Source organism: Neovison vison, chromosome 1, assembly GCF_020171115.1.
Source record: "Neovison vison isolate M4711 chromosome 1, ASM_NN_V1, whole genome shotgun sequence".
NCBI classification, from domain to species: Eukaryota; Metazoa; Chordata; class Mammalia; order Carnivora; family Mustelidae; genus Neogale; species Neogale vison.
In genome coordinates, this window is record NC_058091.1 from 129,877,787 (window position 1) to 130,010,174 (window position 132,388).

The window sequence follows — 132,388 nt, forward strand, 5'->3', positions numbered from 1 at the left end:
GGGTGGCGGGCCAGACTTGGAGCAATGCAACAGAGCCGCCGCTTTCTGGGGGCCTCTGCAGCCTCTGCCATCTGGGCACTGCGCAGACAGACGCTGCGTGGGTCTCGGGAGCTCGCCACCTCCGCTTAGCGCCGCCAGCCACGCCGCTGCAGCTCCGGGAAAGCTCCACGTCGGGGACTGCGGGGAGGAAAGCCGGCCCAGGCTCGTCTGCTCCCCAAAGCCTCTGCATTTTGAAGTCATTTTCCTAAAATCGAACTTTAAATAACCACCGATGACTTGCCTATGGGCCACGCAGTACCGTGAGGGGCCATACTGCGACCTCGTTGTGATGCGCAGTATTTTTCTGCTGTTTTGCTTTTGAATCAAACGCGGTGATTAGGGAAGTTTTAGATTCAGGTCAGGTTCTCCCAAGACCTCCAGGCCAGGGAATGTGCTAGATTTTAGAGCAACAGCGCCATCTGGTGGTTGTGGTCAACCGGTGCGTGTTTGTGCGGGGAGACCGGGCGAGTGATGTAATGGTCCACGTTTGTCCCTTGGAGAGGGCTCTGCAGCAGGCCCTGCACGGACAGGCGGTTTACACTTGGTTTTCTTGTAAATGAGCCAAGGGGTTTCTCCATAGGGCCAGTGTTCTATGTCGTAACCGAAATTTCCCTGTTTGACTGTAATCTCTTCTAGAACTACCAGAGTGGACCTTGTAGGGGTCATGGAGATCAAAATCCAACTTCCTCCGTTCACAGCCATGAAGCAGGATGCTTGTGGCCTTCCCCATGTCCAGCCAAGCCAGGATGTAAAGCCAGCCTTCTGATTCCATACTGAGGAATGGTTTCACTTTCCTGTGCTTTCTTGATCACAGCCGGGTCTTCTATTCCCTCAGGCCTGAAGAAAAGGCTCCTCACTTCTTGAAAAACGTGTGGGGTGGGGTAGGGGGCCATGAATCCAGCTAGGCTCTCCCTCCGTGCATCTTACTGGGCCTGGCTCCCCATCTCAGACTCTCACCCCTCCGCCATTCCTCTCCTCTCTACCGCCCACCCCCTCGCCTTGGCTGACCTCCCGAGCTGCATTTCTGGTTCAGAACCTCATCTGGCCAAGACTGACAGGAGGGCACCACACTGGGGACTGAGCCAGCAGCAGATTTAGGCTACTGGACTCTAGATAAGCCCTCATTGCACCTCAGCACTTTCAACATCTGTTAATTCCTGCATTGCAGATATTCCAGATGTTTCCTTCTGATCTTCAGCTCTTGCCCTCACAGTACCACACGCTCTGAGAGACAAATTCTCCTGCTTTCCAGAGAGGACGTTTAGCTCACCGTGAGCTCCCCCATGTTGCCGCTTTTGCACTTAATGTGTTTATATCATCTCCTACCTTGTTCTTTCTTGCCTCAGGAGATAAAAGTCCTTAGTCTTTTCCAAACCAAATGCATCTGCTTTTACTTCTAATATAAATTACTGAGCCCAAACAAAACAGAAAAAAGGAAGCACTTAGAGAAAATCTAAGAAGCTAAAGGAAACTTCAAGAAATCACCAATAATATTTCAGGATAAAGAAAAAGAAAAGATATTGCTTACCTGAAAAAAAGGTGCCATGAACAAAGGAGTATTCAGAGTCTAGAAAGAACTTCTTAGAAATATATATATATATATATATATATATATATATGTGTGTGTGTGTGTGTGTGTGTGTGTATTTTTAAGAACAGAAATTTAAGGAAACTCCCTGAAAGTCAAACACAAAGGCAAAAAGAGTAAATTTTAAAAAGAAAGAAAGAAAATCACAGGATTAGTCCTAAAGGCAAAATCAGCAGTGTGATTTGAAGGGCTCAGTACAGAAGGGTAATGTGGGATCTCTTTTTTAAACATCGCTAAGAATTCAAGATGGCTCCAGCAAAGCATTAACCCAAGCCAAGGGCTGGTGCACTGGGCACTGATGTCTGGTCCCCCCTTGTCCCTCATAGTTCAGGGATCTCAGCAACCTACACCATGAGGAATCCTCCTGATCGGAGTGTCGAGGCACATGATCATTGCAACTGTTTCGCGTTGGTGGGAGGTTAGGGTTCCATATCAGCTCTATGGACGTAAAGCTCTGCTCTCCAGTACGAGAGTCTTAGCCACACGTATCGGGACTCAGGCATGGCTAGTCTGAAGGACCTGTGTTTTAAGTGCAAAATACCACTGGATTTCAATAATTTATATGAAAAAAAAGAATGTCAAAAATCTCAATAATTGCTTTATATTGATTACATGTGGAAGTGATAATGTTTTGGATATGCTGGGTAAAAGAAAACATATTATTAAAATGAATTTCACCTGATCCTTTTTATTTTATAAAAATATGGCTGCTAGAGAAAAGTTTTTAGTGTGGCTTAGGCTGTATTTCTGTTGGACAGAATTGGTCTGAAGAGGCTTAGTCCTGAACCACAGTCACAAGCCTGGCTATGTCTGTGTTTTATTTCTTGCCCTCTTGTTGCAGGGTTTCAGAGCAGCGGGTCTGGCCGTGGCTGCATCCATCAGTTTCTAAAGAAGAAAGCAGAAACTCTAGGTATTTCAAAATGAAGGAGCTCTAATATGGGGAATTAGGTTGTCAAATCGTTACAAAGATTGAAAGAGCAAAAGGGGAAAGTGATGTTTCTAGAAATCCAGAACTGTAAAAAGCTGCAACCAGTCTTTGTAGGAGCCAGTGCTCACGTGAGCCCACACCAGTCACCCTACACAGTTGTGGGCAGCTCCAAGAGCTCACAGCCATATGCTGGCCAACCCCAGCAGGAACCTACTCACCTATAGCTGCTGGAGGGGAGGCTGGAGCTGTTGGCCATATTGGAGGAGCCAGTGGTCACCCTTTGCTCTTATTGAGCTGAGTCCCTGGCACTGTTGCTGAGAGAGGGCCTGCCGAAAACACAATGGCTTCTGTCTTTCCAGTCCTTCTAATTTCTGCGAATGGCTCCAGTTGGAAGACATTAAGTAGAATTCAGGTAGCAAAGGAGTTGGTAAAATGTTGTTTCCAAGCTTCTAGTACTGGAGGTGAGGAAAAGAGGACTGTAAGATGAGGCACAGAGATCTTTAGGATCTCTTCTAGAAAATGAAACCGGTAAATGGAGTTAAATGATCTGGAAAGAAAGTATTTGGCAGAATGGGAATGAATTATTGATAGGGAAACAGAAAACTAGAGGAGCAGGAAAATAATTTTTTTAATTAGTCTATTATAAACTCCAAGAAAAGAAAAAAGAAAGTTGTACATCAAAAGAAATAAATTTATAGTGCACTACTTGGCCCGTTTGTAAACAGTGTTTCTCTGGTCATAATAATACAGAGTCTGAATGTTAATTCAGCAAACATTATGTGTGATTTTATTGGGGTGTTGGAGCAAGCAAGAGAGTGCATGTGAAAAAGGTAGGTGAATTTGAGGGAACTCCTGGGTGGCTCAGTCATTAAGCATCTGCCTTGAGCTCAGGTCATGATCTCAGGGTCCTGGGAGTGAACCCTGCATCGCATCAGGCTCCCGGCTCATCGGGAAGCCTGCTTTGCCCTCCCCCACTCCCCTTGCTTGCGTTCTCTCTCTATCTCTTGCTGTGTCTCTCTCTGTCAAATAAATAAATAAAATCTTAAAAAAAAAAAGTAGGTGAATTTGAGTTCTAATACGTACATTCACACCTGGGGAAGAAAATCAAGAAATAGAAGTATAAGGTGACTATTTATGTGTTTGACAGTACATCCTCAAAAAAACAAAAAACAAAACAAAAAAAAACACAGAAAACAGAAAACAACTAAATAGTTAAAACAGGGAGTGGGAATTTGAAGTGGGGAGTGGGATAAAGGCACAGCAGTTTGAAGTGATAAACTCTACAGATCTGTATAATTTGCTTTAATGATGTACATATATTCCTTTGAAATAGATAAGAGATACAATTCAATAGGGAGTTTTTAATTTCATAAGGAAACCCTCTGCACTCTAAAAAGCCCCCCACTTATATGGTAATGATGAAAAGAAAATGCCATCACTGTCAGAGGAAGGCAAGCTTGACAGCTCTGAGTGGCATGATTTATTTATGGATGGAAAAGTTGACTAAGCAAGAACTAATTATTATCTTTAGCCAGTATTCTAGACCATAAATCCATATAAGTTTTATTATTCTTTAGGTGGGCAGTCATGATTAAACATACCGTTGACCCTTGAACAACACGGCTTTGAATTATGTGGATTCACTTATATGCAGACTTTTCTTCTCTTCCTTATGGTTTTCTTAATAACATTTTCTTTTCTCTATCTTGCTTTATTGAGGAATACAGTTTGTAATAATACATATAACATACATAATATATGTTAGTTGACTGTTTATATTATTGGTAAGGCTTCTGGTCAGCAGTGGGATATTAGTAGGTAAATCTGGGGAGAGTCCAAAGTTACACACAGATTTTCAGCCATGAAGAGGGTCAGCACCCTTAACCCCCACATTGTTCAAGGGTCAACTGTACTGTCTTAGAAGGATATATAGAGCATTTTGTTTGAGTCTTCTGCAAAACCAAGACTGTTAGATAATTTCGAAATCTATACCAGTCCTTTGAAACAAGTGTATTTGGATAGAGACATTTATTGTTCTCCAGATTATCCACATTCTTGTCCCTAGCTAGGGTCTTGTGACATTTTAGCCAACTGACTACAGATGGAATATATTTGTATCCCTTCTGAAGCAAAGCACTAGGAGCCGGTGCTTAAAGGTGCATCCCTCTCCCCTCCAGCTTTGGTGACTGCTGAGAAGATTATCACAAGATGGTGCCAGTATCTTGAGTTGCTGAGTCACCACATGAAGCATGGTTGCCCTAAGGGTCACCCATCATTCCATGGATCTTGTGTGGTTGAAAAATAAACACTTATTGTTTTAAACACCTGAGGTTTTGGCATATGTCTTTTTTTTTTTAATTTATTTATTTGCCAGAGAGAGATCACAAGTAGGCAGAGAGGCAGGTATAGACAGAAAGGAGGAACAGGCTCCCCACTAAGCAGAGAGCCCGATGTGGGGCTTGATCCCAGGACCCTGAGATCATGACCCGAGCCAAAGGCAGAGGCTTTAACCCACTGAGCCACCCAGGTGCCCCTGGCATATGTCTTAATGAAACACAACCCAACTTATCCTGACATGATCGTCTCTTGTATTGTTTCACTTACTATGTAATTTTAGTATGTGTTATCTGTAGACATCTCTTACCCTAATCCACCATAATCCACAACCATTAATCCATTCCCAGATGTAGTTAAGCCGTACTTCTAATAGGAGAAATGGGCTTATGCTGAGTCCCACATGCTCCCTTACACAAGGCTCCTAAGATGATTTTCTTCCCAGTGATTGCTGAAAGTGCAGCAGGTGGTCATGTAACAAGACCTTTTCTCTGTGTGAAGTTAACTCAGCTTTGACGGAACTGAACCCAGAAATGAATGAACGGCCATCATGTTCTAGCTAACTCACAACTCTCTAAGAAAATAGAATGAAAGGGTTAGACTATAGACTGAATCAAACGTTTCAATCAATCAGTCAATGCATTAACGCAGAGCCTGCTGAGCTAAGTGTGTTGAGCCAAGTACAACATGAGACTGAAAATGAATGGGAGATATATTTATTTCCCCCATACAAGAAAGAAGAAAGACCACAGGAAAGCAATGTTAAACATTTATATGAAATGGCATCTCAACAAATACCCAATAATATACTTCAAATTGCATGCTTGTGCTGGGGTCAAGGAATAAAGGAGATGGTAGAAGTCAATCAGTGGAGGATGGTGTATCCAGCTGGGCTTTGTAGGAGGCAAAGACAATTAGTAGAAAAGGGAAAAGGATATACACCAATGAAAATATTGGCACATAAGGCAGGGCAGGGAAGAGCAGGAAATGTGCAGAAGACAAGAATCAGTGTGGACAGAGGGAGCATTCCCATGGTGGGGAATAAGCAAATGATGTAGGGGAAAAGATAAATTAGTGATACAAACCATTAAAAAAGAATTGTTTGAGTGTCCTATGTTAAATGATTTGGAAATGAAAGACATTATAGATTGGGGGAGAGAAGACCTATTAGGATTTAATGCAATGAGTCCTCTGTGAAGTTAGGAGTTAATGGTTTGGGGTTTGGTAGGGAAGGGGAAAATTCAAAAGAAAAACTCAGAAGGATTTGAAGATGGATTAGACAGAGGGTTAATGAAAGAGAGGTAATATGTCTAACCCCAAATTTCCAAGTTGGGGGAAAACGGAAGGGTGTCTGGTTTGGAGTAAATAAGGAGCCTCCAAATTCAACACTAGTATTTTCCTGTAATTCCCAGGGTTAGAACAAATAAGACCGAAGTGGTAGATAGAAAAGAGCAGGTGTGGAGGAAATGGACCCTAATCTGTTAGCTTTCTGAGGTCAGTGATCATGTTTACTTGTCTTAGCATCCTCTCCACGTATCTATTAAGAGGGCCAGTGCCTCGAATCAAATAATGACTAGTTATTGAGTGAAAGAATAGGTTGGTTTAAAATGATTTAGCTTTCCCATATGCCAAACATGTCAGCATGATCTCTAACCTTCTACTATGCACTACAGGTTGATGTCTCTACTCAGGAATTACCAAAGAATTTCTTTTGAGAAATTACCTCTCACTGGGAGAAAAGCTAAGTTTACCAAGATTGACAATATTAACCAATATTGACCAATATTAACCACCAAGTCAACAAAGCGAAGTCTGATTCAGGGAAGATGGTTAAATTGTTCCTGTACAATCAGTTGCACACAGCTCTGAATCCTGAACCTTGAGAACTTGAGAAATAAACTCTTTTTGTTTCAAACCCCTGAGATTTTGGCATATGTTTTGCTGAAACATAACCCAACCTATCCTGACATAGTGTTCTCTTGTATCGTGTCATTTACTATATAATTTTAGAATGTGCTATGTATAGAAATTACTTACTAACCCATCATCATAAAATCCATCACCAGATGTTTTCAGGCTGAAAGCGATGCCTCCCCATTGAGCATCAGTACAGTCTGTGATACCCGTGTAACTTAAGTGCCTTGAGTCTTGTGTTAGCCATCACAGAAGCCTGAGAAGCTACAGTACCCAGAAGAGCAGAGATGAGGGATAACATACTGGCCACTTGGGAGAGCAACACGGAGCTGTAGCCTTGCCCTGGCAATATGGGGACCATGGGAAGATTCATAAATCCATTTGAAAATTCTCCCAACACCTCCCAGAAGTACTTGAAGAGGTGGAAGATATTGGAAGGAGTTGAGGTCCAAGCATCAGTAAACTGCCACATCAGAGAAAGGACATAATCAAAACTTTTGGCCAAAGTCCACGAGACTGTGAAGGGCCACACTAAAGCTGGTGTACATTACAAACACTTGAAGGCACATTCCAGCCAAGGGGGCCCCTCCCGATCTAGGAAAAGAGAAGGGATGCATCAGTAGCTCCCTAAATCTTCAGATAAATAAAAGGTACCCCATATGCTGTATGCCAACCTCTGGTCATAATAAAAGGAAATTCACGAGGAACTAGAAAACAATGAACTGCACCACACAGAAATTTGTAGACTTCCGTTCCACTCCAGTCTTAGCCTCCCAACATGCCTTGCATTTTCCCCCCTGTGCCCACCCACCCCCCAGTTTCAGCCTCTTCGTCACGGACAGAGCCTCTGTTTTGTTCTGGGTGGTAATGGGCACAGTTAGTGCTTCCAACTTGTGCGGGTGGGCACATTACACATTTCTGGGAGGATGCAGAAGCCTCGGGGTGATGTTTTCTTAGCAGCTCCATAAAAGGGGAGAGACTCCACTGGTATGTGCCTTTGCCCTTTGTCCTACCCCTTCTGCACTGTATGTTAAGTCCTCTGAGCTCAGCTGAAGTGATCTTATGAATGCAAAGCTAAAACCCATGAAGAATAAAGCCTAGTGCCCAGGAAGGCGGAGTAGAAAAATAGAAGGAGAAGAGAGCCCCAATGGCACTGTCAGGTTATGTCAGGTTATGAGAGTAAAATAATACTGAAATCAAATTAAGCCATCTGCTGGGTCTGTCACACATGGCCAACACAGTCCCTGACTGCTCCCTGCCTTTGCCTCTTTGCTAAGGCAATTTATTCCTCCTGTACTGCTCTATCTCCTCTTCTAACTGGTGACTCCTTTATATCCCCGTTTATATCCCCCCGTTTCCTCTGCACTAGTTTACTGGTTGTGGCACAGGAGAAGAAGCCTTTCCAGGTCCCTGTATTTCTATTAACGTTTCTTTTGTGATGTGATGGATCTTCCCAGCTACACTCTGATGGCAGATTATGTCTTACCCATTGTTTCTTTTTGGATTTTTTTTTGAACTTCTGCTTTTTGGATTTTTAAAACTTTTTAAACTTGACACTCAGTCGAACTTGGTCCAAAAGCTTCCCATATGAGATTCTGGTTTAAAAGGCAATTTTACCCTTGTTTAAACAGTGTAGAAGGTGAGGGCAGGAGTGGGAAGCTTGTTTAAAATCTTTGAAAGATGTAATTCCAGGGAACTTTTGCGTTAAAGTTAGTTCATGGTCTCTTCGCTCTCAACTTCAAATTTATAGTACACTAATTATGATTCATTCAGCATAATAACGCCAGACGCTGGCCCACACACACAGCACTAGACACAGCCAGCTACTACCAAAGCTGCTCAAAACACCATCTCTGGGCCGGGAAGGGGGGGGTCTTTAATTTGAGCACTCTTAACTATTCCTGAGGAAGTGTTGAGTGACTCATCCACTCCCTTCCAACACCTCCATCTCTCCATCCTGTGCCGGGTCCATCTGGCTTCCTATGGCCAAAATAGCATCCTGGGATGACTGTCCTAGAATGTACACAAATGGATACACAGAATGGCGAAGGTTTGACCGTGTCCTAAAGTATTCCTACTGCTCCTGCCAGGTCTTCTCCACTGCGTGATTTCCCGGTAGCAGTAAAGCCTGTCCAATATATCCCCCAGACATATGGGTCAAGAACTTCAATTCATCTCTTCAGATGTTCTTCTCCGAGGTTGAATGGATTGCCATGGTGCATCCTGGTGGAGGTATTGGATCCCTCCACTCATCTATGCAGCAACACACCTGTTCCCCAACTGTGGAAAGTCGTCCTGGGGCCCCAGGGTCTGTAAGTGCCAGCCCTGACAGGTGCTGCAGCAGCTCCCACTGACCCAGATGCGGAACAGAGCAGGCCCCCACCTCACATCGGCTAACAAAGCCAGCCACACCTGTCCTTGGTTCACCCTGGGAGCCCATTCTACTGCATTAAATTTGGACTCAAGTAGGGCCTGCATTAAAAAGTTCTCTAAATTATTCATTATGTGGCCCTCCAGATAATTTGGGTTGTTGAAAACCGCAGGAGCCTTGTGAGAAGCTATAGGCCAGACAGGCAGCCACTAGGGGGTTCCCCACTAGCATCCACCAGAACCCCAGGGTTGGATCCCTGGAGTATTCTGGTGTATTAGGCATGATTGATCAAAATATCAAACTGTTATTTTCTCCTTCCATCAAGATTTTGAAAGCAATAAGAACGTGCAGATGCCAAGTGGGGAGGAAACGTTAATGGTTTTACTTTCATTTGCTTTTGGTAAAAAACTGAATTTAACTTTGTCCAGCAGTATCAAACAGGGTGGGGACAGTGGCAACAAGAAAGCCACCAGAATGGCCCTCTGATTCTAGAACTGTAGGGCACAGGGACTTCTCTGTCTTTGAAGAAGCAGGAATCTTGTTAGAGCAACCCCAAAACATGATTTTAGTAGGGAGGTCTACATATTCTTTTTCTTTATTCGCGTTTTTATGGAGATAATCATAGATGCACAGGCAGTTGTGAGAAATCATGCTAAAAGAGACTCCATGTGTGCTATACTCCGTTTCCCCCAACGGCAACATTTTTCCAAACTATAGTATAATACAACAACCGGTATACAGACATTGATCGTAATCAGATTTGTACTCCTGTGAGCGTGTGTGAATGTGTGTGCCTGTGGGGGGAGTCTACGCAGTTTATCTTCTATAGGTCCACGCATGGATCACCCTAGTTCAGGACATTGCACATTTCCACCAACACAAGCTTCCCTTGTGTTGTCCTCTTAACAAACACACCCACCTCTCCAAAGCCCATGGCAACCACCAATCAGCCTCCATTTCTAAAAATTTGTTATTTCAAAAAATATCATATTAATGAAATAATACAGTTTGTAACTCTTCAGGATTGTTTTTTATTTGTTTTTGGTTTTTTTGTGGGTCTGTGTGTGTGTGTGTGTGTATTTGTTTGTTTGTTTGTTTTACCCAGCATAATTCCCAGGAGATTATCCCAGCCAGAGTCTGTATACACTCCAGTAAGCTTAACTATTCACTTGTTGAAGTACATCTGGGCTGACTGAAGATTTGGCTATTATAGAACCACATTGAACATTCGTGTTTTTAGCAGAGCATGCTAGCTAATGGTGTTGCACATTTTCACGTGCTTACTAATTAACTGCACACCCCCTTCAGTGAAATCTCTCTTCATGTCTTAGGACCGTTTTCTAAGTGGATTGTTCATTTTTCAACTGTTGGGTTTTGAGACTTCTTTGTATATTCTGGATATGAATCATTTGTCAGATACATCATTTTCAAGTATTTTCTCCCCTATCTGTAATTTGTCCTTTCATTCTCTTTACACAGACTTTCCCATAACAAAAGTTTTTAAGTTTAATGAGCCCCAATTTATCTATATTTCCTTTCATGATTTATGCTTTTAATCTCAAGACTAAACATTCTTTGCCTAGCCCTAGATCCTGAAAATTTTATCCCATTTTTTCTAAAGGTTTTTATTGTTTTACTTAAACCTTTAAACCCATGATACTTTTTGGTTAGTTTCATGATACTAGATTTAGATCAGTCGTGTGTGTGTGTGTGTGTGTGTGTGTGTACGCACGTGCACATGCTTGTTGAAAAGCTATCCTTTCTCCACTGAATGGCTATTGTATCTTTCCCTAAATCACTTGGGCATATTTGCGTGGATCTATTTCCAGGTTCTTTACTCTGTTCCATTGATCTATTTGTTTAAGTCTCTACCCATTCTGCACCGTCTTGATTACCTTCGCTGGCTAGTAAGACTACCAGAAAGATTGATCCCCCCCTTTATTCTGCTTTGTCAAGATTGTTTTATCTAGTTTTCTAAGGTCTGTTGTGCCTTTCCATATAAATTTTAGAATAAGACCCTTTGTTTCTATAAAAAGCTACCTTGCTGACTTTGATAATATTCTCTTAAAACTATAAGTCAGTTTAGGTAGGAATTAACATCCCTGCTGTGTTGAGTCTTCCAATTCATGAACTTACTTTCTTCTTTTAACATTTTTTAAATTGTCAGACTACAGTTTCTATATGTACTTTTTACACTTACCTCTAAACATTTCATTTTCTTCCAAATGAATGTAAATGATGTGATGTTATATCAAGTTCAGTTACACATGTTCATTGCTAGTATGTATGTTATGTTATGTTATTAAGTTCGGTTACACATGTTCATTTCTACTATGTAAAAATGTGATTGATTTTGTGTGTTGGTCTCATATCTGGAGAGATATGAGATATTGCTAAATTCACTTATTTGTCCTAGGAATTTGGTTTTCATAAATTCTCTGGGATTTTCTACAAGCATAATTATGTGATCTATAGATAGTTTTTTTTTCAATCTTTATTCCTTTCTCTTCTTTTTCTTGCCTAATTCCAGTGGCTAGGACTCCCAGTACTATGTTGAATAAGCAAAGTGAAAGCCCACATCTTTGCCTTATTTCTGATCTTGGAGGGAACACATCCAGTGTTTACCATTAAATTTGATGTGAGACAGATTTTTTGTAGATGTTCTTTGTCAAGTTGTAATAATTCACCTCCATTCTTACCTTGCTAAGAGGTTTTTATCATAAAATGGGGTTTTTTTTTCAACGTCAATTGATACTATCATATGCTTTTTATCATGGTGTGATAGACAACTTGATTGATTTTCAAATGTTGAACCAGCCTTGCATAACCATAATAAATCCTACCTGGCCATGGTACATAATTCTTTTTATATATTATTGGATTCAGTTTGCTCATGTTTTGTTGAGAATGATGCATCTAAGTTCACAAGAGACTTGGTCTACAGTTTTCTTTTATACTATCTCTCTGGTTTTGGTATCAGGGTAATAACGGCCTCAAAAAAATGAACCAGGAAGTGTTCCCTTCTCTTGTATTTTCTGGAAGAGATTATGTAAAACTGGCTTTAATTCTTCTCTAGTTGTTTTGTAGAATTCTCCAGCGTGCAGAAAAGAGTTAACACAGCAGACCTGAGATGGAGATCCTTATAAAGACCTGCTTGCAAGGTTGACCTTGGCTGGTGTCTAGAAGCTTGGGTGGTAAATTGTTGCCTAAAGTGATACACCACTTCCCCTTACTGCTAAGAATGTTATCCAAACCGTCAGCATGCTGTGGTTTGTGTGAAACCACTGCTTTCCTTCTGGGCATCTGGAATTTCCGTGATTGTGCTGTCACAGAGGCACTATGTGCCTGGATGAGCAACCCCAAGAAAAACCCTGGACTGCTAGGCTCAGGTGAGCTTCACATGCGCTGTCATAATTCTTTGCTGGAAGAATTAACTGTTTCACTCAACTGGGAAGTGACTCTTGGAAACTTGCCGTTGGTTTCCTTAGAACCTTGCCCCATGTGCCTGTGACTTTGCTGATTTTACTCTGTATCCTTCCGCTGCAATAAATCTTAACCATGAGTACAAAATATGCTGGGTCCCCTGAGTCCTGCTAGAGAACTTGGGGGTAGTCTTGAGGACCCAAAATATTGCTGTGAAACCATCTTGGCCTAAGGGTTTCTTTTTCAGGATGCTTTTAATAGCAAATTCAACTTCTTTACTAGTTCTAGGTATATTCAACTTCGCTATTTTACCTTGGTTGAAGTTTGGTAGTTTGTTATTTTCAAGGGAAGGATCCATTTATGCCAGCTTTTCAATTTATAGCATTCCCTTGTTATCTTTTCAATGGCTGCAGGGTTTGTAGTGATGTCTCCCACCTCATTCTCACTGTTGGTGATTAATATCATCACTTTTTATTTTTGCCAATCTTGTTGGAGGTTTTTAAAATTTTAATGATTTTTTTTCCAAAAGACAAGTTTTTTTATTTCATAGATTTTCCCTCTTACTTTCCTATTTTTCATTTCATTGATTTCTGTTCTTTATTATTTCCTTCAATATGTTTATTTTGGGTTTATCTTGATAGTCTTCCTCTAGTTCCTTACAGTAAGAATGTAGATTATTGCTTTGCGACCTCTCCTTGCTTCTAATGTAAACATTTACTGCTACAATTTCCCTCAAAGCAGTGCTTTAGCTGCATCTCACCTTTTTCCTTTCTTTCTTTCTTTTTTTTTTTTTTTCTTTTTGGTAACTGGTATTTTCATTTCCATTCATTTCTGTGGTTCTAAAATTTTCCTTTGAGATGTACTCTTTGACCAATAGATTATTTAAAAGTATGTGTTTAATTTCCATTTTCCAATCTGGGGGATTTTCCTGTTGCTAAAGGTTAGCATTGATTATTGATTTCTAGTTTCATTCCATCATAGTTAGAGAACTCTATAATTTCTTTTAAATTTGCTTAGTTTTAATTTATGGCCCAGAATATGTTATACCTTGGTGAATGAATATTCTAGGAGAGTTAAAGAAAATGTGCATTCTGTAATGGTTGTGTGGAATGTTCTATATATGGCAACAAGAGGCTGTTGATCAAATACTGTAGTTCAGACTGATTTCCTCCTAGTTCTGCCAGTTGCTAAGAAGGTAATGTTGAGGTCTCCAACTATAATTGTGGATTTTCTATGTCTCTTTTCAGCTTTATAAGTTTTGATGTATGTATTTTGAGGCTTTGTGTTTGGCGCACACATATTTAGGATCATTATGTTTTCCTGGTAGACTGATTTTTTTTAATCATTATAATAATGTCTTTTTCTCCAGGAATTTTTTTGCTCTGAAGTCTACTTTATCAAAAAGCAATGTAGCCACTCCCCCGATTTCTACATTAGTGCTTTAATGATATATCTTTTTACTATCATTTTACTTTCAACTTATGTCATTGAATTTGAAGCGAGTTTCTCGGAAACAACATATAGATTGGTCGTTGTTTTTTTTCCTTTATCAACTCTGCCAACCTCTGTCTTTTGACTGATGTATTTAGACCTTTTTCACTTAAATATATATATGTTAATGTTTAAATCTGCCTTTAATTATTTGTTTGTTTTCTTTGTTTCTCATTTTTGTTTCTTTTTTTTTCCACTGTCTTTTTATGGAGTATGTGGACAATTTTAATGTTCTATCTCTATTTCTGGTGTCTTTGAGTGTATCTCTTTATCCTGTTTTCAATAAAGTTGCTCTGAATATCATACGTATCTGGCTTATAATAGTCTACTGTTGTCAGTATAAACACTCTGAGTGAGATGTAAAAAGTTCACCACTATTTATGCCCCTCTGCCTTCCTTCTTTTTAGATATTATTATCTTGAGTATAAAATGGTGTTATAATTTTTGTTTCAATCATCTACTGTGATTTGTGCCCACCTTCTGACATTGACTACAGTTTTGTGGGTTCCTGAGACCTCATTTCCTTATTACACTAACTGCGGGTTTAAGCATTTCCAAGACGGTAGGAGACCTGATAATTTGCTAGAAAGACTCACAGAACATACTGAAGACTATTATACTCACTGTTAGTGTTTACTGAAGTGAAAGGATAAAAATTAAAATCAGCCAAGGAAAGAGGTACATGGGGGATACCTGGGTGGCTCATTCAGTTAAGTATCTGCCTTTGGCTCAGCTCATGATCTCAGGGTCCTGAGGTTGGGTCCTGCATCAGGCTCCCTGCTCAGTGGGGAGTCCGCTTCTCCCTCTTCCTCTGTCATTCCCCCTGATTGTGCTCCCTCCCTCTCTGTCACATAAATAAATAAAATCTTAAAAAAAAAAAAGTGTGGAGTACATGGTGTGGAGTACAGGAGAGTTCCATATGTGGAGTCTGGTTGCATCTCCCAGTGAAGCCATAGAGAACTCTAACTTCTCCTAGCAATGATATATGTCAATATTCACAGAAAATTGACAATCAGGAAGGCTTACCTGAATCTTAGTGTCCAGAGATTTTATTGGGACTTGGTTATGTAAGCTGGATGGTTGACCTTAGTCTCCACCCCCTGTAGAAGTCCCAGGGCCCCTGCCATAAATCACTATTACAGTAGGTTGTTTGATATGACCCAAGGTCTCAGATAAACAAAAGCACTCTTGTTAGTTAGGACATTCCAAAGGCTTAGAGAGTACCTCCAGGGACTAAATACAAAGGGCAGACTTTAGGTAAAGTACATACTTTACTACATAATTTGCAAAACTATATACTAAACTAGTACTAAAAGAGCACTACATACTTTTTACTACATAATTTGCAAAACTCCTGAGGAAAAGACTAATCCACTTGTATTTATACTTTTTCCATTGTTTCTTCTTCCTTCCTGATAACCCATGATGTTTTTTACTCATTTCTACACAAAGAATTTTCTTCAAACAATCTATAAGGGTGGCCCAGTAGCAACACATTCCTTTATTCCCCCTTTGTTTCAGAATGTCTCTATTTCTTCTTTATGCCTGAAGAATATTTTCACCAGATAAAGAATTTGTGGTTGATAGTTCTTCCCATTCAGCACTAGAAGAATATTACACCACTTCTTTCTGGCCTCCAAGGTCTCTGAAGAGAAGTCCATTCTCCTTTGAATTAATGTTTCCAGATAGATAATGTGTTGTTTGATATGCTTTCAAGATCTTTCCTTTGTCTTTAGTTTTCTAAGGTTTAATTATGGCATCTCTCGACATAGATTTCTTTTGTGCTATCCTGTTTGGGGTTTTCTTAATTCCATGGAAGAAATCTGTGACTTTGCCAAATTTGGGATGTTTTCAGCCATTATTTCTTCAAATCCTTTTCCAGCCCACTCTTTTCTCCTCAGATTCTGATGGTAAAAATGTTGAATCTTTTTTACAGTCCTATCCTCCCTGAAGCTCTGTTCATTTAGGTCAGTCTATTTTTCTCCTTGTGTTCATATTGAGTAAATTCTATTGTTCTGTACTCAAGTTCATTGATTGTGTTCTCCATCAAGGAAGAATGTGCCTCCCATCTATTTGTCATAAGTGGGACTCCCAATAGACACTGAATGTAGTCAGAAGGACTCCCGTTTCATGTCGGGGAGGAATCTGCTTCCTGGGACTGACTTCCATTGCTAGGATGGGGGATGGGAAATGCCAGGTCTGGAATCCCTTCTTCTGTTGGCTGAGCAACATAAGATACCCTGCCTTTATTGTGTTCCCCTAGTCCTGGGATCCCCAACAAATTCATCTTCTTCTCCTTTCAAAGTTTTTCACTGGTGATACTTGCATTATTTCCAGAGCTTGTAATTATGCATTAATGAGGAGGAGCACATGGAAAAGGGGATTTAACTAGTTTTTGACATCTCCCTTAGAAACCTAGGACAAGCCGAGATGCCCAGAGACATTAGTGGGCATCCTGGCTTGTCCTAGTCTTCATAATAGTCTTCAGTATGTTCTGTGAGTCTTTCTAGCAAATTATGAGGTCTTCTACGGTCTTGGAAATGCTTAAACCAGCAGTTAGTGTAATAAGAAACTAGTTTTTGACATCTCCCTTAGAAACCTAGGACAAGCAGGGATGCCCAGAGACCAGATTGAGGGCCTGTTGTTCAGAAGAGCCATTATAATTGTGCTTGTGTAAGAAACTGTGTCCACACTTGGAAAAATTTTAATTGATAGAGACAGAGGATTGATAGGATAAAGAGAGAAATTAGAAGTGACCGGATGGCCAAATAGCGCAGCATGACCTATGGGTTTCTGGGATGTATTTGTGTATAAAGAGAGCAGTGGGGAAAATAGAGTTGAATGGGTGAGGAGGGGCATCATATTTTTAGAGTTAGAAACTTCAAAAGTTAATATTATACTACTTCACCATTTATAAATAGGGAATCAGGCTCAGAGAGGACAGTTAACACCTTCTAAAAAGGCAGGGCTGGGCTTTGAAGCCAGGTCCACCTGTCCCTAAAATGCATACCTCTTCCACTGCACCTCCTCACTTCTTACAAATGGGTCTAGACCTCTGTCTTTAGAGTCACAACGCACTTCTAGACATGGAGTTAAATGAACCTCGGATCTCACTTTCATTATTCTGTGCCTTATTCAGACTTGGCAGCAGTGAAGCATGTGAGCCAAAACAAGGAAGGTGTTGACCAAGGACTGCAGTCATCAGAAAACTTTATTTAAAACAGCAGGGCTGAAGAAACCCACCTGAGCAATAATGACTAGGGATCCCTCTTCTCCACCTGTTGCATCCTCCTCTCTTTCCAGCATATCCTGGGTCCAGTCTGGAAGCATGGTATTCTCTTTATTGCTCACCTGCCAGCCTTCTTCACCCTTCGTAAGGACTCCTCACCTTTGGTGCAAGAAAATACAGATAGTTAAATTTGGCTGGAGTTGGGAGAAAGCTGGATGGGTGGAAATGCCATGAAGAAATGGCTTAGACTGGCATGAATTCAACCTGGTGGGGAGGAGGGAAGTGTCTGATGCCATAGGACCATTTGTTTTATTTCTTATAGTTCAAGTCTGAAAAGGCTGAGTGCACTGAGATAAATTCTCCTGTGTTCTCATCACCACGAAGCCCAAATTGAGACATTTATTAGATCTGAATTTAAAATTTTTTTAAATCTCTTTCATCTAGAGAGAAATAATCATGTGTAGCTGATGTGCTCTTAATAATAGCTGTAATTAATCTGTGGAAGGTCTGTACCGTTCAAGATGCAATAGACGGGCATGATGGCTGCTCCTTGGATTTGTAGCCTTTGGCTTCAGAACAAAGACTGCAGGTTTGAGAGGAGATGATGCAGCACAAGCCCTGAGAGTTACCTTCTGTCAGCTCCTCTGCTTCATCTTCATCTCTAATGTCCTGTGTATGTCAGCTTTGGGGGAAAATGTTATGTTTTTAAAATCAACTCTCCCAAGTTTGACTATAAATCTCTTATGGAAATTAAAGATGAAAAACACATTTCTTTTTCACTGGTCTCATTTGTCTGATAAATGCCTTAGGGACTCACAGCTCAATCAATGCTTCCAATCTCCTGAATTAAATTATCTTCCTTTGTGAGCTAGATAAAAATGATTTAAGTAGGTGGAATAATCTGGCTCTTATCTTAGTGTTATTGACTGAATGGTGGTATTATCAATGTTTTTCCCCCTCCTGTGTTATTTATTTCAAGAAGAGCTTGGGATTGCTGGGAGAAAAAAAAAAAAAAAGATTGTTTCACTAGAGAGTATGTCTCCAAATTAGTCACACTCAGCAAATAAAGGGTGTTCCCGTTTTTCCTTTGGAGTGAAAATGTAAGCTTGAGGCCAGTGGCCTTTCTCAAATGCAAGTAGATTCAGTGCCCTCCAAATCAGAGCATTCATACCACATTTAAGAGCATTCTTACATAAAACCAGGTAAGCAAACAAATTAGAATTACAGAAGAAACATAGGAAAATGTCTCTATCCTTCAATAAAAATAGTTTATCTTGGTATATTTCACATATTTGTTTATTTTACAAACATTTGTTTAGCAATCATTATGTACTAGACTCAAGGCCAGGCTCTGTGAATGTAAAGATGAATAATGCAAGAACCTGGAACTCACTTAGTCTGCAGATGGAGAAGTGCTCATATAAATAAGTGATGATACAGTGTCTAAATGTTATAGTCGAAAGATACAACTGCCCTGTGTGGGTGGGAGTCAGGATAAGAGCAAACCTACATGATGTATAACTTAAAACAGCACTGTTCAGTAGAAGTTTCTGTGATGATGGAAATGTTGGATTTCAGCTTTGTGCGATAGAACTGCCACTAGCTGCACGTGGCTGTTGAGCACTAGAAATTTTTAGTTTTATTTCACTCTAACTAATTTTAATAGCCACATGCAGCTAGCGGCTGCCTTTATAGATAGCATAACTGTAAAGCAATGGTTCTCAAGCTTTTAGTTTGCATCAAAACCACCTCAAGACCTCCATTCTGATTCTGTAGGTCTGGGGTGGAGTACAAAAGTTTGTTTTCCTAGAAGCCCAGGTGATTCTGATAGTTTGGGTCCATGGATCTCACTCTGAGAAGCACTCAAGTCCTGGAAGTAGGGCAACACCTGTCCTTTGCCAGGTAGACTTAGGAAGTGAATGAAGTAGACTCTAGGACCCTTTTCAACACCTACAAGGACTTTCAGCCATGTGTCACACATGTCATAATTTATAAAATTTATAAAACCTAAGATTGGTTAAGACCACTCTGACAAATTCTCCACTATACTTCTTTTTCTGTTGGGTCATGTGAAGGGCCAAGGGCATTTTGGGGATAGTGCTAAGGAGACATTGAATTGGACATTATTTTTTTTGCCTATGAGGAGTATATTTTTGTGGTTTCCAGTCATGTACGTGTATGAAGTTACCACAGGTAGTCCTGGTATGAATTGTATTAAGAATCCCACCACCCTTCACATCACTTGGCATCAAGGAAATACAAATTAAAACCACATTGAGATACCACCTTACACCAGTTAGAATGGCAAAAATTGTCAAGACAAGAAACAATGAATGTTGGAGAGGTTGTGGAGAAAGGGAAACCCTCTTACACTCTTGGTGGGAATGCAAGTTGGCATGACCTCTTTGGAAAACAGTATGGAGGTTCCTCAAAAAGTTAAACAATAAAGCTACCCTATGACCTAACAATTGAATTACTGGTTATTTACCCCCACAGATCCAGATGTAGTGAAATGAAGGGGCACCTGCAACCAATGTTCATAGTAGCAATGTCCACAATAGCCAAACTGTGTAAGAAGTTAAGATATCCTTCAACAGATGGGATTCTGTTCAACAGATGGGTGGATATCCTTCAGTGGATGAATGGATAAAGAAGAGTGGTATCTATACACAATGGAATATTACTCGGTCATCAGAAAGGATGAATACCTACCATTTACAACAACGTGGATGGAACTGGAGAGGATTATGCTAAATTAAATAAGTCAATCACAGAAAGACAATTATCATATGGCTTCACTTCTATGTGGAATACAAGAAATAGCAAGGAGGACCATAGGGGAAGGGAAGAAAAACTGAATGGAAAGAAATCAGAGAGAGAGACAAACTGTGAGAGACTGTGAACTGTAAGAAACAACCTGAGGGTTGCAGAAGGAGAGTTGGGTGGGAGGGATGGGGTAACAGAGTGATGGGTATTAAGGAGGGCATGTGTTGTGATGAGCCCTGGGTGTTATATGCAATTGATGAATCACTGAACTCTACCGCTGAAAGTAATGATGAATGTTGGTTAATTGAATTTAAATTTTTAAAAAATTAGGGGGAAAAAAAGAGTCCCACCACCCACCTTGCTGACCTGCAGGCACTTAGTAGAAGGTTCAGGTCTGTAGATTGTCAAATACAAGTATGTGACTCATGGAGAGAAACAAGGTTTGAAGCGGAATCTGTGGGAAATGTTTCCAAGTGGAAGGTTCAGTTCTTATAGGCACCTAGTCAAAATGGAAGATCTCTCCTACAGAAATATACTTTGTGATTTCACAGCAAATACAATTATAAACAAACAATTCTCTTTTGTTTTCTTTTTGAGAAGAAAACAATGTTTAGATAAAGTTGGAAGACACTGTTTTACTTGCAATATGCCAAGAGGTTTTGAAGTGTATCAAGAAAACAACTGAAAAATTAGAGTCCTGATCTGCATATAGAAAAGGGGTATTTGTTTTGGTCATCATTACATTTTTTTATTAAAAAGCTGAAAGAGAAATCCAACCAAAAATTAATGGAATATAAAAGTTATAAAGGTGAGCGATATGTTTAGTAAGGATTATTATGATATTGTAGCAAAAAACCATATTCCTTATATTAAACCAGAAGTAGTAATTCTTCAAGAGAAAATAATACATTTTGAGTGGAAGTAAATATGAGCTCTTTGGGTTGTTTGCTATTCCAATTAATGAATAGGAGTAAGTCCTATAGCAAAATGGGAGAAGACAGAACTCTTACTGATTTGGCACAAACCGTGGATATAACCCACCATAACCTGAAACTAATAAGAAGTCACTAAATGAGAACCTTAGTGACAAAATAGTTTGAGTGTTGCCTATTCACAGAGTTTTTCTAAATTAATCTCTTATAGAAAACAAAGTTGAAAAGTCCTTAAACCTCACATTGTATTGAAAAAGCTCAATAGAGGGCACCTGGGTGGCTCAGTTGGTTGGGCAACTGCCTTCAGCTCAGGTCATGATCTTGGAGCCCCGGGATCGAGTTCCGCATTGGGCGCCAGCTCCATGGAGAGCCCTCTTCTCCCTCTGACCTTCTCAGCTCTCATTCTCTTTCACACTTTCTCTCAAATGAATAAATAAAATCTCTTTAAAAATCATTTGAAAGCAGTCAAATAATGACTTAAAAAAATTCAGTACATGCTTTTCTAAATTTGATATTAATTCTGAAAATTTGCCAAAACAAATTGGAAACTAAATAAACTTTCTTTTTTTGTAAACTGTCAATCATTCAACACAACTTCAATCAACAGTGCTTGAGGAAAGACTAAATTATCTTCCTACTCTCTTTATAGGAAAATATTATCAAATTGCCATCTGAGAAGACTAAAGCAAAAAAAAAATCTAGGAGAAACAAGTACTTTAGAGGGGAATCAGATAGCTAATTAATTTTAAAAGTTCTTTTTATTTTTTCAGTGTTTGTGGTACTTGTCAGAATTTTAAATTTAAAGAGTCTAAATTTAATGGTGTGTTCTTTTATCATTTTAAATATTTGACTTAAACATTCATTTGTATTTACAGTTTTGTATTATTTTTCCTTCAAGAAGGCCCACAAATTATAAAAGCTTTAGGCTCCACAGAACCTGAATTTAGCCCTCTTTTTTTCCGAATACCTATGAAATGAGTTGAAATAATGCTTCAGTAAGCAAATGGACTTAGGAAAAACCTTCTTCACTAATGTACCTTCAGTGCTTATCACAGTGCCTTGCACATAGTAGATGCTTAATAAAAATTTGTTAAAGAATAAATGAAGCAGGGCACCTGGGTGGCTCAGTGGGTTAAGCCGCTGCCTTCGGCTCAGGTCATGATCTCAGGCTCCTGGGATCGAGTCCCACATTGGGCTCTCTGCTCCACGGGGAGCTTGCTTCCCTCTCTTTCTCTGCCTGCCTCTCTGTCTACTTGTGATCTCTCTCTGTGTCAAATAAATAAATAAAATCTTTAAAAAAAAAAAAAAAGGACAAATGAAGCATAAAGCTTACATTCAAATCATGGTGGGCAATTATCCAAGACAGAGCTACATGCATCAAGAGGGGGCTAAGAGGTGGGTCAAGGAAAATTTTTTTGCACATCTCATTTTGGTGCTCTTCAGTAAGAGCACTTTGCTAGATTTTGAAAAGCTAAAGCTATATTTGACAGCTCCTCAGGTGCTCTAAGTCCAAATGAGGGGACAGAACCTAGTTAAATAGAGCACTGCTTTCTTTAAGTGTCACTGGGGCGGTAAGATAGTCCAACGAACATCAGAGGAGAGAGACCACCTGGGGCCCATGTAGTTAGGACAAGTTCATGGAGAAGTAGTTCTGAAGCAGAGAAAAGGAAAGGAAGTCAAAGACTGGGAACGATAAGGGGTGAAGGTGGGAACCCACATGGTCTGCTTAGAAGGGAATGGGAGGCAAACAATTTGGTGTGAATAGGGAGGTTAGACAGGAAATTCCTGAAGGGAAAAGTTGGAACTCCTCTGGGAAAATCAACTATGAAAGCCAAGAATACTAGAAGAAGTGTGGTACAATCCTGAGGGTAGAAAAGGACACACAAAGGACTCTGCATATTGGAAAACAAGGGTCTAGCGCAGTTAAGAACACTTTGTCCTGGGACGCCTGGGTGGCTCAGTTGGTTGGACGACTGCCTTTGGCTCAGGTCATGATCCTGGAGTCCCGGGATCGGGTCTCGCATCAGGCGCCCAGCTCCATGGGGCGTCTGCTTCTCCCTCTGACCTTCTCCTAGCTCATGCTCTTTCTCACTGTCTCTCTCTCAAATAAATTAATTTTTTAAAAAAAGATTTTAAAAAAAAAAAAAAAAAGAACACTTTGTTCCGTGGTACAGAGGAGGGCTTGGAAAGAGAGACTCCAGCAGGGAGACCAGAAAGAAGGCTATCCCCGTAGTTGAGGCAGGGGGAATGCAGGCCAGGGCTGAGGACTGAGCACAGCAAAGGAGGGAGGAAGCTGAGAAAGGATGCCCCAAAAAAGGGGGGGGCACACTTGGGTATTTGGTTTGGGGGGGTTTTAAAACACTTTCTGAATGTCAACACACAATAGAAGTTTTTTTTTCAAGGACTACTTCATTTAACTGTCAGCAACTACAGGAAATAAAGGCCATCAACCCCACAATAGGGGTGAGGACCCTGGGGCTCCGTGAGGTGGAGATGTGCACTACCAGGCAGGTTGATCAGGCTGTGTATTCCACAAACATGTCCTTTCCACACACCACATTGCCATAGGAGGAAAGAGAGAGGTGGAGTCAAGCACAGCTTCTAAGTTTGCAGCATGGAAACCGGGATGAGTGGAAATAAAGAAGCATCTGCGGGAGAGCTGGTGGGGTTAAGGGGGAGGAGAGGAATGGCCAGCTTTAAAGGCAATCTTTTGTAGGCAACTATTTCTGTGATTTCTATCTGAACAGCTGGAGGACAGTTTCTTTCCCCTTGTTCTCCCAGCCTGACAAGTATTTGGAGCCCTGGGACTTTGAGAGAGTCAATCTGCAGCTGTCCCTGACATTTGAAAATCTGTTCCCAGTTTGAATTAAGTGGAATCTTCAGTCTTGGTTATGAAAGCTATTGCCAAAAAAAAAAAAAAAAAAAAAGGTGGTAGAGAGCAGTTTATTTAAACTTTTCTTTCTTGTTGCAACGCAATCCAAACAGACCTCTCCATCTCCGGGGTGGGGAGGGCTAGGAGGTAAGATCCAGAGCCAGACAAAGTTCAGTAGCTTCATATCTAACTCTGACTTTTTCCCTAAAGGACCAATGCCATGGTCACACTTGAGGTTAAGCTAATAATGTATGAGTCCTGCTTCCTAAAGCTCCATCCTTAAGGAAAATGGAAATGCTAGGGTATGCTCAGGAAAGGTGTATTTCTTCTGTTCAATAAAGGAATAGGTATTTATGTAGTTCTACAATTTACATTTTAACAAAGATGTGTTGATTTATTTGAGTATTTTCTGACCAGTTTTAACATCTTATGCTCATCTTCCAAGGCCAAATCACTACAGCAGCAAAACATCCCCCTCTTAACAGAAATCAGAAAAAAAGCTGATCACTTTCAAAGCTCCTCTTGCTACTGAAAGCAAGAAAATCAGAGAAACAACACTGGTGCTTCTACAACAGGAAGCTCACTTTGAAGACCCTGTAGATATTCTCTTTGCTTAGAGGAAATGATAGTAAAAGTGAAAGTAACAAACTCTACTTGCAATGACTAGTCAAACACAGTTTTAGAATGTTCTTCTTAAATTGCACTAGTGCTGTGGGGTCACTGTAAAAGACATAAACGTGTATATGGACCACATCTTCCTTATCCATTCGTCCGTTGAAGGGCATCTTGGTTCTTTCCACAGTTTGGCGACCGTGGCCATTGCTGCTATAAACATTGGGGTACAGATGGCCCTTCTTTTCACTACATCTGTACCTTTGGAGTAAATACCCAGGAGTGCAATGACAGGGTCATAGGGAAGCTTTATTTTTAATTTCTTGAGGAATCTCCACACTGTTCTCCAAAGAGGCTGCACCAACTTGCATTCCCACCAACAGTGGAAGAGGGTTCCCCTTTCTCCACATCCCCTCTAACACATGTTGTTTCCTGTCTTGCTAATTTTGGCCATTCTAACTGGTGTAAGGTGATATCTCAATGTGGTTTTAATTTGAATCTCCCTGAGGGCTAGTGATGATGAACATTTTTTCATGTGTCTGATAGCCATTTGTATGTCTTGATTGGAGAAGTGTCTGTTTCATATCTTCTGCCCATTTTTTGATATGATTGTCTGTTTTGTGTGTGTTGAGTTTAAGGAGTTCTTTATAGATCCTGGATATCAACCTTTTGTCTATACTGTCATTTGCAAATATCTTCTCCCATTCCGTGGGTTGCCTCTTTGTTTTTTTGACTGTTTCCTTTGCTGTGCAGAAGCTTTTGATTTTGATGAAGTCCCAAAAGTTCATTTTCGCTTTTGTTTCCTTTGCCTTTGGAGACATATCTTGAAAGAAGTTGCTGTGGCTGATATCGAAGAGATTACTGCCTATGTTCTCCTCTAGGATTCTGATGGATTCCTGTCTCACGTTGAGGTCTTTTATCCATTTTGAGTTTATCTTTGTGTACGGTGTAAGAGAATGGTCGAGTTTCATTCTTCTACATATAGTTGCCCAGTTTTCCCAGCACCATTTATTGAAGAGACTGTCTTTTTTCCATTGCATATTTTTTCCTGTTCTGTCGAAGATTATTTGCCCATAGAGTTGAGGGTCCATATCTGGGCTCTCTACTCTATTCCACTGGTCTATGTGTCTGTTTTTATGCCAGTACCATGCTGTCTTGGTGATCACAGCTTTGTAGTAAAGCTTGAAATCAGGTAGCATGATGCCCTCAGTTTTATTTTTGTTTTTCAACATTTCCTTAGCCATTTGGGGTCTCTTCTGATTCCATACAAATTTTGGATTATTTGCTCTAGCTCTTTGAAGAATACCAGGATGAATACCCAACTTTGGTAGCAACATGGACGAGACTGGAAGAGATTATGCTGAGTGAAATAAGTCAAGCAGAGAGAGTCAATTATCATATGATATCATTTATTTGTGGAGCATAACAAATAGCATGGAGGACATGGGGAGTTAGAGAGGAGAAGGGAGTTGGTGGAAATTGCAGGGGGGAGGTGAACCATGAGAGACTATGGACTCTGAAAAACAATCTGAGGGGTTTGAAGGGGCGGGAGGTGGGAGGTTGGGGTAAGGGTGGTGGGTATTATAGAGGGCACGGATTCCATGGAGCACTAGGTGTGGTGCAAAAATAATGAATACTGTTATGCTGAAAATAAATAAAAATAAATTTAAAAAAAGACATAAATGTTATGGAAATATACTTCTAGAATATTCCTTCCTTCACTGCCTATCATAGTTAATCAGACTGTTTTGAAAATCACATATAAACATTTCAACATAAAATGTATAATATATATTCCAGGGATAATGTAAGGAATTTTGGATGGTGTTGTAAAGCATCACTCTTGGCTCTGGACCACTATAACATCACCCTGGTGTTATCAGCTCTGCTCAGAAAACTTTTCTGAGGGGTGCCTGGGTGGGTCAGTGGGTTAAGCCTCTGCCTTCTGCTCAGGTCATGATCTCAGGCTCCTGGGATCAAGTCCTGCATCAGGCTCTCTGCTCAGTGGAGAGCCTGCTTCCCCCCTCGCTGCCTGCCTCAGTCTGATTGTGATTTCTCTCTCTGTCAAGTAAGTCAATAAAATCTTGAAAAAAGAAAAAGAAAACCTTTCTGAGGTGATGGGCAATGATTCTGATATATCTGACCACAAACATGAAGAGGTACAAAAAGAAAAGAATTTTTTTTAGACCCCAGCAGAATAAAAATAATATAAAATCAGTGTGAGGTTGTTTGTCTTGATTGTAAGGAGCTCTGTTTTAATCTGAGAATGTGTTTTTCTTTTCATTTTCTTGTTGTTAAAATATCCATTCTTAAAAAACAATTTATAACAACAATAGGTGATTATTTGAGGTTTTTTTCTAATATTATTTATTACAAAGTAGAAAGTTAGCAATAATAGTTTAGTTTTTTAAACCATTTTTTATCTTTTAAGTGTACAGTTAAGTGGCATTAAGTACATTTACAATGTTGTGCAACCATCATCACCATTCCCAGAATTTTTCATCCCCCCAAACAAGACAGTCTGTACCCATTAAACAGTAGCTCCCCATTTCCCCCTCCTCAGGGCCCGGTAAACTCTGTTCAATGTTCAGTCTCCATGAATTTGCCTATCTAGGAGACTCATATTAAAGATTTTATTTATTTATTTGACAGAGATCACAAGTAGGCAGAGAGGCAGGCAGAGAGAGACGGGGAAGCAGGCTTTCTGCCTAGCAGAGAGCCTGATGTGAGGCTCAATCCCAGGACCCTGGGATCATGACCTGAGCCAAAGTCAGAGGCTTAACCCACTGAGCCATCAAGGCATCCCTAGGAGACTCATATTAGATAAATCACATACTTGTCCTTTTGTGCCTGGCTTATTTTACTGAGCATAATGTTTTCAAGGTTCGTCCATGTTCTAGCCAATGCCAGAATTTCCTTCCTTCTTAAGGCTAAATTACTCTATCCTATGGATGTGCTTGTTGATCTCACTATTCATTTGTTAATAAACATGTGGGCTGCTGCTCACTTTTGGCTTTTGCAAACAATGCTGCTCCAATCCTTAAATCTTAATTAATTACATTTACAACAGTATAAAAAGAATAAAATACTTAGAAATAAATTTGACCAAGGAAATGCAAGACTTATATGCTGAAAACTCCACATTTTGAAAAGAAACTAAAGAAGACATAAGTAAATGGAGAGACATCCCATGTTCATGGATTAAAAGACTCAATGTTGCTAAGACGTCAGTCCTATTCAAAAGGAGCTACAGAGTCCATGCAATCAATCCCTATCAAAATCCCAATGATATATTTGGCAGAAATTGCTCATCCTAAAATCTGTATGGAATCTCAAGAGACCTAAATAGACAAAACAATCTTAAAAAGGAAGACCAAAACCAAAGGACTCAAGTTTTCTGATTTTAAAACCTTATTTCAAAGCTACGGTCATCAAGACAATGTGGTACTGGCATAAAGTCAGACATATAGACCAGTTGCAATAGGATAGAGAGTGCAGAAATAACCCCTCCCATACCCGGTGAATCTTGACGGGAATGCCAAGATCGATCATAGGGAAATGACAGGGTTTTCACCACATGGGGCTGTAAAAAGTAGTTACCCACATGTAAAAGGATAAATTCAGACCTCTGCCTTATACCATATACAAAAATCAAGTCAAAGTGGATCAAAGACTTAAATGTAGGAATGTAAACTATAAAACTCTTAGAAGAAAACATGAGGGGAAATCTTCATGACATCAGGTTTGACAATGGTTTTTTGGATATAACACCAAAAGCACAAGTAAGAAAATAAAAATTAGACAAATACAGTTCATCAGAATTTTTAAAAAGGTGCATCAAGTTATGCTAACAATAGAATGAAAAGAGAACACACTGAATGGGAGAAAATATTTGCAAATTGTATATCTGATAAGGGATTAATATCTAAAATATATAACGAACTTCTGCAATTCAACAACAAAACAAATAAACCAACTCCAAAAAGGACAAAGGATTCGAATAGGTGTTTCTCCAAAGAAGATCTATGATACATGAAAAGAGGCTTATCATCATAGTCATTGGGAAAATTTAGGTCAAAACTACAGTGAATTGCCACTTCACCCACATTAGGAGGACTATTATGTGTGTATTAAATGGCACAGGGGAAAATAACAAGAGTTGGTGAGAATGTGGAGTAATTTGAGCCCCGTTGAGTAATTGGGCGCACCGTTGAGAATATCATGATGCAGCTGCTGCAGAAAGCAGTTGGGCAGTTCTTCGAAAAGTTAAACGTGCAATTACCCAAGGATCCAACAAAGCCACTCCTAGATGTACAGCCAAGTGAATCAGAAGCAGAGAGTCTAGGGCACCTGGGTGGCTCAGTCAGTCAAGTGACTGCCTTCAGCTCAGGTCATGATCCCAGAATCCCAGGATCGAGTCCCGACTAGGGCTCCCAGCTCCACAGACAGTCTTCTCCCTCTAACATTCTTACCCTCTCATGCTCTCTCTTACTTGCTCTCTCTCTTAAATAAATAAATAAAATCCTTAAAAAAAAAAGAAAGAAAAGAAAAGAAAAAAGAAAGCAGACAGTCAGACAAACACTTCAGGACATACTAAAAGAAGTTCTTCAGTTTGAAGGGAAATAGTAAATAGACATAATTTAGGATTCTCACAAAAGAAAGAAAAGCACCAAAAATGATAAATATGTGGATAAATGTGAAAGATCACTTTGTGTCTCATTTCTTCATTTCTTTCAAAAACAACTGACTGCCCCAGAAAAAAGGCAGTCGGCTGTGGGCCTTGAGCCTCCATGCATGTGCCAGATTGCAAGGCTAATCTGTCCTCTGAGAAGGAGTAGCTAATGTAGCTAATCAAAAAGGCAAGTAAGTCAGTCACAGCAGTGGCACTGAATACTGGAGGATTGCTCTCTTACTAGAAATAGGAAGACTGGCTTGTTCTCTGTTCTCTGTTCTATGTTTTCCGCAATGTTTACCTCTTGCTCAGAAAGTCTAGATCCTTGATCATGGACCTCCTAGCTGCATCACCAACCTTCTGGAGATGCCACATCCATCTGGGCCCACCACACTGCTCAGGTTAGACTCGGAGGCAGGAGGAACAATGCAAATATGCTGATGTCCATAGTACTCCTTACACTGTGAGTGATAAAGCCTTCCGTCTCTGGCCCAGAAGTTCCATGGCTTCTACCAGTATTCATGAACCAATAACAGGTTAATTTATTAACTTGCAAGTAGGGTGATATCTCTGGAACTTCAGAGTTCTTAACATGGGTTTGGACACAAAATAATGATAATGTATTAAGAGATTTAGAGCATACATAGAAGTTAAATGTTATAGAATAAAGAACGGAAGGGATCGAATGGAAATGCATTAGTGCAAGTTTCCTACAGATGCGTGCTAGAATCCCTCGAGCAGCACACCGTCTAATTGAAATATAATAATATGCAAGCCACATATGTAATTGTAAATTTCTGAGAGGCCACATTAAACACATATGATAAATCAAGAAAATTAATTTTGATATTTCATTTAACTTGATATCCTTAAAATACTACAATTTCAACATGTGGTTCAACATCAAAATCATTAGCGGGATGTTTTACATCTTTATCCTATGCTCATTGTTCAGAGGCTCGTGTGTATCTTAAACCATCAGCACATCTCAGTGTGGCCTCACATCAGGTATGAATGGAGCAAGTCTGTTAGATGACACTGCTTTAGAAAAACCACTAACAACATAAACAAGAAGGAAGAGCTGAAAAGCCAATAGATGAGATAAAATGAAATACGAAAGAAATGCTGATTTAATCCAGAAGATGGAAGGAAAGAAGACAAAATGTCAAAAAATAGTAGAACAAAAAACATTTCTGGATATGGTGGATTAGTCTCTCATTACCTCCAGCTGGAATAGGGCACAGGAAAGGTAAGCAAGAAAGCTCAAGTTGTGCAAACAGTTTTGTCCCAAAGCCACCATAATAAACTTTTTAAATTTATTCCTTTACTATATAGTTTATTTACCTATTTACCGTAGCCACAGAGTGTTGTAGTTAAGAAGGTTGATTTGGGTACTAGCCCTGGATTTGAGTGTTGGCTCTACCATTATGTAAATCTTGGACAAATTACTTCATGGCTCTAAACATCGTTTCTTTATCTGCATAATGGATATTATATGATAACTACCTTAAATCCATGTCAAAAAGTCCCTGCCATCTTGGAATCCCTCAAAAATATTAGTTGTACATTATTATTATCCAGTCAACTAATTGTAAGGACCAATAACTATGGGCTTGACACCATTCAAGACAGCAAGGATTCAAGGGTGAATGGCAAAATTCTTTTCTTCAACACAGAAGTAAGACACGTAATATCTGACTGCCTACTTAAGTGGCCATCATGAAGTGGAAATAAGAGGTACAGAGAAACAGTAGACTAAATATACAAATGTTGCTATGTCAGTGTTCACATTACGATGTGTAATCTGTTTTCCTTGACAAAACTCAGTAACCAAGGAACCTGGAAAAACCACAAGTAGAGTTCTGTTCCAGTCATTCTTTCCAAAAATTAATCAGCTTTATTCTACTAGTGAATGGAAAGTAAATTACTCTCATTTAACTTAGAAGAACAGTTTATACTTTTTCACCAAAAAATTCAAGTCTTTTTACTCCTAATACTATTAGAAACTAGTATTTTATTGACAGTTGTCTCCATTAGCATCTTTTCTCTAAAGAATTTTGTTTGTTCACCCATATGACCCAACTCCTAATTCAGAGTTTTTGCCTAATGAGGTTTTTAGTGACAACAATATAACAAGCACTTTCCATACACATTTAATCTCACTTTGTGTTCAAGCCTGAAACATGGCGTTAGAAAGCTGCATTTTGAAAATGAGAGTCTGTGAGAAGCCAAGGTCACAGAGTGGTCCGTGCTGGGGACAGAATGTGGATGGTCAGTGACTCTGCCCACATCATGCAATCTTTTCCTTACATAGTTTCCTCTTCTGGTGGGTACTTAGAAGAGATGCTAAGTTATTGAATTGCAGTATTTCCCATTTGTTCAAAGTATAAGGAATTGGTCACCCTTCTCTGACTGCTCTTACACAGTATTCAGAGGCTTCCCAAGGAGACCACACGTTCCAAATGGGAGCAGCAGCCTGGAATCATGTATTCGCTGCCAAGAGTGGCAGCCAAAGCAAGGTGCCTGGGAGTTCCCCTTTTCCCACATGACTTCTCAGTTAATCATCTACAAATATGAAGAAGTTTTCTCAGTTAATACAACACCTTATATCAAGACTCTTTTTCTTATTTGTATTTTTTTTAAGATTTTATTTGTTTGAGAGAGAGAGCACAAGCAAGAGGAGGGAGGAGCACAGGGAGAGGGAGAAGCAGACTCCCCGCTGAGCAGGGAGCCTGATGCGGGGCTGGGTCCCAGGACCCTGAGATCATGACTTGAGCCGAAGGCTGATGCTTAACCCACTGAGCCACCCAGGGGCTCCTCTATTTCTATACTATAAGCACTGTTTATTTTAGTAATAGTCTGTATCATCCTCTGAGTAAACTTAAGTCTCAAACAAATCTCACAGCAGAAATTTCTTCACCTATACCATCTCCTAACACAGTCTATCCGAGGATAAAGAGCACCATGGAAAAAGTTAACAATAAATGTTTGTCAGTTGGATTTTCATGAAGGCCTACATTCAGCAGTCTCTTACTTGTTATTTCTTTTGTTTCAATTTGAAATCATAGTAGAAAAATAGGCAATAGTCAGGTGCAGGGATTTACAAAAGAAGAAATACAAATGACCAATAATAATGTGAAAAATGTTCAGCTGTATGAACTGAAGGAAAGAAAAATAAATACAAGGGGAAACCAGAATTTATCTACTCAATTGACAAAAACAATTTTAAGTAATAATGCCTACCTGCTGATGAGATTGTTACATTGCTCAATATATCTGGAAAACAATATGGTAGCATATCAGAAGCTTCAAAATTTGGTAATTCTTTTCACCCAGGATTTAACTTTCAGGAATTTACCTTAGGAAAATAATCATGGCTGCACAAATATAGAGCAATAAGGAAATTCACTATAGCATTATCTCTTATTACGTAGCTATTAATAGTCTAAATGTCTAAAATATAAATTGGTTAAATAAATCATGGTCAATCCATAGAGTAGAATACAATACAGTTATTAGAAGTTGTGTCTTGGAAGAACTCTAGATGATTAGTATTAGTGTATTATGTGACAGTAGGTGTTGATTTGTACAATACAACCCTGTGGGGTAGTGGACTCAAAGAAGATCTCACAAAATAACAGTAGTGGTTATCTCTGGGTATTGAGATTATGTATGATTATTTTTCCTTCTTTCCCAGCTTCCCTGTCCTATCTCCTACAAGGGAGGAGTATCCTAAATATCCTTAAAGTCCTTCAGTTAGCACATATTCCTTGAAGAATGAGAAGCAAAAAGAGAGAAAAAGGAAATTGTGATGTACTTTTGGAAAAAGATGATATCACACTTTGCTAACGTCTTAAGGATCATAGACTCTCAGGGGAGGGACAGAGCTCCTCGCTTTGCCTTACTTATGAGAGCCCACCAAATCCAGAAGCCCAGCCCCCAAGGCTAAAAAGACAAGATTTCTGGACCATCCCCATTCTCCACATTTCATCCATTCAGTCTAAAATATTTTACCGAGTCCCTATTGTGTGCTAGGCACTGGACATATTATAGTCAGAGGAAAAAGAGAGAGAAAGATGGAGGAATGGGAAGGAGGGAGGGACAAAGAAAGCCTCCCTAATATATTATGAGGGAATCTGACATTCCCTGAGTGATGACCTATGAGCAGTGCTATGAAGAGGTGAGGTCCACTGGCTGCACAAGCCTATTTCAGGGACTTGCCAGGAGCTAAGCAGCTGTTTCTGGGAAGCCAGCATTAAGTTGGGCTCTAAAGGAAGCCTAGATATTAATTAATTAATTTAGTTTTTAGTGGGGGGAGGCACAGAGAGAGAGGCAGAGAGAATATCAAGCAGACTCCCCACTGAACATGGAGTCCAAGATGAAGCTCAATGTCAGTACCCTGAAATCTGAGATCATGACCTAAGCTGAAATCAAGAGTCGGCCACTTAACCGACTGAGCTGTCCAGGCAGCCTGGATGCACAGGTATCAAGAACAGGATGGGGATAAGAGAATTCCAGGGCAAGGTAAGAATTCCATGTGCTGGAGATGCCAGGCAGGAAAGAGCCAGATTGCTATAGGAGCTGAGGGAGAGCAGGAGCTGGAGAAAAGAAGACCAAAGCAGGCAAGGCTTCATGGACATGTCCAGGGGGCACCACCAAAGGACCTTGGCAGGGAGTCTCTTCACAGAACTGCATCTCAGCAGGAAAACTGGGTGCCAACTGGAGCATGGATTTGAGAGGGGGCTGGGTGGATCCTGGGAGACCATGAGGGGCCTGTCTAGGGTCATAGCAGTCAGGATAGACAGACTCAGAAGGGATGAAAGATTCTCTTGGTGATGGACAGACTATTTTTAAGTGACTTCATCTCTGAATCCCTGATGGGGAGTCTCCAATCTTACGGTTCAAAAGCTCGAGCAAAGGAAAGACCAGCTTTTTGAACAAAAAGTGACGACTCAGGGCCATGGCTTTTTAACACAATTAAATTCCAGGTGAGCAGAGGCCATAGCCATGGAAAGCACTGTTTTGCCTGAAAAGTACAAAGTGCCTTTTTCCCCTGCTTTATTCATCAATAACCTTACAATTGGAGCTGACATATCTAGTCTTCAAAGAAACAGCAAAGACCTCAATTTCTGAATATTAAGGGACTTGCCATGAAATCATCTGACCCTTTGTTTCAGCAGTGTTCAGAGAGGGAAGGTGCCATTCATTAGACTCCTTTGGGGGCTCATCACTTCACTGGCCACCTTCCATGGCCTCTCTCTTCTGGACTTTGAAGGTCCTGCTTTCTATTGTCATGTCACATTTCTAATGGGAAGATACTCTTCTAATGAGAAGATATTTGTGTCCTACATAGGTCTGTCCACTTAGTCACTAGTCACGCGGGATAGGGCCTGGCATTGGCTGAAGAGCAAAGTCTACAAGTAGTTTCCAAGTAGTGGAGGGTCATTTGCTTTGATATCTCTAGAGGGGAAGATAAGTGAGCATAAAGAGACAGTAGTTAGGAGACCTTTTCCCAATGGTCAGGAACTTGGGTTCTGGATACTAACTGTCTGGCTTTCAACTCGGTCCTACCACATGTGTGATTCTGAACTAGTTACTAACTATGCCTCAGTTTCTTCTCTGGAGAACAAGGATCATCATAGAATGAATCCGGAAATCCTTAACTAAAATCTTTGTGCACAGATGTATTTTAAAATTCAGAATTTCTTGATTTTAGAAAGGTAATAGGATTTATATTTTGTACCCACTTTCAGTGGGTCTAGTGCCTGCCCCCATCTCCCACTAATCAATCACATTAATGTTTCTACAGCGAAACCCAGGTAGGTTAAATTAAAACTTTAAATTAAGAACAATGAGACTATGAACTCTCAGTTAGATTGATTTTTTTTAAACCAAAAGAGTTAAAAACAAAAAAAAAAACTTTCCTTTTTCAAGACTTAGGGATTTCCAAGTTGTGAATGGGGGATCATAGAGCTATAGGTACCCCACAAAGAGGTTTTAAGGATTAAATAAATGAGAGGGAATATATATTCAAGTACTTAGAAGAGAGAGAGGAGAGCAGCCAGAGTTGAATACAAGAGTTGATGAAGACCATTTGTTATTGGAGGCAGCATGCGTCATCAGGGCGCCATGGTGAAAGGGGGCTCTCTGCCATCTGCTGGCACATGAAATGTAGACAAAATTGGCCTGTGGACGTGCAAAACCCACCCAAGACTGAGTCACTTTCCCAAGGGAGCTGTATTCCTGTGTCCTCAGAGTCTCAAATTTCATTCTTCAACATCAAGAGTTTTCTTCTTCTTTTTTTTTTCAATTTATTTATTTTCAGAAAAACATTATTCATTATTTTTTCACCACACCCAGTGCTCCATGCAATCCGTGCCCTCTATAATACCCACCACCTGGTACCCCAACCTCCCACCCCCCCGCCACTTCAAACCCCTCAGATTGTTTTTCAGAGTCCATAGTCTCTCATGGTTCACCTCCCCTTCCAATTTACCCAAATTCCCTACTCCTCTCTTCTTAACATCACTTTCAGTGTTCAGTGCTCTCAGCCAATAATGTTTAACTCTGCAAGAAAAGAAAGGCACCATCCCTAGGCAAACCTCTATGACAAAAAGCAACTTGAAACACAGAGAAAGAGTATTATAAAAAAAAGTCGAGCTTCTTTAGCTACAGTTGATGAGGTGTTGGAAGTCAATATGAGAGCCTGACAGTATCTTTGGTTACCATTTACTCATATTAAACCATATTTTATTTAACTATCATAAACGGGTCCTCATTTTATTTTATAGTTAGGAAACAGGACATTGCTAATGAACTATTTCGCTACCTTTAAAAAGCTTCTAGTTAAAGAACTCTTCAAAACATTTTGGATTGCTTGAATTCAGCAAGCCCTTGTTGATGATTTCAGGCAAATCCTGGTTCTCCGTAAGCAGAACTCAGTAGTGACAGTGGCTGATTCGACACTCCCATTTTGGGTGTACTATGAGTTATACAAAATGTTGTCTGCCCTTTAGCAGAAGAGTATTTGGATAAGGACCAAGATGATTTTAAAACAACACAAAACTGCATAGTTTGCAACAAACTAAATCTTAGAATCGGGAGTAGCAGAGTTCTCAGACCCCTGGACCAGAAGCACTGGCATCCCCTGGGAACTTGTCAGAAATCCAGACTCTCAGGTCCCACCTGAGACTTCCTGGACCTGTAACCTTGAAGCTCTGGGTTTGGAGCCTGGCAATCTTAAGCCCCCTCACTGATGCTAATGCCCTGAAGTCTGACCTTCATTGCTCCAACCTTACCATGCCTCCAGAACCTCGCAGTACTCCATTTTGAATATGTCCAAATTCCATGCAGTTCCTGAATCATGCTTCTTTTCACCACTAGGTCCTTTGGTTCACAATCTATGGCTTGGTCCTCATATGACATGGTTTCCTGTTGGCAGCCACTCACAGCTCTCTACCAGAATATCTGCTCTCTGTTTGGCCCTCCTGGGTCCTTCCAATGGTGTGCTGGTCATGCTGGGCTCCGCAGGGGTGCAAAGGGATAACCTCAATTGCTCTGCTCATTTACTGCTCAGAGCTCTCTCGACACCTTCTGGAGCACCCAAAGGTCCCTAGGGACAGCCTTAAAACACAGTGCAAGATCAGGGAAATGCAGATCAAAACCACAATGAGACACCAGCTCACACTGGCTTCACTCATATGTGGAACAAAAGAGACAAAAGAGATGAACATAGGGGAAGTGAAGGAAAAATAAAATAAGATGAAAACAGAGAGGGAGATAAACCATAAGGAGACTCTTAATCATAGGAAACAAACTGAGGGCTGCTGGAGGGGAGGTGGTGGGGAGTAACTGGGGGATGGGCATTCAGGAGGGCAAGTGATATGATGAGCACTGAGTGTTCTATGCAACTGATGAATCACTGAACTCTGCCCCTGAAACTAAAAATACACTATATGTTAACTAAATTGAATTTAAATAAAGAATTAAAACAACAACAACAACAACACAGGGCCAGTCTCCATCCCAGAGTTTCTGATTTGGCTGGTCTTGCATAGAGCCTGAGAATTTGCATTTCTAAAAAGCTCCTAGTTGAAGTTGTTGCTGTTGTCTGGGGACCACATTTTGGGAATCACGTGAAAGCCAGCATCACTAAATTATTTGTAGGGGAGTGCCTAAAAAGAAGAAGGAGGAGGAGGAGGAGGAGGAGGAAGAGAAGAACCACCAACCCAGACCTTTGCCTTCCCCAAATGACTGCTCTGACATGTTTCCCAAGAAATCCTAAGTATTCATCAATTAAGTCAGTGTATTTGTTTTCACTGGTAATTAAATTCCACTTACTTCGAAAAAAGTCTGAGGTAACTAAAGTTACCTATCAGCAGAAACAGTCAATTTACCCAGTGAGCTCAGAGAAGTGCTTTTCCTCTTGGGGGGAAATGGCATGCTCTGTTGCTCCTCCAATCTGCTGGCCGTGGCCCTGACCCTGGTTCTCTCAAGCTAAGGTGGAGTGGAGTAGAGGTGGGAAACCAGGGCTGAGCAGATCAGCAGAGGTCGTGGAATAGGGGGATAGACTCTAAGCTTTGGAAAGAAACTGGGATGTGACGTTAATAATCCTGCCAATGACCAACACAGTTAATGCCCTCACACACACACATCTTCTTAAAAGGGAGGCTCTCACTTCCCCATCCTTCCCCACCGTTGGACAAGCCAAGCCGGAAATAGAACACAGCTCACCTCTCAGGGACATCCCCTCCACTTCATCTCCAGAGACCGCATCTGCTGCTCCCAGAACAAGCTCTGTCCTCACAGCCACACAATTCGCTGCTGAAACCCTAATCCTGAGAGTGGGGCTAGAGCCAGATGAGAGAAAATGCCAACAGGGCAAAAGCCTCATTCCAGATCCCAGATATGACTCTGCCGCCTTCAAAATGGCAAGTGCTGCCTGCTGGCTCCAGCCAGGTCTACAGCCCACATCAGGAGCTTACGGAGACATTGGAGGGCTGTTGATGAAAACCACACGGTGACCTGTGGCTTTTGCTTTCCTGAGTCTATTACTCCATCCAGGGGTGGGGGGCTCTAAGGAGGCTGTTTGGAGGGGGCCCACAGCATAAGGTCATGCATCACTTGCTGGCTCCTCCCTGTGAAAGCAGAGAGTCAACATCCAGAATGACATGGGCCATTCTCACCCTGCTGATTCAAGGGTCAAAGGTCCTGGGGGAACAGTATTCAAGGGCCTCAGTGAACTGCCTTTTGCATCTCACAGTGGTTCCTCAGGAGCGTAAAATAGGAGAAGTGAAACCGAACATTTACCCCTGTAGCAGAGGAGAGGAAGAGCCCAGAGGCCCCTTGTTTGGGGCCCGTTATTTTCCAGTAGGTCACATGCAGGGCCTGGCCATGAAGGGTCTCACGGTGGCCGTCTTCGTCTGGACTCTGATATCTCCCAGCAGCGGCAGCAAGGCCTGGCCCCCACACACGGTCTGCCGGAATGGGAACCTGGAAGTGCTCTACCAGAGTTGTGGTAAGGTCTTTCAAAATGTGCTATTTTGTGTTTACGGGGAAATGGAGGCCCTCAGATGAGGGCTGTTGTAGTGTTGAGTTAGGATTGGGAAGGGGTGAGAGAACCAGGACCCAAAGGCTTTCTCCACTTGCAGTGGATCTGCAAGGCCATCGAGAGCCCTTGGGAGAAGGAGGAATGCAGGGTGGGGAGTGGGAATGAGCCTGAAAGAGCCACAAAGAGGACAAGACAAAGGCATTGAGTCTAAATAGACCAATTCACTAAAATGGCAGAGCCCAAAATGACCAAGGAGTCTACAAGATCATGAAACCCCCTTAGCTCAAAATTAAGAAAAGATGCTTCTATTAGTCACCTTCACCCCAAAATGTACACTCCAACTACCTTCCAGGTTATTGAGTTTGCAAACTGAGTGAAATTATCTCGTATGTCAAAAGAGAAGATTCCTGCCTTCCAGTGACCCTCCTCAGTGTCACTGCTCACAAATTCAGCACATACTCAATGCCAAGGTTTTTTCTAGGGCCAGATATAACCAAAGAGCATACGCCATGGTTATTACCCCAATGGGGCCAACATCTTTACCAATAAACCGTGCAAGCTAATGAGTAGAATTCAGCAAACAGCAGCTGTAGGTATTTGAACCAACACTTTGGATTACATATTGGTCTACAAAGGCTGTTAGAGCAGAGTACCACGGACTGAAGTCTTAAACAGCAGATATTTATTTTATCACAGTTCTGGAGGTTTGAAGTCCAAGATCGAGGTGTTGGCAGGGTTGGTGTCTCCTGAGGCCTCTCTCCTTGGCTTGTAGGGAGCTGTCTTCTCCCTGTGTCCTCACACAGTCTGTCCTCTGTGCCTGGCTGGGTCCTAATCTCCTCTTCTTATAAGAACTCCAGTTCTACTGGATTAGGGCTCACCCACAGGACATTATTTAACCTTAATCACCTCTTGAAAGACCCTATGTTCAAATAAAATCATATTCTAAGGTACTAACGGGTAAGACTTCAACGTATCAGTTTGGTGGGGACAGGAGCATGCTTCTGTCCACAAGGGGGGCCTGAGTTCAGGAAAGTGAGTTCAGCATCAGATCGCATCTTGAATGAGGATGAGAGGGACAGCCTCATGGAAAAGCGTGCCAGTGTGAAATATGACACTTCGAGGTAGACAGGAAGCAAAATGCAGTTTGGACGGAAGGAGCTGGAAAAGTGATGCTCTTTCAGTATTTAAATTGGCCTCATGGTAAGCTGGGGAGCAGAGGAGGTGTTGCCTTGGACCAGATAGCTGACCGGGCAGCTGCTACCCAGGGGGTTGCCGTGGAGCGGTTGGGATGGTCAGGCTGGTCTCCGGGGCCATTTGTCCGACTTGATTTCACTCTTTGAAAAAGAAGGAACACTGAACGTTGAAATGCACAAAAACCTTTTTTCTGATGTACCAGCCAATGAATGGCGAAATGCTCTAGGTTCTGATCTCATTACTCTCGCTCTTCCATGGGGATGGGACGCTTTCTGCTGGCATCCACGCATTGTAGGTGCAGCATGAGAAGCAAGAGTTGAGATGAATGGACTGCTTGGGATTTGTTTTTCCAATTCATCCTCCCATAAAAGGTTGCCATGGCTGGTCCCTCCCCCAGACCAGCCTGCAGCCTGCCGCCAAGCCTGGCACAGCCTTTCAAGTCACTGCCAAGAAAGACCAGAGAAGCGGATGCATCAGGAGAACAAAGCTTATCACCGGCCTCTGGGGATAACTCCTCCCTCCCTGTAGCTGCTCTAGTCACCAAATGTCAACAAGCCCTGCTCCGGGCACTCAGAGGAAAGGGATGGAGGAAACACAGCTCTCACTGAAGAGTAGTGGGGAGGATCAGACCATTCAACAACAGGGTAAATGCTCTGAGTTTAGAGGGATAGAGGCATGTGTCATGCACCAGGGGTCATGGTAGTTGGAAAGGGTGAGTTTGGGGGTCTAAACACGCCAAGGGAAGGGACATCAAGCTTGACCTCAACCTCGAAGAATGACAAAAATGGTAATTATAACACCTTATGTCCGTGGGAGGTTTACAGGTGTTCAGGACTTCCTATGGATTACTACTTTACGGATGTCTAAATCAGAGTTAGAGATGCCAGGGAACTCTTCCAAGGTCACACAGGTAATTGGGCAGAATTGTTTCCGGGGAGCACAGAGGAGGCAGGAAGTAAATATCTGCGGAATCGAAATGACTTGATCCCAGGCCCGGCTGACTCTGGAGCTTGTGTTTTAATCTCCTGCTGTCTGGAGTTTCGTTAAAAGGCAGGTGGATGGAAGTGGGGCATGGGAAGGATAACTTGGCACAGAGAATGGCATGTTAACAGCAGGGAGAGGTGACCAGGCATAGAGTTCAGGTGGCTGCAGTAGGGCTGGAACACAAGGGAGAGACAAGAGGTAAAGTAGGAAGTGTGGGGAGAGCCCAGGTGTGATGGTGAATTTTATGTGTCACATTGATTGGGCCACAGGAGGCCCAGAGAACTGGTTAAACACTTTCTGGGTATGACTGTGAGAGTGTTTCTAACCATTAGCGCTGAAATCACTGACCTGCGTGAAAGCAGATCACCCTCCCCAGTGAGGGTGGTCACCATCCAATCTGTTGAGGGCCTGAAGAGAACAAAAAGGTGGAGGAAGGAAGGTTCACTCTCCGTCAGCCTGACTGTAAGCTGGGACTTTGACCTCCTGCTTGGAGCACTCCTGGCTTTCAGGCTCGCCCTGGGATCTTCAGACACACGGCCAGCCTTCCTGGACTTCCAGTTTGCAAATAGCAGACCACAGGGCTTCTCAGCCTCCATAACCACATGAGCCAGTATCTTATGATAAATCTCTTTGACTATATATATTTTTTCTAGTATATATTTCCACTGGTTCTGTTTCTCTGGAGAACCCTAATACAATACGACACAAGGTTGGGCTGCGTCCCCTTGGCAATGAGGAGATTACATTTGGAAAGATTCCCTCAGGGAATAGATGGAAGTTTGAATATTAGCTTGAAAGTTATTCAAGACCACAGCCAAGGTTTGTAGCCTATAGAATCAATAATCGAGGGGGTGCCCTGTGTGGCTCAGTCAGTTAAGCCTTCAGCTCAGGTCATGATCCCAGTGTCCTGGGATCAAGCCCCATGTCTGGCTCTCTGCTCACCAGGGAGCCTGCTTTTCCCTCTCCCTCTGCCCCTCCCTCCTGTTTGTGCTCATGCACACATGTGCTTGCTCTCTCTCTCTCTCTCTCTGTGTCAAATAAATAAATAAAATCTTTTAAAAATAGTAATAATCCAGGAAAGAAGTATGACAGGTCAAACTAGTATCCTATCGAAAGCCTCAATATCAGAGGAAATCTTTGGTATACTCTGGTGTCAGCAGAGAAGAAAGAAAGCAGTGCCCTGAATTTTCTCCAAAAGGTGGGTCCTGGCTCATCTCCTGAAAGCCACTGAGCCATCAGAGACTGAATAATCTCATACCCTTCCCCAGATGGAGATGGTCCTCCCTGTAGCTGCTGGATTCACAGCAGGACACCCCCCCCACCCCTGCTCCCTAGACTTTCACGCTGATAACACAGAACAAAGGCCGTGTGTTTAGACCCTCTATCCAACCCTGGTGTTCAGATCTCCTCAATGTGTGTCAGGGGCTTCTAGAATCTCAACATGCACAGAGATGTGGGGGCGTCACCTGACAAAAATAGAGGATTTACTGTTTTCTAGGTTTAGTGCTTCATTTTTTCCTTTTTGTTTCATTTAATAATTTTAGTGGGAGGGGCAGCTCTTAGGCCAGACACTGTTCTAAATAATACAAAAATCCTTGAGGAAATAGAAAGAAACTCACAGAAAGTTGCTGGGCTCTGAACACTGACCAGGAAGTGAGCACAATTTTCTGAGAAAGCAGAAGTCCTGCTCTGTCCATCTGTTAATGCCACAGTAAAGACTGACAGAAGGGGGAACCAAAGCATCCTTTTATTAGATCATAAGACAATCCCCAGGGCTAGCAAAAGTCCAGGGACTTCATGCATTCCCATGCCACAAATGTCCACCAGTGTATTTATTTATATTCTGTCTCTATCACACCAGCTCACGAGATGGATTACAAAAGTCCACAGGTTTGGAGGATGAAACAGGTTGTGAGAAAACAGGTTGGATATCCTGGAGACATCAGGAAACATACAACAGATGAGGCAGTGTGAGGAGTAAGATCCGTGGGTCTGAGCTCAGCAAACCTCATTCCAGCCATTGGGCAATATTCTCTGTCTCCTCTCCTTGATTGCAAAGTGGGCATATCAGTTTCCTGTGATGTACTAGTAGTTACCACTTGGTGGCTTAAAATGACACACATGTATTCTTTTAGTGTCCCAGAGGTCAGAAATCCAAAGTCAACTTCACTTCATGAAGGGCCACACTCCCTTGGAAACTCTAGGGGAGAATCTCTTTCCTGGACTTTTCTGGCTTCTACAACTATATTCCTTGGCTCATGGACGACCCTTCCTCCATCTTCAAAGCCAAAAGGCCAGCATCTTGCCTCAACATCTTGTTCTCATATTGCTTTCTTCTATGCCAAATCTCTCTCCACCTCTCTCTCTGAGGGGAACACAGAGATTAGGATAATCTCCCCATCTCAAGCTCCTTAAATTAATCTCATCTACAAATTCTCTTTTGCTGTGTAAGATGACATCAGCAGATTCTGGGAATTAGGACATGGATATCTTCGGGAGCCCTCCTTTATCCCACTACAATAGAGATAATAATTTTACCTACCTCTCAGGGCCATGGGAGGATTAAGTAAAAGGATTGTATGAAAAGTGCTTAGTACTTACTTAGTACATAATTCTTTGCTGCTAATGACTTGCAAGACATTTTCTAGTCAATAGAGGTGTATTTGATTATGACCTTCCTTGAAACCATATCAAACAAGGAAATTACATCACTTGCAAAATAAAATCCATTTTTAAGAAGTCTAGCCTTTCCTGATACTGGGATGAACTCTGAGAGGAATTTCTACCTGGAGCAATGTGACTCCCATCCACTGTTTCTCATGGAAACAAGGAGCAAGGATTCATCACTAAAACACAACTCAGGATCGCTTTTGCAAATGGCCCCAGTGGAAGCTTCCACGAATGGTACAATTGCAGGTCTGGATTGCTCAAGGGAAAGTTAGACTGCCTATAGGACTGGATGAGACACATGTGCTCCAGGCAGCCTGCCATGACTCATATTGTTGCCGTTGTTGTTTGCTGTTTTGGGTTTTTTAATAAGCGTTGGCAAGCAGAGATCTAGGTTGTATTTTTTGGCAAGAACATTAAGTGTGAACTTAGTATTGTCATTAAAGCATTTGATATGCTTTCACATGTTTTGACATCAGCCAGGCCAAGAAGAAGGTCATAAAAAGTAAAAAACCTATGACATATACCTAAATGATTTAGTGTCTCCCCTTTGATATCTCTGACAGTCTACCTGGCCATTTCAGTGGTTCCTAGAAGTAGTCTAGGACAGGCACTGGTAAATGAAGCCCACAGGCCAAATTCCACATGTTGCCTGCTTTTAGATGGCCTGTGAGCTAAGAATGGTTTTTACACATTTAGGTGGTTACAAGATTCAAAAGAAGAAGAATATATGTGACATATGAAATTACATGAAATGTCAATTTCTGTGTCCATACAATTTTATTGGAACATGAACACGCTCATCTGTTTCTCCTATAAGTAGGGTGATAGTGACTATATGACCACAGATCCTGAAATATGAACTATTTGGCTTTTTGTAGAAAAACGTTCCTGCTCCCTGGTCAAGGGTAGGAAAGAATCTCTCAAGCTGTTCCCCACCTCAGAGGCTCTAGTTCTGTGTCTTCTGGATGATTTTAGCCATACAGAAGCTGTGTGGCCACGTAATCTTGATACCAAAACCACCATGAGTGAAGGAATTCATAAGATACCTTTGAGAACATCATCATTTCCATAATAATCTCCGGCTGCTACATGACATTTTATAATTAATAATGTCCCTTCATTTAATAAGGTCTCATTCAATCCTTACAAATAGTCCTATGAGGTGCATAGGATATTTATCTCCATGTTCCAGATATGGAAACTGAAGCACGTACACCTTAACTATCTTACCAACATAGACTGAGCCATGAGACAGCCCTAAGTGTCTGACTCCATGCCCAGGGACTCAGAGCTACATTATGGAATTCCAGTAGGGAGCAACCCATGCCATCTGATCCCAGAAGCACAGGGTAGGGATAGGGAGAAGAGATCGCTCAAAAACTAAGTCTTGGGGTGAGGAAGTGAAAACCCTACCCTAGCAGAAGCAGGAAGAGGAAGGGTGGAGGGAGGAAAGAGGAAGAGGAGGAAGAGAGCGATTTGCTTTCTGATTCGATTCCTCCAGCCTCCCCTCTCTGCAGCACTCAGAGCTGGGTCTGTTTGGCTCTTCCCAAGTATCCATCAGGGACCCATGTACCAAGTTCACTTTCATTGCAAGATGTTTGGAAATGACATCTATCAAATCTTTTTAAAAAGCAAATGAAAGTTCTTTCTCTTACCAGCAAGAACAGCATATTTTTTCAGATGGAGCCCCTCTGTCCCGCCGTGAGGTTGGCTTACTTATTTTATAGGGAAACCTTATTTCCCCCACATCCGAGAGCAATTTTCAGGGTGGAGAAGCTGGTGAGTTGGGAGGGGAGGGGAGTGGAGAGGGAGCTCTATCTCCAACAGTAAGTTGAGGGCAGTGGGTGGTTCCTAAGGGTCAGCCACCTGGGAGGTTCCAGGGTCAGGAGACCATGGTCTCTGGTCACCATGCTTCACACTTAACACCTGCTGTTCTCTCCCTGAAGGCAGGCAGCCTGGTCCCTATCTGCCCAAATAGGTTTTGCACGTGTGCTGAAGTTTGCAGCAGGGCAGGCACTCTATCTGACCTCCAAAAAAAAATCTTTAATTACAAAGTCAGAATCAGGTCACGTGCCTCTGAGTAATCCGTCAAGATAGTCAAACAGGACAATTAATCAGACCTTAAAAATGCAAAGCAATGCTGGCAACAACTCCTCCAAAATAAGGGTAAACCACAAATGACCTGGCTGAAGAGCAAAGCATGTTGAAAAAATGTTGGTAAGAAAGTTATTTTAAAACTGCCCTGGAAGGAAAGGCGGCGGGGAGGGAGGGGGACCTGCTTTCCTCAAAGTCTAGTAATTGTGAAATAAATGGAGCATAAAACAACACAAAAGAAGCAACACTATCAAAAAATATATCATAATAATGGAAAATAGCACCCCCCACATAGTCATTTAACAGTACTTTAAAATATTACACACAGAAAGCAATTTCTCTCTTCCTTTATTTTCCTGGATTAATAGGGATATAAATACTGTACAATTAGAGAAAAGCAGACAAATAGGCGGGGAGACAATGATGCCACTTCAAAGGGATAAATGGGCACGCAAGATGAAACAGTTGGTGCAGCCACACTGGAAAACAGTGTGGAGATTCCTCAAGAAATTAAAAATAGAACTTCCCTATAACCCTGCCATTGCACTACTGGGTTTTAACCCCAAAGATACAGATGTAGTGAAAAGAAGGGCCATCTGTACCCCAGTGTTTATAGCAGCAATGGCCACAGTCGCCAAACTGTGGAAAGAACCAAGATGCCCTTCAACGGACGAATGGATAAGGAAGATGTGGTCCATATACACTATGGAGTATTATGCTTGCATCAGAAAGGATGAATACCCAACTTTTGTAGCAACATGGATAGGACTGGAAGAGATTATGCTGAGTGAAATAAGTCAAGCAGAGAGAGTCAATTATCAAATGGTTTCACTTATTTGTGGAGCATAACAAATAGCATGGAGGACAAGGGGAGATGGAGAGGAGAAGGGAATTGAGGGAAATTGGAAGGGGAGGTGAACCATGAGAGACTATGGACTCTGAAAAAAAATCTGAGGGGTTTGAAGGGGCGGGGGGTAGGAGGTTGGGGTACGAGGTGGTGGGTATTATAGAGGGCACGGATTGCATGGAGCACTGGGTGTGGAGCAAAAACAATGAATACTGTTATGCTAAAAAGAAATTAAAAAAAAAAAAAAGATGAAACAGTAAGCTGCCGGGAGCATCGCGAGGTCTTTTTGCTCAAACATAAAATCAGAAAGTTGATATTAATCATGATAGTAACTATATACCATAAAATTACTATCATTTTTAATGTATATTTATTAAATATATAAAAATATGACTGTAAACATTGAGGTGCAGACTTTTAAAGATGGGGAAATTATTTTTAAATAGATATTTATATGAATATATATATATGTATATATATATATATATATGAGTGTCAACATTGCGATGCAAGCTTAAAGATAGCACAAGGAAAAAGTTGAAAGTGAAGAGGAGCTGGAGGAGAACTAATCTTGTAGGTGAGCTCTGGTCACCAAGCCACTGAGTTCCTCCTTATGGCTTCTGTAAGGTCCTTTCAGCCAGCCCTCCAAGGCACTGTGAATTCTCCCAAGTATTTTTTTAATGAACATACAATGTATTATTTGTTTCCGGGGTGCATGTCTGTGATTCATCAGTCTGACACAATTCACAGCACATACCATAGCCCATATTCCCAAGCACTTTTTAAAAGAGATGCTAAGTCCCTTAGGGGCTCGGGACCTAAGGGGGGTGGGGGCAGTGAAGAGTGAGTCCAAGAGGCTCTTTGGTGCAGGCAGGAAATGTCTTCCTAGGTGCTGTTCACTCTTCTTTCCATCCTCAAGCAAATTCATGAGAAGCAGCTTTGCTCACGTTTTGGAGTAGAATCTTTGAAGAGGTAGAGATGGGAGAGGACCGTTGTCCAGCTCTGCCACTCTTTCTGTGCAAACGACAACACAGACAATATATTCCCGAAGCTGCCACAGTGTGAGGTCCAGGGCAAGGCTTCAGACACTGGACTACAGGAGGGGGAGCACGGGGGACCAAAGCAGCTTGTTTTCTCCAGGCCAAGGAAAGTGCAGGTGAAAGAGCCCCTTTCCGGCCCCAAACTGTGCAGTTGGTGAACCTGGCAGAGGCCATCAGGTGCCAGGCCCCTGGTGAAGAGGGAGCCCCCAGCTGGCAGAGGCCCCTGCAACGTAAGAGCAAGCTGGAAGGCACAACATAGGAGCAGTGCTGCTCACACATACTGGGCTGCCGGGGGGACAGATGCTCCCCTCCAAACCCCAAACAACAGGACTGGCATTTTAATGCAAAGAAGAGGGTGACCCACGCAGGAACCGTGTGCCGTGTGAGTCGATGTTCAGTCCTTTCTGGGATGCCTTGTAAAAGTGATATCCCAGTGTCCTGATGCAGCAGCTCTATCCTGGGGCCCTAGAGAGCCCAGTGAGCTTTGGAAGAGGGACTCTGGGGTCTACCAGAAACAACTTTGACCGCCGGTCTGGGTGCAGCCGATGGATTACTCATGCGCAGTGGGCAATGTGCGAGTCACATCTGCCAGCCTCCTCACGGGATCCAAGAAGGCATCATTGTGCGTCCCTTCTTGAAATTCTGTACCACTTCCCTCCACTCCTCTCTGCCTTCAGGACAGAAGGGAGTGGTGACCAACCCAGTGGCGGGCAAAAGAAAGAAAAGATCCTCAGCCCAGAAAATGCTGCTTCCAAGCACAATTTACAATTGAAGAACGCTGCCAAGGGGCTCCCTTATTCGAAGCCTGACATATCCCCTTATGGCCAGGTGGGAACTGTGCCAGCCCCAGTGAGAAAATCCAGAACAGAGTGATCAGCGTTCCCTCTGCCTGTTAGCTGTTAGAATCTTGTCCCATAGCTGAGATCTTTCCTATTCAAGGGTCCTCCATATATTTTAGTGCTGAGTTTAATTTTCCTGTAGTATATTATAAAATCCCCTTAAACAATTAAATACGACTTGCACAATTAAGTCAAAATTTTGTAAATCAAATAAATTAATTTTATTACAGGCATACATACATTGGTCACACCTTTATTAATAGAATTGTCTTGAGCATTTAACCTAAAACACCAGATTTTTTAAATGCTTTAAAATCTTTAAAAGCAGTCAAAGCAGATAAAAATTATCACAATGATTATTCCACTTACTACCCTTTTTGTTAAACTACAGTATCTTTCAAAATGTCTGTGATAGGGGTTTACATTTATGTCTTTAACATGGTTACAGTGGCATTTACTCTTCCCTATATTCTTACATCTTTCTGGGGTTATAGTCATGCTTAGTTCAGTATTTTCCTAGGTGTCTAGGATGCCCCAGACCAAAGATATCACCTCAGACTAGCTGAGGATACAGGTTCCAAGTTACCGATTGTTTGATTGTGGGATCGATGGCTGGTCAGTAAGCTGGCTTAAACTACTTCAACCTGAAGACCTGATGCCCCTTCCTTGCACATGTTACTCACTGTCTTCGCATTATTATACATTAACCTGGTCTGTCAGCATTGCAGGAAACTTACACCGCCCGTGGTAATGTCAAAGGTATAATTAGAGGGGTTTTTTTTTAGAGGAAATGATGGACTTTGTTTGCACAGTGGACACTCATCTGCACAACATTTAGCTGACTCATCAGTTTTGAAGACAGCATTGAATTATCCTTCTACTTGTATCTTCTGTGTGACTGCTAGTGCTGATTGGATTGTCGTCTAGCTTTCTAACCAAATTGTATATGAGATCTCTCAAGCTCATCAGTCCTTCTGTTTCTTTCTTATCTTTTTTCTCCCCCCTTGCTCAGTCACAACTCTTGGTCCTTACTCTTACTTACTTCCAAAATTAGAGAAAAGTGCATTGTTTTCCCTGGTCTATCCATAGGAGTGGAAACACTCTGAATCTCCAAAGGTCTAAGAATGAGGCTACGTGCTCGTCTAGTGCTTGGGATGTGACCCGACTTCCTTCCTGCCATTGTTACGGCTGCAGGTCCAGACATGCTTGCTAAGTAATTCTCAAAGACAGAGTCATAAAAGAGGAGGTCTTCAAGAGCTCAAAACAACAGGCCCTGTCTTTCTGCCTCCTCCCAGCAACTGTCTGGTATTGCCAGTTGTGTTTCCCCAACCAACAGAGAGCAAGTTCCCAGGGGTGTCCCCCTACCCTACACCTTCTCTGTCAGGGATGGGCATGACAGGCCACACTAGCATTTCCTGGCCGTCTGTTTACAGGTCTGAGGCAAGGGTAGCTAATCAGAATTCACAGTGGCTGGGCAGCTACAAATGGAGGAGAGGGACGCCCGGGGTGAGGTTCCTGGGGCAAGTCTGTGAGGCCAAGGATCAGTTGCTCTGTGAGGCCAAGGATCAGTTTCTGACAGTCTGCCTTATGGTATCTATTGTGGTCATGGGTGTCACATGACCATCTATTTCTCCACAAGCCTGGCATTTGCAGGCACATGGAGAGGGATCAGTATTCTGCCACTCCTTGTCCATAGGCTCGGGGCAAACTGGGGACCTGTTATAAAATTGGGAAATGTCCTAGACAGACAGAACTTCAGGGCTTTCATCCAATTGCCTCCTTGTTGGGAACAACTTGAGACAGAGAGGAAATGAATGTGTCCTAACCATAGCCACAAAGCTTCATGGAAGCTAAACCCAGTGGGATCTCCCAGGCCAGCGCTGCTTCCTCTCACAGCATAAAAGCCATGATGGATAAACTCACACAATTTCAGGTCAAAGATATTGTGTACAGCAAAATCAGCCCTCTCTTTCATACCTACATCCCCAAAGTGTAAAAGTTCCTCTTCCTGGGCATCCCTTCTCTTAAGACAATTTGTCCACATCCTTTCTTGCCCAGGATCCTATCGAACAAAAGCCATTGCATATACAGAAGACCTATGGAGACTCACTTATAATACTGAGAGGAACAGTGACTCCATAAATATAGTCTGATTGCAGATCTTACATAGAAATGACATGGTTTTATAAAGCAGTGAAAGCAAGAGCATGTTTAGAGTAGAGTTGCCTTGTTCTGTGGTGTGAGCCTCATAAGTAATCTAACAGTAGCTAGTAAACAAATCGCCAGGGCAGGAGACACTTAATGAGCATATGATAGGTGACTTGGACCCCTAAAGCCCTAAAGGTTAGTGCCAGCTTCCTACTTCCTCTGGTCTTTTCTCCATATGTAGAAAAGCTTGCTAAATATAGCCAACTTCAGCCATCCAACAAATGCCTAAATGCCCAAAACCTTCAGTCCTCACTCCATTGGAGTCAGCTGTCTTGGGTCTGAATCCTGGGCTATTCCAAAAGGGAAGTACTAGGAGCTTTGATTCCCCGCAGAAAGTCTAATTTCAAGCCTGACCTACACTGAGCTGTTAGGGATTCAAGTAGCGTGGAGTGTGGGCCGGAAGGTAATTTTTCCAGGGTGGACAATAGCTTTTCTGCCTCACGCTTGGCTTTGGTTTTAACTAAATTAAAGAGCAGTACTTAAGTGAGTGTGTTTGTTTAAAAAAAAAAAAAACAACTGAAGAAAAATTACCAGTGGCTCTTGGTTTATTTGAATCAGCGGTTGAACAAAGCACAGGCTTGCTAGCAGGTATCAAGTGTCCTGATTTTTGGATGCATAGCTCATCTTGTAAGAAAACGTAGGAAGTCTCCAGGAACCAAAACAAAGAGAAAGCCCAGATGTAGAGGAAAACCAGCACTGAAGTCTTGTCCACTCTCAGAAAATTTGCCTGTCTCCAAGCACCAGAACTCAGGCTTCAGTGACGGTGTGGGAGTCTGGCAGCATAGTCTTGTGCTATGCAAGATGGGAAATTGACTCCTTCAGGAAGTTCGGTCCTTCAAAACATTATAGCCACAATTTTAAAAAGTGAATAAGAAAAAAAAAATAATAAGTCAGCAAAAGTAAAAGACAAGGAAACTTATCTAACTTTCCTGGCCTCTGGAGAAATAAGTTTTCCCCAAGAATTAGCAGCTGCAGATCAGAAAGCCCATAGTTTGGGACCCAAATGTGTATTATCTTCATGATCCAGAAAACCCAAGCCTAGAAATTAAATCACAGAATTTTTTTGAAGAAACATAATCTGGAGTTTGCCTACAGAAGATTCCCAGTAAAGACACTTTCCAAGAGATACTTCAGAAAGAAATAAAATGATCTCTCTGAAGCTGGTTTGGACATGCAAGATGGAATGGCAAGCAAAGAATTAGAAAACTCAAATAAGCAATGAATGTAAGGATGATAATAATGTCTAATTTGAAAAGGGAATGTATTTGCTTTCCACTGTTGCATAACCAATTACTGTAAAACCTAGCAGATTCAAACCACAGATACTACCATCTCACAGGTGTTCCCTGCAGGAGTAGTTGGGTGTCCCTGACATGGGGTCTCTTGAGAGCCTGGTCAAGGGGTTGGTCTAGAGTGCAGCCGTCTTGAAGCTTGACAGGGATAAGATCTGCTCCCAAACTCCTATGACTACGTGGCTAGAGTCAGGCCCCACAAGGTCACTCTGAGCTCACTCACATGGCTGTTAGCAGGATTCAGGTCCTCCATGGCTGTTGGTCGGAAGCCATTGGTTCTTTGCCATGACAGCCTCTCTACAGGGCCACTCACAACATGGCGCCCTGCTCCCACAGAGCAAAGGCTCTAAGCAAGAGAGCATGAGAAGGCAAGAAAGGCCTTTGTTTGTTTGTTTGTAGCCTAATTTCAGAAGCAACGTCCCACCACGTTTGCCATGCTCTACTGCTTAGAAGCAAGGCACTAGGTCTCAGGGGGAAGTTTTGCATAAGGGTGTGAATTAGGAGCAGGGACCACTGGGAGCCATACTGGAGGCTGCCTCCCAGAAAGCAATAATTCAGCACAAACTACAGGATAATAATAGCATCTGAAGGAAGGAGCTGGTGAGTGGACATAAAGCATTCTGATGACCTTGTCCTTGTATTTTTCGGGGAGAGGGTTAAATTCATGTTTACTTCAGCAAAACAAAAAACTTCTATTGTCATATGGTTATACAACAGTGTGACTATACTTAACATTGCCAAACTGTATGCTTAAAAATGATTAACATGATAAATGTAATGCTATGTGTTTTTTACCACAATAATAAATAAATACATACATACCAGGAGAAAAAGCACAAAAAAAGTAATGTTTCATTTTAAGCTTTATTAAGTAAAATTTTCAGGTTAGAAATTCAAGGGTAACTACTTAAAAAACTAGCAATGTTGTATATTACTTTCAAATTAGTAAAAAGGGAAAAAAACCCAAACACTTGAATCAAAATGTTAGAAAGAAGGGGACAAAGGAGCATATAAACATCAGGACATTAAGGAAAGAAAACCCAATAATAAATGAGAAATAATTACAAATGTATTAGAGATTCTCATATATATATAAGAATTGACTAAGATAAACCGATTTTTTTTTTTTTTTTAAGAATACTAGATTGAACTTTTAAAACCAGCTCTCCGGGGGCGCCTGGGTGACTCAGTTAAGAGTCTGGTTCTTGTTCTCAGTTCAGGCCTTGATCTCAGGGTTGTGAGTTTAGTCTCCATGTTGGGCCCCATGGTGGGTGCGGGGAGCCTACATAAAAATATATAAAAAATCTAGACCTAGGGGCACCTGGGTGGCTCAGTGGGCTAAAGACTCTGCCTTCGGCTCAGGTCACGATCCTGGTGTCCTGGGATCGATCCCTGCATCGGGCTCTCTGCTCAGCAGGGAGCCTGCTTCCTCCTCTCTCTCTGCCTGCTTCTCTGCCTGCTTGTGTTCTCTGTCAAATTAATAAATAAAATCTTTAAAACTATATATATAGACCTTGAACATACCTAAAATACAGACCCACAGTGAACGTCAGATTTAATGGCAAAACACTGCAACTATTTTCTTTAAAAGCAAGGAGGAGATAAGCCTGCCCACCAGCCTCACTCCTATCCAATCCTGCACTGAAGCCCCCAGCCAGCACAGTAAGACAAGAAAAATAAAATATTTAAGGACTTAAAAGGAGGGAACAAAAATGTTATTATACACATGCAATAAGACTGGCCATGCAGAAAAAAACCTAATTTAAAATTATTGGAATTAATAAGAGAGTTGCCTGAACAATTTCTTTGGGGACCAATGTCTGACATTATTCCTGGCGATAGCTAGCACGCGTAGCTTTGGTGAATTCATTTTCACAGCTGCCGCGTAGATAATTAGTCGTATTGACTACAATTGCATCCATTCTCCTTTTGATTAATATTTTGGTTGCTTCCAATTTTTTATGATTACACATTGTTGGCAGCACTTATTATTTATATCTCTCTGTATCAGAAAAGGTTTCCCAGTCCAGGACTTTTCTTTCCACTTCTCCCAGGTTTAAGCCCGGACAAAGGTATTTGGAATTGCTCTAGGTTCACCAGCCTTGTCTAGTGATGTTTCCACACAACAACAGTTTTTTAAATGTCATGTTCTGAAAACACATGAACAGATGGCATGAAAAGGCTGAACAATATCCACATGGTTACAGCCATGACGTGAAAGAGAAAGGTGAAGAGCTGAGTCAGGGAGGTCTACGTAAAACTTTGCTGCGATTAACATGTGCTTCATTTAACCTGAGTGTGGGCGGGGAGGGGGAAGCAGGAAGGCCGTGGGCCTTCGGCAGGTGCACTATTCTCATTTATCAATTTGAAATTAGGTTTCCCGTCTTATTTTTCCTGTCAGTTTGCTCTCTTCCAGTATAATTTTTTTTGTTATTTTTAGCACAACTATTTTTAATCTTCTAATCAGGAGGGAAGTAGTAGGATTGTGTTGATTTGGGAAGCAGAGAAATGAGCCCTTTCTTTGCTTAGGGGTTTATTTTGCTGGTAGATGGGCTGCCAAGCCAAAGGCAGCGGGTCCCTTTCTCCTCTGGCATCGACCTCTAGCTTGTAGTCCTATGTTATTCATGTTATGGGGTCTTATTTCCAGGGTGGTCTATCACACAAGTGGCAGAGCGCTAACGAGAAGTTTCCCATAGAAACATCTCCCTCCTCCCCAACAGGGAGAGCTCTATTGCAGATCTGGGACATCCAGAAGACCTATTCTGTCTCCGTCTCACAATGTGGAGGATACAGGAAGACATGGTGAACTGGTTTGGAGAATGTGGAATTCTGCTTCCCTGTTTTCAGTACAAGACCCTATGGCAGAAACTCTGGTACCCACCTCACCATTTCAGGAGATCTCCATGGTACCTTTAGGAAGTATTGATTTCATGCCCTGGAGATTCTGTGCCTCTTACTCTCTAATAAAAAAGGAGTTGGTGATCCTCCTTGAACACTTCCTCTTCCTTCAAAGGCCTCTCTGTGAGGGCGCCCTGCTCTTCATTCTACATCAGGGTGGTCACATCTGGAGACAGGGTCCCTGAATGGCCCCTTGGCCAACTTGCTAACAGTGATGAGGAGGATCTTAACACGTGTTATAGACTGAATGTTTGTATACCCTCAAAATTCATGTGTTGAAGCCCTAAACCACAATGGTGTTAGGAGGTGATTAGCATTGTATGAGGTCATGCGAGGGGCCCCATGCTAGAACTAGGGTCTTTTTTTTTTTAAGATTATATTTATTTATTTGACAGACAGAGATCACAAGTAGGCAGAGAGGCAGGCAGAAAGAGAGGAAGGGAAGCAGGCTCCCTGCTGAGCAGAGAGCCCGATGCGGGGTTTGATCCCAGGACCCTGGGATCATGACCTGAGCCGAAGGCAGAGACTAGGGTCTTTAGAAGAGGAAGAGACCAGAGCAAGCTCACTCTCTCTCTGCTACACAAACACACTTTGAGAAGGAGGCCATCTCTACCCCAGGAAGAGGGCCCTCACCACAAACCACATCAGCCCGCACCTTGAACATCCAACCTACAGACTGTGAGAAATCAATGTCTTTTGTTGAAGCCCCCGATCTGTGGTATTTTGTCATAGCTTCCCGACAGACTGAGACAACAGGTCAGCTCTGTCAATAGGCTTGCTTCCTAGGAAAAGTGTAAATTGATTTTTTTTTTCCTCTTGTGAGTCTGATGGGGGATTGGAGGCAGCATGGACAATTCATTACCACGCGTGGAGAGAGCAGTACCCGAGGGGGATGAAAAATACATCAAGTTGATCTCATACCAGAAAGCATTAGGGAAACAAATCTCAAGAATTAACACTTGCTCTGCAGGCCTCCGTATGACGGAGTGTGGCCAAGATCGCCTCCCAGGCCCTGTGGGCAGCATTGGGAAGGAAGTCTGGTGGCTAAGGAAGGAGCTCCCTGCCACAGTCATCCAAGCCTACCCACCCCGTATGAGCATCAGCAATAATCAGCCATGGCTGCCTGTGCACATCATGGCTCCTAGTGTTTGAATCGTTCCTGGGAACATTCTTCTCATGTCACGGAGGGAGTCTCATCCCAATCCCCAAGGCTGAGCAGGTGCAGAAGTTACTGACCCCTGCCCAGCACGATGAGCTCCTCCTCTGATTTTTCTCCAGGGAACACGCTTCTCCATCAAGAATTTTTTTTAAGAGGACCTGCCTACATGGCTGGAGAGAATGTAGAATGTATAGCCACTCTGGAAAACAGGGAGGGCTGTTTCTTAGAAAACTAAACATACATTTACCATAGGACACAGCCATCCCGGGGCTGGGCATTTATCACAGAGAAATGAAAATGACATAGTTCATAAAACCTGTATGTGAAAGATCACAAGGGCTTTATTTGTGATCGCCTTAAACGGGCCAAATGTCCTTCAGCAGGTGAATAGTTAAACAAACCACGATCCATCCATACAGCAGAATACCGCTCAGCAACCAACACGAATGAGCTATTGATACACACCACCACCTGAATGATCTCAAGGATGTTATGCCAAATGGAAAAAAAAAAAGAATCTTATCTCAAAAGATAGATCCATTTATAGAACATTCTCAAGATGACAAATTATATTGATGGAGAACAGATCAGTGGTTGCTAGGGGTAGGGAAGGGGATAATTATCAAAGGGAGCGCTAGAAAGATCCTTTATGTCTGTTTCTTGATTGTGGTGGTGTTTATAGGTGATACAATTACATAGAACCACGCATGCACGTGTGTGCACAGACACACATGTGCATGCGTGTAAAAACTGGTTAAATCTGCAAATGGTCTGTAGATGGTACCCGGGCTGCGGCCTTGGCTCTGAGATCCAGTTGTGTAAGAAGTCACCATGAGTGGCGGCAGGTCAAGGATACACAGGACCCCTCTGTACTCTTTTTTTGCAACTTCTTGTAAATCTACCATTATTGCAAAAAAAAAAAAAAAAAGTTAAAAAAAAAAAAAAGATCTGGCCTTTTTGAGCCCAAGGCCCCGCATCTCACTTTTGGAGGTTTTGTCGACGGTGCAGGCGCTGAGCCCCACAGTGTGGGCTCCACAGCCCCTGCCTCCAGGGCATCTGAGAGACAGGCACCAGAAGGAAGTGTGAAGCTTAACGTGGTGCCAAGTGGCTCCTTCTACAGGTGAGGAAAGGGAACTCGGTGAGGTGGGTGATCGCTAGCTGTCACCTTGACTTAAATTCTGAGTAGAGGTAGCTATTCCTAGTGCTTCTAGAAAGAGTCCCCTCAGATGGTTTGCCTAGAAGGCCAAAGTGAGACAGGGCTGGAGTTTTTGTTTTTATAGAGTATGTGCACGTGTGTGGGCAGGGAGGGGTATTTAAGGGCTGCAAAGGGTAAGGTGGTGTGGGGTGCACCTGCACATAAGCGGTACAGTCGTGCAATTCCCCATGACGGTCAGAAGTTCAGCGGAGCCAAAGTGTGAGAACTCAGAGCTCACCAGCAAGACACAGGCCAGGGACTGATGGCAGAGGCTCTTCGTCATTGTCGTCTTCTTCTTCTTCTTCTTCTTCTTCTTCTTCTTTTTAAAGATTTTATTTATTTATTTGACAGACAGAGATCACAAGTAGGCAGAGAAGCAGGCAGAGAGAGAGCAGGCAAAGCAGGCTCCCTGCTGAGCAGAGAGCCTGATGCGGGGCTTGATCCCAGGACCCTGAGATCATGACCTGAGCTGAAGGCAGAGGCTTAACCCACTGAGCCACCCAGGTACTCCTACAGACTGAAGACAGACAGAAGAACCTACAGAGGTTCTTCTTAACCCCAACAGCCACAGAAACCTGTGCTCCATCAAGATTGGCTGCTTCTTGGGAAATACACAGAAAGAAGGCAGAAATCGATCTGTCTGGTACCATTCTAAACAAGAGAAGAAAGAAAATTAAGTCTTCTGGACTTTCCAGGATCCTTCCAGAGGTGACTCTAGGATCTTTAGGGTCTGTGTATGTTCAAGCAAACACCACCCACTTGTGACCTCAAGTCTTTGAAGAACTTGAACTGGCTGCACTACTTTAAAGCATTTATTTATTTATTTAAGAGAGAGACAGAGAGTGGGGGCGTTGGGGGAAAAGCAGAGGGAAGAGGACAAGAAGACTCCCCGCAGAGTGAGGAAAACCCGACATGGCACTCGATCCCACAACCCGGGGATCATGACCTGAGCCTAAACCAAGAGTCAGACATTTAATGGACTGAGCCACCCAGGTGCTCCTGAACTGGCTGCACTTATAATATTCAAGGTGAACGTTACAAATGCAGAACGGACCTGATAACACAAAGGGCTTTGTTGGCAAATGTGACATTCCCAGCAATTACAAGCTCTCTGGGACTTCAGAGTTTCTTCAGAGTTTCTCTGTAGGCTGTTTCTGCATATGCTGTTTCTGCCCCAAGTTTCCTGGCAAAGAGTTCCCGTAGACAGACAGTCTGCCTGGGTTCATACTCCAGCCCCTTCCAGAGGTTCAGATGACCCTGTCCACTTTCCTTAAACTCTCCTTGCCTCAGTTCTCGGGACTCAAACATAGAGATAATAAGCCTCTTAAGACTTTTGCAAGGATTTGAGCTAATACACATATAGTGTTTCAAACAGCCCCTGCCTATGGTCAGAGCTACAAGTGTGACCCCCAGGGACTCTCCCCTGAAGACTGTGGCTGGTTATCCGTAACCACCCACGCTGGATTACACACACCTCCTTTGTTCCTCACCGTGCCTTGTAGCTACGCAGTGTGGAGACTGTCTTTTACTGTTCCTTTGTCCTTCTACGCTCTGTGCTCCAAAACGTCAGGGGTTATGCCTAAAACAAACCCGCCTGTATATCCTCGCACCTTATACGGTACTCAGTCCGTGGTGGGAGCTCCTAACATGTTTGTGATTGGATCAATAAACAAGCAGTATTTGGCTTCTTGTCTCCTCTGTTGAAGTAACATCTTTACCCCATTTTCTGGGCATCCACCAAAAATGGAAAAGTCCAATTGTTAGCAGGTTCCACTAGCTGCTCTGGCTTCAAATTTATGTCCCAAACACAGCCGCACTGGAGGAACATTTACACCCCAGTCCGAGTACTGAGAATGTGGGGAAAACATGATCTTTATGGCCCCTTGTATTGGGAGAAGACAAATTGAGATGGAGACTTATTAAAAGGGAAATGTGTTAGCCAAACACTGGAGGAGGTAAATGAGCAGGTGAATCGTTTCCAAAATCACTTTAATCCCTTACTTCCCGCTGTCTGGTTGTTTGTCAACATTTCCTGAGTCACCCAACCCACAATTATCCAGTAAGTATTACATAGCATAATCAGAAGAACAAGAGGTTATCAGAGTGGAGAATTCCGAAATAGGAAAGGGACTGTATGTTGTTGTTGTTTTGGTTTGGTTTTGTTTTTTTTTTTTTCATCCTCAAATTCTTACAGTGATCTTGTCTGTAGAGTTTATAGCTTAAACCCTACCTCCCTTCTGAAAATGAAGAAATTGTTCTTTCTGTGTAGACTGTATTTAAGCCTATGTCCCGGAACACAGGCAGCCGCCAAAGAAGAAAAAAAAAATGCTCAGTACAAAGTAGATGGGCAAGTTGACATTCCATCCCCAAATGTCATGGAGGTTTATGGACAGACATCAAACATACACAATATGACACACTTTGCCAAGAATGACACCCAATGACGCTCCTGAGACTAACTGTGGACCTTGGTCACCTTTATGGACACAGAGGGCAGAGGAAAGTAAACCCAATTAGACCACAAAAGACACAGCTGATCTCTTAATCTCCTCCTTAATTAAGACCAGATTGTCTTTAATGTACAATCACAAGCTGGTTTTTGGTTTTTAACTTCAGGGATCACTTGGATCCCTACCCCAAGGGACTGCTCCTGTCTCAGCGCAGAGGTCTGAGTGAGCCCGTGCAGGCTTCCCACCTGTCCTCATGGCCAGGCTGCTCCCAGCCCACACCTCCCACTTCCCCTCACGTACCCTCCACCTTATGCTCCCTCTTCCCCCAACAGCCCTCAGTATCTACCTTTTTAGCTCTATCCTCTTGGTCCCTGAGCCCGTATCTCAAACCTTTTCATGCCTGGGGAAGTGTTTGGCATTGAGTCAATGTTCCTGAAATAAAATAGAAAAAAATTTCTCAAGGGCTGTTCCAAGAATTCTAACTAAGCAGGAGCCCTGCCTTTCTTGCAAGATTCCTTTACAAGTCAGTGGGGTAGCTGCTAAGGCCCTGGGGTGCCTGGTGTGCTTCCAAGTCCTCAGCACTGAGACAGTGGGAAATATTTTATTGTTTCTCCAGAGAAAGAAGCTGTGGGTGGGGTGGGGAGGAGACAGGAATAGAGTGAACCCTCCCCCTACCCCTACCCCAGTAATCTCAATAAAATCTATAAAATTTGTGAGAAGGTTTGTGAGGACATTTCTTGGGAAATTCATGAAGGGATTAAACTTTTAGCCTGGAATGATCCATGGTAGATCTAGAAGCCCATCCAATGTGATCCTAAGCTCAGGGAACGAGTACACTACTTGGTGTGGCTTATGGCAGTGGTTTTCTAAACAAGGCTAGACAATAGAAGTATATAAGAATCGCGATGCCCAGGTAGTATCCAGAATGTCTAGGATGGGACCCAGGCATCGGTATCTTGCCTGAACTCCCCAGGGGACTCCAGTATGTGGCAAAGTTTGAGAATCAGTGTTGAAGAACATCCCCCCACACTGGTTATGTTCAACGCGATTCTATTTATATCTCAAGGGCTGAGAGCCCCTAGCTGACATCCAGGTTTTATTTAAGAAATAATCTATTGAACTTTACTAAATTATTTTAATCCTAGAGTGCTCTTAACGTGAAAAAGAAAATTTTAAAAAGAAGTTGGTTTCATTTTGTATGGCCACAAGAAGTAGAGTCTATGCTGCCTTTCCCACAGAATCCATCCTTTCTTTGCCCAGTGATTGAATATCTATAATGCAGATGCTTCATGAATTATTTTTCTTGATTCCTGCAAAAACCTTCTAACACCCCTGCTTTTTCATTTGTGCTTTACCAGTGTCCTTTATGATGAGAAATGGCTTTGCAGAGTGAATGATCTACGCAATCCTAGCAAACGGTCCTCACAGGCGAGCCTAGCCAGCAAGCCTAGCAAAACTGGGGAGCTGGGCCAGCTTGCCTTGTCCCTCCTTGTGATCACCCTGAGACATAAGAGGAATACAGTCTTGGTGCATGTGTTTGAACTCATTTTGCCTCTGTCCAAAGCTCTGTTTCCTTCTCTTAGTCAGTTGACCTCCCTTGCTATTTGTCTCTCACATACAGCAGTCTAGGGGCAGAGCCACAGCAGGCTGAGTTTAGAGGCTGAAATCAGTCATTTCGCTGCTCTAGATCTCAGCCTCTTCAATCACAAAATGGGGATATTAATACCTGATGTCCTGGTCACCCACAAGACAGGGGACAGAGTCAATGATTCATATATATCTTAGAACCATCTGGATCTTTGGCTTCGAATCCAGTTCTATAAATGAGCAAAGACAGGGCTGGTGTCAGATATTACCTCTCAGCCCGTTTACTGACCCCTACTCACTCACGCTTCGTATTCCATAATACCAGCCGCCAAGGACATACTCCTTAACTTTTCCTTTTAAACTGAACCTAGTTCACGACTTTCAGAAGCAGGAGAGAATAGCTTTTTAGCACGCCCAGCATTTAAAGAACAGTCCCAGAGTTCATCTTCATAGCCACACACTTAGGAAACCACCTGTGCATCATGGCCTGGTTCTCGTCCCCCGTCAGAAAACAGACAGATTTGCAGGAAATGCAGACATGAAATGTGATGGGTGTATCCTGGTTGTGCCTCCGTGTCAGCAAACACTGCCATGGTTCCTGACATTACTAAGCCAAGAAGCGTGAAGCCTTCCAGAGGATCCTGCCCAGGGAAGAGGTTTTATCTGCTGGTGAAGTGCAAATCCCTACCCTTGAATTATAGTTGAGATGCATGTTTGGAGGTCTTATTTTCCATTAAAAACAAAAGAAATAGAATGGTCTAACTTTTCTCCAGTTTTCTATTCCGTATGGGTTGGCTCCAGATTAGTAACAGAAAGTTAAATAATTATCCATACCAAACAGAACAGGCAAGTTCCTTGGATGCTTCCAGACTTTCAGGAAACCCTGCTAATTTGGACATTAGTCAATCAGCAGTAGAGCCCTGGGTAGACCGGCCTGGTCTAAAGGCTTCTACCCCACCCCGGTCCCACAGCAGCTAGCAGTGTCTGGCAGATATTAAACAGTTAATAAATACTCTTGAAAGAATGAATGGCAACACTATCGGGAAGGCTGAGTTTTAAATGAAGAGGGACTGGGTAAGGTAGTTTGGAGTGTGTCCATGGGAGACGTGCCTTGCACACAGAAGACTGCAAAATGTTGACTATACTTTGACCTTAAAATAAGAGATTAAGAGCATACATGTATCTTATATTCAGTGTCTTTGATCTTGTAGGATTATAATTAGATGCTGGAAGTTTTATCATCCAGATGAGAGCAGAAGCATTTTCTTTGTTTTTTTTTTATTTTATTTTTATTTTTATTTATTTTTATTTTTTTTTAAGATTTTATTTATTTGACAGAGAGAAATCACAAGTAGGCAGAGAGGCAGGCAGAGAGAGAGGAGGAAGCAGGCTCCCAGCGGAGCAGAGAGCCCGACATGGGGCTCGATCCCAGGACCCTGGGATCACAACCTGAGCCGAAGGCAGAGGCTTTAACCCACTGAGCCACCCAGGCACCCCTATTTTTATTTTTTATAAACATATAATGTATTTTTATCCCCAGGTGTACAGGTCTGTGAATCGCCCGGTTTACACACTTCACAGCACTCACCAAAGCACATACCCTCCCCAATGTCCATAACCCCACCCCCCTTCTCCCCACCCCCCTCCCCCCAGCAACTCTCAGTTTGTTTTGTGAGATTAAGAGTCACTTATGGTTTGTCTCCCTCCCAATCCCATCTTGTTTCATTTATTCCAGAAGCATTTTCTGATATGCTTTATGCCTCCAAATTCAGGGGCTCCTCTGGCCATGTCAGGTATGCAGTCAAATGAATGAGAAGCTGAGTAGGAATTCCTGTTCTCGAGCCACTAAGATGCACTCTCTGCCAGCTAGGAGACAAGTTCAAGTTCCTCTCATCCTCATTGTAAGAGTCTGCACTGTGGGGCATCCTAGATAACACAGGATGAATCTGCGCATTTAGAATTCATTGTTGATCTACTCCTAAGATGCAAAAGGTCAAGCAGAACAGCCTCCAATGGGTCATTATTTTTGGTGAGACATTTGTTCAGGTCTTTTGGATCGAAGCTCAGCTTCATTACCATTTCTCTCTTTATGGTCTTTAACATTTCTGTTATGGCTCAAAAACCGTGGCCTCCTAATCTGATGGAAGCCAACCTCAGGTCATTCCAGGGGACTGTGACTCAGACATCAAGGGGGCAGCCCACGTTCCCACACTTTTTTTTTTTTTTTGTCAGTAATGAATTCTCATGGAGTCCATGTGTTTCCCAGTTAGAAGCGACCCAAGAACACATTCATCAATGTTACCAGGCAGCTGCAGGGTGTTATAGTTCTTGGCCTCATATATTACAAACAGGTGGCATTCCAAGGTGACGGTGTTCCTTCCATTTTTGTTATGTTTGATATCAAGAGCCATGTTGAAGCAGTTTGAATCCGCCATCTGCATGCCCAAGATAAAACGAGAACAAAGTCATAGATAGATCTTACTTCGGCGTGTGGGTCAGTTCCCAAGGAAATGCTACCAAAGACAGCGGAATCTGGGTGGAGCTGTTGTTACTTGAAATCCTGTCCCATCAGAGGGCCTCCCCTGTGCAGTCCTATAGTAACAGGATTTGAAAGGCAGAGACTAGAGGAGATCAGGAAATAACAGAGCAACATAGCTAGAATACATTCACCACGTTGTAAGTCAACACTTTATCTTCAAAGGCAGGGAAGGAGTCTGAGGGAAGGGGCAGGAGGAAGGCACCACAGTGCCATCAAGGACAGAAGAAGAAAGTTAATTTCATGTTGCCATGGTAATGAATTTCCAGCAAAGACATCTCACTTACACATGGAGCCTGACATACGTCCTCTTTTTAGGGATCCAGTGACCCTTGAAAGCTGTCCTGGGAATCACACAAACAAATAAGACACCCCAATCAAAAGATGGCCAGGCAAGAAAAGGGACTTCCAGATCCGGGTATAAGTGGGTGTGTGTGGTAAATGAAATAGAAACTTGCAGAATTGGTAATCATCCAATTTAAGGGAAAAGGAAGTTCTGTTTGTTATTTTGGGAAAAGATTTCCGAAAAATGACTAAGGAGTATCTGCTACTATTTGACCTGGCCCTAGATTTTCAACCACACTCAGAAACTCCATCCTAAGTGCCACAGCAAAATTTCCACGATGATGATGACAACGTCAATGCACTAGCACCTTCCAAGAGAGCCTTCCTGGTGTTGGCGGGGAGAGAGATTGATACCACTGGCCTCACAACTCAGATTTCTCCAATAACTGCCAGCCCCCACCAAAGCGGGAAGTGAAAGCTCATCTAACCTTCTGGGTCAAGCTATCTGACCTTCTCTCCTTTCCATCTACGTATCCAACCATCTGACATACTAGAGCATGCCCCCTAGACTAGATGCTGGTTATCGGATGATGCATAAACACAGCATAGTTCCTAACCACTCACAGCTTATGCCCTGGTGTAACCTAAGGAAACAGATTAGTGATCATTGCCACAGTCACAATGATGGAGCTATACACGGGTGCCATGGGAGACTGGGGGAAAGACAGGGGAGTGAACCCCCGTTGGAATCCTGGGATGGGGTGGTTGAGCTGGACTGTGAACGTGCAGAAGACCAAAGGAGAAGGCAATCAAAGTTTTCCTATGAGAGGTCTAAACCTCTCTAAAGACATCTACAGGAAATTGGCCAGATTGATTTTTACACTGCAGAGAGAGGTAAACATGTTTTCAGAAAGCCAGAGCCACTAATCCAGAAAACACTGAGTTAGCACCTGCCATTGGAGGTGTGTGTTAAATATGATGAGAAGGGAGTTGTAATCAAACTATAAGAGAATGGAATATGATATAATAACATATAATAGCAAGGTCCTGGCCCCAGGGTTCTGAAACTGTTTAAGGAGGCAAGGCATTATCACATGAAGCTTTGAGTAACTACACAATGTTGCCATGGTAATGAATTAATCAGTATAGATCAGTATAATAATCAGCCCCCTAAATAATCAGTATAGATCATAAATTCATAGGAATAAAGAGAAAGAGCTGGTGGAATGCGATAACAGTTCCCACAGAGGTCAGGGTTTGGATAGAAGGGAGAGAAATTATTGCACGTAAGGAAAGTACAGATTAGATCATATCACCTTTTCCCTCTACAATCATCAATGACACCCAAGCACAGTTACTGGCTCACTCTTTGTGATTCCATGGGCCAGAACATCTCTGTTTGTATACTCCTGAAAATTCAGATGGCTTCTTCAAATCTCCATAGCCCAAGCACTCAGCATCGTGCCTGCCATTGGTGGGGGCCTCCGTATATCCACCCCAGAAACATTTGGAAGCACTCAGAGACATTTGATGCCCAAGTTAACTGTGGACCATATAAAAGCAAGTAGGCTTGTGAACGCCCAGTTGGAAGGGCTACTGGGGGTTCCATGAATACAGCACAAAATGCACCCTGTGGTGATGAATTCTATGCATCAACTTGGCTAGGCTCTGGTGCCCATCTGTTTGGTCAAGATGTTTCTGTGAAGGCATTACATGGGTGTGATTAACATTTGCAGTCCATAAACTTTGATTAAAGCTGGTGATCCTTCATAATGTGCATGGGACTCCTCCAATCAGCTAAAGGCCTTCAGAGAAAATACTAGAGTTTCCAGAAGAAGCAACTCAGTTGCAAGACTGTTAGAAATGCAGCCTGAGTTTCTACCATGCTGGCCTGCCCTGCAGGTTTCAGACTTGTCAACCCACATCCACCCACAGTCACACAAGGGAGAGAGAGGGAGAGAGGTAGAGAAAGAGAGAGCCATTGCCTTCCTGCAGCAGGAAGAACATGGACAAGCCCAGGGATGGATTTGGCAGAGATGTGGAGGGCCAGTGGAGGTGGGGCTTAAGGAGCATCTGCTCCGCTTCAGGGTGACAACAGATTGTAAAGCGTAAGCAATCAAATTATAAAGGCATGCACATGCCCCTGCATGCCTATACACATGTGCGCACACACACACACACACACACACACACAAACGTATATAAAACCTGGTACAATCTGAATATGCTCAGTTCATCGGACCAACATCAGTGTCTTGGTTTTGACATTGTACTATATTATATGTAAGATGTTACAGTGGGGGAAAGCAGAGTGAAGGGTAGGAGAAATCTCTCTGTACTTTTCTGAATTTTCCGTGAGAATATAATTATTCAAAATATAAGGTTAAAAAAAATATATAAGGTTAAAAAAGAAAAGCCCTTAAGCAGACCCATGAGATATGAAAAATAGTAGCATGAGAGTTGTCCCTCCTGTAACTCTCCAACCACCCAGCAAACAGGCTGTAGGGTGCCTGCCAGGTGCTGCCCATAGACCCCAGGTCTCAGCAGCCCAAGCCCAAGAACACACCAGCAGGGAACCCAGCAGGGGCACCATCCCCCGCCTCCGCCCCCTCCCAGACCCATCAGCCTTATGTGCCCACCGCCCTCCAGTGAGGAACTGCATATCCAGAGCCTGTGCCCTTGGGTTCGGTGTCCTATTTGCTGGATCTAGCTGAGGCCCAGAACCGGCTAGAAACCATCAAGGCAAGTTTGTCCTCTCCTGGACAACTGGCCAGCTCCGTCCAGACCAAGACAGCACAGCCCACCAGCAGAGAATAAGGCACAAAAATGGTTCTGGAGCTGAAATTTGTTAAGACCCTGCCCACATTTAGCCCACCTGTTTATCTGAATCTCTTCTACCCTATGAATGAGCACGAAAATAGCCCCCAGATTCCTTGGACGGTCACTGCCCTTAATATGCAAGGCAGACACAGCTGGCTGCTCTTCCCCGATTTCCTCTCAGCTGTTCAGAGGAGCCGGTCTTCCACACACATGCGCCCCACAGGCCAGGGACAGTGGGGACAGTTTGGGAGCATGCTGGGCTCACTCACTGCAACCACTATCCTCTGTTGGTCAGAAGCCATAGATGTCGACGAAACACACGGGGCTGGGGGGCGGGGGGGCATCGCACAGAGGCTAAGGGGAAACTACTTAAAATAGAAAGACTGTATATTGCACGACAAAGCTTTTGGCCTCTTTGCTCAGCTCATTTGCTGTTCTACAATGAAGTGTCTAGAGGAGACATTTATCTCTGCCCTCACAGCCCAGGAACACCAACTCTCATTAACTTTCCAATTTCATTCCTTCAGAAGATCCAAGTTCAGATAATCCAATTTATATGTATTAAAAATTACTTGAGGCAAGTGTCCAAGGGAGTCCCCCCTCCTGCTCTCCGCCCCACCCGGTAGTTCTCATATTACATAAGAAGGACTACTTAAAAAATGCAACCCACCATCTTTTGTTTTGGTATATGAGTCTGAGGCACTGGTAACTGAGAAAGCAATTCTTGAAAGCAGTGGTTCTCCACCAGAGATGTTTGTCCTCCACGGGATATTTGACAGTGTCTGGAGATACCTTTGGTTGTCACAACTGGATTGTGGGGGGGCTAGGTGGGGGAGCCTGCTGGTATCCTCAGGGTAGAGGCCAAAGATACTGTTAACATCCTATAACCCCACAAAGAAGGATTATCTGATCCAAAATGTCAGTAGTGCCAAGGTTGGGGAAACCCGCCTTCAAGTTCTGCACAAGTTTATTACATGTATAACCTTTATCACTCATTCAGCAAACAGTCACTTGGAACCCAGCATAATCTTCAGACAGTGTGCTAGACCCTGAGGCTGGGAGCTGCCTTCCAGTGTCTAGTAGAGGAACGACGAAGGTCTAAGGAAAATACAATGCAATACAGATTCTGAGTGAAAATACATATTACCACAGGGAAGGACATGCATCTGTGAGGCTGGGACTGGGGGACAGGAGGAAATGATGTCACTTCCCCCAAGACAGCTGCAAACTGCATATTCAATCTCAGATATAAAATTCGATCTCAAATATAGAATAAATATAACTGCTAAGAAAGATTACCAAGCCCCGAAGCATTTTTGAAGCAACGGCCTTAATGTTTTTAGATACATATGCATCCTCAGAGAGAAACAACCTACTGTTTTCTCTGTGACTTTGTTCCCTATTAAGATTATTTTCCCAACAGTATTTTTCCAGTACCAAGGAGATGTTTTACTTCCTTCTCCCGCCCTCAGTTTATCCTTTCCGTCTATACTTTTAAAATGTCCATAAACACGCTGTGCAATTCTGTAACTGCCCGTCAGCTGAGGGGTACATATGTAGACCCTCGCATCTGTCCTTACACAGCAGTTTGATTTGATTCACAATTCTGAGGATGCACATTCCTGAACATCTGTCCTTTGGCCTCTCTTTTTTGATACTGAGTGCCAACTGTGTAGCAGGGACAATTGTCTCCATAATTCCCGCTCCCTTTCCCCAAGCCAAGAGAAGCCCAGGATGGCACCAGCACAAGCTGATGAAGAAGGAAAATGAGCCTAAGAGAAAATGGCCTTTCCCCAGGAGAATGAATGGCCAGATCCAAGACAGTTTGCTCTAACGAAACAGCACCTAGATTAGATCTGCAAGGCAGAATAGCCTAGCGATCATTTCCATGGCAGATACCGCAGACAATTACATATCTTCCAGGTCAGCAATGTGAATGATAAAACTGTCTGGAACACCGTCACTGACAAATGTGAGCTCATAGCTAAGCTGAAATTAAAACCAGTTATAAAACAGAATTATCACATGCCATATGCCCATGCACAAAATATTCCAGGCCATCTTACAAATTAAATCATTAACATACAGCTTGGAAGCTCCACTTCACGAATACTTGTACACCATCCAGGGCTGTCATTTTTTGTTTGTTCTTTAAGCCTGGGTTCGAATCTTGACTCTACCCCGCTTATAGTCCTGGGACCCGGGTAAGTTAATAAAAACCTCTCTGAGTCTATATTTTTCCATTTGTGAAAGGAAGACAATCATAGCTATCTCTCAAGATTGTCATTTGTCATAGGAGTCTGGGTCTCATAGGGAAAATACAGACCATGTCAGTTATTGTAACTGGACAGGGAGGAAGCAGTGACCACGCTGACAGTTGGGAGAACAGAGGGCAGATGTTGGAGTTATCAGAACTTGGAGGCTTCAAAGAAGGTCCCTGTGGAGTTGGAGCACAGACTGCTGGGGATGGGGAGAAAGGGTCTGCAGCCGAAACTGCCATAAGAGAAGCTTAGGAGCCCATGCAGCTGAGCCTCTGCTGATTCTGGGAAGGTGCAGAAGAAAGCAGGACACTGGAACAATGGCCATTGCAGGGTGACAGGCCATCTCCAGGTGACACCCTCAAGGACAAGCAAGTGTGGAAGAAGGAGCAGCTTGCTTCCCCGGCTCAGCCTCAGTCTCCCTCTGGTACCTCTGCTGGCAGATGGCAAAGGAAAAGAGTGAATGCGGAGAGCCCCGACTTTGCACAGTGGAACTCGGAAGGCTAGATTTCGAGCTGAGGGACACATGGCTCCTTTATCCGCTCATTACCTATACGCAGGGGGTGCTTTCCATGTGTGTGACTGAGGGGCTCTGCGCTATGCACTGGGGAGTCTGGAGGATTAAAGCAGAAAATGCTTATAAAGTGCATAGCTCGGTGACAAGGACAACTCAGTTATGATCCGTTCTCTCTCAGACCCAGTGGGAAACATAAAGGAACGGGAACCAAAAACCAAACCAAAACAAGAATCCAGCTCCTGCCTTTCAGAAGTTTCGTGTTTAGGTTAAGTGATATAGGATGAGTCCCAATAGCAGAGTACAGAATAAACCATGTTCATATGCCTTGAAAAAAATATTTCACACAGAACTATTTTAAGAATTCAGAGAAGCCAAAAAATATTTGGGGGATGATCAGGGAAACCCTCATGAAAAAAAAAAAAGAAAAAAAAGATAGGAATGAGCAAGACCTCACTTAGACCACAGCCAAAAAGGTAGGACCATTACACATTAGAGAAAGCATATGAACAAGTAGCCTTGGTGGGAATTTGCGGGGTGACCTGACCTCAAAAAATGGAGGATGGATTCATGATGTGGAGTATGGAAGGAGGGGCCAGTAGGACATTTCCAGACTTTATTCTGAGGCCTAGATGAGCCTCTGGGACTTTCTGAATGACTGGAAGGTATGTATGAAAGATATTATCTTTGCAGTCTAGGTTCCCCCTATCATATCTAGCACAAGACCTTGCATATAATGGAATGTTTGGGGAAAAAATTATGACATTGACTGAGATGGGATGGGGAAAAATTATAAAGGCAGGTCCTAACTGAAAATCTGCATGTATTTCTCTCTTTCAATTCTGTAATAAATGCTTAGTGAAACATTTCAAATAATCAATGAGCAATTTCAAAGCCAAAAGTTCAGGAACTACAAGAAGTCAAGCAATGACAAAAAACCTAAGTAAGGGTGTAACCCCCCCCACCAAGACCTATGCCCATTTCAGATTGAAAGTCTGCCATCAGAACATGGCATTGACCAACATCGACTATGGGGAGACTGGGGAGGATTACTGATGGCATCACGAATTCATACCAAAAAAAAGTGTGGGACAATATGTTTTTGAATCAATTTTGGTGATTCATGTAGAAAAAAAATGATATCGCTGGTGTGAATTTGTAATGGAAGTTTGCAGATCATACAATGTACTCACGCCTAATCTGTTGTGTTCTTCTTGGCAGATCCATTACAAGATTTCGGCTTTTCTGTTGACCAGTGTTCAAAACATTTAAAGTCAAACCTCAACATTAGATTTGGAATGATTCTGAGTAAGTAAAGAGTATTGACATGAAATAAACGTTGCACAATCTCTTCTGGTCCACGCATCCCAATTACTTCCATTAACGACAGGAGCTAAGTGGGCAGCTAAGCCACTGCCCCCACCACTGGAATCGGGTCTATTTCCATCTTTGTTTTTACTTCTCTCTCTGGGTAACATCCATATATAGTGGAACTCTCACTGAATGCTATGTTTTTTCATTGAAAAGACTTGAAGCATTTGTTTCGATGAAATGAGCACCTGGAATCAGTATATCCAACAACAAAAAGAGATAACATCAGTATTTAGGCTTGACGTCTATGTGGGAGAGAGAGGGCTTTTGCTCTGTTATCTTGGCAATGAGCAAGTCTACCACCAGCAGTATGGCTTGTCATTTGATTTATTTCATTTCCCAAATAGCTGATGCAAGTTCTTAAACCTTTGACAAAGGGAAAGTTATGTAATATCTCTCCTTCCACCCCAATCCATGAGCTGGGGTATTCTCTGATTGTTTCTTTTTATTTGGCTGTGCCTTTACAGTTAGTCATTCTATTGCTATAGCTGCTAGAGTATCTCCCTTCTAAAGCAGCTTTATCAAAACCAGAACTTAGCGTGTGGAATCATTCCAGGGAAATGGAGGGAACATCTCTGGGGACCCAGAACTCTTGTGCATCTTTGTATTTCCAGAACCTTACCCAATATCTGGATTCTATAGCAGCAGCTGAGTAATAAAAGAGGAATGAAAAGAGGAGTAGGGGGAACATAAAAAGGAGGAATGGAGAAAAAGACAACACCGAAAGCCTCCTGTGTCATATGATATAATACCTACCTAAAAACTGCGGGGGGGGTGACGCCACCCCACCACTCTCAGGGGAGACTAGTAATACTATGCAGCTGGGAAGCTGTAGAAGCCAGGCCTGCAGCCATCACCTTGAGGGGGTAGGGCATCAGGGCAGGGGAGCACAGCAGAGTGCCTACCTTGCTCTGAACAGATCAAGCTCGCTGAAGGGCCACATTCATACCTAGGGCTGCTGTCATTATGCTTCTGTGCTGTTTTACCAAAAAGAAGGAAGGAAGGAAGGAAGGAAGGAAGGAAGGAAGGAAGGAAGGAAGGAAGGAAGGAAAGAAAAGAAAAGAAAAGAAAAGAAAAGAAAGAAAAAAAGAAAGGGGGAAGGGAGGAAGAAAGCGGGGGAAGGGAGAAAGGAAGGCAGGGGAAGGAAGGGAGGAAGAAACCTGTTCCCACACAGGGCAGGCTTCTGGAAATAAAAGACCCTTTGGTTCATGCTTCTATAAATGTTGAATGCTTTGATACGCAGCGAAACCCACGCTAATAGTAAAGCCGACCTTCTCTTTCCCTTTAGGAGAGGACATCAAAGAGCTGTTTCTTGACATAGCTCTCTTCACTAAAGGATCGTCCATTTTGAATTTCTCCTATCCCATCTGTGAAGAGGATCTACCCAAGTTTTCTTTCTGTGGAAGAAGGAAAGGGGGTAAGTTGTCTGCCTTGCCGACTGCTCGCTGAGGTCAAGAGAGGGAGGAACCATGGCTTCCTGTTGAAGCCACAGCCCCGGTTCTGCCCCTCAGCTTTGGACCAGCTTAACCTTGCTTATCAGCATGTGTCCTATAAAAATAACCATGAAGCCCATTTCACACAACCTACCTTATACACTGAGTATAAAAACCAAGTGAAGCATGCCTATGAGACACTTTACAAACAGAAAAATGTTACTGTTCAGTGTGGCACCTTGTAAAAAAAGAAAAAGAAGAAGAAAAGAGGCTGGCATCAGAAAGAACCAAGAGCTTCCCCAAATCCACTGAGATTCTAAGTATCTTCAGGTTTCTCCTCAGCGATCTCTTTAGTGACAGGGTCTCCGTGATATGGGAATGGACTCTGAAAAAAAGAAAAACAAAGTGAAGCTTTCTAAATGTCACCGTTGTATTGTGTTCTTGCCCAGTTGAGTCCTTGACTGATGGGGGCATTAGGTAGCTAGATTCGAAGTACACAGCGTAAAACCATGACACCATCTGCTCCTTATTGCAAATCACTAACTGCCTACCTCCCTGCTGTACATACCCCAAGGAGCACAAAAACCCAATTCCAGCCAGTCCGCACCTCCCTCTGAGTCTTGTCCTGCAACATCTTCACCACGGCCCTGAGATGCCTCTGTTTATTTAACTAAAACGTTGATGTGATCTCTGACCATCCTCCCGGAAGTCACTCTCCTCTTCCTTCTCAGGACATCCTTCCCTGCCCCAGTGGCCAAGGGGGAGCGCACCCTTAACCTCACACACCAGAAACCTCCACCTGTTTATTTCCTCATTCAAGGAAGCCAGAGTATCATCAGCCAATTATGTTTTCCAAACAAAGAATCTAGAAGAAATTGGGGTTCCCTTCCCATAACAAAGAGGTGTGGACAGAGGAAGTTTGTGCAGGAAAAGAAAACAGGGAATTTAAGAAAGTTGCAGGCTCCCTGAAGCTGGGTGGGCTTTGCTGTGGTATGTAGATGGCAGGCGTCCGTTCAGCTCTCCCTCCTCATCCTCTTCTCTTTTCCCCAAAGTGTGGGGTGCATAACTATATTGGCACAATCATTTATTACCACTTGTCCTCTTTGGTAGATAATGAGCTTCTTGGTCTTTAAGCCCAGGACTTCAAATGTGCCTGCTCCATGGGGGGTACCCAGCACCGCGCACTCCTGCAGACAGAAAGAGCTCATATCAGTTAGCACTTGTGCCAGGCACTGTCCTAAGAGCTTCACAACCAGTCAGCCATTTACTTTCTACCCCAACCCTATGAGCTAGGACTTTTAACACTCTAATACCGAGCCCAGAGCTAGTGAGGGAGCCATGGCTCGAACCCAGATGAGCTGGCTCCAGGACCCATAATCTTAGTGGCTAAGGAATGAATCAACCAAAGAAGAAACAAGGAATTGTGCCTTTTGGCCAGGACTTTATTTGAAGTCATCATTCAAGAACTCTTTCTGGCCTGGGATCTGACTTTGTTTCAAATAGGGACATTTGTTTCTTTCTAGCTAACCTACCATAGACTGGTGAGTCAGTTTTCCTCTCTGAACTTACTAGAAATATTTTTGATTGATTGGGTGCATTCGTATCGTTCCCCAGCATGGTGAGCTCCTCGTGAGTTGATCCCTCTTCTATAGCCAGTGTCTACAGTTTTATTGGCCTTTATTTTGCTTATCTTTCCCATTTTACCCCCACATAAGTGTCCTTGCACCCAAGTGTGGAAACAAATATGCTTGGAAGCACTATGAGTTTAGTTAGAAAGAATGCATGCTGGGTCAACTTCATTCGTACTTCCTTCTAGACCCAGAATCAAGTCTCCCTGGCTCCCTCCTGAATAATGGAAATGGGGTCCGGCCTGATTTTCCTGCCTCCTTAGTGCTGGCAGGGTAGTCTTCTCAAATACAGATTTGATGAGGCTGGAGAAAGAGGCTCCGTTCAGCCAAATGAATCACTCCCTCTGGATGTTCCTGGAGCATCTCATTCCTACTTATCTCTGCTAGAACCATATCCTATCGTGTGTGTTTCTCCCTCCTTAAACTGTGAACTCCTTGAAGGCAGGAATATTTCTTGCTCCCCTCTGTCTCTGGAGACTTGGAAAAGAGAGCCTGACACAGAATAAAAATACAATAAATACTTGTTTTATTGAATTTTTATATGACGGATTGAATGCAATATACCAGCTCATCTTAAAAGCGACTATCTAATGATACTTACACATGCCACTAAGATACAAGTGCATCAAATCCTAGCAAACAGTGAATTATCTTGGCCCTCCATGTTTAATAAAACCTGTTTTTCCCCCATATGAATAGTTTTAATAGAATTACTAAAACAGGAGAGATATTGTTCCCCCAAACTGAGATGTCCAATTCAGCTCAGCATCTCAGAAGGCTGGTGCTTGCCTTATCTGAATGCAGCCCTATAGCCTTTTTTGTTTTTTTTGCTTTATTGCTGCAGGGCTAAAACCTGCATAGGCAGCCTGAGAAGCCGGCACTCGGGGAATTACCAGGAAATTTCATACCGTATAAAACAATCACAAAACTGATATACAAATGCTGCATGAACAAATAATTAGGTAAATTGTATATGCCAGAAAAACTAACATCTTAAATGTAGTGGCTTCTTGGGTTATTATGCTTTGCTTTAACCCACCCACAAACCGACTGCAGGAATGATTCTACGGGAAGCAGTGATTAATTTTAAGACCAGAGGGAGGGGGGAGTAAAGAGCTGAAGCCAATTCAAACCCAAGCACAAGCTTCTGTTGACATATTAAGCAGGAAACAGAGTCCCTCTGGGGTTTGCAGGTCCTTCTTAGCAGAGCAGTGAGAAAACTTGGTGTCTACTGCAGGTGGCACGGGAAGGTGTTTGATATCATTTGTTTGATATCATTTCCAAGGCATTAGTATGCATTCTTCAGCTCCCTACACCCTGCTGGCTGTTCTCCAAGCCAGATAAACTACAAAGTGGTTCAGGTTTAGTGAAACTATGTGCATAAAATGTATCCTTTCCTTCTGCATCTTCCCCAGCTGGCTCTAGGGCCAGAGCTCATTTTAGTTTTTATGGTGTGATTAGCCATTTGAGGGCGATAGCCTATGTGTCCAGTTATAGGGGATTGATTAAGCAGATCATTGTTCAGCCAAATGCAGGTTCGATGTGCTGTGTTTTTAAATGATGTTGCAGGAAACTATTAAATTACTTGAAAATATACTCACAAATTTTGTGAAGTGACAAAAAAAACTTGCATGAAAGAGTACTCACTGTTGGATACTTTTTTTAGTAAAACATGTGTAAGTGTATGCACCATTGAGCTCTGCAATAGCATACACTTAGGTACTAATGGTGGTCAGCCCTCAGTGGTAAAACTACTGATCTTTGTTCTCATCTTTTTGGAAATGAAGTCTTCTGCTTTCATAATAAATTTACGAGGTTATTCTTTTCAATGTGAATGAGCACTCTAGGAAAGGATAGAGAGGATGAATTCTCTTCTTCCTCATCCTCTTTTCAAAAAGAATCAACCTACTTAATAGTCAATGATATTTGGAGTTAGAAAGTTCTGAGTCCACGTGTGGCATACAATGTCCAAGGATCTTTCAATATTCATTCTGGGTTACTCACCTTCCCCTTTACCCAGCTGTGGGTTCATTGAGAAGGAACCAAAACATGTCACTGTTTCATTTTGTTCGTTGTTAATGTTCCCTTATTTCCTTTCTTGCCCCTGGTGGCGTTGGGTTATGCAGATCCATTGGCTTTACTTGATCTTGATGCTTTCCAAAATGGCATCAGTTTTTAAGAATAAACTGGGATTAAATTGAATGTCCTAATGACCACAACTGATGACTACTCCTAAGGAGAGAACAGTAATGTCAGCAGAAGCTCCATAGCTTTGGGTGGGTCCACAATGTGCCAACTGTGCCCTTACCCCAATGGATCTCAATCTTGGTTGTACATTAGTTAGACCCACATGTGGCTTCTCAGCCATGGAAATGTAGCCAGTTTGAACTGAGAGGAGTTATAAATGCAAAGTCCAAACTTGATTTCAAAGACTCAGTATGGAAGCTAAGAATGTGAAAGGTCTCAACCATTGTTATATTGTTTATATACTAAAAATATAATATTTGTTATGTACTATGTTAAATTAAATTTATAAATACTATATCATATACTAATTATTTATGAACAAAAAGTATTATTATTGACATGTTAAAATTAATTTCACCTTCTTAAACATGGTTACTAAAAACATGTAAAATTATACAAGCCAGTGTCATTATAATTTTATTGGACAATGCTCCATTATAATTTCCCTTTAGTATTTTGGACATCCCAACCCCCCACACCCCAGACCAGTTAAATCATCATCTTGAGAGGAGTGACCCCCACTAGGTGATTCCAGTGCTCTGCCAAGGTTGAGGAGTCCTACCTTAGCCCCAGATAGGGATAGCTCAGTAACAACTCCCATTATCACAGCATCTAATAAGCACCAGGAACCTTTGCAGGTAAGTTCTACATATTAACCAATTTATGGCTTGCACCAACCTTGTGAAGGATAGAAACTATTGTTATTATCCTCGTGCAGCAGATGAGGAAACTGAGTCCCAAAGGGGTTAAGAAAATTACCCAAGGTCACAAAACCACGAGGTGGTAGACCTGAATTTCTCTCTCCAGGAAGCTGAACTCCAGGAACTTGCTCTAAACCTTTCTGTTATATATCTCTTTGAACATCAAGAAGATACTGCTGGAAAAGTATGACTCTTTTCAGCTCTCCACTAGAATTGGAAACAAGGATTTAAAAGGTACAACAAAATTATAAGAATCAAAAATCATTTTGGGTATAACCAGCCGTTATATAAGGTGGTGGTTCCCGAAGTGTATTTCTGAGACCAGCAATATCAGCATCATCTCAGGAATTACCAGAAATGTGCATTTTTGGCCATCACCCAAAATTATTAAATTAGAAACTCTAGGGCCAGGGCTTAGCACTCTGTCTTTTAACAAACCCCTTGGGTCACAGATCAGCAAATTTGTTCTGTGAAGAGTAAGGTAGTAAATATTTTAGGCTTTGCAAGCCACATGTTCATGTGGTTTCTGCAGCACAAAAGTAGATACAGACAATATGGAAATGAATGAACATGGATGTGTGCCAATAAATCTTTATTTGTCGACACTGAAATGTAAATTCCACTTAATTTTTCTGTGTTGTTAAATATTATTCTCCTTCTGATTTTTTGGATCCATTTCAAATGTAAAAACCATTCTTAGCTCATGGCTGCTGAAAAAGAAGCATTAGGGGTATTTGGCCCACAGACCACAGCCTGTCAGCCCTGCTCTAGATGGTTCTGTCGCATGCTAAGGCTTGAGAACAGCTGCTATAAGGAAAACGAGGACTCAGGGCTCTTAGCCAGAATTCCTGAGCACAAGGACTCCCTGGCTTTCACAAGGACTCACCTAAGGTTCAGGATAAATTCAGTTTAGGTTACTTTGGAAAATTTTAACAACTTCGCTTTAACCTATGTTTTGCCAGGGCCAGCAAACCAGATCTGGGGCAAAAAGAGGGGACTTCACATAAAGACTGGTGCATGAGCCCGTGGCAGGGGGAAAAGAGACCTGTTTGAAACACCAGAAAGCAGGATTGATGGTCTCCACCCCTCCCATAGCTGCCATTTACAGGCTGGGGACAGAGGGCTCCTCTTTCTGGAGGATCGTTTGATCTGTCTGGTTCTCAGTTGCTTCATCTATAGAAGGGAGAAACCATAGTTCTTTTGCAAGTAATAGTGAATACTAAAAAAAAAAAAAATGTGTCGCATGGCCTGGCACATTAGAAAACAATAAACATGGCAGTGACATGTCTCTCTGCTTCCTCCGCTACCTGAGGGACCTGGAGGCAGGGGTGAAGCAGCTTGAGGGACGTGCAGCGGCTTATATACCCGGCGAGGGTCTCCCACGCAAACAGGGTGGGGGCAGGCGAGCTAACACTGTGCTGTGTGCTCAGGGTCCCAGGATTTCCTGAGGAGTAAATGAACAAGTCTCTTCTTGTATCTTCCTATTCCATTTTGTTCTTTTATCGGGTCTAAGGTCAGCCTCTAACATTCTCATTTTATGGTCCCAGCTTGGCTTCTTTCCAGAATGAGTAGAAGTGGAAATGCCCACTTCCTTCCTGGAAATGTGACATCTATCCACAGAAGTGTGGTTTGTCCCCGTGGCCCCAACAAGACTAACCCACAATTGTCTGACATAAAAACTTCTACCAAAATGTGGATTTGTTAGCACTAACCCCCACCATGAATAAGACCCCATAGCTCTGGCTTGGAAATGAGTTGAGTTCACTGAAGTCCCTTTCATTCCCTTCTGGTTTATCATGCGAAGAACATACTTTGATATCTATTCTCGACAAATTGGGGTTCACTTTGTTCAGCGACTTTCCTAGAACATCCTGTCTCTGGAAGATGAAGATGAAATGAAAAATAGAGTGTAAAACTGGTAGTGGGACGTACTGTTGGACATGAAACTGAAGGATCAATGTGAGAAGTAAGAAGAGGTCCTTCCCGGACACATTCCACCCAAATAGAAAGTGGGGTAGGGGGACTCAGAGGCACAGAGTGGCTCAGGTTTTGGCTCCCCAGAATATAGCATGGAGGGCTATGTAGATCCTCTACTGTAATGAACCTGGAGATTTGGGCAAAAACCTAGATTAATACCCTAAAATAAAAAGAATGAAAAAGGATTTTCACTCGTGATGGCAAAGACACATCAGCTGTCGGGCTTGATTCTGCCCAAACCTCTTTGAGTACAACCCAGGCGAAGACCATTGGTTTCACAGCACTAAGTAATAATTGGTTTTCAAAAATGATTTGCTTATTGCTTCATAGGATTAACAGGTGAATATTAGCTGAACCCAACCCCTTGCCAAAACCAACCAGAATTAAAATAAATGCTTGAAAGAGCTAAATAAGAGCATCTCATAGGTGTGTGTGTGTGTGTGTGTGCGTGCACGCATGCCTGTGTACACTAGGTATATATGATTTTAAAGTAGGAAACCCATAGGTCAAGGGCTTCTCTCTGAGACATTGGCTGCCATGACCGACATGGCTGAGGCACAATGAAAAGCTGGGAAGACTTGATGTCATATGCACGTCAGAATCCCAGGGAGGTAGAGAAATCAACAGTCCCTACAAGAACTGCTAATGCACGGTGTGCCTTCTCACTCTGGGTAGGCTAACCACCTTCCAGGAAGAGAAAAATCTGCCAGCAGTTACATACAACAGATATTGACACACTTCAGGCAATATGTGGGCCACAGCAACAAATCAGCAGCGGATTTAATTTTAACTGCGTCTGGAAAGCTTGTAATTAAAATAAATATTACGGTGACACCTTTTACAAGCTGGAGAACCCTTTAGTCAAGGAAATAATTGCTCCCTGGTTTATCTTTTATGTAAAGCTGAATGTTTCTACTTTAAGTGTTTGTCCAAAGTGGGGAATGCATGGTAATTAGATGAATTTCAATATGCAGCAGAGTAGATCCCATGAGAACTGTACATAAAGTCTGACATGACATTTCCCACAAGGCAGATATTATCTCTGACAGCAGCTAAGGGATCCTGCTATAATATTCATTGATTTTACATATACAAATAAGACCAAGGCAGAAGCATAGGGGATGTTCGTGTTGGCTACCTGTCCTCCCTCCCCTTTGTTAGCTCGGGTGTCTGTCATCTGTCCTGGTGTTATGCTGGATGAGTGCATCCGGCCATCATCTGAGCTTCATTAATATTAATTGCAGAAATGTCTCAACTTCAATGTCTGCAACGATTCAGAATTGGGTCTGAACAGTTCTATCTAGATGAACAATTCAGATCTCATCAGCTAGATTTCTACTGCCCTAGCCCTCTCTGTTTCTCTATGCTCCTTTTCACGGGTCTGTAAAATGGAGGAAGTTTAGAAATTGCCTAGATTTGGAGAAAATTCCCATGGATGCTTTCCGCAAAATGTCTACACCTTGCACTGCTGTAATAAAACACAGGACAAAAACACCTTCCAGGCAAGTGCTCCCTTCAAGAGTCTCCACCATTAATCTACACCGATGGTCCTGACAATCTCTATAAAGCACGCCCACAGCCAGGCACCCCCACCGTGAGCCCCACTTCTCAACTGTTTCACATTCACTGCACACACACTAACGAATGCAAGCCCCAGGATTACGGTCATTGATTTCTGCTCTGAGAGAAGGGGAACAAGCGGCTTTATCTGAGGCCTTGATTTTAAAATACGGCTTCTCTGGACTGTCACCTCTGTCCCACTTGTTTGCTTATCTTTGATTTCTAGGCCATTTTAGGCCACCTGCTTCTGCAAGCTGCTTTGCTTCAGGCTTTCTGCTCTGCTGTCCCTGTAACTTCCTTCTCAATCTCTCCAGATCCCAGCTTCTCAGCCTTTTTCCCTAGATGACAAAAGGGCTTAGATGGTGACTCCTGTGCCTTGGTTCCACTTTCCTTGGATGAATCAATAGACCCATGAGCAGGGGGGTGATGGTTCTCAGCTACCTGGAAAATTTCAGTTTCTCCTGCCACTACGAACCCCACTGTCATTCTATTGCTGTAGGAGCATGCTACCAATCTGGTTTTATTCTCCAAGACTTTTCTGGGGCCTGCCTCATCCCACTTACAGGGAGGCCTTGGAGAGCAAGAGGCCTGGCCCGGCCCAGTGGTTCTCCAACTCACACATACATCTCATCACCTGGAGGACTTGTCAACTGCACCCCCAATTTTCAATGTAGTACATCCACAAGTCCCCGGACGAGGGGCCCCCACCTTGAGAACCACTAGCTTAGTTAGGGATAAGCACAGGGTTTGAAGCTGCACAGAGGCAGACCATCACTGCCACCCATGTTTATGTGACTGCAAGCAAACTACTCCATCTCTCTGAAAAGCATCCCTTTTTTCCTGTGTACAATAAGGAAAATACAAGTGACCTCATGGGACTGTTAGAAGGAGAAGACGTGGTAATACATGCAAAGCCCTTAGAGCAGAGTCCGGCCCAGAGTAAGCACTCCATGCATGATAAATGGAAGCTACTTCAAGCAGCTGATTAGGGATTTCTCAAGCAAGGGCTCTGGGCCCCTGAAGTCATCCATCTCAGAGTGGAAGTCTGCATTTTAACAAGGCCTTCAGGGGCAGTAGAGCTTTCGAGGTAAGAGGAACAGGACTCCAGTCCAAGCTGCATACCCTCTGGTGGCTGACACAGGGGAGTCTCCGTGGGCCCTTCGTGTCTTGGGAGAGAGCTCATTTGCATTTTTCCTGGCACTGGACATTTGAAGCATCATCTTCACCTTCAGCCCTCCTTCTCTTCATGTTTTATTCTTTGCCTGCTTCCTTAGAGCTGCTGTGGGTTTGCTGGTCAGGCGTCACTGTTGCAAAGTCTTGGAGAAAGTCAACAAAAACAGAGGTGTGTGATGTACTAGCAGAAAACTCATGCTCTTAAACTGCAAAAAACAGAAGTCAGAACGATGGTCACCCTGGAGAGGGTACAGCCACGACCAAGCAAAAGAGGACTTTTTGTTGCAAAAAAAAAAAAAAAAGAAAAGAAAAAATAAAGAAAGAAAGAAAGAAAAAAGGGAAACATATTGCCTATTAAGGAATCCTACAGCCCTGAGAATTTCTATCTATAAACAAATTCGAGCCCATCTGTAAGAGCCAATAATGTGTTGGAACGGTCCTCCACCATCAGTCACGGTTTCAGTTTAGCTGAACCCAGCATATTTCCACTAATGATGACCCAGGAACAAAGCATTTTTTAATTTTCTAAGATAATACAAGCCCCTTTATGAATTCCCAGCCTGTTGTAGATTTTCAAAAGTCTGGCTCAACAGCTCCCACACTTCCATGTAATAATCATTTATGAAGCCAATTAACAAGGCCAACTCCCAGCTCCCTGGACCACTCCAAAACTCTGATCTCACAGTTGCTGGTATTTGCATTTTAACAAACATCCTGAGAGCCCCGATATGCATGGACCTCAGAGACCCCCCAGTCTGAAAAAAGCCATCCTCTGCAGTGTCTATTCCATTATTTCCCATCGCATTGCTGTTTCCTGTATCTGCCCCAGGTTTCTGGAGATCAATTCAATTTCTCTTCTTTCTCTCCAGCACTGTCTTCATTTCCATTTCTGGAAATCCAATCAGCCCACCAATTCACAAGTTATATTTTGAGAGTTGCATTAAGTATTTATCCACTGAAATTCAGAAATAAGTTGGTAGGGGAAAAAGAAAACTTAAATTTTCTTTCCCTTCTCACTGCCAGAAGTTATGTATCTCTTGAAGGGAAACTGATCAGCCTACAAGACCAAAATGTCTTATAGGAGGAATAAACTTGGAAACAAATCATTTCACCTTCTAGGCCCCAATTCTTCATCAATGACTTAATTATTGGCACTGTCTGGGGGTATGGTACCTGGGTGGCTCAGTCAGGCAAGCATCGAACTCTTGAATTTGGCTCAGGTCGTGATCTAAGGGTTGTGGGATTGAGCCCCACATCGGGCTCGGTGCTCAATGAGGAGTCTGCTTGGGATTCTGTCTCTCCCTCTGCCTCCGTCCGTCCTGCAATGTGCACTCACTCTCTCTCTCTTAAATAAATAAGTAAATCTTTTTAAAAAATAGATAATTGGCACCATTTGGTAACGGAGCCACTAGCCACAAGTGGCTATGGAGCACCAGAAATGTGGCCCGCCCAGAATGAGATGTGTTTTAAGTGTGGAATACACACTAAAGTTTGAAGATTTTGTGCCAAAAAAAAAAAAAGGTATGAACAAAAGACTTCCAAATAGCTCTTTAATATTTTTATATTGGTTACATAGTGAAATTATAGTATTTTAAGATGTGGGTTAAAATATATATTCTTAAATTAATTTTACTTCCTTTTTCCTTTCTGTAAAATGTGACTACAAAAAATTTTAAATTATGTATGTGGCTCACTATCCAATATGATAGCCACTAGTCACATGTGGCTATTTAAATCATTTACACTTAAATTAAATTAAAAATTGAGGCCATCAGTCACACTAGCTGCATTTAGCTAGAGCCTACCATATTTGATGATGAAGATATGGAACATTTCCATCTTTGCAGATCATCATTAGACATCACTGACCTAGTAGTTTCTATATTGCTTTAATTTTTTTTAACAGTCTATCCTGAATGCAAGAATGTGAGGTATAATGAAAATTTCAGTCCCCAGCCTAAACTGTAATCCCAAGTGCCTTCTTTTTTGCTGAAATCTTGGGTTATGCTGGTGTCATGATTCTGAAGGGCCCTTTGTTGAGGTCCCAGATTGAAAAAAGCCATCTCTCATGGCCTTTTCGCAGGTCAATAATCTGGAGCCGCCTCTCTTAATCCAACACTACTGTGTTAGTTTCCTACTGCTGTTGTAACAAATGACCACAGATTTAGAAATTTGTAACACAAATGTATTCTCTTGTAGTTTTGGAGGTCAGAAGTACAAAACCAAAGTGTCAGCAGGACTGTATTCCTTCTGGAGCTTCAGGAGAGAATCCATTTCCTCGACTTTTCCAGTATCTAGAAGTTTCCTTGGCTTGTAACCACCTTGTAATCTTACTGAACTCACCCAGATAATCCAGGTTCACCTCTCCATCTCAAAATCCTTAGCATAATTCTATCCACAAAGTCACTTTTGCCATGGAAGGTAACATACTCACAGGCCCTGGGGATAAGGACACAGACATCTTGACGGCTGGGCACTAGCAGCCTGCACAACTCCCAGATGGAAAACCAGTCCATCTTACCTGGCCTCTGTGTACCACATCAAAAGGCCAACTTATTGTGCATAATCCAAGGAGAACCCAAACTCTGTGTTTTCAATGAAAATGGCCTCACAGAAGTCAAACCACTTGGAGAACTTCACAGATGACACGGTCACTCATTTACCAGAGCAGAGATACAAGTTCTCTGTTAAGGGATCATGGGGCACCTGGGTGGCTCATTGGGTTAAAGCCTCTGCCTTTGGCTCAGGTCATGATCCCAAAATCATGGTACTGAGCCCGACATCGGGCTCTCTGCTCGGCGGGGTGCCTCCTTCCTCCTCTCTCTCTGCCTGCCTCTCTGCCTACTTGCAATCTCTGTCTGTCAAATAATCAATCACTGCTCAGAAAAGGTTGGCCTTGTTGGGCCATTATTGTCACCTTGTCTGAGACCCCATAAAACTCCCACCTGTCATGGACCCTACTCATAAGGAAAGCTATTTGGCTGGAAGTCAGTTCCATGACTGGAATCATGCCAGCAAAGAAAGAGAGTGAGATAGAAATGAGTCCCTTATAAGAGTTTATTATTAATTATTTATTATTAAGAGGAAGCAGCATGTGATTGGGGAAAAAAAGAATAAGGATAACAAGGGTGTCTCTGAATCACCAGAGAAGTGCAAGCCGTGGGCCCATGAACAAGGAAGCCCTGGGAAAATTCTCGCTTTGGAGTTTTAAAAATGATCCATTGCAAGGACACAGTGAATGCATTTGAGTTGTAAATAACATTAAGTTTCTCTAGTAGTAAAAGGCCAAAACGAAGCTCTCATAAACCCGTTTGAATGAACAGTGAAAGATATCAAAGTAAAAAGAGAAAAAAAGAAAGAGAGATATCGAAGTAGTACAGACAAAGCTAAACTGTAGTAATACAAACTCTAATCAGATACTTATGAGCTGCAAAGAACAGTTCTAATTCTGAAAGCACCAGAGCTAAGATGCCTCGAACTGACCAAAGGGGGCCAGCAGCATGATGGACATCTCAAGATAGGTTTGGAAATAAAACTGAACATTTTCTGGGGTGCCTGGGTGGCTCAGTGGGTTAAAGCCTCTGCTTTCGGCTCAGATCATGATCCTGGGGTGTTGGAATTGAGCCCCGCATCAGGCTCTCTGCTCAGCGGGGAGCCTGCTTCCCTTCCTCTCTCTCTGCCTGCCTCTCTGCCTACTTGTGATCTCTGTCAAATAAATAAATAATAAAATCTTTAAAAAAAAAAATGAACATTTTCTAACGACTGAGCTCCCAGTAGCGACAGGAAAAATTCTCCCAGTTAAAGGGTCATCTGATAGGCCCAGGAATCTCAAAGCTTCAAATCAGTTTATAGAACACACTTCACTTATGACAGGTTACACCACATTGGACCAAAGTGGCCTGCTGCTTAGGGCCAGTAAGAGTCCATGCAACCTGAATGAAGACACTAGAAACCGAGAGGCCGGCGTGCACCTCTCCCCCTCCCTCTGCTCCCTCTTTCCCGAGATGGCCGGCTCCCTCTCAGCCACACCTCCCACCCGCCCACCCAGCGTGGTCTTCACCTCCTTGACCCTCTCTCTCAACTCCTGCCTTCTCCGAAGTGTGAGGGTCCGAGCCTTCTCAGGGGCAATCCGGAACATTCCTTCTCCCTCCCGCTCTTCCGTGTGGAAGTCAGAGAGCAGCTTTGAGGCTGCTCGGATTTAGCTTCTAGGCTGGTGGCTCCCACATCACAGGCCCAAATATATCAACAGCCAGCTTTCCGAGGCCATCACTAGCTCATATGGTATGAATTAGGAAAAAGTTCACCTTCTGCCAGGAGACGTTTGTTGGTTTGGGGCTCCCCCGCAAAGCCAGAGACAGGGACTCGGGGTAGGGAGTTATTAGGAAACAATGCCAGAAAGCAGCCATGTGCGAGGTGCTCGGGGGATTCAGGGCAGGAGGAAAAGCCAGGAAGGGATAAATGGGCAACTGATTACCGGGATGGGAACCAGGGCTCAGCCCCACTGGGATCCTTGGGCAACTGCAGGGTGCATGTCAGGATTGTCCCTTGGAAGGTGGGGAGGTTGTGGAATTTATCCCCAGATTGCAGCCCTCCTGGGTTGAGAGCTTGCAGAGGATAATGCCCTTGTGGTTGTCCTATGCAGGCCGTTGTACAGAGGGAAAGTATGGAGAGGTGCCAGGCTCTTGACCTGGGACAATGTCAGAGGCATGGCTGATGCTACCTAGGCTGCCCTGATTTCAAAACTGGTTAGGGGAGAGTGGCCAGGACAGCAGAAGGATCTGCGGGTGGGACCCAGCCCAGACCAGGCTGCAGAGCCTGGGCCCATGGAGCAGGAGCTGGATTTGGGCTTCCACCCAGGCCCTCAGCTGGCAGCCTGTGCAACTGCACATGGACACTCAGATCACTTCTGAGGTGATACAGGTGTGCTTACCACACTGGAAGTCCTCTGGTGGCCACCCTCAGGAAAGACATAAAGAAAGCACAGGGGCACCAGGTGGCTCAGTTGGTTAAGCGACTGACTTCAGCTCAGGTAATGATCCTGGAGTCCCAGGATCGGGTCCCACATTGGGCTCCCTGCTTGGCAGGGAGTCTCATTCTCCTCTGACCCTCCCGCTTCTCATGGTCTCATTCTCTCTCTCTCTCATTCTTTTTCTCTCTTTCAAATAAATAATCTTATTAAATTTAAGGAAAAAAAAATACATAAAGAAGGCACAGATTCTGGGGAATAAAAGGCGAAATGGCCTAGGAGATAAAGAGGCGGACAAAGTCAGGCACACCAAATTAATTAATTAATTACTAATTAATTAAAATAAACATTAAAAAATTAAAACTGGGCCTGGAGCTACCTGCCCACCCTGCCTGGACCCCATACGTTGAAACCCAGATGAAACCTCAAGGCTTTCAGGCCCACGAGGAATCTGTCTACAGCCACAGTCGCCACCCCACCCCCACCTTCCAGAGGCAGGGGACACTCCTCCACGTCCCCAGGCATGCAAGCGTATTATGAATTTAAACAAAAGCCCTGAACAGCAGCTAGTTCAGCGCCCTGTGGGACCAGAAAGCATATTCTACACCCTGCAGGGTCAGAGACTGAAAAAAAGCAGCGCTAAAATCTGGGAGAGATGAGGAGCAGCGCCCAGGTCTTAGCCATCTGCCAGACTTGAGTGTCTTAAAGGCAATGCCCAGAGGCAGGGAGAAGAGTGAAGACTATATTTAGAGCTTACTAAGATGAAGTAATGTGCTCGTTCCCTCTCGCTCCAGAGACAAGGCTCTAGTCTGCTTGGAACACTCTCCCTCCTCCCTCTTTGCTCTGGGACCACTACCCACAGGAGACCCCCCCCCGCCACAGGGGCCTCCTCAGCTCCTGAGGTGCCCCCACTCACTGCAGGGCAGGCTGAAGCCTGTGTCCCCCTAGTCGAGCACAGCTCCCCCCAAAATTCCCTTCCACTGGGCCTGGCTGGTAGAAAAAGACTTGAACCTGGAGTAAATAAATAAATGATGATTTTTAAAATCTTTGTTCTAATTGCCGTATTTATGACAAATTACAGCTCAAGTATTTTTACATTTTGTTGAGCATCCTCCTGGTGCTTAAATATTGATGACATTTAGGTAATAAATTTGGAAGACTGGAGGCAATTGCAGGAAGATACCAGGAAGGGCTAGGAAATGAGGAGAATGCATCCCACAGAATCCACATGTTCAGGGAGCGTTTCCAGCGGGCGTCCGTGCTGCCTGCAGAGGACTAAAGGCTGTAGAGCAGGGGGCAGCCCAGAACCTTGTGCCCATTGAATCCAAAACCCTTTGGGACCTTTTGTTTCCAGAATTTAAAAAATCTATTTCCTTTCTGAAAAAGACACTATGTGCCAACCACACAAAGATCTGGGTCAAAAACAAAGCCAATTTGCAGAAATGACTTCATGTGTTCCGAACTGGTGAGATGGGTTTCTGTAATCCACAGCACACCAAAAACTGATAAAGATTTCAAATGGAGGAAAGGAAGGAGTGGGTACAGATATACTGGGGCTCTTTTTATAGTCCTGGAATGTAAGAATGTTAATTAAAGGAATCTCAGAATCGGGGAGGATCTAAGAATGGAAGGGGCGAGAATTTAATTTTAGGTGTTGTTTCATTAGATTAAAAAAAAAAAAGACAGTTTCATGAGCTACCTGCAGCCATTCTCAAAAACTTCATGGACCCCCAAAAAGCTCCAAATGAAACTGTAAAGTATGAGAGACAGAGTTAATGAAAACCTCCCAGCCCAATTTGGTTGTGGATATTAGCATGTGAAACACACACTCGAAAACCTTGGAGCAGAAAATGAGCATAACAGGATATTAGATATCATTCTAATGTGATTCTTCAAAGAGCAGTCCTCCCCCATATTCTTAAAACAAAAGACGCGAACAGATCTTACGAGCTGTTGCCTCTGCCGAAAGGTTCCCAAACCTAGGCTTGATGTGTTTCTCAGCATCCAAGTGATTCTTGATGACGTTTCCTTTCTTCTCATCCAGTGGGTAATAACACAACTAATAAGTAAAGGCTCTAGCCTTCCTGGGGATCTCACTCTTCTCAGCAAGTTTACATACAGTTCTCTGGTCCACCCAATACACTGCAGGGGAGAAATTCCCATTTCCATCTTGCAAGTGTAGAAATTAACAGGCAGGACGAACACTGAGCTGGCCAATAGGAGAGCTGCGTCCTAAAGTCAGTTCTGTCTGTCTCCCAGGCCAACCCATTTGCCCTGCGCCACCTGAGAACAATCAGTAGAAGCATACAGCAGGGGAAAAATGTGTCCGAGGGAACCCAGCCAGGCCGGACGTGCACAGACATCCTCACTCCCCGTTCTTGGGTTCTGGTCCTGCTCCCGTGTCCCATACTTTGAGGGTCAGCGTGAGTGATCTGGACTGATTCATGCCCATAGCATTCACAGTCCTCACATTGTGAGCAGCAGAAATCCGTTCCTGCCAATAAAAGCAAAGGGATTTTCTGGAAGTGTATCTCGGAGTCACAGAAGGAGAGCAAAGGCCGCAACACCAGGCAGAAAGCGAACAGCCCCGGAGGCTGGTGAGCTGGAGTAAAACAAATCATCTCTTGCCAGAATAGATTGGCCCTGGTCTCTTCTTTGTCTTCTTGCTCAGACAGCTCTGGCTTTGGTCAGAGAACATCCACCGGGAAAGAGAGAATTTCCTAAAAAGGAATGTTGTTCGAGTAGCTGAGCTACTGCATAGCACAACTGCAGGGGGCACCACTCAAATAGATTATAACGTGAACGCTATGGCCTTGAATGCCAGCACTACAACTGAATTCAGGCAGCTCCCTCTGAACGGTCTGCACTTGTCAGAATCACCACCCGCATATACCTCTCACTTCTCACACCGTTAACTTTCTGTGGAGCTCGTCATTGTATCTTTCCCAATTACACTGGAAGATTCTTAAGGATGAAATCCAGAATTTCAACATCTCTACTTCTAAAACCACACCATACAGAGAAGTAGTTTCCAATAATTAAACTTTTGCTTATATCCACAACCAAATATATATTTCCTTTCAAATATAAATGGATCAGGGGCACCTGGGTGGCTCAGCCAGTTAAGCATCTGCCTTCAGCTCAGGCCACGATCCCAGGATCCTGGGATCCAGTCCTGAATTGGGCTCCTTGCTCAGCTGGACGCTGCTTCTCCCTCTCCCTCAGCTTGCCTCTCCCCCTGCTTGTGCTCATTCTCTCTCTTTCTCTTTCTCTGTCAAATAAATAAATAAATAAATATCTTTTAAAAAATGAATAAATGGCTCATTTAGTGCAATGAAATAGGAATTTTGTCCATCTGGCACCCAACATGTTTGCACAGTATCCTTGCAAGGTACAGGAAACTGACCACGGAAAGGAGGGATGGATATGTTGGGTGCATGAGCACTTAACAGAAGCCAAAGGTTATGCTAAGAATGGGTCTTCTGGTAGAAGTTCAGGTTCAGATTCCCTGGAGAAGCCTTTTTCAAAAAGGGTTACCCTTACTCTCCTGATATGATTCCATGCGGGCAGCTGCTCACGCACCAACCATGCTGTCCCTGGCCCAAAGCCCCTTTTCATGGAGAGAGTTTAGTCAGTCTCGAAATGTTTCCTGAACACTGGTTAGGCACCAGAGACTATGTGAGGCAGGAAGTCACTGGGCCATTAAAAGAGCTCAGTACCTTATGCCATCAGTAAACCAATAAGCATTTATTCAACTCCATTGTCCTCCACCATCCCTCCATTCTCACCACCGGATTGGCTGCTCTCATGGCTTATTTCCTAATCCAGTGTCCTGTGTCAGCAGAGCCCAGGCCCAGAGCTTTCCATCAAGGCCAGGATCACAATAACAGGAACAAGAATGAAGTTGGTTGGCAAACCCACGTCTGACTCTGGATCGGCTCATTCAACAACTTCTCTAACAACCCTATTTTACACCCTCCTGTGTGTTAGACTTTGCAACGTACTGAGAGTCATGCAAACAAGAAGGCATAGGCTACTGAAGGAAACAGCCTATAAACAAATGAGTACAGTTCTGGGAGGCCAATGATTCAAATGGTTCACATAATATCCTCATGTACTGTTGTATTGAGCACCAGGCATAGTGCCTGGTCTGCACTGGGCAGATGCCCATGGTGTGGACTGGTCAAAGTATTAATGGCAAACACTCACTGACTGCTTACCATGGGCCAGGTGCTATGGAAAGAGTTCTACTTGTGTTAACTCATGGGATGTTCATGACAACTCTATAAGGTGAATATTATTATAATCCCCACCTCATTTCCTGTTGAGGAAACTGAGGCACAAAAAGATCAGGTGACTTGCAGACTAATAATAAGAAAAGCCAAAATTCAAGCCCAGAACAATCTGACCCCAGAGGCTGTGCTCTTAAATATTGTGCTTATACTGTGTGAAGTGCGAGGGGCTGGGGCGGGGGATGGGGAGGGGGCTGGGGTTGGGGGAGCCGTTGGGTCACAGAGACAGCAGTAATTACTATGAGGAACTGGGCATGGTTTCAATATTCAATATTGACATGAATTGCCCACCCACCACCGTAACGTCCCAGCAGCTTGACCTCCACTAATGTTTTCCGTCATTCCACCTCGACCACTGACTCCCACATCAATTCTATGTGTTGTCATCACGAGCTAATGCACCACTTCTGAAATCTCAGTGTCAAGACATCTGCCTCTGGCTTCACCATGTCCTTCCAGCACATTCTAGGACCTTCATAGCAATGATGGAAACTCCATTCAGCTGACTCTACCACTGTTTCTACAGCAACCCACCCTGCCTTCATTTACTTCCTTACCCTTCCTAGCTTCCTTGACCTCTTCTTAGAAGTCTATTCCCAACAGCCTGGACTTTCTCTCCTTATCATTCTGGCTCACTAAGACTACCCAACCATCTACCCTTTCCATTCTTGTATCAGAGCTACTGAACGTTGCCTCATTCCCTCCTCCGGGCTTAGCTCAAATATCATCTCCTTAGAGATGCCTTCCCTGGCCAGCCATCCAACCAAACATGGCATTTCCTCGTTTGATATTTTAGCAAATTATTGAGTGCTTTCCAGACATTGTTATTAGCACTTTACGTTAATTATTTGAATCCTCAGAGCTCCAGGAAGTAGACACTGTTACTGTCATTATTGTACCATCCTGAAAAAGGAAACTGAGCCTAAAGAGGTAATGACTATCCCAGGCGGTCTCAGGACTGAACCCCACACAGCCCAGCTCCAGCCGGGCCTCTTAACCATCACACCATCTGCCTTTCACACAGCCAGCACATCTTCTAGCACTTTCTACAACCCAGGTACTGCCTTATTTAGTGATTTACATGCCATCAGTGACCTCTTCAGAATATGAGCAGCTGTGTGGACAGAGACCTTCTTCTCCATCACTGGATCCCTAGTGCACAGCCAGCACAGATAACATGAGCAAATCATTTTTGTTTAATATGATCGAGTAACATTATGTTTGTGTTGTGTCTGTTTCAGAGCAGATTTACTATGCTGGCCCCGTCAATAATCCTGGATTTGAAATTCTCCCGGTAAGGTCTTGGTTTTCTGTTCTGCTCTGTTACTTAATTATTATACTGAGTGGTTTCTTAGAGGAGGAGGAGGTGGAGGACAGAATTAAATTTAAATGGTTTCCACTGGCCATCACTAAGAAAACCCTTCTTCAAAAAAGCTGTTACCTCCTCCTGGGCACTTACAAACGTTTAAACACTGATTTTGCCATTTTGGTATTTAACATTTTATGTTCTGATGGACCCTTGGGGATCCTCTGGGCAGACAGCTCCCGCGGAGAGGGACACCCATGTTCTATCCTGCAGGATTGCCTGTGTCTTCGGGGACTGCATGGTCTAAAGTCCCTGGGGTACGGCGTGTCAGTGAGTCTGGCTGTGCAGAGAAAAGAAGAAACATGCAAACAACCATGACGGCTTATAGGCTCTCAGATTCCGGCCTTACATTATTACTCGTGGCTGCCACGGGTGAATAAAATGTCCCCACCCGGACTATTCACCAGCAAGTCTCATAGCTAAGAGTAGAGTTTTCCACTAACTCCATTTTAGGCAAAATAATGTGACCTTCTTAAATGGCTGAATTTAAGCACCTGTGACATAAGCAATACATTTGCAATATGCTACTCCTGAGACAATCTCATGGGCTATCATAAAAGGAATCACAAAGATGTATTAACTGTGTTTTCTGTTTCAACTTCTTCCTCTCAGTTTAAAAAAAACAAAAACAAAAACAAAAACAAAAAACAGTGCCTGACTCTGGGAAAGGTTCTCCTTCTGCATAATGAATTTGTTTAACTTTGTTTCATTTCTTGTGTGTGTGTGTGTTTCCTTTTTGTTTACAGCCTCTGAGTTCCTCAGGTGCAATCCTTTATGTCTAGAACATTCTCTAGTGTTGCTCTTGCAGATGGGAAGTTTCCAGCTTCCCCTTCCCCTCCAGGGTTCTCCAATCTTCTCTGCAGACCTTTCAGTAAAAAAAAAAAAAAAAAAATATGAAAGTCTTGCAAACTTCCTTACCTTCTAGAATGTAGGACCAAAATTCTACCAGCTAGGTTTTTTTTTTTTTCTTGAAATCTTTGTAATTTGGAATTCTTTTTCCTTCCCTATTTTCTTTCCGAATCTTCTCATCCCCCTTCCACGGGAGATTGACTTGAAATTTGCCAACAATTGGTTTTCATCTTGCATTATTGGCTTAAAATAAAAACAGTGCTCTTTAGGAGTTGCTATGAAATAGGAGGGAAAAGAACTTCTTAAAGGCACAGAATCCCTTTGAAAGAAAATCTGGCAGAGATGTAAAAGAAGTTTTACTGCATTCCCCTAGGACACTTGGGTGAGTGCAGGACCTGCATTCTTCAACCAATGATGGTGCTGCGAGATGTTGCCCAGTGTAAGGGCCAAGCCAGGCTCAGGTGTCCCCGCCGTGGGCATGGTTGCTTAAGGATGCATGGGTCCTCTTCCCCTTCTGAGGTTTAGGGTTCGGAAGCAGAAACCTGGCCAGCCCTGACTGCACCCAACCTGCTGACAGCTAGGCAAAACTGACAGGGGACATAACCCAAGTGGGACACATGCAACCTGTCACGTATGCTGGAGAGGCCGCCGCCCGCCTTACTCTCAACAGGAGCTCCGACGCTGGCTGAGAACCAGCTGCAGCCAGCCCAGCTTCCTTGGCTGACAGCCAGCCAGCAAGACTCAGAGACTTTGCTTCCTAATATGGGACAGAGACAGTGTGAAGCCTTCTGGTTTTAAAAGACCTGCCCCGGATCCCCTCCTCCCACCAAATCCCCCAGAGAAGGGCTCTGTGCTAATTCCATCCCTGTTTGGCTGGAAACTTTTCCACTCAGCAGTCAGTCTTGCTCAGCAGTGTCTTGGTGTCACTTTCTTTTTAACACAGCTGGTCCCTTGGCCCAGGGACTGAAGTCCTGCCCTGAGCCCTGCTTCTCTATGACTGCTGTTTTCTGAATTAGAATTTAGAGATCCTTTGGGCTTCTAAAATGTGTGGACAATCACTTGTAGTCTACATAGAGCCTAATCTGCCTCAGCGCCAAGGAAACAACTGTAGATTCCTGACCCATGCATGCAGAGCTCTCCTCAACAGGGAAGAGTCTGCCGCTCTCTGTCCCTTGTCCCTAGTCTGTTCCTCCCCGTCCTCCTAGCATGTCCCGCCACTTTCCTGCGGGTGAGCACAGTTGCCCAAAGTCTCTTGCATTCTAAACCAGAGTCCGCGTATCTTGTACATAGGTAGGTATGTGTGCGCGTACGGAATGTAAGTATGGGAGTCATGATCTAGAAACCTTCCTGCAAATGCATCTTTTCTTAGGCTTTATAAGGCTATAATGAAAAATTCATTTGCTTTTCGAATTGGGGAGTGTGTGTGCTCTTGAAGGCACATGGACACGAAACGGGAGGCGATGGCGAAGGGGATGCGAGCAGGTGCATGTCTGAACTGCTCTTTACTCATACTGAGTTTTCTAACTTCCACACTGCGTCGGTTAAATCCCTGCGCTGCTTCTGAAATCACAGCTGCTCATATCTGGGTGGGCAGCCTCACGGGAGCCTATGTGGTCACAGATGCTCAAGCTGAACAGCGCCCTAGAGGACGCTCCAAGCAGCCCTCTCGCCTCAGCCGCCATCCAGAGAACAGCCTGGCCCTGGCAAACGCAGCTTCCATTGTTGGGGAACCCGCTCGCTCCTGGACCTCTGCTAATTGCTAGAAAGTTGTTCTTCTCCAAGAAAAACTGCCTCTCCTGCAACCTCCATCCAGTGGTCTGATTTATTCCTTCCCTCCGGCCGTATACAGATTAAACCCCTTTTCTTCTTTGGGCGATGGGCACTTCAAAAGATGTGCCAGGAATCTCTTGGGATCCTTCCCTCTTGGGCCCTTTGCCCTGCTTACCACCACCTCCCAAGGCCCAGCGCATCTCTTTCCGGACGGGTGAACCTGCAGACATGTCCCCACCACGTGTCCTCTGGGGCCTGGGGTGGGACTTTGGCACTGAACAGACACACGGGCTCTTCCGCAACTTCGCATTCAGCCCAGCCACTCACCACGGACGAAGAGAGCCCTCTGTGGAGTGTCATTGCCAGAAAAGAGCGCTAAAATGTGACCATACTTCCTCTCATAGAGCATTCTGGTTTCGTGCAGTTGAATTTTGATCCCCGAGAGGCCTTCTCTGTCTCAGCAAATGGCACTTGATCGTTCCAGTGGCTCAGACCAGGATCTTTGGCATCACCCTCTGCCCCTCTCTTTCTCTGCCACCCGCATGAGTTTTCCCGGTAAAGCATTATGGGCTCTTTCTTCAAAATCTGTCCAGAATCCAGTCTGGATTCCTCTCCTCATCTCTGCCGTCTGCTCCAGCCTGGGTAGACTCCCACCTGGTTTTAAGGGCTTTCACTCTCTGCCCCTACAGGCTCTGTGGGCGGCCGGAAGGATCCTATTACCCTACAATTGGGATCAGGCCAGTCCCCTGGGGAAGTGCTCTCATGACCTGTGTCCCTGTCAGAGTACGAGCCAGCATCCTCACTATGGCCCACGAGGCCATCCCTGTCTCATGACCTCTCTCTCCTCCTGTGCTTCCCTCTCCCAGCAGTCCCGTGGGGGTCCTCCCTGTTTCTCACACACAGAGTGACAGACCTCAGAGCAGCGGGGGTGCCCCCCACTCTTCTGCGGGTCTTTGCCCAATGATCCCCTTTGCAGCTCAACCTGCTTGAAGCACCCTGCCTAAAACTGCCCACCAGCACTAGCCCAAACCCCACCCTGCCCTGCCCGGCCCAGTGCCGCTGCCTCTCCCCTTCCCTGCCTGTGTTCTGTCCCCAGCACCGGCATAGGCAGAGTGCCCATAGTGAAGCATCGGGGACATAGTCTGTCTGTCCCAGGGAGCCCGTAAGCGCCTCGAAGTGAGTTTGGATTGCCTGGTTCTACTTTATCCCCAGTGTCTAAACCAGGGCTGGCTCCTAGGAGGCACTTGCTGACCACCGGTGGAATAATGGGTTGCTTTGCGAGTCACACATCTCATGCTTTCCCTGCGTCCCTTCCAGGGAGAATACCAGGTTTTGCTGGAACTGTATAATGGAGACCGTTCCACGGTGGCCTGCGCCAATGCCACCGTCATTTCTTCCTGAGCAGCTGAAACTTGGTGTGTCTGCTGGGAACTGCAAGCCACTGAAGTTGGACCTGCTCTGTAAGAAAAACCAGTCGACGACAGAGAGGCAGGCACAGGTTCTAGCCCCCAGACCAGACGTCCTCAGACTCCACGTGCCTACATGCTTCTAGGTCCCCTCCTGGTAGTCACGATGTTATCCTGTGGGCCTGCCCTCCTCCCTGGGGTCAAACTCACCTGCTTCTCAGCTCCTCAGGAGTATTTCCCCTGTGACCCCAAATAAAGAAAGCTGGTCCACTGTGGTTCCTCGTGGTCTGTTCAAAGTGTCAGTGCAATGCCGTAGTTACAAGGTGATCTCCTCCAGACAAAGTGCCAGGTGCTGGCGAAGCATAAGGAGTTCTAAGAGATCAAGAAGGCTGGGCACCTACGTGGCTCTGTTGGTGAAGCAACTGCCTTCGGCTCAGGTCATGATCCCGGAGTCCCGGGATCGAGTCCTGCATTGGGTTTCCTGCTCGGTGGGGAGTCTGCTCCTCCCTCTGACCCTCTCCCTTCTCATTCTCTCTCTCAAAGAAATAAATAAAATAAAATAAAATAAATAAAATAAATAAAATAAAAGAGATTGAGAAGGTTGACCACCTGGCTGGAAATCGAGAGCGGGCCAAAGGTGTCCCTTGTCCTCCTCTTTGCCTGAGTTTGCCTGAGCAAACTCCAGGCACTTTGGCTACAAAGGTCAAGTTGAAGATAACAGCTTACAAAGAGTGACCTTCAAATCCTGCCTGGTCGAACCTCATTATAGCATCGTCCCCCAAGCATGGCTGTCCCTGGCCTCAGCATGCTATGGCTTTCTCTGATGCATTCATTATTCTCAATATACACCTGCTGAACACTTACGTGCTGGGCCCTATGCTCAGCCCCGAGGCTACTCCAGGAAGCAAAACAGACAGTGTGGAGCTTATGGTCCCCTGAATTATTAAAAAGGCATGTCAATCAGCAGACATATTCATTTGCATTAAAAAACACCTTCCAGGACCTCCGTAAATTAGCAGAGCCATTCAGGAAGCTCCGTCTTTTTCTGTCCCAGGATGTGCAGAATCACCCAGGGGGCTCCACAGCCCTGACATCATCCCGTGCCCCTCTCCCCACTCGGACCCTCCGAGTGTCCCTGGGCCCAACATCTGGCCCTCTTGCTCCTACTGCGGGGCTGGTGTCAGGGGACTGGGTTAACTTCAGCATTTGTAGGTCTTAGATATCCACAAAAGGGCCACGATGTTAGAGATTAAAAGGGGAAGAATCCAGAGTTTAAAAATGTTCATTGCTATTAATTACTATCTGTACATAATTAAACTACCTAGAATAGCAGGCTGTAAATGTCTGGTGAATTAAAACTTTAAAACCAGCATCTGAAGTTTTGGGGTTATGGAGAAACAAAATTATAGCAGTGTCCCTCCTTACACCCATTAACATTCGAGAAAGAAGACATACTGTGGTTATGCCCGGCCAGGGAGCAGACCTCCGAACACACACGGGGCTGATCCTGTTATGTACACAAACAGCAGACTGAATTTCTGACCCTCTGCCGTTCCCTCTAGAGAGACATTCCCCTGCGCCCCTTCCCAAAAGCATCCGTATGTGTGGAGTAAAGGTCATGCTGAAGTTCTGAGTACTCACGTGTTCCAACAGCTCAGGCCAGTGGCCAGAGCCTTCCAGAGGCAGGGACAAGGGATCCCAAACTGGCTCATTTTTCATTTTTCTGCAATTCATCTGTTCCCTTACCCCTTCACCGTTCTTTGTTGTCTTCTTAGAATTCATTGACTGTGTGTGTGTGTGTGTGTGTGAGAGAGAGAGAGAGAGAGAGAGGTTCAGACCTATGGGTTTGGATGAAACAGGGATTTCCATGTACAGGTTTGGCCCCAGCTATGACGGAGTACACACAAACACACAGCAGCTGTGCTCAAGGATTGATTTGAAAAGGGAAAGAGAGTGTTTCTCTGCCACAAAGTGTGTGTGTCCTTAGTGTCCTGCCATGGGCTTAAATTTTGCTATGAGTTCTTCTCCTGCAAGCTGAGAAGGATTTTCCACTGGCTCCATCTTGGTAGAAGAAATGCCGGAATCGTTATCACTACATGACTTGTTGGCCGAACACAGGAATGAAGATGAAGCTTGAAACTGCTGTCCCAGGAAGCCAGAGGCATCAAGGGGGAGGTGGGCATCCTGAGGCAAGCTCTCTGGGGCCGGCCACCTCTGCGGGTGCCTGCTTGGAGGGCAAGTGTGGAGGGCACACTGAAGAAGAACTTGAGGTATACCTCATTTTCTCATTAACAGAGTTGTTGCTGTTTCAAAATCACTATAGAGCATTCTCGGCATTTCTTCTCAATAAACTTCCCTGAAAAGAAAAACAAAACAAAACAAACAAACAAAAAAAAAACCTCAGTTTGATTCAAGATGATGCTATGTTCCCAAAAAATTCCTGTGGCAATCAGACAGCCCCCATCATCTGGGCATCCAGAGGCCCCTCCTTATATTTTAAGGGACACTCTCTGTATCCACATATACACTTAACCCTTGAACAGCACGGACATTAGAGGCACCAAACGCTCATTGTTTGAAAATCCACGTATGACTTCTGACTCCAAAACCTCAACGACTAAGAGCCTATGGTTGACTAGAAGCTTTACGGATCACACAGTCAAGTAACACATATCTTGTATGTTCTCTGCGTTAAATATTGAATTCTTACAACAAAGTAAGCTAGAGGAAAGAAGATGTTAAGAGAACATAGGGAAAGAGAAAATACATTCACAACGCTGCAGTGTATTGAAAAAAAAAACATGCGTATATATGTGGACCCTCACAATTTAAGCCCATGCGTTTGATAATCAATTGTGTGTGTGTGTGTGTGTGTGTGTGTGTGTGTGTGTGTTATTATAGGGTATATATGCATATTTTTTGGTGGGAAGGAAATGCCAGTGCCCAACACGGGCCCAGAGAGAAAGCTGAAGATCATTTGGGCAGCGTGACCATATCGCTTATGTTTGGGCATAAGGACCAGACACTCAGCTCAGTCTGGATGACACATACAGGACCCCGTTGGCCCCCGTGGTTGCTGAACCCTCACGTGTTCCTGCATCAGCCTCGTTTTGCTGCGAGGTTCACACTTGTCATCAGCGTTTCACCTCTATTTCTCCATGGTTCTTGCACCTCGGGTCTACCTAACTATCGGTGTCACCCTTGGACAGTCTTTTCTGTAAGAACAAATAGTTTCACACCTGTCCAGTGTAGAAAGGCAGAGAGACAGCTCTCTCCGGAAGCCCTGCATTCATTCTGAGGGCTTGGTCATGCGACCCAACCTGGCCCTGGATTGGAGTTAGACCCACTGGAACCATCCTTGTCCCTAAGGGGAAACTGGGGGAGTTGGAAAGGGGGAAAGGGAGAAAATGGGGGAAGAGGCTGGGTAGTCAGGAGCTTGTCTAGAATTAGGCCGGCAGCACTGTGATTCTAACTCTCCCCTACCTGCTAACGGAGTGAGTGACTTAATTCTCTAACTTTGGCTGGCTTTCCCACAAGTGTCAGCAATAATACCACCTTACAGAGGTACCGAGAACTAAGAGAGAGAATGCATGGCAAGCACTTAAAATAGTGTCTGGCGTGTAACTCAATAAAAGGGAGTTATTATTCTGCTAAGGTGGTTCCTAGTCCCTCTAGGCTGCTGTCACAAGAATCCCGTAGCCTGCATGCTTTATAAACAACAGATATTTATTTGTCACGGTTTTGGAGGATGGAAGTCCAAGATCAAGGTTGCGGGCAGATTCAATGTGTGATGAGACCCTGCTTCCCGGTCTATAGGAGCTGTGTCCTCCTTGCACATGCAGGCAATGCCAGGTAACCTTCCCGGACCTCTGTCATGAGGCTTCACCCACATGTCCTAGTCACCTCCTAAAGGCCCCACCTTCACATACCATCACACGGGGAGTTAAGATTTCAGCCTGTGACTTTGGAAGGGCACAAACCATTCTGTCCATAAGAGGTAAGTATCCGCCTTGGAACCAAAGCCCTGTTCCCTAATTGCCTCTCCTGTCCCTCTTACCCTGTTGAGGCTAACAGTCTTTGAGCCCTGCCTTCACCCGTAAGCCCACATTCCTTTCTAAGTGCCGAAGTGTTCCCTTGGCACCTTGATTTCTTTCTTCTGAGAAAGAAAGGGTGGCGCATGTTCACCGAGCCATCTGCTGGAACCCTGAACTCCGAAGAGAATGTAAGAGAAATATTCAGGTACGAGTCCCCCCACCCCCAAACAGAAAGAAATATTATAACCAGGCCAAACAGGCCCGAGGAAAGAAGCTGTGAGTCATCCTTAATTAAACTTGTTTCTCCCAAAAGAAAAAAAAAAAAAAGGCAAAGAGATACACATGCAAGACGGGAAGAACTAAATGTAACATCTGCACATTTAACAATTACATCTGCCTTCAGCAAAGATAACCCAAAATAGCTGGTGAGAGAAGGAAAGGGCCACATCCTGATGTTAACCGGGGTTTGTTAGGGAGGGGGTTTATCATCTCAGCCGCTCCCTTTCAGATTTGAATCAGCTGCATTTTTCTCGGTCAGCAAAATGAGTTCCTCTGTTTAATTTCCTGCTCATTTTCTCTGGTGACAAGCGGGGATTCTAGGGGGATTGGGAAGGCGCTATTTTACCTCCAGTGGCTCTGTTTGGACCTGAAAAGTCCAGTGGCCTTCAGATGCACCAGCCTGAACCCCCCCTCCCTTTTTCCCCCTCTCCGCCCTCTCATCCCGCTTTTCTTTCAAATGTGCAGCAAAACCAAATTCTTTCCTCCAGTAGCTTGGTCTCCTCACTCCTTCAGAAAAGAATGTGTGCACTGATGTTATTTCAGCTGAAAACATTGATTTCCACCCACCTACCCCTCCCCCCACCAGCTGATATTGCTGTGGATTCCCTCCTCTCCAGCCAAGGTCTGAAAAGAGGAAACATCTATGCCGTGGAAGCTATACCATTCCATTATGGCTTCCCCTCCTTTCCTCTATTCAGAAATGGTGGAAGAAAATTTGAGAAGGGGCCAGAGGACATTATTGAAATGATCAGAGGACAGGATTAGTTTTCCATGTAAAGATGAACTACAACTGATTAAAATGTATGGGTGGAGAAAGACAACATCTGGGAATTGGAACAACGACAAAGACAACGATAATAATATGGTTGTTTGAAAGGTAACAATTATCTGAGCGTTTGCTATGTCCCAGGCATTGATTCATACACAGGTACTTTCCTGGCATCAGTCACAGCCAGTGGGGCCAGTGATAGGGTCATTCAAGCCATGGAAGAGAAAGCTGGTGTGAGGGAAGGGAGGTAACTGACCTCCCCCCCACTCCCCGCCCGCCGCTCCATTCATGAGCTCAGCTGTCTGGGATTCAGTCCGTCTGACTCCAAACCCAATGCTTGCTGCCTGATGCTGCCCCCGGTTCCTTGGTTGGAGGTCACATAATAGGGGGCATGTTTTGGATTTAGTTGTGGGCTTGCAGGATTTGTTATGCCAAGCAGCAAACAGGCTGCAAATAAAGGTGGGCTAATAATGGGTCCAATTAATTCACTGATGAGAGCATAGGAGAAAAGAAAAGAAAAAATAAAGACCATGAGGGTTGAAGGCATATAGTGAACTACTGAGTTTCATAATTTGGAGGCACTCCACTCTGCTCTTCAGTAACAGCCAAAAATCAATCAATCAATCAATCAATCAATAAAAATTGTTCACTTTTAAATCCATCTGGATGAATTGGATGAGTAGTACAGGATAGCTTGGCTTTTTTGCTTTCTCTATTCCTTTCCTCCTTCTCTCCCTTCCTCCCTCCCTCCCTCTCTCCCTCCCTCTCTCCCTCCTTCCTCCCTTCCTTTCTTCCATCAGTAAATATATTTCCAGCACCAACTACTTGCTGACAACTGTATTAAGCACAATATGTAAAATACTGATGTATTTATGTATGTATGTAAAAATGAATAATACATAATTCCTGCATATTTTAGGAAAAGGAAAGAAGGGAGGTATCAAAATCTTTTATTTGGGTAGCCCATGGTAGGTAATCGGAGAGAGGAGTAAAACACTGTGGATTCACAGGAAGAATGTACAGGTTGGTGGAAGGGGCCATGAGCTGGCCTTCTAAGGTCGGATGGGATTAGAGATCCTGCTGCCCATGAAGGAAGCAGTCTCGGCTCTGGCTTTCTGCCTATCTGCCTGGTATTTCATTCCTAAGGGCTGGGACGTACTTTATTTCTTCAGTCATTAGGCAGTGAGTTCAATTTTAGACGAAACAGGATATATACTAAAAGAGACTTTCACCCAAATGCAGGCTTTTCTGTTAATGCTTGGTTGTGATCCCTGAAAAATCAATGAATCTGCAAGAGTTTATTGAACTTATTGTGGACCCAGATCCTAGTCTGAGCCTATCCTCCTGCCAAAGGATCCCCTTGTCACCCTCTGGAGCAACTCCTTTCTATCCATCCATCCCTGGCAAGAAGTTATTCTCCAGCAAGTGTGACCTCACCCCTTTGATGTTTGACTTGTTGTCTGAGTCCCAATCCATGGCGAGAGGTATGGGACTGACCCAGTACGGGAAGATTCTGTGCAAGGTTCCCATGGATAGGATGGATGACAGAAGGAGAGAGAGAGGATGGCCCTGAACAGGAGGCAGCATGGATACCTGAGCAAACAGTGAGAAGGGGACCAGGGACTGGAGAGGCAGGGGACAGGGACTGGGGAGCAGCTGTTTTGAGGGTGATGAGCTGCCTGTACTAGGATATTTGGGGCTGACATAGTGCCTGTAACAGCCAGGAGGCCCAGACAGGCAGAGCCCAAAGCCACCTGGCCTCATGCCCTGCAGCTTTCTTCCCACATTTGCTTCCCAGAACCCACACAGTCACACTCATGCTCCACAATGCTCGGCAGCCAAGATCATGTTCTTTGTAACTTCTCCTCCAGTTTCCATTCCTTTGGACTTCTGTTACAAAAATATCATAGAATAAGGAGATTTGAAACAGCAGAAATGTATTGCTCACCGTTGTGGAGGCTGGGAATTCCAAGATCAAGGTGCTGGCACATTCAGTGTCTGGTGAGAGTCTGCTTCCTGGATCACCGACAAATGTCCCCTTGCTGTGTCCTCACAGTGTGGAAGGGACCGGGGCTCTCTCTGTCATCCTTTCTAGAAGGGCCTTAATCCTATTCAGGAGGGCTCCATTCTCGTGACCTAATTATCTCCCAAATGTTCACCTCCAAATACCATCAGCCTGGGGTTCCATTTCGACATGAATTTGGAAGCAACACAGACTTTCAGACCATAGCACATCTTTTCTTTCTTTTTCTCACCTCATTTTTGGTGATGAAATGGAAATAATTGAGAGACAGCTTAATGCAGAAACTCCTTCTACTAATGCTTAGTTATCCCAGACACTTAGAAGAAAAGACAATTACATAATGTGATAGAGGTGCTAAATATCACTACAATGGCAATCATATTACAGTATATAAATATATCAAATTAACACATTGTACACATTAAATTTATACCATGTTGTGTTAATATATTCAATAAGAAAGAAAGAAAGAAAGAAAGAAAGAGAAAGGAAGGAAGGAAAAGAGAGAGGATGGAAGGGAGAAAAAAGAAAGAAAGAGGGAAAGAAAAGGGAGGAAGGAAGGGAAGAAAGAAGGAGGGAAGGAAGGAGGGAGGGAGGGAAAAGAAAGAGAGAGAGAGAAAGAAAGGAAGGAAGAAAGAGACAAAGAAATGAAGAAAGAAAGAAAGAAAGAGAAGTTTCCTTATTGGTCACCTGGCCTATATCTGCAGGTCTTCAGAATGATTCTTTCCACCAACCTAATGGCAAATCTCCTATGTAGAGTCATTGAGAAGAGAAAGGTGCTTACACTCCTGCCTTGTTCCCTGGCCATTTTTCATAATCTTACTGGGTTTGTCCACTGTCACCCCCTGAGGTAACACACAATTTATTTGTATTTATGGGTTATTCTTTTTCCATCACAATCATATCCTGAAGGCCATCTATCTGCAGTCATTTGTTTTGTTAAATTCCTTAATTGGATTTCATTATCCAATATTTTATGGGTTTTGACTTCAATATTTCACAGCTATGTTTAGGGCGCCTAGAATGTTGGAATTGGAAAGAAGTCACTAAAGCCGTCTGCTGAGAGCCGGGTCACGGGTGTTCTTGCTCTCAGGGAGCTTATTCCCAGAGGCCTTTCAAGGCTGGGAAAGTAGCGCTTAAAAAAAAAAAAAAAAGTAATTAAAAAATCAGCACAGCTTCAGAAAGAAACCAATTGTCCCCTTTCCAAAGGACACCATGTTGTCTCTTCCAGATATTTTCAGGGTGGAAATGATGATGTTGGCACCAAGCTCCTGAGGGCAAAGACAGAGAGAAAAGGAGGTCCTGGTGTCCCGTCTCCACACCCAGCCTCTTGGATTTGTGGCAAAGTCCCGAGGAGAGAGAAGCTGAACCAGAAACTGGCTTTATAAGGGATTCGGGGCACCCATGGCATTTTGTAGGGCCCAATGACCTTCTAGTACACAGACAAGTGGGTGGAACACAGCATGGCTTACTTCACAAACACGGAAGGACCCAGCACAAAGTAGGGGAAGAGAGAACCAGGGCTTGGGCATAGGCACCATGCTGCTCTGAAACACACAACAGTAGCTTTAACAGCTTGGACAACAGTGCCAGAGGAGAGGGTAAAGAATGAAATAGGAAAGAGCTGCTCTTGAGCTGACACGAGGCACCCGAGGTAAGCAGGCCAGGAAAGGGGAGAGTCTGGAGAGCTTCTGTAACATGCAAGTGGAATGCAAAGTCACTGGTATTCAATTAAGTCATATTTATTAGAGTGTCTTCATATGAATCCACAGATGGACCCAAGAAATTCCAATCTTACTGGTGAGCAGCATTTCCCTTCCCCAGAACCACGTGAGAATGGGGATCCCATTTCCTTACCCCGTGATCCCACCCCAGTTCCTGCTGTTTCCCCCCTGACATCTGGAACTCCATTTGGACCTACTTGTAACCTTTGTACTATTCCTGTAATAGTGTTTTTCCATCTGCTGGAAGACAGATAGGTGTACTGTTCCCATCATGAGTAGAGTTTCATCCTCACCATCCTTCTGACAATAGCATCAGAGCCTATTGTCTGTTTATATTCTGGCCTCGAGCACACCCCTCAACCCCCACAGCAACCCTTTTACCTTACCCCGCAAGAAAATATGACATGGGGTCTGGAGGAGAAGAAATTCCAAAGTCAGGGAAAATTTACAAAGTATTACACAGTTACATGTGTGGCAAGACTGAAATTCATGGAGAACATTGTCTTAACTGTGCAGATCATATTTATAATTAATGTTCATTAGCCAAGCGCTTAGGGGTTTATTATGTCCCTTCCTTTCTAAACTCCACAAAAAATCAGATATGGTCTGAATGTTAGGGGCATGAGCCAGAAGCCATCTAGTGAAGATTCAGACTACCAAGATAACTGTAGTTAATTTAGCTAATGAGACTAGAAGAAAGAATTGCTGTGAATCTAGTCTCTAACTGCATACCAAGGACTCCTTGGACAGCCTTCCAGCACGTGGGATACATTTTGTTTCAAAGGAATAGATGCCTTGTCACGAAGCAAGATCAAATGCCATGCTTGGGACTACCATTGGAATGGATGGCATCCATTATACGTGATTATAAAAAATTATATGTGATTATAAAAAGGTGCCCACTCTGGTGAAACCAGAATTAGTGTCCTATGTCTTGACAAGAAGATGATACTTCTGTGCAAAGCAAAGGAATGCTTGTCTTTTGGCAAAACATAGGCCTCTGTCCAGATACATGACTTGGTTAGTGGGCATACACTGGATTTCAGTCCTCTGTCTCCTTTTGTGCAGTCCACCACCTATACAACCTTACCAGGGGCCCAGACCAAGCTTTGGAATCTTGTCCTACTACATGGCATGCACTGAAGAAAGAGAACCAAATAAAAGAAATATTCCGTCTCATAGAGACATTGGTCTCTGCCTATTGATTAATGGTCCCTGATCTCATTATCAGTCTACCCTTCCCCAGTACCCACTCACCACTTCCAATAACTACACTTAATAAGGAGCCACACCAGCTGAAAAGTATTCTGGAAACAAAACTGCTAAATGAGACAAATACTTGGGCTTCTCTTTAGTCTTGCTTGTCCTTGCCATTTTTCCAGTGAACTGGGAACTGAACTTGTACCATTGTAACAACAACAAACTTGTTAACATTCTTGTTCCGTGACAGACTTGTCCCTATTCAAAATGCTACTACTTCATCATTTTTGAGATATCACTTCCTCCAAGAAGCTTTCCATCACTGGCACCCAGGCTGGGTTCAAGGGACTCCTCTAGCACCCTCCCCTTGCCTTGACCATTCTAATCACGTTCTACAATTACTACTTTATTTTCTGTCTGCCCTATGGAGGTATAAGCAATTTGAGAGCAGAAACAAGGACTCCATCACCTTTACTCAACTAACAGACAATAAGCTCTGATGCTATTGTCAGAAGGATGGTGAGGAAATCCTTAAATATTGTGGAATGAATGGCGTAAGGAAGGAAAATATGTTGACTGTGCACTGTATTAGTTTGCGAGGCCTGCTGTAACAAAAGTACCATCAACTGGCTTAGAACAACAGCAATGTATTGTCTCACAGTTCTAGAGGCCAGAAATCCAAAATCAAGGTATTGTCAGTGCCATGATCCTTCTGAAGGTGCTGGGCCTCTGAAGGTGAAGTCTGTGCTTCTCCTAGTTTCTGGTAGCCACAGGCATTCTTTGGGTTATAGATGGATCAGTTCAATTCTCTGTGTTCATATGGCCCTCTCCTGTGCATCTTTCCATCATCTTCCCTCTGTACATGTCTGTCTCTATATCTAAATTTCCCTTTATATAAGGATGCCAACCATATTGGATTTAGGCCTGCTCTAGTGATCTCATTTCAATTTTATTATCTCTGTAAACCCCCTACTTCCAAATAAGGTCATATTCTAAGGTCCTGGGAGTTAGGACTTCAACACATCCTTGGGGAGGATACAGTTCGATCCTGTTTATTTAGCCAAATTTCCATGTGGGTAATTTTTCTTAATCTTCCTAGAAATCCCATGCAGTAGGTAGTATAGTTCCCGTTATTGATGATATTGCAAACTGAGACCGTTGGGAGAGCAATTAGTGAAGCCATGTTGAGTACCCATGTGTAGGAAGCTTCAAAGCCGGACGGAATGTCATGGTGAAGACAAGCATGGGCTTGGGGTACAGATGGACCTCAGCTGAATTTCTGCCCATGCTACTTCTGGGCCATGTGGCCTTCTTCCTCTCACCTGTTACATAGAGATGATGACAGAACCAAAGTGTTTGTGTCATTTAGAGATGTGGTACAAGTAAAATGATTACCATATACGTGTCTAGTAGAGACTGACAAAAATTAGCTAATACCATATCCTGCATGATATTACCCTAACCACACCTTCTTGAGAAGCAACCTGAGAGACAGCACCAAGTTTCAGTTAGAAATGAGGCACGAGTCTTCAGTTCATCTGTGAAGGGTGAAACTTTTCTAGCAAAGTCCACCTATCCTTGTATTCATGGAGAAGCCATCTGTTTCCCTTCCAGCAACCCCCTCCTCCAACTCTGATATGGTATCCTGAGCAGAACAGGAATGTCCAGGAGCAGCAGCCTAGCCCAGCATCCTCCGCTCTGACATAGTTTTGCACTGCCACTAGCTCCCTAACCTGTCCTTTCCCCATCTTTGTCCCTTTTGTTACCATTTCATATTTGACACGTAACCATGGGATACATTAAGCAAACACAAGCCACAGAGATTTTCAAGGGAGGAGAAGAGCTGCATCTTGAATCCTGAAAAATCTCCAACAAAGCAAAACCCGCACTTTTCTGGAAGGTTTTTTTTAAAAAAAATCCTTTATTTTTTTAATTTTAGAGAGAGGTGGGGAGGGGTGGAGCAAAGGAGAATCTTAAGCAGGCTCCACCCGTGTATGTGGAGCCTGACATGGGACTTGGTCTCACAACAATGAAATCACGACTGGAGCCAAAATCAAGACTCAGTCCTTAACCAGCTGAGCCACCCAGGAGCTCCTAGAAGGTTCTTTCAATAACTGACAACCTAACAGTCCTAAAGTCTGCATCTTACCCAATCCTCATTCCTTCTTTCCTTTGTGCTTAAGGGGATCTAAATTTGAAAGCATGGTGCCATTGAGAACAGATAGGAGTTGAGAACCAGCAACACCACTTCCCAGGTATGTGACCATGAGCAAGCTACTTAATTTTTCTCTGTCTCCCCTTTTGTAAAGTGGGATAACAGTTTCTGCTTCACGGGATCCCTACAATATATAACATGTAGGGCTTAGTAGTTCTTCTTCCTTTGAGTCATTTGTAGCTGTGCATGCACAAGCACATATGTCTACATGTCTATATTTATATAGAACATTAGAACAATTCTACATACAGGCTGAGAGATAATATGGACTTGAAATCCACTGATGCAACTTGTATCTTAAAATGCAAAGGTTTGCTTGGTGAAAAAAGTCTGGAGATGGACAGCAGTAATGGCCATACAGCAAAGTAAAGGTGATTAATGTCCCTTAAAACTTAAACATGGCTAAAAGTGCATGTTATGTTATGTGTTGCTTTACCAAATTTTTTTTAATTTGAAAAAAAATTAAAATGAGTTCATTCTATTTTTCCTTAGTGGGCAAGAAAAAGAGAATGGAATCATAAATGTTTAATATTTGACATGATCTCCCCATTAATCTAACACTTTTCACAAAGGGTTCACTATTGTATAAATCTTTTCAGATTTCTTTGATCCTGAAATTTTGGCAGACATTAGCACTATAATAAAAATGTGTTCAAAGGCATTGTTTAAATTTTTTCTCAAGATGCTTTGTTCTTTGTTAAGGGTAGCAGTCCCTTTAACTGAAGCTGGGAACAGAGTCAAACTCTGGAAATGGGACAGGAAAATATCTCTTATCAGAGAAATGCAGAGAGGGAAGATCTTGGGCCTCTTGAACTTCATATTCCTAAGATGATTCCCCACCCCCCAACCCATTCTCCCTCTCCCTCTCTTTCTCTTTTTCCAAAGGAAAGAAAAGAAAGAAGGTCTCTGACTGATGCAAAACAAGCAAATAAATGTGTCCAAATATCCCAGAAAGAGTGAAAAAGGAAGAACACTTCACTGAGAATCAGTGGCCTTGAGCACATTGACTGGATTTACCTGAAATGGCTTTTTTCAGTCCTTATTATGGGCTTGCTTTTAAGATCACTGGGCTAGATACTTTCTTACAAGTTAGATAATTTAAAAGTCACCATCACCCTGCAAACTAATACTATCCCCCTTTAAACAACTTTCAAACAACTTTGAACAAAGTTCAAAGAGGTTAAAATTAATTCTCCAATTAAACACGATTGAAACTGGTACCCAGTCAGTAATTTAAGTAGAGTTATTCTTAGCAGAACTACATTTTTTTAAAAGATTTTATTTCTTTATTTGACACAGAGAGAGAGAGCACAAGCAGGGAAAGTGGCAGGCAGAGGGAGAAGCAGGCTCCCCAGGATGGTGTTCCTTCTGCACATTCTAGGGAAGAATCTAGTCTCTTATTGTTCAGCCATACACATCCTCTGGCTCACAATCTGTCCCTCCATCTTCAAAATGTTGCCTCTGTGTCTTTCTTCCAAAGTCACATCTTCCTTCAAGTCTCTCCTACTACCCTCGTCTACATTTAGGGACTCTTGTGATTACACTGGACCCAACTGGATAATCCAGGATGATCTCTACATCTCAAAATACTTAATTATACTTACAAAGTTCTTTTTACTATAACACAACAGATTCTGGGCATTAAGACAGAAACATCTTTGGGGGCCCTTATTCTGTCTTCCTCATCAAACCAGACTGAGGGATACACCCAGGCTCCCAAAGGAGGGGCCGACTTCATTAAAAAAAGAAAGAAAGAAAGAAAAAAAGAAAAGAAATAAACCACTTGATAAATCAAAATATTCAAATGCAGTGCTACCAAGTAACAGCAAACCCTTAATAACCTTGCATCATTCATACTTACAGAAAGGTAACAGGTTTGTCTGAACTGGCAGAATCAGTGAAAAAGTATTTGTGCATGTTGAAGCAGTCCCTCAAAAATTAAAAACAAGGGCACCTGGGTGTCTCAGTGGGTTAAGCCTCTGCCTTTGGCTCAGGTCATGATCTTAGGGTCCTGGGATAGAGCCCCACATCAGGCTCTCTGCTCAGCGGGGAGCCTGCTTCCCCTCTCCTCTCTCTGCCTACTACTTGTGATTGCTCTCTTTCTCTCTCTCTCTCTCTCAAATAAATAAAAAGATTTTTAAAAAATTAAAAACATAATTACCATATGATCCAGCAATTTTGTTCCTAGATGTGTATTGAAAAAAAAATTGAAAACAGGAGTTCAAACAGATATTCATACACCTATGCTCACAGCAATGCTATTCACAATAGCTGAAAGGTGGAAAAAACCCAAGTGTCCATTGATGGATGAAAGGATGAAAATATTGTGGTCTATACATATAATGGACTACGATTCAACCTCAGAAAGAAGGGACTCCTGACACAGGCTATAACATGGATGAACCTTGAAGATATAGGAAGTGAAATAAGCCAGTGACAAAAGAATGAATACTACATGATTCCACTTATATGCAGTGCTTAGAGTCAGCAAATTCACAGAGACAGAAAAAGGAATGGTGGTGTCCAGGGGCTGGTGGTGGGTGAAACGAGGAGTTATGGTCAAACGCAGACAGTGTTAGTTTCAGAGAAGGTGACAAAGTTCTGGAGATGGACACTGGTGATGGCTGCCCAATGGTGTGAAGGAACTTAATGCCACGAATAACTGGTTAAGATGATACATTTTATGTTATGTATCATTTACCACAATTTAAAATAAAGGTCTTTGTGGATTTTTCTAAAGTTCTTATCACTAAAAATGAAACAGAAATACCAAAAAGAGAAGATTTGATGAAGTGTACAGTGTTTTGTTCAATTCCTTGTATTTATCAACTCTTCTATTCCCCAAGTTTTTATTGATCTAAATGGTCAGACCTGGTAGAGATGGCGCAGAGGGGCCAGGTTATTCCCAGCATGCTGTCCTCTGCCTTGGAGCCCAAGCCAGGTTGTCCTTTTTTATTTTGTCATATTCCCATCTCCCATTTCGGTCAGTTCATCAGGAGATCTTTGACGGCTGGCTGCCCCACAAGTATCTGTTGCCATAACTTTCCCACACCACAAACCTGCCTCCCTCTGAGTCCAAGGCTGCACAAGGGGATTTGCTCACCATTTGTTCCTGCGAAGGGACCACATGGGTGTGGACCGCTTACATGCACTTTTCTGTACTATGTTTGTATCTCTAGAAGATTACATTTATCTGAAACATTTCTAGTTTTCAGTCAGTGCCTTTATTCTTCCCTTCTTGTGGCAAACATAACACAGGTCTCTCTCAAGCAGTTCACCAACGTTGCACACAAGCCAACACGGAAATTCAAACCAATGTAAAAGAGAAAGTATGTGCTTGGCAGAACCCAGGTCTCCCCCCAAGAGGCTCTCAGAGCCCTCCAGGACACAGACATGTAGGACCTCCAAGGTGTGAGAGAGAAAAGATGACATACTGAAGCAGCCACATGAACCACAGCCACTAATGGGGCCCATCAGCCACACAGTTCCACACAGACCATGGAGGCCCACACAGGCCATGGGGATATGTGGGGGGTGGGGGACACATTCTGAGTTAGAAGGTAGTAGACCCTTAGAGTTGTTTTTAAGTCTGTCAATAAAAAGGCAACATATGGAAAATGCTCAATGCCCATACTTGACATATATACAAATGCCCAGTAATGAGACCACCACCCACTATTATTTTTATTACGTGACTTGGGACACATTTTGATCTAATCAAAGATGTGTGTCAGGCTTAGAATGACACTCCAATATAATATGCCCTAACTAACCGTTTATGGCCTGAGGAAAGACCCAGGGATCTTTATTCACGGAGTTCAGAAAAAAAGAAACAGAGAATCAGCATCTGTGTATCTGAAGGATGGACCCAGGGGAGATTCCCACATGGTTGGCAAGTGGAATAAATCTGTTGTTCTAACTGCAGGACTGTTAAGCAGGCTTGCAGCTCTGATGCGATTCCTCACATAGACTCCTCTGCAAAGATAGAGGTGAGGTAGAAACCCAAGTCCTTACATAAAATGGGAGTGGGGTCAGAGTTTGAGTTTCAGCCTGGTCATGGACGATGGATGAGCTGCCGAACTTTGAGCATGTGTTTTCACCTTCCTGGGTCTCAGCTGCCTGGACTAAATGATCCCAGCTATCCTTTTGGCCCTAACATCCTATATTTTTAAGTATTCCAGCCTACTGGCAGTTTCATTTTTCACAGCAACCAAATAAGCTCAGTATTCTTTATCAATTCACTTCTCCTGAGTTTAAAATGAACCACTTCCTCTAATCCTGGATTCGGATGGTTATTCCAGGGATAAGTGATAAAAATTTAGTTCTGGACTTACCATTCTGAGAGCAAAGCCCCACATCATGGAGAGGCATCCAAGGTGTAGTCTTTCTGTCTTCAAATCCCTCAAATGCAATATGCTCCAGTCTCTTTTCCATCTGCATAATGGAGGTGAAGTCAAACCTCTGTTTGCAAAAAATGATTGAGCTCTAAAAATAAAAAATAAAAAAATCATGAATTATACATTTGGATAAACACAAACTATGCTATTTATTTATTTTCCAAGTGTTGCTGGGTAGCAAATTTACACTACCAGTCAAAAAGGAAGAAAAAATGTGGTCTGCTTAGTTCGGATCTATACCTGATCTGTTTTCCTCCTAAGCTCCCACTATCATGTAGCAGAGGAAAGATAATTAATTATAGACTGATTTTCCATCTGAGTTAGATGTAGTGACTTAAACAGACCCTTTGGTATTCATGTATAGGAGACCCCTTACTTCCAAGCCCATCTCTTCTAAGTGGTACCTGATATATGGGGGAGAAGTTCTCCTGTAAATTCATGGTGGTGGAAAAAAGGGATTTGGGGAGCCAGGAACTATCCGCAGCCCCGTCTTATCTTGGCCAGTCTGGCACTAAGGTGGTCTGATCTTGTCTGTTGGATCCACCAGTCTGCTGATGATATCTGTACCTCATGGCCCTGTGGCCAATTCCATTTCTGTGAATCCTCCCACTGACTCAGCCCTCTTTCAGTTCTCACTGGTCAACAGATAGCTGAGTCTGAGTTCCTGACCAGGCTTTGTGGTGAGGATCTTCACCTTACCACAGTGGGCCCATGGCTTTCAGTCCAGCACTTTCTCTATTTGAAAAACTAGGTAGGGTTGAGAGTGTTAACCAGATTTACTCTCTATCCAACCATGTCATACTACCATGCTTGATCACACCTTTTTAGTATAGTTCCTGCATAGCATTGTCCTCCAAGGTGCCAAATGGTGAAGAGAGAAAGCATGCCCCACTCTGTGCCCTCCACGTTCCCTTTGATCTATTTGTCACAGTTCTATGCTGGTGATTTAACAACAGACTCTCCAAGAGTTTGAAGTGTTTTCTAGTTATCATGGTGCAAATATCTCCACCACGTCCAATTTCAAGTTGCAAAGTATTTTAACAATCAGCTTGCAAAATTCTTGAAATTTTAACAGTTGGCTCCACACAGCTGACACAAGTCAACTCCAACACTCCTCTAACAATCTGACATTCTTAATCCTCCTCACATAACTAGAGAAAATTGCCACATACTTCCAACCAGCTACCTCTCCTGCCTCTTTTTCATGATTTTTTCTCTCATCATCTTCCAGGATGGAAAGGGATGAATTTTCCCTTGTTCTGCTACTCAAAGCAGCAAGCTGCCCAAATAAGGCATCTGCTCAATACTGTGGAATAAATGGAACCCCTCCCCCTGCCAGGCATGGTTCTTGAGATGCTAAATAAGAGCTAAAAATATTATAAGATGTTTTCCTTTACCAAAACCTATTGTCAGGTTGGAAAAATTAATTTTGAATGTCAGAAGCTGAACATTCAGTTATTCATATTAGATCATTTCTATCAACCTATCTTCAAGTTCATTGGCTCTTTTTTCTATCACTTCCCTGAAGCCCACTCGGGTTTTAAAATATTGGTTGCTGTATTTTTCACTTTTACAGTTCCCATGTGGTTCTTTTCACCATTTAGCGTTTTTGTTTGCTGAGGAAGTCTATCCTATCATTCATTTCAATAAGGTTTGCCATTACTTCTTGGAGCATTCTTATAACTGCTGCTTTAAAGTCTGTCAGATAGGGAGGGACACCTGGGTTGTTCAGTCACTTAAGTGTCTGCCTTCAGCTCAAGTCATGATCCCAGGGTCCTGGGATTGAGCCCCACATGGGCTCCTTCTTAGTGGGGAGCCTGCTTCTCCGTCTGCCCGCCTCTCCCCCTGCTTGTGCTCTCTTTCTCTCTCTCTCTGACAAATAAATTAATAAAATCTTTTAAAAAAATCTTTCAGATAATTCCAACATCTGTAATATCATGGCTTTGGCATCTGATGACTCTTTTTCCATGCAAGTTAAAATTTTCCTGGTTCTTTGTATGCTCAGCAATTTTAGATTAGTTCATGGATATTTTAGATATTGTAAGTCTCCAAGTATTATTTCAAACCTATGGGGAACATTGATGGTTTTGTTTAGGCAGGGAAACTTTGTTTAGCAGCCTCTGTTGGGTTCAGGCTATAAGTTCAGAGAAGCCCTCTGCCCATGTGGTTTAAATATCAGTACCACTGTCAAAACTTTTGCAGCACTATTCAGATGTGTCCCACGTGTGTGTCACCTAGTGGGTGGTCTGGGTGGTTGGCTGTGATCTATCCAATGGGTCAGTTCTCAAAGTCTATGACATTCTGTTATGACATGTTGTTCAGGTTTCAGATTTATTCATGTACAATTCAGAGGTGAGCCCAGCCACTCAAAACAACTTTGCTTTCAAAAATAAGATTGCTTTTCTGAGCTCCTCCCTCTCCATGATTTCCCCAATATTTTCTGGTCTTATCAGTCTCCAGCCAAAATGAGGGGACTTACTCAATCTGACACACACTTGGTGCATCTGAGCCCATGCCTGGGACCAAGCAATGAAAGAAAGTTCAAAAAATAAAGAAATAAATAAATAACAAGGGTTCAGCCCATCTTCTAGGGACCACAGCTTTTGCATTTGGAGAGGAAATATTCCCTCCCTCATGCTTTTGGGGCCCCCATTGCTCCCAATGTTCCTGCTGTCACCAAAGGATTGCTTAGGGGCTGAAATGAAAGAGAATGGAGAAAATAGGAAAAATGGGGATTTTCCAACTTTCTATTAATATTAGAAGATTCCTTATCCACTCTTTGAGTCTGAACCAGAGAGCATCTCCTGGATCTTTCATTGTGCTCATCACTTTCCAGGTCTCAGGCCATGTGCTGAGTCCAGGACATACTGGAAGGGAAAAAAACGTGAACCTTCTGCTGGCTTAGTGGTACTTCAACTGTTGATCTTCTCTGATCCATTTGCTACTATTTACCTTCAGAGTCCTTAAATACCTGCTCCATGCATTCTGTCCAGGTTTCATTCCTGATTTAAGAAGGAGAGACTGGATGGGGTGTATTTAATTCTCACAATAAAGTCAGAGAAAACTTTCTAAAGCACAAATGTGGCCATAACACTCCTGAGCTTAAAGTTCTACAAATCCCCCTGCCTTGTGCCCTCAAAGCCCTTCAACTGTGATGCCACACACTCCCCTCCTCTCTCCAGCTTCCAGCCACTCCCACCTTTCAATCTGCTCTGAGGCAATTTGCCACTCGTGGAGTGCAGGGTGCTTTCCTTACCCAGCCTTTGCCCATGTTGCTCCCTTATCTAGAATGTGCTTATGCTTACCCCTTCTTTCCTGGCTACTTCCCCATTACATCTTATTTGAGTGGTTGCTTTCTCTAGGAAAATGTCTCTTTCCCACAAGAATGGATTAGTTTTCTCCTCAATGAGCTCCCACTGTATTCTTTCACAGTATTTCATCACTTTGTGCTACAATTATTTATTTATCTGTCTTTCCTACCAGACCGTGAGCACCTTTTAAGCAAGCATAGTGCTTTCATCAGTTTCTAATAAAGGGTCTGGCACATAGTAGGTCCTAATCAATATCTGTGGAAATGACTTCTGTCTGTACCAACAATGCCCCTGAGAAGTGGATTTTCTACTCCTGAACTACTGCCTCCTTGGCTCAAGCCCTTGATCATTCCTTGCCATTTGGTGCTCTGTCATCACTATGCTCCCCCTTGGACTCCATGTCAGATCCTGGTTTGCACCTCTCCAAACTTCCATTGTCAGAACCCCCGAATTTGGGGGCCAATCTTTAGACTCAGGTGACTGAGTGATGCTCATTCAAGATCACCCCTTGACCTCAGTCAGTATCTATAGAATTCATTAGTACAAGTATTCCACATGCCCTAGGAAATAGATTTCCTCCACTGGACTTTTGTTCAGGTTTCTGTTAGCCACCATATACTAACCACAAAAACCATGATCTGGGGGTTCACTTTACCATCCCACCCAACTGCCTACTAGACCTGCACTGCACAAAAGAAATTTGATGTACAAGTCACAGGTATAATTTTAAGTTTTCTAGTAGCCACATTTTTAAAAAGGATAAAGGAACAGTTGAAATTACCTTTAATAATATATTTTATTTCACAATATATCCAAAATTTTTCATCCCAACATGTAATCAATATTTCTAAAATTATCCAGGAAATATTTTTACATTCTTATGTTCACACTAAGACTTCAAAATCTAGTTTGTATTTTATACTCACAGCACATCTCAAATTGCGTAGCACTCATTTTGAGTGCTTAAATGCTACATGTGACCAGTGGATGCTATATGGAACAACCTCTGACTGGGGACTGGGCATCAAATTGTTAGCAATAGCTAGTGGTTACTGTGTACTTACAACACAACCAGCACTCTGTACTGAACCTCTATGATTTTTTTGTGCATTGTCTAATTTAATTCTCACAGCAATCTTATAACTAGGGACTATCACAAATGAGGAAAATCTCAGAAATTAAGCCCAAGATGACACAAGTGATTCAGTAGCAGAACAAATGCTAGAATCAGATTGGTGTGTCTCCAGGCCCTTGTATTAACTTCTCTTCTACTGCCTTCTAACCTGTAGGGTGCTTAGTAAACAGAATTTGCTAATCTTCAGATGTCACACATTGAAAATACACATACAGTTTAAAAATGTACAGGTATACAGGTAACATAGTTAAATAGTTTGTATGGGTAAATTCATGTTTTGAAAGTCATCAGAGAGAAGAGACATATGCTTCCAGAAAACAGCCCATGTGCCATTGTCAAAGAGTGGTACTAGGTTGAATAATGACAAGCCTGAAAAAGGGTAACATTTATTAAGTTCTCAAGCTTTGAAAGCTTCTAAAGGAATTATTTTAGAAAAAGTTAATTTTCAACAGATTTAACAGACAATTAAAGTCAAGCTGGTTTCCTCCTTGGTCCCTTCATTCAGCAAACTCTATGAACCTGGCACACAGTGGGGTAGGGGAGGATTTAAGTTATTTTTTCACACACTGTTTTCAAAGACTTCTCCATAATAAACATCAGTGGTTTTCTTCTCTTACCTTTGCTAACTAAGAGGGATGCTGTCCTAGCAACAGAAGGGTGGGATCTGCTAGTATTCTTAGCCCATGGGATAAATATCATATCCCAGTCACAGTCTTGGATGATTAAGCTTTACTTTGTGTCATCATTTATTCCATGGGAAATATTTACTCCTTTAGGCTTCAGGCTTTACATGCAAAATGTAGATCTTTTTCAGTTAAGATTAACTTCAGTTTCAAGTGACAGAAAATCAAACAGTGATTTATGCAAGTTAGACGTTTATTTTTCTCTCCCATGAACCTAAACTGTCCATGATCACTGGGGCTTGGGTTTATTTCATTTTGTGGCTTCATCATCCTCCCACAGTGGGCTTCTGTCTCATGATCCAAAATAGCTATTCAGGTCTAGTCATCTGATCAAGAGAGGAGAAAGGGCAGGGAAGGAGTACATAGTCCTCTTCTTTTACGAGTCATTTCTGAAAGTTGTTTATGAGCTTATGCATATACCTTATTGGCCAGAACTCAACACAAGACCATCAAACTTCAAGAGAGGATGAGAAGTGTAATCTTTGCTCTGTGTATCTGCAGCCACAATAAGAATGTGCCTCTTGGAACCGGGGTGCCAGAAAGTGTCATTGTCCAAGGGCACCAGCTGCTGCACTCTAAAATCCATTATGGCAGTTGTGGTGGGGAAAGAGCTGCAGTCACATAGAAGGGCCAGAGACAGACTAAAACACAGGACAGCACATAGGAAATAGGAAAAATGAATCCCCAGTAGCAACTGGTTTAGAAAATCAAAGACCTGAATTTTGTGAGTTCTAGCAACCCATGCAGTTTAAGTCTGGAGTTTTAAAGGTCAGCATGTTTGGCTCTGGGAGAGCTTAAAGGACATTGGAGCTAGTCTTGGAGAAAAAGCAGGGTAAACAGCCCTTGCCCATACGGTGGAAACAGCAATCTGAACAGCAGCCAGAGCACACAGTGTAGAGGTTAGTTCCTCATCTCAGAACATGTCCCAGAGAGGTAGCATTTACAGAGACCCTTCTGGGGGGTGGGGAGGAAGTGGAAGGTGCCATTTCTCTCCTCCAACCCTTAGCATAAGCACTGGGCCACCTGTGGGAACAATTAAAGCACCATCACTTACTAGCTGACTTCCTTACACCAAGCCCAACACCACTGTACTCCCATATAACCGTCCTTCTCAGTCATGCTTGCCTCATTCCCTGTCTTCCAGGCCCTTTCCCCTAGAAGACCAGCCCAAACCCCTGCCAACACTGTATCTCCCAACCCAGTCTTTGTTCCAGTACTCGCAGCAACAGGCCTTATTTCACAAGCAGACCAGAGCATGTCTAGTTAAAACACATTCAGGCCAGTGAGAAAACACTCTCCACTACAGGCAAAAAGAACATTCTATAGATGACTTGCCAGGACACAAGAGCAGAATGCATGCAGCACCCATTGGAGACCCTCCCAAAAGTGCCAGGCCCAGGGGAACAGGGGGCACTACATTGTAGGGTATTGCAGGAACTCTTCTTCATAAAGCTATCAGTCTCAAGAACAGAAAATGGAACTGACTTACCCAACACAAAGAAACAGGCACAGAGACTTAGATGAAATGAGAAGACAGAGGAATTTAGCCCAAATGAAAGAATAGGACAAGGCCATGGCCAGAAATCTAAGCAAAACAGATATAAGTAGCATGCCTAATGGATAATTTATAGCAATGATCATAAGGATACTCACTGGATTTGAGAAAAGAGTAGAGGACCTCAGTAAGGCCATTAGCATGGATATAAGAAATAACATAGCAGAGATAAAAGGCTCAATAAGTGAAATGAGAAGTGCGGTTGATGGAATGAACAGCAGAGTGGAAGAAGCAGAGGAATGAACTAATGAACTAGAAGACAGAGTAATGAAAAGTAATCAAGCTGAACAAAAGAGTGAAAAAAATAACTATGTAAAATGAGAAAACACCTAGGGAACTCAGTGACTCCATCAAAGGTAGTAACATTTGTATTATGAGAGCCCAGAAGAGAAGAGAGAAAAGGGGGCAGAGAACTTAATCATTTCAGTTTAATAGCTGAAAATTCCCCTAATATTGGGGAAGGAAACAGATGTCCAGGTCCAGGAGGCACAGAGAACCCCAATAAAATCAACAAAAGCAGATCCACATCAAGACATATGGTAATTAAAATGGCGAAATGTGGGGTGCCTGGGTGGCTCAGTGGGTTAAGCCTCTGCATTTGGCTCAGGTCATGATCTCAGGGTCCTGGGATCAAGTCCTTCATTGGGCTCTCTGCTCAGCAGGGAGCCTGCTTCCTTCCCACCCACCTGCCTCTCTGCCTGCTTATGATCTCTCTCTGTCAAATAAGTAAATAAAATCATTAAAAAAATAAAAAATAAAATGGCAAAATGTAGTGGTATAGAAAAAATATTAAAACCAGCAAAACAAGGGGCGCCTGGGTGGCTCAGTGGGTTAAGCCGCTGCCTTCGGCTCGGGTCATGATCTCGGGGTCCTGGGATCAAGTCCCGCGTCGGGCTCTCTGCTCAGCGGGGATCCTGCTTCCCCTCTCTCTCTCTGCCTGCCTCTCCATCTACTTGTGATTTCTCTCTGTCAAATAAATAAATAAAATCTTTTAAAAAAAAAAAAACAGCAAAACAAAATAAGTCAGTTACATACAAAGGAAAAACCATAGGCTACTGGGGGATTTTTCAGCAGAAACTTTTCAAGCCAGAAAGGAGTGGCATAATACTTTCAAAGTGCTGAATTCAAAGGACAAAAACCTGCAGCCATGGATACTCTATCCAGCAAGGCTACCATTTAGAATAGAAGGAGAGATAACAAGTTTCCCAAACAAACGAAACTAAAGGAGTTCCTGACCACTAACCAGTCCTGCAAAAAATATTAAAGGGGACTATTTGAGTGGAAAGGAAAGATCAAAAATGATAGTATGAATGTAAGAAACATAAAGGCAGTAAAAGTTAGTACTTCTATAAAAACAAATCAATCAAGGAACTCACAACATAAAATAATGTAAAATATGACACCATATACATAAACATGGGGAGGGGAGGAGTAAAGGATGGGTTCAAACTTAAATACCATTAACTTCATATAGACTGCTATATGCAGAAAAGGTCATATACAAACATAATTGTAACCACAAATTAAAAAACCACTAATAAATTTGCAAAGAAAAAAGAGGAAGAATTTCAAACATGTCATTTAAAAACCCAGCAAACCATGAAAGAGAGAAAGACAAGAAAGGATCAGAGAAAATCTTCTGAAACAACCACAAAACAGGTAATAAAAAGTCAATAGATAAGTATCTATTATAATTACTTTGAATTAAATGGATTAAACACTCCATACAAAAGAAAGTGGGTGACAGAATGGATTAAAACAAAAACAAAAAACAAGACCCATCTATATGCTGCCTATAAGAGAATCAGTTTAGACCTAAAATCACCTGCAGATTAAAAGTAAGAGGATGAAGAAACATCTAGCATGCAAATGAATGTCAAAAGAAAGACAGAGTGACAATACTTACATCAGACAAAATAGACTTTAAAACAAAGACTGCAACAGGGGCACGTGGGTGGCTCAGTGGGTTAAGCCGCTGCCTTCGGCTCAGGTCATGGTCTCAGGGTCCTGGGATCGAGCCCTGCATCGGGCTCTCTGCTCAGTGGGGAGCCTGCTTCCCCCTCTCTCTCTGCCTGCCTCTCTGCCTACTTGTGATCTCTGTCTGTCAAATAAATAAATAAAATCTTTAAAAAAAAAAAGACTGCAGAAAAAGACAAAGAAAGACATTATGTAATAATAGACGGGACAATTCAACAAGAAGATATAACCATTGCAAATATTTATGCTCCCAACATGGGAGCACCCAAGTATATAAAACAGTTAATAACTAACATAAAGGAACAAATCAATAATAACACAATGGTAGTAGGGGCCTTCAACACCCCACCTACATCATGGATAGATTATCTAAACAGAGTATCAATAAGGAAATGATGGCTTTGAATGATATCCTGGGCCAGATGGATGTAACAGACATATTCAGAATATTCCATCCTAAAACAGCAGAAGACACATTATTTTCAAGTGCACATGGAACATTCTCCAGAAGAGATAACATTTTGGGCCACAAAGCAAGCCTCAATAAATTAAAAAAGATCAAAATCATACCACGCATATTTTCTAACCCTAAGGCTATGAAACTAGAAATCAACCACAAGAAAAAAAGTCTGGAAAGACCACAAATGCATAGAGGTTAAGTAGCATGCTACTAAGCAATGAATGTGTCAACCAGAAAATAAAAGAAGAAATTGGAAACAAATGAAAATGAAAACACAATGGTTCAGAATCTTTGGGATGAATCAAAAGCAGTTCAGAGAGGGAAGTTTCTAGCATACAGGCTTACCTCAAAAAGCATGAAAAATCTCAAACAACCTAACCTTACACCTGAAGGAGCTAGAAAAAGAACCACAGAAGGAAGGAAATAATAAAGAGTAGAACAGAGATAAATGATACAGAAACAAACAAACAAACCAATTAAAAAAATAGAACAGATTAATGAAACCAGGAGGTGTTTCTTTGGAAAAAATCAATAAAAATCAATAAACCTCTAGTCAGACTTAACAAGAAAAAATAAGAGGAAAGGACCCTAATAAATAAAATCACAAATGAGAAAGGAGAGATAACCATTACAGAAATATATGCAGTGATAAGAGAATATTATGAAAAACTATCTGCCAACAAATTGGACAATGTAGAAGAAATAGACAAACTCCCAGAAATATATAAACTACCAAAACTGAAACAGGAAGAAATAGAAAACTTAAACAGACTCAATACCAGCAAAGAAATTGAATCACTGACCAAAAAACCCCCAACAAAGAAAATTCCGGGACCAGATGGCTTCCCAGGCAAATTCTACCAAACATTTAAAGAATAGCTAATACCTATCCTTCTCAAAGTATTCCAAAAACTAGATGAGGGAAGAAAACTTCCAAATTCATTCTATGAGGACAAATTACCCTAATGCCAAAACCAGATAAATACATTACCTAAAAAGAGAGACAGAGACAGAGAGAGAACTACAGGCCAATATCTCTGATGAACAGAGATGTAAAAATCTTCAACAAAATACTAGCAAACCGAATCCAGCAATACATTTTTTTTTAAAAATCACTCACCACAATCAAGTGGGAGTCATTCCTGGGTTTGCCAATGTGGTTCAATATTAACAAATCAATCAGTGTGATATATCATTTCAATAAGAGATAGGATAAGAACCATATGACCATTTCAATAGATGAAGAAAAACCATTTGACAAAGTATGACTTTCATTCATGATACAAAGCAGCAAAGTAAAGTAGGTTTAGAGAAGACATATCTCAACATCACAAAGGTCATATATGAAAAACTCACAGCTAAAATCATCTTTAATGGGAATGAGAACCTACAGAATGGGAGAATATATGTGCAAATGATATATCTGATAAATGGTTATAATCCAAAAAATATAAAGAATTTATACTAATCAACACCCCCCAAAAATAATCCAATTAAAAATGGTCATAAGTAATGAACAAACAATTCTCTAAAGACATTTGGATGACCAACAGATATATGAAAAGATGCTCAATATCACTGATCATCAGGGAAATGCAAATCAAAGCTATAATGAGATAACACTTCACATTTGTCAGAATAGCTAAAATCAAAAACACAAGAAACAACAAGTATTGGCAAGGGTGTGTAGAAAAGGAACCCTCTCACACTGCTGGTGGGAATGCAAACTGGTTCAGCAACTGTGGAAAACAGTGCGGAGGTTTCTCAAAAAGTTAAAAATAGAACCACCCAGATCCAGCAATTGCATGATTGAGTTTTTACTCAAAGAATACAAAAACACTAATTCAAATGGATACATGCACCCCAATGTTTATAGCAGCAAGATTCACAATAGCCAAAATATGGAAAGAGCCCAGATGCCTATAGATTGAAAGAATAAAAAAAGGTGTGGCATATATATTTTATATACATTTATATACATATATATGCATGCATGCAATGGAATATTACTCAGCCCTCAAAAAGAATGAAATCTTGCCATTTGCAATGACATGGTTGAAGCTAGAGAGTATAATACTAAATGAATAAGTGAGTCGGAGAAAGGCAAATACCATATGACTTCACTCATCTGTGAAATTTAAGAAATAAAACAAATGAGCAAAGGGGGGAAAAAAAGAGAGAAAGAGAAGCAAACCAACAGACTCTTAACCATAGAGAACAAACTGACGGTTAGCAGAGAGGAGGTGGGAGGGTGGCTGAGTTAAAGAGGTGTTGGGGATTAATGAGTGCCGTTGTCATGAGGAGCATCGACTGATCATGATAAAAACTTTTAGAAGACTGACACTTGTCATTGCATGATTAAAGACATGTTTTAAACCCAGTAATTTTTTTGTAGGTAACAATTTTCACTTAAGTTCCTAATCTTATACTGATTTTCCAAAACGATTGGATAGAGTAGCATAAATTTGTTAAGAAATCAGGTTTAGAGAGTGGACAGGAGGTCTTAGAAACTCAGATAAGGTCTAACCAGCTATTTTGGACAAAGCTAATGAACGCTGAGGCAGAAGGTATAGCAAACTGCTCTCACTGATTCATTTCCCTATTGCCTCAAATGCAAACATTCCACTATATATTTTATTTTTATGTCGCTGTTCTGTCTGCTTTATAATTCTTGCTAATATGAAATCTACCAATAAATACTCTATTTAAAGATTAATTTTTTTATTCCCTCCTTGCGCCACACAGAACTTATAAAAACAGAATACTGGGATAAGGAAGCTTCCCTTCCAGTCCCTACTATGTAGTTCACAAAATCAGCCAGAAGGTGGCAGTAGTGACCAATGAGAAAATCCGGACGCTGGGCCTCATCAGCTTTTCATTGTCCTTTGGATGCTTCCTGGATCTAATCTGATGCTTATGAAAGCGATTTCCTTCTTACAAAACACCAGGCCCAAAAGAAACTAACCTCATCCTGCAGATAAAGAATGTTTGTGCCTTACGAGTTGTCAAACTCTCTCAGCGACAGCCAGACCTTCAATAAATATTTTCCCAGCAGCAAAAGGCAGCTGTGCATTTTAGGAAGCCAAGAGGGACACAGGCTACGCTGAAGCCCCAGTCCTTATCAGATCGGCCCTCTGGGTGGTGGGAAGGTGCAGAAAGAGGAGGACCCAACCAAGCAGCCAGACCCATTCCAGCTCCGTGCGGGCTGAGCCGGCTCAAGGATTTTGCAGGCAATAACGAGAAGCTGAATGACTATTCTGTTGAGGTAGGAGTGCCGTTCCCAAGTTCCGAATCACTCACACGAAGGGTTTTCCCACCAGCAACACCCAGCGTGTCTTTCTTGTACAAATACAGGTCTGCTCGTTTTCCTGGTAGATGCTTAATGGAAATGGCGTGGTGCCTTCCTTATAATGTACAGATCTAGTCTGGCTGCTCACGCCGCCACCGGTTCCGAAGGACTTGGAAAGACACTTAAAGGTTTGAGATCCGACCCCTGTGGGCAATGGGTGCGATTCAAACTTCTTAAGCAGGGCAGGAGGGTGACTCATTGAATTTAGAAGTGGCAGTGAGAAGAAGCCAGAAAACAGGTTTTGTGTCCCTGAGTCTCAACTTCCAGCCATTCTTACTGCATTTCTGATAACACGTTTTGAAGAATGCTGAGGAAGAAGTCTGGCAAAGAGGTTGTCATTTCCTATCTTTACCGCATCCTCGGAAGCCAAGCGGTGCCCATTTCTGTATAATCCCGCAGGAAACAAATGATGCCTGGAGAGCTCCTGGGCCGTGGCATCGGAGGGACCCCGCTTCCAGATATGGAACAGCAAAATAAGCTCTCTAACTTGTGTCCTCTTGTGTTAAACAGAGATATGAATCCTGCCAGGATCATTAAGAGGATGAAACGAGGGCATATATGCAAATCCTTAGGACACTGATTGAACTACATTACTAAGTTCTTGATTCTCCACTAGTGATCATGGACACAGACTTGGCCTGGAGAATGGTCATGAAATAGAGCCAGCTTGCTTACCAGCAGATGCCAGCAAGCTTTGAGATTCCCCATATCCAACAATCTGTAAAGGTCCTTGCACGCACACACACACACACACACACACACACACACCAGGTCTGCCTAGAGTCCCTGCTTTCTTCAGCCACGATGTCCTGGACTTTTTCCTTCCTCCACCTGCATGAAGATCTTTCCAGAAGGCCCACCCTACAGCTCAGCCCCCTCAGATTCTACACGTGGCCCACCCCCCAGGGCTTACTTAAGCGGAGCCTCGACTTTCACTGTGGCCAGAGAAAAGTCACCTGCTGATTTTGACAAGAGTAACAGAAATGTTGGCTGATATGCCATCAGAAGCCTTGACACCGAGCCAAGGCTCCCACACAGAGCTGGACTCCGGGGAGGGGAAGGTGTCCTGCTGAGCTCCAAAAGGAGGTGGGAACTCACACAAGTCACGCAAGGAAAAGGTCGCTGTGATAAATACTGATTTCACACCTATTAACCTTGAGAATGAGCTTGCAGGGGCCCCGGGTACCTTTTGCAAGTGAGCTAGCTGTGCTCCCTTCCCATTGTGGTGAGGCCCTCAGGTGGAGCTCTCCTGGCCCCGCTGTCCGCTTGCCCCTGGACTGTTTACCAGAGCTGCCTTGGTGCCCAGCGTTCTATTCTCGCCAGTTCTATTCCGGGCGCCCTTACGTGCCTCACAGGGCAGGAACCCAATGGCTCAGACTTCCGAGTGGAAGCTTCCAAAGCTCTAAAAGGGCTTCTTTCTGGAGGAGGGGGTTCATCCCCAGGCCCTACCCTTCTGATATAACTTGACTGGCTAATGAAGCCTGTGCAGAGCCTGCTTCCAGCCACCTGTGCTCCACACACTGGTTTCCAAATTGGCTTAGAATGTGTTTTCCCATGAAAATAAGGAGATTTGCAGCAATGCATTTGCAGGACTCCCTAAGACCAGTCAAACCCTCTCTAGGCCTCAGGCAGAGGCCAAGGAGCCAGGGAAAGTATAGCAAGCTGGGGAGGGGGCGGGGGGTACCGGACCACTGTCAGAGTCGGGGAGCATTGGGACAGAAGGCCAGAAATGCAGGGCGACACAGTGGCAATGCCCTGAAGCCCAGGAGATGACGAAGGATTTCTGAAGCCACCTTAGGAGTTTGGACATTATTTTGAAGGCAATGGGAACCATCAAAAGGTCTAAAACAGGGAGCCCACTGATCAGAAGAGCTGAAACCCTTCTCCCCCGCAGGATATTTCAACCGTGGGAGCAAACTCTGGCCCCAAATCTGGAGCCACAGAAGCTCCAGGACCACAGGTTGGAGAGCACACGTGGAAGGAACACGCCGGACCTCCACTAGGGTGGGCAGGCAGGGGGCCACTGACATCTTAGCTTCAGTGTTGGGGGACACAGAGAGGGAGGATTGCTCCTTCAAAAGGCCAACAAGGCACCAAATCCCGAATCAGGGGCCTGGGCCTGGGGGTGAGTTTCATGCACATGGACATAACCCAGGGGATGTCCGCATTCTGCTTCCCTGAAAACTCAATTTCCTCCAAGCCTAGAAACTGCTGTCAGCCCAGACATGATGACCTGGCAGAGCCAGTCCGGAAAGAATGGTGCAAAATGGAAAAAGACTGGGCCTGCTTTCTGTGAAGCATTTGTTATCTGAAAGTGTGACAAGAACCAAAGTCCGGTGCCCTTCAAACCAGAGTGTATCGATTTCTTTTTACGCCCAGATAGGAGCTGCAGGAAACTTGAGGCTTGTGGGAAGTAATTTAAGGTTAAAATATTTTATGATAGAATAGTGTTTTCCTAAAAGCAAGATAATATAAATAAATACACCTGTGGCACCAATGATAAGGTTACATTTTTCGATTTAAATGTACCAAGAAATAAATTCATAGGGCACCACCCAGGGAACGCAAAGACACACATATCCCTAATTATAGTGAACCAGTGCGGGAGCAAAAAAGCAAGCCTTCCGAACTGAAATGTTATACAACCCAAACAATGACTTTGTGTTCTCCGGATTACACGTTTTGTATCATGAAAGCAGGTTGATATAGCTCGTCTTCATTTTTTATGATGATTTTTTTTTTTTTTGCTTTAGAAAAATGCCAGGATTAACAAAAACCCGACTAAAATTATATCTAGAAACATAACCCTACAGTATTGGAACTTCCCCCTTCCAAAAGCAAAAGAGTTTCTTAGCTAGATAGCAAAAGTATTGGCGGTTTTCCATGAGATGTCGAAAATAGTTTAAAGGCAAGATGGCTCACATATTTTTCCACGAATACATTACAAACAGATTGATGAGTATTAAAATATAAAACATAAATACTACCGTATACCGTGGAATCTGAAATGGTTGACAGCACATACACTTAGGGAAGCACCAAGAGAGGAAAAACGCTCAGATCTAACTGTACATGCCACAAGACTTTCTTAGGAGTTCGAGTTTTTAAAGAAATTTTTTAAAAGTCCTTCTAGAGCTCTTTGGACATAGAATTTTTTAAAATCTTGTATCACTATTCTTCATAGGCAAAAAGGGAACTATAAGCTAAATACGTTGGTTTAAGTCATGCCTAAAACTTTTTCCACAGACAGCATTTACCTCTTTGGAATCACTCTTTGATGCAGAACCTTGGAAATCCCTATTTCCCTACCCACAACTGTCCCATGAGCTATCCAGAGCTTTCTGGAGAGTTCTGGGTAGGGCTGCCTTCCTTCTAAGAGTGCTCCATGATTGTCTGGGATTTTCCTCTAAGACTCGGACACCTGCCGCCTGACCTTTGATGCTCGTACGCTGGGCCACACACTGCCTGGCCAACAGTGATCATTAGGCACGGGGCTCTCAGACGGCTGACGCATAAAAAAGTGCTCATTTTGGAATCAATGAAATGGGCTGCCGATGTCCGCCTGCGGTTCATGTGTGAAATCTAACCCCCAAGGGGATGGCATTAGGAGGTGGGCCTTCGGGAGGTGACGAGGTCTTGAGGGTGGAGCCCTCTTGAATGGGGTTAGTGCCCCTGTAACAGGGACCCCGGGGAGCTCCCTCACCCCTTCCATCGGGTGACGGTTCAGCGAAAAGCTGCTGGCTCAGTCTGGTCAGGAACTGGACTCTCACCAGACGTCACATCTGTCGGTGTTTGGTCCCTTGATCGTGGGCTTATGAACCGTGAGAAATAAATGTCTGTTGTTTATAAGTCACCCGGTCTGTGGCATGTTTTTCTGGAAACCCTGACTAAGACATACTCATACTTAACATGTACTTTTACTGTCTCCCATCTCCGCTTCCCCCTACCCAGATACTGTGTGTGTGTGTGTGTGTGTGTGTTGGAAGTGTGTGTGTGTGTGTGTGTGTGTGTGTGTTGGAAGTGTGTGTGTGTATGTGAAGATAACTATTAGGGAAGGAGGAGAATCTGACATCCATAATAAAATAAATGGGAAAATCCACAACTGTAAAAAACCACAACAAACCCAGGACTTGGGAGTACTCTGTCAGTGGGCTATCCAGAATGCCTCTAGTTCGTCCGCACTGTGAATGAGCTGTGCAGGGAGGGAGGCTGTGTGTGGCAGAAACAGCACAGGCTTTGGAGTTGGGCACAGCCAGGCTTGGATACTGGTTTTCTCATCTAACCTGGTCAGTCATGCTCATGGCTTGGGACCTCTCTAAGCTCCGATTTGCTCTTCTGCAAAGAGGACAATTATAGTCCATGTCTCACAGGGCTGCCATAAGGAGTAAATAGAGTAACCTATGTAAATTCCGTTAATAAATGCCAATTATGTTTTGGTCCCCTCCATCTCTCCCTTAGTATCTCAAAATCTCTCAAAATATCCCTTCCTTATATCTCAAAATAAATGAGAACTACCATTTAAAAAAAAAAAGTTGAAACACATTTTTGTCTGTATTTCAACTGAGAAATACAGTGGAAATAATTTCTCCTGAAACTCTTATTTGTTCACCAGCACATGAAAAATCAGTAAAATATTGGGGACAACTTTTTTTTTTTTTTTTTTTTTTTTTTTTTTTGCTTTCAACTACAAATGGTGATCTTTCAAAGAATATCCGTTGGCATGACTCAAGCCTGTAGAGAAATGAGTTCTGTTGTGTCCTTTGGTGTTCATGGATGGAGTCAGAGAGACTCTTTTCGGGCACTGGCAAGTCCGATCAAGTGCGTATGGTTGGTGATGACCTAGCCCAACCCCAAGGCTGGCTTGCACAGAATGCTTTCTCTCCCCACCCTTTCCTTAGGCATACCAACTTCTACATTCTCCTGGCTGCACCCAGTCAAAAGCCCCAGCACGGGGCATGCAAACGCAAACCTCTGCCTTCCAGGAAACCCAACAAACCTTCTTCCCTGGGGTCGGTTCCTGTAAAAGGTAGGGCTCAGCTGCAATGGGGAGGAAATCCAAAACGGAATCCCAAACTCAGCAGCAGCTTTCTTTTATGGCTTTGGGAGATGATTAATCACTTTGCCTTGGTTTCCCATCTGTATAATGAAAATAATAGTCTCACCTCCTTTACAGATATGTTCTGATAACTAAGAATTTGAGAAACATGATTCTTTTGTCTCTTCTATTGGGGGGAACATAGAAGAGATGCTACCACAAGGGCATACTTGTGAATAAACTTCCAGCCTGACTATTTAGTAAACTATTTCTGGAAGTTTAGTTTCTATTGCTACTCAAGGCCATAATATAGATAGTGGGTAATCCTTTCTTTCGTGCTTTCTTTTACCTGGCTTTGGTCTCTGCAACTTATTTCCTCCCTTCTTTTGGAAACAACACCCCTTTCCATTGGGCATCTGCAGTTTCCCCACCTCTTTACCACATCCCATCCCATCCCATCTCAATGTTATTTGGGGTTCCAAGCAAAGACCCAGGATCGAGTCTGGGTAGTTAGAAGACCCCATCTGCGTTAGCCTGGATTTTCCCAAAAGCAGAGCATTACATGCAATTACATGCAAAGAGGGCCCGGGAGCAGGAATGTGGGAAGGAGGAAATGTCAGTGCAAGAATGTATTATCAAGTTAACCCCAAAGATGGATGCCTGGACAAAGATCTTGCTAGGGTTTTTGGAGAAACCGATGCAGTACATCTCAGAATCATCTACCTGAGGGATGAGAGACAAAAGTATTTATTCTATGACCTCTGCCCCCAACAACATTGACCTCTATTTCTAGGTTGAGCAGATGTGAGTGTTGGGGGAGGTCCTACAGATGTTTCTCACCAGTGTTTAGAACTCTGACTGGAAGCTAGAAGATCCAAAGTTGAAATGAGATACACATGTCACCTAAAGAATCCTGACTGTTGGGGGGCATAGATTTAGCAAGGAACCCGACAGAGTAAGGAACGTCACAAGAGGTAGGGCTCACCACCCCACTGGAAAGAACCATTTTGCAACTGACAGCAACTAAGGAGTCCCTCTTAAACTTGCACTTGGAGGCCAAGAGTTTAAATCTCTGATGATTGTGATAAATTTTCTATACACATATTTAGACAGTCAGGAAACCCAAAACAAAATCTTTTAGTAGATACCTTTCTCTAGATCATACAAAAATGCATGAGTTGTTTCCTAGTGTCTCTTTACCTGCCAACTTTGACAACTTGTGTGATCAATAGAACACAAGCTCAATGAGATGATTGATGTCAGAAGTGTGTCAGTGTCGAATAAATTTAACAAATACTGTATACACATTTCCTTGATCCTAATGCTCACTTTTACCAACTTTTCTACGCTTCTAAACTCCGAATTCATCTCATCATTAATGTACAGTGCTTCCGTATGTAGTTTTGCTACGATTAAAATTCTTCTTTTACATTTACGGCCAACAATAAGAAAGACCTTAACGTTTTGACAAAAATATTGCAGGTCATGAAAATATCTCACTGATGATTGATGATGGGTTATTCTCATTGATTACTGAGATTGCTTTGCATGGTTTCAGCTTACTTGGTCATTCCTAGAGTCTCACAGTACTGGGCAAAGCAAAGACTACATGTAAAATTCTGATGTTAAGAAAAAAATTCATGTGGCCCTATTCTTCATCATTTGAAAAACATTATGGATCCTACCATTACTGAGTCACGTAAGAGATCCAAATATCAAGGTGACACAAAGCCTTCCCTTGCATAGCTTATAGCTGAGTAAGAAAGGTAGGAAGAGTATGATGATAATGGTTAATGCTAACATGCATTGATTGCTCTAATCATTGAGCAATGCATTGAGTGCTGGGCACTGCCCTAAGTCCCTTTCTTACTGTGCCTCCTACTAACCTCAGCACTGGAAGAAATTTCCAAGG

General features: G+C 43.0%; 1 protein-coding gene across 1 annotated transcript; it reads left to right on the forward strand.

The window, feature by feature from the left end:
- Positions 1-38,511: 38,511 nt before the first annotated feature.
- LY86 (lymphocyte antigen 86) lies at positions 38,512-96,605 on the forward strand. Its single transcript, XM_044238469.1, has 5 exons — positions 38,512-38,688; positions 70,813-70,899; positions 72,251-72,379; positions 92,181-92,233; positions 96,242-96,605. The coding sequence occupies exons 1-5, from the start codon at positions 38,550-38,552 to the stop codon at positions 96,323-96,325; spliced, it is 492 nt and encodes a 163-aa protein (XP_044094404.1). The 5' UTR covers positions 38,512-38,549; the 3' UTR covers positions 96,326-96,605.
- The last annotated feature ends 35,783 nt before the right edge of the window (positions 96,606-132,388 follow it).

Coding starts and splice junctions, on each gene's coding strand:
- LY86 (XM_044238469.1), top strand. CDS start 38,550: ATGCAGGGCCTGGCCATGAAGGGTCTCACGGTGGCCGTCTTCGTCTGG. Junction 38,689..70,812: donor AGTGCTCTACCAGAGTTGTG/GTAAGGTCTTTC, acceptor TCTTCTTGGCAG/ATCCATTACAAGATTTCGGC. Junction 72,380..92,180: donor CTGTGGAAGAAGGAAAGGGG/GTAAGTTGTCTG, acceptor TGTCTGTTTCAG/AGCAGATTTACTATGCTGGC.